Source organism: Anastrepha ludens, chromosome 2 (assembly GCF_028408465.1).
Source record: "Anastrepha ludens isolate Willacy chromosome 2, idAnaLude1.1, whole genome shotgun sequence".
Lineage (NCBI taxonomy): Eukaryota > Metazoa > Arthropoda > Insecta > Diptera > Tephritidae > Anastrepha > Anastrepha ludens.
Genome location: NC_071498.1, coordinates 127,851 through 272,029, shown reverse-complemented (window position 1 = coordinate 272,029; position 144,179 = coordinate 127,851). Strand labels below are relative to the sequence as shown.

The 144,179-nt window shown below is 36.7% G+C and overlaps 6 protein-coding genes and 1 long non-coding RNA gene across 13 annotated transcripts in view; 1 reads left to right on the top strand and 6 right to left on the bottom strand.

The window, feature by feature from the left end:
- Window positions 1-1,218, bottom strand: part of LOC128856104 (uncharacterized) — a 3,179-nt gene extending 1,961 nt beyond the window's left edge. The window contains exons 1-3 of the mRNA XM_054091494.1: window positions 930-1,218; window positions 394-830; window positions 254-331 (exon numbers count right to left, since the gene is read on the bottom strand). Coding sequence (XP_053947469.1) covers window positions 254-331; window positions 394-830; window positions 930-1,064 — 650 coding nt within the window. The 5' untranslated portion in view covers window positions 1,065-1,218. The remainder of the gene's footprint in view (window positions 1-253; window positions 332-393; window positions 831-929) is intronic.
- Window positions 1,219-25,961: 24,743 nt separating this feature from the next.
- Window positions 25,962-28,633, bottom strand: LOC128861046 (uncharacterized). The gene is made up of 3 exons (XM_054098932.1): window positions 28,402-28,633; window positions 27,408-27,873; window positions 25,962-25,971 (listed from the first exon to the last, which is right to left on the bottom strand). The coding sequence occupies exons 1-3, from the start codon at window positions 28,631-28,633 to the stop codon at window positions 25,962-25,964; spliced, it is 708 nt and encodes a 235-aa protein (XP_053954907.1).
- An 8,955-nt stretch (window positions 28,634-37,588) lies between these two features.
- On the bottom strand, window positions 37,589-39,004 carry LOC128856089 (uncharacterized). Of its 2 annotated transcripts, XR_008453794.1 has the most exons (6): window positions 38,916-39,004; window positions 38,768-38,856; window positions 38,646-38,713; window positions 38,230-38,585; window positions 37,937-38,182; window positions 37,589-37,873 (listed from the first exon to the last, which is right to left on the bottom strand). It is a non-coding gene; the product is annotated as an uncharacterized LOC128856089 (long non-coding RNA). The 2 variants fall into 2 exon arrangements; XR_008453793.1 differs by having other exon boundaries at window positions 37,937-38,585.
- A 1,676-nt stretch (window positions 39,005-40,680) lies between these two features.
- Window positions 40,681-45,259, bottom strand: LOC128861253 (xanthine dehydrogenase). Of its 2 annotated transcripts, XM_054099252.1 has the most exons (8): window positions 45,169-45,259; window positions 45,031-45,104; window positions 44,796-44,968; window positions 43,979-44,722; window positions 43,613-43,846; window positions 41,607-43,541; window positions 41,063-41,540; window positions 40,681-40,994 (listed from the first exon to the last, which is right to left on the bottom strand). In XM_054099252.1, the coding sequence occupies exons 2-8, from the start codon at window positions 45,068-45,070 to the stop codon at window positions 40,813-40,815; spliced, it is 3,786 nt and encodes a 1,261-aa protein (XP_053955227.1). In that variant the 5' UTR covers window positions 45,071-45,104; window positions 45,169-45,259; the 3' UTR covers window positions 40,681-40,812. The 2 variants fall into 2 exon arrangements, with proteins under 2 accessions (XP_053955227.1, XP_053955219.1); XM_054099244.1 differs by having other exon boundaries at window positions 45,031-45,223.
- Window positions 45,260-47,567: 2,308 nt separating this feature from the next.
- On the top strand, window positions 47,568-132,317 carry LOC128861276 (uncharacterized). Of its 5 annotated transcripts, none has more exons than XM_054099299.1 (5): window positions 47,568-47,798; window positions 109,253-109,581; window positions 128,430-128,542; window positions 129,719-129,917; window positions 131,181-132,317. In XM_054099299.1, exons 2-5 carry the CDS (start codon window positions 109,393-109,395, stop codon window positions 131,310-131,312), a joined length of 633 nt encoding a protein of 210 aa, XP_053955274.1. In that variant the 5' UTR covers window positions 47,568-47,798; window positions 109,253-109,392; the 3' UTR covers window positions 131,313-132,317. The 5 variants fall into 5 exon arrangements, with proteins under 5 accessions (XP_053955274.1, XP_053955283.1, XP_053955268.1 ...); XM_054099308.1 differs by lacking the exon at window positions 47,568-47,798 and adding an exon at window positions 92,312-92,541 and having other exon boundaries at window positions 129,719-129,887; XM_054099293.1 differs by lacking the exon at window positions 47,568-47,798 and adding an exon at window positions 92,312-92,541.
- On the bottom strand, window positions 47,784-54,880 carry LOC128861267 (uncharacterized). Its single transcript, XM_054099264.1, has 7 exons — window positions 54,373-54,880; window positions 54,132-54,304; window positions 53,329-54,066; window positions 50,832-51,065; window positions 50,327-50,768; window positions 48,905-50,254; window positions 47,784-48,854 (listed from the first exon to the last, which is right to left on the bottom strand). The coding sequence occupies exons 1-7, from the start codon at window positions 54,410-54,412 to the stop codon at window positions 48,049-48,051; spliced, it is 3,783 nt and encodes a 1,260-aa protein (XP_053955239.1). The 5' UTR covers window positions 54,413-54,880; the 3' UTR covers window positions 47,784-48,048.
- LOC128861272 (uncharacterized) lies at window positions 60,211-66,925 on the bottom strand. Its single transcript, XM_054099277.1, has 7 exons — window positions 66,687-66,925; window positions 66,441-66,613; window positions 65,638-66,375; window positions 63,242-63,475; window positions 62,737-63,178; window positions 61,315-62,664; window positions 60,211-61,264 (listed from the first exon to the last, which is right to left on the bottom strand). Exons 1-7 carry the CDS (start codon window positions 66,724-66,726, stop codon window positions 60,459-60,461), a joined length of 3,783 nt encoding a protein of 1,260 aa, XP_053955252.1. The 5' UTR covers window positions 66,727-66,925; the 3' UTR covers window positions 60,211-60,458.
- Window positions 132,318-144,179: the final 11,862 nt, after the last annotated feature.

The window sequence follows — 144,179 nt, the reverse complement described above, 5'->3', positions numbered from 1 at the left end:
TTTTTAGTATAATAAAACTAATATTTAATAGCCTTTATCGTTGAATTTCTGATAATAGTCTGCTTATTCTTCGTAACAAAAAGTAATCAGAACCTTTGTATATATGTATACATACGAGTATATGTAAACATGAATAGACACACGCTTCTGAAGTGCAAACTAATAATTGAATTGTTTACGCTTTTTAAGTTATATTAGAGGTATACTACTTTTTTCCTACTATACTATTATATACATATATAAATGTGCATACTTCAAAACTTGTTGGATTCCACAAACCAAAACGAACAAGAGCAAAAACGACGCTGCTGTTTTGCTGGCTGCGTTACATCTGAAATTAACAATGTGGCAAAAGTCAATATATCCTCAATTTTCATGGAGTTTCAAACTTACCTGCTCGAATGCTCCACCCCGGTGATGAGTGAACCAACATTATAAATGTTGGCCAAATCATTGATCTTCTCAATCAATATCGGGTTTAGCGGCGCGTGTCTGGTAAGTACCTTAATGAGATTAATCTGTGGGGCCATAGGTGAGTACCCGCAAACGAGAGCTAATGTCTCATAATCCGTTGCGATCAATTTGAAAATGACAGTTATGCTGAATGGGCTATTACCATAAACAAGCTCGAATGTACCGTTTTGCGTATTTTCATTCCAATTAAATACAATATCTTCTGTAGTATTCTTCCAACCTTTATTGACGTTATTGAAATAATTCATCCGTAGCGTGTAGTGTCCATCGATGGGAGTCGTCGGTGCTGACACTTTAACGCAAGCCGGCACTTCTGTCTCGGGAAACCTCGCTGTCTCATACCAAATGCCTGATATCTGTATATAATATGTAAGCATTATGTATACATAAGAATGTGGACAAAGTTACGAGAAGTCTTAACTTAATATTTATTAACTTTTCCCCATTTAACTCACACGTGATACATTGAATTCAATAGTAGAAACGTTTACAGCACAGCTCCAGGCGTTGCTCGATGCTGCCAATGAGCAACTAACGGTGGCGAGGAATACTAAGCAGCTGGCAGAGAATGTGCATGAGACTTTATTCATGTTGATGGATTAACATCGAGTGCGAGTCTACGCTGTCGACTTTTGCTGGCGCAGACTAAAAGTTCATTATCATTGTTGATAAAATAGTTATTTATGTATATATGTGCGTTAGGCCAATAACTCCTTATCTTCTATGATTGTATGCGACTACCGATAACCATAATCAACGTTGCAAAGGAATGATTTCGAAAAAAACACTTTGTATACTTTCTATTTAAAGTGGACATGATACTCTAGGCTAGTCGAATGCTAGTCATATACAAATCCACTCAGTTACAGGCTGCACTCGTATTTTTATCACATTTATATGAACTCTTCTCGGAACTTTGCTGTCAATTATTGATTGTAAATATTTCTGCCACATTTTAGTTATGCGCGTATGCACGATATTTACACGCTGCCATGAATTTTAAATTGATTTGTTTTGATTTTTTGCAAATTAACTTCTACACTTTAATTGCTTTTCATATTATTCTGCAGTTGTAGCAGCATAAACAATCCGCACATATGTACCGGAAATGCTGCTGGAATGGCAGTCCTTGGCCGGATTACGTAGAACCGACTATCGTGGGCACGTATTATTCTCACATCCTTCGGTTCATTGCTATCCATTCACTTAACCTCCCGTCAGGCACTATGATAGAAGCGACGATTTTTTTGTTGTAATGCCAAATCAATCCTTAATTCCTCTTCGTCATTTAAATATTTTTTGTACCTTTTTTTCATCTATTTTGAACTGTGTGTTTAATCATGTTCTTTTTTGTCTATGAAATAATAATTTTGTTTATAAATTGCTTGTTAATTTGTTTGTGTTCGGTCATAATTTAATCTTTACGGAAGGTTACGTAAATGAGTAGTAGTGGGGGACCCAAACCCTTCTTTTTTACTGCATTATCAGAAAATAAGGTGGAGGTATATATTCTGCTTAATATAAATAAATATTTTATACTCTATCGTAAAATGTTTCGTCCGGTTTACAGAACTTCGAGAAGCCAACAATATTTTAATCGTATAATTTGAATGATATTTAATTTAATGGGTCTGAAAACGTCGGTGGGTAAATGAACATATGTAAGTACGTTATAGTTGATGTCGCAGTATACTTAACTCTGTCAGTTTAGTGTAGATTACCGGTCGTCTTCGTCTAGCTCATCTACCGGTAGGCCCAGGAAACTTGCTGTTTCAACAGGTTGGCCCAGAGGGAGAGGGGTGTTAGATGAGTGGGTTTGATGGGGCATGTGATAAGGTGGTTAGTGTCGTGGGGAACCCCCCACATGCTTCAGATGCTGGGCATATGCTTAGTATATCGGTGTATATATGTGATATATTATATTATTATGGGATTACGTCTCCTTTGGACAAATATAATATTTAACATTTGAAACATTTTCATTTTATCAGATTGTGAACCATCCAAATACTCTATCCATTATTGTCAATAAGAATCAGTAAATGCTATAAATTGGGAATATTTTATTATGGGCGCAGCAAATAAGCTAACATATGTGTATGCTTGAAACACCAAAATTAAGAAAAACATTTTTCTAATAGCGGTCGCCCCTCGGCAGGCAATGGCATGCTTCCGAGTGTATTTCTGCCATGAAAAAACTCCTCATAAAAATATCTGCCGTTCGGAGTTTAAACTGTAGGTCTCTTCATTTCTGGAACAACATCAAGACGCACACCACAAATAGGAGGAGGAGCTGGGCCAAACACCCAAAAAGGGTGTACGCGCCAGTGATATATATATATATATATATATATATAGTTATATATGGCGTATGCTTAAAAAATCACAACAAGCTTGTTGCAAGCAACATATAGTATGTATGGACATATGTAAGTTGACACAAAATAAATCATTTCCTTTTGTTTGCACTATAAAGCAATTTACATATTTACATACTCACAATTTTAGTTCCTTATAAACAAATTAATGCGGATAGTCCAAATTAATATTAACTAAAGTTTAGCTTTTATTCCGCTATAACAAAGCGATCAACATATTTACATAATTATCTATTTGATTTCTCATAAACAAATTAACGCTAATAATTCAATTTAGTATTAACTTTCGCAATCAGAATTTCCCACAGGTGAATTCTTCATAAGTTTTGCTAAATTACATTTTTGCATATCCTGTCTCACAATCGCAATAAGCCAAATATTGGTTATCAAGTTGGTGCACACGTATCCGGTAAAACGTTATTGCTTCTGCTAAATGCTGACGCATGCGTCCGGCGTATTTACTGCACGCAATTGTTGTTGCTTTTAATAAATAAAATCTGTTTGAAGGAGGAAGAATTAGAGGTCAGTCCTCACTCCACATTCTGCAGTGCTTCGATCGACATATTAATTTGCCTTATATTATTTTGTATGTATACATTCCATCAAAAAATATCGGGAATTGTTCTTTTAAAAAGCGCGCGCTACACATATGTCTAAATTTTTTTGCTGTAATGTTGCTACAATTGTCCTCTATAGTGTCGCAGAGTTTGAGCGTGGTCTGTCAATTAGCTTGTTTTTGGCATTTAATTATATCAGTCAATCGCAGGTGTGCTCTGCTATTTTCGAACAAAGGATTTGTCTTAAATATGGTGTTTTGAACGGGATTTCCTATTCCAAATCATTGAAAATGTTGAAGAAAGCCTATGGCGAGTGTGCTTTATCAAAAACACGGGGTTAAGATATTTGCAGAGGGCCGAGAAGTCGTGTCCACCGTATTCACCGGATTTAGCCCCATGTGACTTTTTCCTCTTGTTAAAACTGAAATAAATTTTAATGATTAAAAATAATTGATTTTGCGTTTTAATGAAAAATTCCGCGCACATTTTTTGACAGAATGTATATGAATGTATTTGGCTCAACGCTCCTTTATTCTTTGGCTCAATGATGTTGGGAGCGTTTGCGTCAGGTTTCGTAAAGACAACTATCTGGTATGTCGATACCAGTAACCTGGCGAGCAGTGCTTTTGGTACTGCAACTTTTGTACTTCGCGCTGTCTTAAAATGCACTCATTATGCTTATTATATTGTTATCCCTTAGTGGAGGGCATATGCGTGTGTAAATACTGAAAAGTACCCCTAATTTTCACATATGGAGGTACTAATATTAAATGCACAACTGAATACGAGCATCCTGAAACATTCATGCAAATACCTAAGTTCACTTATATTACTTTGTGTTTATATTAGAAGTCAATAGCGTAAGGATTGATAATTGGGATGAGATAGTCAGGTCTTATGTCTTATACTCATTTGTATAAGTATAAAATCATTTGTGTGAAGTTATCGGAGTTTGCCGGACTGAGTTTTAAAAGAAAATTCCAGGGTTTGCATTAACTACTTCGTAGGAGCAATGGTATCGAAAACATGTGGTTGAATACAACTTAAAATTATATAGTCACATAACCATGCTCGCACTACCAACAATACACACTTCCTTACTTATTCTCTCCTACCTCTTCTTCACGTTTTTTAATTTGCTTCCTTATTAACTGATCTTTTCTTTACTGACATTATTTAAACCAACTTATTTTTCTTTGTTACACAATAACAACAATTTACATTTTGGCTCTCACTATTAGTCTTTGAGCTCATATTTGCTAACTTAGTTGTAAGTATTATAACCTTGGAATCATTAATAAAGCTACCTTCGAAAAGAACGTTTTATTATTATACTTTTTATAGTTCCTGAACCCTCTAACATTTTATATTTAAAAAATCCATAAATGTATGACATCTATTGATATCTTAACTTATTATTTATTTATATAAGTCTATTATTTGGAATATGGCGCTATATCACATTCTATGTCAAATCATAAGTAAATATATGCATATACTATGTTGCACATGTTGCGCCATCTTTTATGTCGGTATGTAAACGCTGAATAACTTTACCAACCGATCGACTTCAACATACATATTTTCGATACGTCAATTCAGTACAATTTCAACCAGGGATCGCTTTACACCGAAACAACCGAAATCGTCGCTATAAAACCCGAAATGGTTGACAAGATGATGACAAACGCAGAAAAAAGATCGCAGTTTGAGATAGCTAATAAAGGTGGCCACTTGATTGATATTGTATTCAAAACATAGTTTTAATAAATTCTAAATAACCAAAACATGGCGCACCGTGTATGTATGTATATACGCAAACTAACACAAGAATATTTGTCCTTCAGAATTTTATTTGAATATTTTTTTATTTAAATATCGAGCAAGCAGCAACATTGTGTAGATGACAACAAGCTGAATATAATATGTAATGGGAGTAGTACGAGTAGTAGTGCAACAGAAGTGAGAGTAGTAGCGCTAGTTGCAGTACACATGAATAATTTCGCAAGTAGCACTCCGGCCTATTCCAAAATTTTTGCTACTACTCTAACTACAGAGAGTACTGAAGTTTTATTTGACTAGTACTCTGAGTTACTAGCAGTAACGAAACGTAGCTTGGAGCGGAGTAAAACAATTGATCGTGCGTTTTGCGCTACTTGCTCCACTACTCATCTGATCAAGTCCAGAGTAGTAGTGAAAGTAAAAAAGAAAACTAGGAAGTGGCGCAGCAATTTCAATACCTTTTCAAGGTATTGATGAAGTGTATAAATATAATGGAATATTTGCTGGAAAGAAACCTTAACTATACATAATGTATACTACACCTACCTGTAACTTCTTTGACTTTACGTACAGTGGCTCAATAAAAAACTTGGACAAACTTGGCATGCAGCTTCAAATTTAAAATTTTTGTAAGAAATGCAAGTTAAATATTTTTATTTTTCTATTGGGTATTCAAATAGGATGTTAAAAATAGTAATAATAATTACCTCCATGTTATAAAAAAATAAAATTTTTCCCAAAAATGGTGTCAAAAACGAAGTCAAACATCTGGCATTATTGCGATTGTTTGACACTTTAAAACGTGGAATCCCACAAACAACTTTCTCTCGGTAGAACAGTGCAAAGAACGAACCAAACGTAATAAATTAAAATACAATTTCAGTCGTGTTTTCTGAATAAAATAAAAGTCCAAATTATAAATATGAGTAGACAACGTGGACAAAGCTCAATTGAAGTCAGAAATTTAATTATTAGTCATCATGAAAAGGGTAAAACCGTTCGGAAAATCGCAGAAATAGTGGATAGACCCCATTCTACTGTATACGACGAGATAAAACACCTTAATATTAACTGCAACCCCGAAAGTATGCATATATTAGTTACTAGCAAACCCGGCCCCCTTCGCTGGGCACACTAAAATAGAATAGATATGGTTTAGAACAGAAAATATATGATTTTCATATTATTTATTTCTTTATTCTTTATTCAAGCGCTTTGGCATAAACAATATTTTTTGTTTTTCTATTTGTTTTTGAGTAAATATAAAATATAAATTGAAAATCAGGAAAAAAGAAGATTGTTTTTAAATTTCAAATCAACGCATATGAGTAAACAATCGTCTTTTTTCCTGATCATCCATGCATTTTTCGTTTCAATTTATATGTTTTATTAAGCATTGGAGCTTTTTTAACCATTATCCATTTATATTTTTCAAAAAAAAAAACGAAAAAAATTTTTTTTTCCACGAACACATAATTTCATTCGGATTTCACATTAAATTCTCAAATTTCGTAAGAAATTATTCACTGTTCCAAAATCCACTCCAAAAAAAAATCACAAACAATTTTTACATGTTGCACTTACGTTTTTTCCTTATGGCATCCAAATCAGAAAGAAATATTGACACATTGTAACTCACACTGTCAATTTGACAGTTCAGTTCCGCCCCAAGCGTTAAAAAAGTAAGCGACATTATGGCTGGTTCAAAAGAACGCTGTACCCGTTGCCAGTGCTCCGAATTACAACCAAACTTTACGAAACCCATTTTCAATACTTACTTAACAATGTGCGTAAGTTTGGTTTAATTCGGTTCAAAGACACGGCGGGTCCACGTTTTGGCATGTATTTCGAGACCCTAGTCATCAATAGGTATGAAAATTACCCCGTATTAAAGTACTTATCAATAGCTTTCATTTGGTACCCATATTGTACATACACATCCGAAGGTTACCCGGGTCCACGTTTTGACCTATATCTCGAGCCCTATTTCCAAAATAAAATATAATCCATGTTACTCGTGGATGATGTAGCTTTCGAATGGTGAAAGAATTTTCAAAATCGGTCCAGTAGTTTTTGAGCCTATTCATTACAACCAAACAAACAAACAAAGAAAGTTTTCCTCTTTATAATATTAGTATATATATCGGCATTTAAACCCTTTTTTAACATATAAACGACGCAAGGTCAAATATGTGTTATTTATTTGTGAACAACGATCTCATAAATTTATGTTACTGTTTCTTTTTAGATAGGAGAAAAAGTATTAGTTCTTAGAGTTACAGCATAACATATCAACAAAATTTCCTAGAAAACAAACAAAACTGAATACGAAATCCTGCGACAATCAGATCCTTTAAAAGTTTGTGAATGTCAAGTTTTAATTGTTATATTATTTTTAAGTATAAACCGAAATTTTAAGAAAAGAAATAAAATATAAAAAAAACTGAAAAGTGAACTAGTACTCATTTTAAGGTACATTTTTACGAACTACCTAGAATAAAACGTAATGAAAGTTTATAATTAAAGCGAAAGTATTGGAAAATTTCTTCACTTGGGACTGGGTCAAGACAATGATGTAATCTAATAATATTTTACTTTCGACCGTAAACGATTTGTACTAAATTTTTATGTACCATATACGAGTATATGTGATTTGAAGTTTATGAAATAATAATAATACAAATGTTGCGAAAACATCGCAAGTAAGTGCTTTTATTATTTACTAGCTTTAACCGCCGGCCCCGCTCGCGTAGGAGTAGTTTTAAAGGATTTAGGATATGTATATAAAATAATTACAAACAACTTTTTGAACCTATATTACCACAAAAAAGATTTCGGAATCCAAGCCGAATGGAATTTCTTCGCGACTTCCTATGGCAAGGGAGCGTGTGATGGGGTCGGCGGCGCAGTTAAAAGGCTAGCCCGAAAAGCAAGTATGCAGCGTGTTGCTGGAAATCATATTCGCGATGCTAAAGCTCTTTTCCAGTGGGCCAAAGGTGCGTTTAAATCGACAGATTTTGTTTTTTGTTCGCTAAAAGATCAAGATGCACATGAAAAAAAAAAATTCCAAACGCTTCAATGAGGCAATAGCTATCAAAAAAATACGGCAATTTCATCACTTCGAACCTGCAAGTAACAAAAAGATTCGAAGTAAAATCTTCTCCGAGGATACATCTTGTTTCGAGACTATTATTACTAATTAAATTTTGTATGTTTTCATGTAGATATGGATGTATGTAATAAAAATTCTAGTAATGAAACACCTCATTTTTGAATCCTTAATCCTTTTGTATGTATTTTTTAAGTGCTATACGTTTTAGCGTATGATCCCATGGGACAATGCAAGGCGAACTGTGAAGCGCGTCGCGTTGCACCAGACTATACTACGCATCAAAACTTTACACAGTTTGACAAAAAATTCGATATCTTCAGAACGGATTGGATGAACAAAGTTTTGTTTACAGATTATTAAAGGTGAGCATTGTGCGCTTAATCTGACTGTAAATATTGTCCATTTAGAGCGTGAAGAACGCAAAAATAATTGCGATTTTTCATTAAAATTATTGCTAAAAATTATTGTTTCAACAAATACACAGTCTTTGAACCTTAAATCGGTAGAGTAAACATTTTTCGGTAACCGAAATAAATTTCATCAAATTATCAATTGTAGTTTCTGAGATATTGATTTTACAAGAATATCATGCAAAAAAATTCAATTGTTAATAACATAAACAAAAAGCGAAATAAAAAAAAAACTATTCACAGCAATTATTATGTGACAAATTCTCTATCCAAAAATGCATTTGATTTTAAAATCGGGAATTTGATGGAAAATTCGGGGCCCACTTGACGTGGTTTGACTCAAATGTTCGAGTTCTTTTTTGTCATGTATTTCGTTAAGTTTTTATGTTTGTATTTTCTATTTACGAATGAGTTTAAGTTTGTTTATGTTTCTTGTAGTTTTGAAAAATATGCATTAGTTTTGTATTTTAATATATTTTTTTTATTGACAACCATATAACTTGAATGTCCGAGTTCTTTATTAAGCCACTGTACCTTTTCGATATCAGTTCACCTGGCGATTTTCTAGGAAGTGTTTAGGGCTAAAATTTCCATTAGCCGAAAAGTTATTAGCTTTAATTTTTTCCCAAAACGATTGTATTGCATTTCAAAAGTAAGGGATTGTGGCACAACCATAAAATTGTCTTGCAAGCGTAGACCTGGATGCTTGAAGTATAGAAATAAACAGGTTTAGTTATAATAGTTTTACTTAAATTTAAATTAAATAAAAATACGAGTGCTACCGTAGCGTTTACTCCATGCGGAAGGGTCGAATTTAACATTTTGCGAACATTAACAATTAAAGATAAGCGAAAGTGTGCAGGTTTTTGCTAAATAGTATTACTATTAACCATTTTATTTCCAGTAAATATTATTAATTTTGTTGGCGAATGTGATTAAAAGAAATAGGCTTGCGAGTTGCGCTAAATTTTTAACAAAATTTAATTTTTAGCTACATTAACATAATATTTATCGAATATAAAGGGTTTTAGAAACAGAGGTGTTATTATTATATTCAAAGAAAAATGCTATTTTTTAATATAAATGATCGGATGTTTTTTTTTTTATTATAAAGAGGAAGGTATGCCATTAATAGTGGAAAATAACATCAGGCAAATTACCACCACGACCACGCTTATAGGACAATATCCTTTTAATGAAATTTTCCACAACCGAATTTCAAAGTGTCTGCCCTATGCCCTCGATAGCTTCACGAATTCTATCTTTGAGGTCTTGAATCGACCCTGGGCTGTTGGCGTAGACCTTCTCTTTCACGTGGCCCTAAAGAAAACAGTCATAAGGTGTTAAATCACAAGATCTTGGTGGCCAATTGTGATCACCTCTTCGAGAGATAACACGGTCCGGAAACTTTTCCCGTAAAAGGTCAATGGCTTCGTTGCATATGTACAACATGGCGCCGTCTTGTTGAAAATAAACGTTATCCAGATCAATACCATCCAATTCCGGCCATAAGAAATCGTTAATCATCTCGCGATAGCGCAATCCATTCACCAAGAACACCTATTATTGAAAAACCCTTTATTTGGACGGTATGCGTAACTTTTTACTGAGCACTTTTTTGTACATTTTTATAACAATGAATTTTCTGTTTTTCGCCAAGGCTCATAGATATATGTATCTACATATCTACCAAAAATAAAAATAAAAATTATAGTTTTAATTAAAGTGAAATATATTAGTTTATTTCTATCTTGTGCTTGAAATCAAAAGTCGTTCCACCTTTAGATTTCTTAAGCATGCACCATTGCATCAAGCTGCAGTATACGTTCTGTGCGCGTCTAAATTTCAATCAAACAGTTTAATTAAATTCTTATTCGCCTTTATGTAGCTCTCCCACTTTGGGTGGTCGTGTGGCGTGTTGCTATTGCCTGTGATTTATGGCCATGAACGGCGCTAAAGGTGATTTGAAACAAACACACGTTAGGCAGATGTTCGGGCGGTTTTTTTTTTAACTTGAGTGTGTCTTCTACTCTGTGTCGTAACCGAAAATATTGAGTTTACATGCACGTTTCTGGTATGTCCAGTGCCATACGTCCATCGTCTTCCAATTGCTTTACAATTGTTTTCTTAATTTAATCAAGACTTACTTACCTCTGCAGAAGTCAGAAATGTTGGCAATATATTGTAGATGATGTGGTAGACACATTGTACTATTCTTATTTGCCTTAGCTATATGTAAGTTTTGAAAAAGTAGTAAATGTTCTCTGGTCCACACTCCTTGCCTGACTATTATTATATAGCAAACTTTTACTGGAGTGAAAATCTGCGCTTTATTCATTTGGCAAGACGAGTCGGTTATGAAGACCTATAACTTTATCCTGTTAGTGAACTTTTCTTCTCAGCCGTGGTTATCACTGCGCGTTATATTGCTACTACAGGTGGTATAAATAATCTTTAAATAGAAATTATGATTATAGAAGAACAAATTGGAATAAACCCAAACGCATTTAAACGCACTATCTAAAAAAATTTTAAATACTAATTATTACTTATTATTAATTAAATACTAATTTTAAATACTAAATATACTAAAATGTACTTAAATTTCTAAATATTGACGCAAACAATACCGTTATCAGAAAATTGCATAAAGTAATATTCTCCTTGTTACAAAAAGACACAATACTGTCATAGCTTAAAGGCAAGCTTGAATTATCTAAGATTTTACTAAAAGAAAATATTAACAAAGTATCGAACGGCTACTATAAAAGAAAGCTAGTTGCAATAGGCCCTCAAGACTCATTGGACATGTTTAAAAAAATTTAAGAAACCACACAGTTTAAGTCATATACTGCGCTCGAATTGAATAAAATTGAAATACCTATTAATTCTAAATATATATTTAAAGAAGCTAATATACCACATCCGACTATTTTATACTAAAAAAAAAAGACCTCATACTTAATTTCTTAGGTTAATATACATATACAATCTGTTCACTCCGCGGAACAAAATAATCCTGATAATACAACTCAGAATATAGCAATAATGAGTTTAAATTAAAAACAAATTTGGTACTTTGCATTACAAATGCAAATATGCTAGAGGACAATGAAATACAATAGAGAATTACTTCGCAGCTCCGGGCACAATAATCGCTATTTCCGCGAAACTCTTAGCAAAACTATCATCTGGCCTGGATAGCACAAATAATATTGTTCTAAATTGGCCACACACAATGGTGTTAGAATATTGATCATTGTTCAATAACATGTTGAATAACGCGTATTTTCCAAAAATTGGAAAAAGTCGAAAACCATCGTTATGTTCAAAAGAGGCAAAGATCCTGCTATTACTCGTATAAACAACTTACGCCCCATAAGCCTTCTCCCTAATATCAGCAAGGCAAGCAAACAAATTTTATAAATGTATAAAATATTTAAACTTGTAAGCGGAAAACAGTTTGGTTTGAAATACGAACATTCTACCACTCAAGGAACTCACTATCTCGTCTCATATATCAACTGGCACTGGCATAAAAAGTATTGCACAGGTGTATGCCTGATTAACCTAGAAGCTGCTTTTGATGGACTTTGGATAAAAGATTTAATATTTAAATTAATTAAATACAAATTCCTTTTGCTTCTATTAATGTTAGGTTAGGTAATGCTGGCTGATCTCTAAAAATTTCTCACTTAGACCCCTAGGGTCCATTGTGTTGCATGGCTGTGTATCTCGAGTCGAATATATAATTTCATTTTTACAATTTATAATGCACGTCTTCGCGAGTTTTAACAAGCCGTTCAACTTTTCATCAGCAATATCTTTCAGGGATGAAAGGCACATTTGTCGAGTCCTACAGAGAGCAGGGTAGTGGCAAAGTAGGTGCTCCAAAGTACCCGTAGCATTCCCTTCGATGTATGTGTTACACGCATCGCGCTGGACTAATCCAATTTTCACTGCGTAAAGTCAAGATACAAGGTTGTTCAATAAGTTTTGCGGCTCCATAGGAGAGGGCGTTGCTCCTAGCCTAAATTTTTGTTTTTGGTATATTTGTACACTCTTCATATGAACGTATGTTAAGTTTAATTTCAATCTGTCAATTCATTCTTTGTTTACAAGCTATTTAGTATCGACGTGTCCTAGTTTTTTCTACAATGGAAAAAATCAAGTATCGTGCAATGATTGAATTTCTATTTTTGGAAGGTTTAAAAGCAAAGCAAATTTATGAACGAATTTTGAAAGCATATAAGGACTTTTCGCCATTAATTAGTATAGTAGAAAGATTGGTTATTGAATTTAAACGTGGTCGTACAATCATTGGATACCATCTATCAAATCTTCTAAACCTTAAGGAAATGAACTTCGAGTCGATATGAGTATACATTTCAAAGATTCTAAATATATATATATATATAATTGGCGCGTACACCCTTTTTGGGTGTTTGGCCGAGCTCCTCCTCCTATTTGTGGTGTGCGTCTTGATGTTGTTCCACAAATGGAGCGACCTACAGTTTCAAGCCGACTCCGAACGGCAGATATTTTTATGAGGAGCTTTTTCATGGCAGAAATACACTCGGAGGTTTGCCATTGCCTGCCGAGGGGCGACCGCTATTAGAAAAATGTTTTTATTAATTTTGGTTTCACCGAGATTCGAACCAACGTTCGCTCTGTGAATTTCGAATGGTAATCACGCACCAACCTATTCGGCTACGCGACCGATTAAGATTCTAAAGCTTTGGTTTAATACAATATAATAAGTTTTTTAATTTGTATCGTCTCTTTTTTTTTAATTTTTTCAAAAATATAATGTACGCTCGTATTCATTAATGATTAATGTACAGACTTTCTCAGTAATAATTATTATCACAAAAGTATACGATACATGTTAATCACAATTTCTGAGAGCTTAACTTCGGACACAAACTTCACGAATTTATTAATCTTGCTTATTCATATTAAGAAAACTTATCATGCAAACTTTACAAATATACAAAAAAAAAAAATTAGACAAAATAACAGGCGCGAGTTTTAATGACTTTGCAAATTGTAATGTTGAAAAAGTGAATGGCAAACAGTGACAATAATCCGCACAATTAAGCGTTAACAAAAGAAAAGTTGTAAAACAAAACCAGAAAGGAAGTGCTAAAGTCCGTCCGGAACGAACTTCATATAGGTACTTCCGTACATTTTAGTAGAATTAAATTTGAGATAAATCTTTTTTTTGGAATCAAACAAACACATATTAGTATATATATATACTAGCGTACCCTCGCCCGCTTCGCTAGACGATAAATTCAATGATTTGCTGAAAGAAAATAAAATTAATACGAAACAAAGCAAATTCTTTGATACAATTTCATTCGAACTTTATTGTAACACTTTTTGGTAGACAACGTTTTTGGTTTTTTCATCTTTCGCGTGAATAATGACGATGGTTTGCCTATTCGTGAGCAAGCTACATACAATTGTCCATGAGAAAAAATTGGGTATTCTAAATTAATACCGCACATTTGTAGAGACTGTCCTTGCGCCTTATTAATTGTCATAGCGAAGGCAAGGAGAATAGGGAACTGCAAACGTTTGAAATCAAATGGTAAATCCGTCGGAATCAGTGGAATTCAGGGTATCAAAACGTCTTCTCCTTTGTACTTCCCTTTCAAAATTGTTGCTTCGATAACGTTACCCATTAGCTTCTTCACAGTGAGTCTGGTACCGTTGGAAAGTCGTGGCACATTAATGTTGCGCAGTATAATAATCAGTGCTCCAATTTTTAATCGTAAATTATGAGGTGGTAGACTTGGCAAATCGAGTGAGTTTAAGAATTCAGTTGGATAATTTACGACATCGTCTTGATCAGTAATTACTTATATGCAACTATCTTACCAGGTATTTGATCCAAAATAGCTGCATTTATATCATTGACGCCCTTATTTTTCCCAGCTAAAATTGCTCTTTCGCTGAGCCAATCATGGTTTTTGTAATGTTGAACTATATTTGGAAATACACTCTGTATCAAAGCCTCTTTAGACTGTGCAAAAGTGCAGAAATTGTTAGGCAATGTAATCATTCCTGTTGGATCGACAGACATTTGGCCATTTCCGGTCTTTCCTGTTCCCCCAGGAGCATCCAAGAAAAACAATCCACCAGTTCCATGGCTAACATTATTCATGATTGTATCATAAACATGTTGCTGCTGGTCATTCAATTTCGTTATATTTGATGTTACAAATGTGTTTAGTTCATTACAATCATAATGGTATTCACGCTCCAGTTCTCGATTGAGAATTTCGGATTGTGTTTTCGTTTCGTGATGAACAATTTCCGTCTTTGACTCGTTGTTCGTTGAGTTTTCGTCTGAAACAACAATCACATTGTCCTCATCGATCTGAATTCCCACGTCTTCAAACACGCTCATATCGTTGGAGTTATCTGAATTTTGTGTATTCATGTGTTCATCCTCTTCGGTAAATAAATCCACAACTTTATTTAAATCTGCCATTCCGAAAATGTAATGTTATTTTTTTCAATTCGTATCAATCCGGGAACAATGTAAGTTATATGTATTGGTTCACTTTCCCTCTGGAGCAGTGATGATGCCTTGGTCCAGCGGCGGGTGTTGCTGACACGTCTCAGCTACTTCTTGATTCTAATTAGCTTTAGGATGTTTAGGTTGGGAGACTTGACTTCGTCCCCTTTGTTGGACTATTGGCCTTGTGGCTCAACAGTGTAAATCAATACATCAAATATTAACGGCGGCGTGCCGGAGTAAAGTCGATCGTTCTTTATTAAACAATTGTCTGGACAAAACTGATTATAAGAATGGAATGAATAAAAGACTAAAGCTAAGTACATAAATGGAAATATGAATCTAAACCTAAATACATAATAAGTACATAAAGATCATGCCATGGGTTTGTGGTCTGTAAAACCGACTCAGCATATTTCCGATCAGAATTCCAACGCTTGCGACACAACGGAAACGGCTGGCCGTTGCTCCGACTCACATTATTTTGTTTATGTTGCATATGTGGTCGGGTTCAGCGACATTGTTTGCGCGCGGGTTGCTCGGTGAATTCATTGCGAGGGACGTTCGATGATTTGGCTGTTAACTAGCCCCCCTTTAAGATTGTTGCCGTCCTCGGTGACACTTAACTCCTTTACCAGTTCTTTCAATTTGATGGAAGATCTTCTCCGGTACCAACACTGATAGATGATGTCAATACAGCCAAAGGCAAGGCTGAGTGTTACACCAACCATGAACCAGACTCTGGGAGTCCCTCCGGAAAACATATCGTCTCTTAACTTCTGAATTATATGCAGATTGTGCTCATTCATCCTTTGTAACATTGGTAGGCTGAGCACTTGGTCGTGTCCTGTAATATTCAGCAATGGTGACGCCGCGATGCCTGGACTCTTGTTTACAACACCATTGTAGTTAATGTACGTGGTCTCGTTTATAGTCGCAATACGTTCAATGTGATGAGATGTGTGCCTTCAATTGTCATCACTGGGCCGTCATCTACTCTTACTCTTGCTGATAGTTCGTTGACAACGATTATTCCTTCGTCTAATAGGGTAATCGGTTCCAAGTGGCTTGGCTGTGTGTGGCATAACGCTGAACCTCCGGAATGTAATCCGCTGGCGCATGTGTCATAAGCAGATTTCTTGCAGAACGTCGCAAAGTTGGTTGTAGCGCATTCTGTCACAGCTAGGACTCCATCGTCGCATTCAGCTACTATGTCATCATGTACTTGCAGAATGGTGTTATTGTGGGCAACAGGATATATCATAACCTTCTTACAAATAGTCTTAACATTAGGATATTCAATTATTATGTGGATTACTCTATTTGATTGAAATATTTTTATATTTGATACTGCCATTAAACTAACTATTGGGACCTCTGCGAGCTGTTCGGTAAAAATTGATTTTAAATCTTCGTGGTCGAGAATTGCGGGGTTTATGATGTTAGATTTGGCGAGCGTTATAGTGAGCATAAGGTTTTGGATTTCAGTGGTTAACATTCTATTTCGTGCAAGTAAAATTTCATACAAATGAGGAGAGTCTACGAACTCGCCTTTTTTTTCTTTAATTAATTTATTTACTGCATCAGTTAAAAGGTTAATTTGTTTCTGTGCTTCAGTGATTACTATTACTTGTCTGTTGTTTGATTCTATGAGCTCGGCTTCGGTAAGTTTAATCTTTTCTAAGTCTGATGCATCAGGCGTACCTGCAACGATTTTTAAAGCTGTTCCTAGAAAGTCTAAACTTCTGGCCATTCTATGGTGTACCGTTAAGCTAGATAAAATATTCTGAATATGGTCGATATCTACATCTAACAATTTTCGCATGTGTGACTGAGGGAAAAGTTTTGATAATTTAATTGTATCATCTATAATGCTCACGAAATTAGATAAATTTGTAGAATGTCTCACGTAACTATGTTGTTCCCATACAAAAACGTTTCCGTCCAATATCGGAATGTAGCTTGCGTGCGAGAAATCGGTGATGCGTGCGTGAGTTGTGGATAAGAGTAGAGGGTCACTCCGATGAACCTGTATGAAATGATTAAACTGAATTGTAGTAACTATCTGTAAGAATCTTATGCGTTATGACCTATGTTTACCTCACATTGTCCTTATGGACCACCCTCCCCTTAACAAGTATAGACGTTCCCAGGTCTGCTTGTACGGCGCCCTCTGTGCACAAGGGAGATAGTTTGTTACCTAATCTTTTGTTATTTTTGAGGTCAACTTTTTCTCCTACATCAAACATCCTGTTCTGTCTGTTCGGGTTGCATCTAGCTAATTGATCTTGCTGAGCTTTTATTAGTCGATCTTTGATTTTTTGCTTAATTTCGTCCCGTATAGAGTGAATTACATCGAGTGGTTTTTGTTCTGTTACTGAATGTATGGTTTTATTATATTCTATTGTTGCTCTCATGATAGCCTGAACTGTATCGCTAACTTTTTTATCCAACTTTAAACACCTTGCGATTTCTATTAATGTACTGTGGAAACGTTCCGCTTGCCCATTGGAACAGCTATGTAATGGGGGGGCGTTTACAACGTCAATGTTAAACTGATTTTTTAACAATGAAGTGATCGTTTCGGAATTAAACGCTGGCTCATTGTCGCAATAAACGGTTTTTGTGTTTGGAAATGTATTAATTATAAGTAAAATGGGGTTAACAATATCGACTATTGATCTAGAAGGTAAGGGCTGGACGACGGTGAATTTGGAAAATTTATCGATGCAAGTCAGGAAAAGTTTCTGATCGGTAGAAAATATGTCAATGTGTAACATTTCTCCGACAAATGAGGGAATTGGCGTCTTCCCGAGTTCTTGTTTTTTGGGGTGTCGGTCGTACTTGGCGATAGCGCAAACTTTGCAATTTAGTACAACCTCGTTAGCCAATTTAGTCATTTTTGGGAAGTAGTAGTCCCGAAGTATCTGTTTTACGTTTTCTTGTGCCGCTCTGTGCGCACGATTATGTTCGGTGTTGACTATTTCTACCTGTTCGTCTTTGTTAGTGATGTCTGACACTATTCTTTTGCAATGCCAGAATTTGGTTGTCGGGAAAATTGAAACCAGCTCATGTTGAAATGCAGCTAAAGTTGTGAGTTCGCAATAAAACGCGTTTACAACATCGGGGTTCACAGCAAGTTTTAATGTTTCTATGAGATTAATTTTATCTGTAAATTGAATTAAGTGACGGGTTTTTTTGCTAAATGGAATAAGTCTTCGATGCAACGAATAACGTGATTCTTCCAAAGTTATCTGATTTCTATAACAATTTAGGGGGTTATCAGTTGTTTGTATAGTGTATGTAAGGGATACCTCACTGTGAATAGTGGCTGTGTCTGATTGCGTTTCGTCTTGGAGAGCGTTAAGCTCTTGCCTAGATAAGGCATCTGCGACAAAGTTTTCTTTCCCTGGCTTGTAATGCAATTGGGCGTTATGTTGTTCAATAAACGCCTTCCACCTCTTGATTTTCGCATTCGTATTTTTCTCAGACACTGCGAACGTGAGAGGTTGATGATCTGTAAATATATGTAGCTCTCTTGTACCGTAAAGGTAATTCTGCAGTTTGCCGAGGGCCCATACAATCGCCAACAACTCTCTTTCGTTGGTAGCATAGTGAGTTTCGCACGTTTTTAGCGTTCGGGAGATCATGGTGATGGGTCTACCGCCTTGAGATAATACTGCTCCAATGCCATTTGCAGAAGCATCTGTAGTCAAGTCAAAAGGTCTTTTGAAATCAGGGTACATGAGCATAACATCTTCTGATGCTAGTATGTTTCTCAATCGGTTAAAAGCGTCGCGTTGAGATTCGTCAAATTGGACTGCTACTTTCCTAGACATGTGTTTGCTTACAGTGCCGTTTTCGCCTTTTAGTATATTAGTCAAGGGTCTTGCTATGGCTGCAAAGTCTTTGATAAACACCCTATAGTAGCTGGCTAGGCCTAGAAAAGATCTCAGAGAGTATACATTTTTTGGTTCAATGTACTCTTGGATCGCCTTGACTTTTTCTGGGTCTGTTTTTGCTCCCTCGCTAGTAACAATGAAGCCTAGATATTCGACACTTTCTTTAAAAAATTTCGACTTTTCCTTGGAGATTCTCATGTTAGCATCGCAAAGTTGCTGAAGTATTATATCGATATGGCGGACGTGGTCTGCGGCATTTTCAGAGAAGATAATTACGTCATCCACATAGACATAACATATCTTTCCGATCTGTTCTCGCAAGATATCGTCGATTGCTCTTTGAAAAATGCTTCCCGCATTTTTTAGACCAAAGGGCAAACGACAGAATTCGTATTTTCCGCCATTTATCGAGAAGGATGTCTTTTCACGATCGTCCTCCGCTAGGTAAATCTGGTGGTATCCGGATTTAAGATCCAGTGTGGTAAAAAACTTAGCCTTTCCGAGGTTAGCTAAGATTACCTGGATACTCGGCATCGGATATCGGTCGGCGATGGTCTTCTCATTTAGTTTTCTAAAGTCAATGACCAGCCGTTTATTCTTATTTCCGTTGGAATCTATTCCTTTCTTATCAACAACCCAGACTGGGCTATTATACGCAGATCTTGATGGCCTTATGATGCCATCTTTCAACAGCTGTGCGACTTCGTTGTTTACAAAATCTGACACGCCTACTGGGTATGGATAGGGCTTTGAATATACCTCCTTATTGTCTACAGTCCGGATCCTGGCGACGACTGAAGTATTGTAAGGCAGTGCCTCGTTAGAGGTCGCGAATGCACTAATTCTCTTCAGTATCATTTTCTTGAATTCGCCTTTTACGGAATTTGGGACTACGATATCATCGACACGTGTAAAGTTCACGTTATCGCACGGATGGTGATTGAGTATTTCCGAAGTATTACCGTAGTTTATGCTGTTTTCCATCAGGTCAATAGTTACCCCCGCCTGCGTGAGCAGCTCGAAGCCTATTATAGCATCAAAGGTGTCAAGGGTATCTAATGTGGCAACTTTCCCAAAAATTACTATTGAACATTTTTTTTGAATTTTACTGGACCCATGAATGGAGTTCACAGTAAAAGGGGTGTCGACTGGTGTTACGTTTTTTAACTCCTTTACGGGTTTAATGTAACTTTTTGCCGCCCCGGTGTCGATAAGAATCTTTAATGTTTTGCCAGCCAATTGACGCTCGACGAACGGCAATCGGGAACGACCTCTAAAAAATTCAATAAATCGTTGTCCTCGGGTTCGCCACTTTCGTCATCTATTTCAGCACGCGCAGTTTCGGCCATTTCTTCGTATTCTTTCTCGTCTTGGGTAGGCGCTCGTTGCGTAATATTGTTAATCTTTTGGCGCCTATAGCCTGACGTGCGTTCTGAAGTGTTATGCCTTTTCCGAGCCCCGTTTTGTGTAGAATAGCCCTGTGGCTTTCCCCAATTGGTCTGTTGTCTTAACTTGGACATCGAAGGATCAACGTCCATGGGTTGAGCCTGATACTTTGATTGTGGCTCTTTGTCATTCGCTAGCGTTTTAGGGTCAGCTTGCTGTGCCCTGCTTTGGCCTTGATTTCCCACAAAATGTGGATTTCTTTCCTGGCCCCTGCCTTGTCTAGCTTGGTTACGATTGCCAAATCTAGTATTATCGCCGCTATGGTTTCTTTCTTCAATTACTTTAGCATAAGATGTAGCAAATGCGCTTCTTTCGATGCTATTTTCAGCCTCACGGGCCACTGCTAATGCAGATGGCAAATCCTTGGGCTTCGCTGGGATTACTAAAGATTTTAGGGGCCTCCTAAGTCCTGCCATGAAAGCGTGTAGTGCATCGTCTCTAATTTCTGCACAAAGAATGGACGCAGCTTGGTCGTCATGAGTCATTACTATTTTATTTGTGACCAGAGTGAGCTTCTTTTCTACCTCATCGTAATATTCCATTAAGTTAAGTCACCCTGCCTAACCAGTTCTAGTTGCTGCCTAAGTACGCGCAAGGATGTTTTGTCTGCGTACGAGCAGTCGAGCCTAGCGATAATGGCGTCAAAATTAAGCACTGTATTGTGCGACGTAAGGATGGCACGAGCTGGACCAGTTACTTTGTTTTTTAAAATGGCCACAGCCTCGTAATGCGCCTCGCTGCCTACGTATCTTTTGAAAATCTCATATGCGTCTATAGCCGCCTGTCGCCACGACACGTATTCCTCATGATTTCCATTGAAGCTAGGCACTGATTTTACAATGCCTAACTTCACCTCACATCCCACACTAGGGTCAATTGTTACTCTCTGGTATGTTTCAACTTGTGGGGTCTCTATTCTTAACGCATTAACCTGACCTCTAACTGTTTCAAGTTCCGCTCGGAACTCGTCTTTTAGTCTCCTCTCTTGTTCGAGGAGCGCACTGTTTACCGCACCTTCTACTAACGCTTTTAGTAATGCCGGCTCCATTCCTAATTGACCGTTCCTTCCTGGCCTAAATCCTATTTCTTGCTCTTCGTCACTGTCGTACTCTATCTTTATATTTCTATAAGCCCAAGTCATGAGCAGCCAATGAAGCGAAAATATCAACTTGTTTCTCTTTTTTTTTCAACAAAGAACTGCACTTGCACGTCAATAATTTCGCGACTATACCGTAATGCTCACTTTCGCATTGCCAATTTATTCACAATTTTTTTTATTTAAAATAGTTTTTCATCAATACTTTTTCTAATTTTTACCGAACATTCACTTACATGTTCTTGTTTAGGGCCATGGTGTTCCTAACTTAATAGATATCGTAAGATTATCTAATTCCAGTTTTAACTCTGTTGGGCGCCAGTTATATGTATTGGTTCACTTTCCCTCTGGAGCAGTGATGATGCCTTGGTCCAGCGGCGGGTGTTGCTGACACGTCTCAGCTACTTCTTGATTCTAATTAGCTTTAGGATGTTTAGGTTGGGAGACTTGACTTCGTCCCCTTTGTTGGACTATTGGCCTTGTGGCTCAACAGTGTAAATCAATACATCAAATATTAACGGCGGCGTGCCGGAGTAAAGTCGATCGTTCTTTATTAAACAATTGTCTGGACAAAACTGATTATAAGAATGGAATGAATAAAAGACTAAAGCTAAGTACATAAATGGAAATATGAATCTAAACCTAAATACATAATAAGTACATAAAGATCATGCCATGGGTTTGTGGTCTGTAAAACCGACTCAGCATATTTCCGATCAGAATTCCAACGCTTGCGACACAACGGAAACGGCTGGCCGTTGCTCCGACTCACATTATTTTGTTTATGTTGCATATGTGGTCGGGTTCAGCGACATTGTTTGCGCGCGGGTTGCTCGGTGAATTCATTGCGAGGGACGTTCGATGATTTGGCTGTTAACTTGTATGCTATTGTAATCTTATCGATGAGAATACCCAAAGAAAACTGAAAAAACAAATTTTATCTGCCACATCACATGGGGAAAGGTATAAAGTGGTGTGCTCTGGTGTGCGGTATTCGTAAACAAACCGTTTGAACATTTCCTTTGTTCTGACAAAATGTATATCTCGTTTAACGTAAACCCAAAAACAACTTCTGTGAAATCTCTGAGAGGCGGATAACTGTTTTCTTGTCTGGCAAACCTTGGTAAATCTTTCATCCTTGCCTCCTTTGACGTAAACCCAAAAACAACTTCTGTCAAATTCTCTGAGAGCAGAATAACTGTTTCTTGTCTGACAAACCTTGGTAAATCTATTATCCTTGGTCAACACACTTGTTGCTCTTACAAATGAACTGCACACAAAACACAAATCAGTAGTTCGGCGTTCGAGTATGTGTACTGAAGCATTTCTCTTCATAAAGAGCGTACAAACCTCTGTGTTTATGTTTACTCTCCGTCGAAAAAAGTTTGCAACTTAGCAACACGACACAAATTGTTTCACAATAACGAAAACTTCGCATATTTATTTAAAAAAAGTTGTACACAGAAAATGAATTTTCACTAAAAACACAATTTGTACAATATTTTGATTTTTCCTTTTTTTTATATGAAGAAAATATTAAAAAAAAAATTTTTTTGCTAAAAATGCCTACAAACGAACATCATTTCATTTTTATATACATATATAGATATGTGTATATATATAATTGGCGCGTACACCCTTTTTGGGTGTTTAGCCGAGCTCCTCCTCCTATTTGTGGTTTTCGTCTTGATGTTGTCCACAAATGGAGGGACCTACAGTTTTAAGCCGACTGCGAACGGCAGATATTTTTATGAGGAGCTTTTTCATGGCAGAAATACACTCGGAGGTGCCTGCGGAGGGGCGACCGTTATTAGAAAAATTTTGTTCTTTAATTTTGCTGTTTCACCGAGATTTGAACCTACGTTCTCTCTATGAATTCCGAATGGTAGTCGGCTACGGCGGCCGCCTATATAGGCTGCATATATACGGTTCTAGACTTCATATGTCACAATACATTTGAATTTCCTGATCCGTATACCTATAAACTGCTGTTTACCGCTCTTGTTCGTTCTCATGCTGTTATCGTTTGGAGACCTTACGACCAACTTTCGATTAGTAGAATGGGGCGCGTTCAAAAAAATTTTCTTAAGCAGGCATTACGTTCCCTACAACTTCAGGCGCCAGTTCCATCCTATAATTGTCGGCTAAAGCTAATTAATCTAGAAATGTTTGAAAAGAGAAGGACAGTCCTTTCACTTTCGTTTATTTTCAGTGTTGCTAATGGCATCCACGGCTGTCCAGATCTACTCGAGCGGATAAGGTTTAATTTTCCACAAAGATATACGTATACTCGGAGGTTTGCCATTGCCTGCCGAGGGGCGACCGCAATTAAAAAAAACGTTTTATATTATTTGATGATGTTTCATGCCCAGAGATTCGAACCTGTATACTTCCGAATGGTAGTCACGCACCAATCCATTCGGATACAGCGACCGCAAAGTTATATACATTTATATAATTAACGTGATAAAGTAGGAGGTTACCGGCCAATTTCGTCCATTTTAGCATAAACATACCTGTATAAAAGTAAGTATCCTTGCTGAGCATCACAAAAATATATAAATTTTCTCTCTAGTAAGATTCGCCGCTAGCGAGTATGGTTATACCTCATCAAACTGGTATAACTCACTATCTTACAAACACATGTAATTTAAGGCAGCTCTATTTCAGCGTTGACAATACACGTTGATTTATACCAGTGCCTTCATCTATTTAATGGTGTGGCCAATATCAGACTCGTTAGCCGGCTCTCTGCGATTTTGATATTGGGTATGGGATTAAGTTTCCTGTCGCTGCTGATACTATTTTTGTGTTCGCTCTAGTAATATTCTGGTGATTTGAGGGTGTTATGTGAGGTCTCGATCGCAGTAGTTGACATTCGTTTGAAGCGTAAAGATCCTTTTTTATCTGACGTCAAAAATGTCGCTCGTCCCGAAAAAACAGCATTTGCGAGAAGTCATGCTTCATTATTACCTTTTAAAGAAAAATGATATTAAATAATTTGTAACTTTAAGTAATTTACTTTGAAAAATAAATAAATAAATCTGTTCGCGCTGTTCAAGAGCGAAGCGTTGAAAAAGACGCGAAATGGCGATTCGTCGTCGTTCTCAACTTGCTGGCCTTTGTTCTTTGACTACGTAGACACTTTTACTTTATCATTTTCAAAAATAAATGGCATGGAATTGTACATTAGATTATAATAAAAAATAATATATTCTAACGAAATTTCTGTTTTGTATTATCATTTTAAGTTCTGAAGCTCTTAAAAACACATGATATAACATTCAGTCAGTTGAACGCGGTATAGTATAATACAAAAAAAAATATTAGCTTGGATTTTTGTAGGACAAAAAACAGATTAGCGAAAAGAAAACGTGATATTTGATTCAACGTTTTATTACACATTAAACTTAAATCTATACAAGTAAAAGGAACTGAAGTAAAAAAGAAACCTAAATCTGTTCCTCTGAACTTTTCGAACATATTTCGTTCACCACACATGTGTGAAGCGCACCACTGTCAACGCACTAACCATGATTGTTCAATTGAAATTTATGAGTTCGAGCCGAAAATGATGTTTGTTGTTGGTTTTGTTTTTTTCGGTAATCGGCAATGTGCTGCGAAATGTCTCGTTTGACCAGAGAACGTAAATTCATAGAGAAGGCGCAGGAACGAATGGACAGGTTAAATGTCAAAACACATCAAAACGAGGGTAGGAAGTTAACAGTAGAGAGTTAACATAGCGGAGCGTAGTCAACATAGCGGAGCGTGTCAACAGAAATAAATATAGCGTTTGCATTGAAATGTAAAATGCCATGATTTGATGTTAGGGAAAAGAAAATAACAGCAGACTTGTACATTTTTCTTTCATGCTTATTTGCCGTCGGCATTTTGCATGCGCAAATGGATTATTTCTTGTGAGATGAATAAATTAATTCTAAGTAACGCAATAGCACCGTAGGCCTAAGTAGCTAGAGTGCTCTATCAGTTAGTGTTATATTTCATATTTCTCTAATAAATAATAATAATAATAATTCTAAGTATATGCATGCACGAATATGAAATTTTAAGTATCTCATTGACTAAATTGTATTGAATTTAGGTCTATTATCAAAATTATTCAAATATCATAACACAAAAAATAACTTTGTAAACCATTCATTTACATCAAGATTTATTATTCAGTAAAGTGTTGAATTAATATAACATCTACCATCCATATTCATGTGGGCAGAAAAAAACATGACTTGCCTCAAAAGCCAGCTCATACACCTCTCATACACATCTGCATATAAAGAATTCAAAGCAAATAGACAAACGTATGCAAACATATTTCTAATATACATATGTATGTATGTATGTATGCAAAAATCACATTTATTTTTCATGCTTATTTCCCGTAGGCATTTTGCATGCGCAAATGGATTATTTCTTGTGAGATGAATAAATTAATTCTAAGTATATGCATGCATGAATGTGAAATTTTAAGTATCTAATTAACGAAATTGTATTGATATTAAGTGCATTATCAAAATAATTTCAAAATATTCACATAAAAAATTGGCTTTGTAAACCATTCATTTGCATCAACGGTTATTATTCAACAATATGTGTCCTTTTTAAATTTTTATATCCATATGTATGTACATAATTACATATATTCATATACTAAATAGATATAACATCTACCATCCATTTCATGTGGGCAGAAAAAAATCTTGACCTGCCTCAAAACACAGCTCATATGTATCTACATATAAAAAATTCAAAAGCAAATAGACAAACGTATGCAAACATATTCCTAACATATGCAAAAAAAACTCATCTAAACGGCATTCGCGTACATAAACATATGTATGTATATATGCATATATGAATACATATGTTGGGACAATGTACATATGTACGTAAATGTTTCTATTCTAAGCAAAACAATGAATATTCGTATATACATATAATATAACCGTACATACTTACTTTTGCCCTTACATGTGTATGCTTCCAAAACTAAAATTCTAAGCCTAGCGACTACAAGAACAAAATGCATTCCTAGGCGTAGCTGCTGCGGCCATGATTATTTACCCGCGACGGCGCTGAACAGTTTCAAATATTAAAAAACACAACAAAAGCAAATTCATTGATAAGTTCGAGCTCATATTTCTACCAGCAAAGTACTTTCATTCATAAAACGAGCCGCCCATATGCCAATTTTCGCGACCATTCGAAAATAGTCAATATTGGAATATTTCGCGTTGAATTATTTGCCAATATTTGGTAAATCTTGAATTTTTGTCAAGTCGAGTGGCCGCGGCTCCGTACATATGTATGCATCAATATATGTATGTAAATATGTGTTCTCAATTCTCGACAGCAATAGCAAATCGAAATATTTTTTCTGTCGCAAGTGCTCGCAGCCTCATATGTATGTATGTCTATGGAAGTTCGTAGGCAGGTATTTATGTATATGCGTGTTTGCTTTTGCACGTCCATATGAACGATTTTTCATATGCAGATATTCATTTGATTTAGCTGAACGAATATATTGATTTTGTAAGGAAATCCTGTCGAATTAAATTATTGTCGTGATTAAGTGAAAATTGTAGTGGTTTAAAAATCTAGGCTCAGGTGCTACCTGAAAAATAAGATAAAAGGAAAACCTGAAAGATAGAGAAAAATCTGAAAGACGCGTTGCTCTGATAATAGCGAGCAGACTGAGCAAACCGTTCGCGAGTGATTGTGGTTTCTAAGTCCACGCAGACCTGATTACTATAACTAGCCTGCCTGTTTTCCTCTAATATCGAATATTTCTCAAACTCTTCCAGAGTTAAATCTTCTTCTACTTCCTTAACTACCTTACTATAAGTTGCAGTGACGGGCGGGCAAACCCAATCAGAGCCAGCACTAGGCGAGCGACTTCTATTTACTGGCTCTAAATTGAAGCAAGGAAAAGCCCCTTTCAAGAGTTTATATTTTGCAACCAATGTGGGTTCAAAATGGCGTTGGCAAAGAAAAACCCTGTCAGTGCTTGACACTTGCACGTTGCAAGCCAAGGCCCAATTCTTACGGGTCTCTTCGTCCCTAGGAAACGCAAAAAGTATAACTTTATCCTTAGGCACGCAGCTCACGATACAGCAGCTCCTTTTTTTCTTTTTTTCGGTCCACTTGTTCGGTGGAACATCATCATAGCCTAATTAAAATTTTTATTTTAATTTTTACAAAATTTAAATTTAGGTATATTCAGTATAGTCATACACATATATAAAACTAGAACCCGCACCCTCCGGGGATTTATAGTTTTCATCTAACATCTCAACCAAGTTTCATTAAATAAATCATTATACTTGGCCTAAAATTGCCCATACGGCATTATCCTAAACCCGATCTTTTAAATTCAAAAGTTTTTTATAAATATGTAAATAAAATAATGAGAAAGTGCGCATTCTAAATAAATAAATCCCTTCTCTGCTTTCTATTTCATGCATGCATGCATGAATGTGTATATTAAGCTTTTCAATAGGCACGAAGTATTGAAAACGACATCCAAGCATACGATTATCACTTTATGTATGTACAGTGAACCAAAAAGAAACTGAGACACTAATATTTAAAAAAATATTCACAGATTTATAAGAAATAATAATATTGACGGTAACTCCGTTTATTTTTTCTTCACTGTACATACATATATGGAGACATAATAAATTAATTTACTTACCCAAGTTTAAAGTTGGAACCGCTCCATTCTTGAGATATTTTGGTCCCACGGCATCCTCCTCAAAATGCTTAATGCATACAAATGAATTATGCATTGGCATTTGCATTGAGGGTGAGCTCCTCAAATTCTCCTTCCACAAATTTAATAATTCCCGATTTTTGGGAAATGCAAACGAACGAACATTTTGTTCACTATAACACTCGCGAACACGACATTTCGAAGCTTTAGGCATATTTTTCTTTTAATTATTACTTATTAACAATTTAAAAATGTTTGCTTCACCGCGCACGTGCACTTCCAATTGACTTTCTTTTCGAATTAAAATTCAAACCAAAGTTCAATTGGTTACAAGCAATCATAATAGCTTTTCATTAATTTGGCGCAGTTTTCATATATGTACATATATACATTTATCCAATCAAAATCAAATCTAATGCAATCATACATTTTTTCCGATATTTGGCGCAATTTTCATATATGTAAAGCTAATATACATATGTCCTTTGCTAATATACGTATATAAACATGCATACATAATATTTCGCGCAATTTTCATAACTTAATTACATACATAGGTATGTCCTATGCTAATATAAGTATATAAACATGCATACATACAATTTCGCGCAATTTTCATAACCTAATACATATGCTATGCTAATATATAATATGTATATAAACATGCATGCATACATGCATTTCTTTTCGAATTAGAATTGAAACCAAAGTTCAATTGGTTACAAGCAATCATGAGAGCTTTTCATTAATTTGGCGCAATTTTCATATACATATGTACATATATACATTTATCCAATCAAAATCAAATCTAATGCAATCATACATTTTTTCCAATATTTGGCGCAATTTTCATATATGTAAAGCTAATATACATATGTCCTTTGCTAATATACATATGTATATAAACAATCATACATACAATTACGCGCAATTTTCATAAAAAAACCAAAAAGAACAAATCTGTAAACATGCATACAAATCATATGGACATATCAAATGAACAACTCTGTTCTATACGCAAGCAAATGTAAGCTAATGTAAACTACATTTTTTTACATTAGCGTATCACTCTCTCCCTCTCATTTCTCTCCGGCAGCCATATTAATTAATTTCCCACTGTTAACTTGTACTGATTTCATTTTCCTACCCGTATTTTGTTAGGAGGAACGGGCCGGGACTGCGCCTTCTCTATGAATTTACGTTCTCTGGTTTGACCACAGTTATGACATCTAAGACCAGATTTGTTGTTGGGCTTTTTTAAATTTTGCTTCCCACTATTGTTCTTCACATATTTCTGATCTGACTGCACCACAAACGCTTTTTGACCTTCGGTGCCATTTTGATCTGTTTTGAGCTGCAAACTTTCGAGGGTAGGAAACGAATCGCGAATCTCGCCAGCTACATATAAAGGAATTCTCGAATGACTAAGGTAAACTTGTAAGTAGAATTAGAACAAGCAATTCATCGTTTATTGTTACGCCAATTTCGGAGAGTTTATCAAAAATTTCCTTATGTAGGGATTTATACAGAGTAACTTTTCTTGTTGGACCACGCGGCTGGTATATACTTTGCAATTTATCCCATGCTTATTTTGAAGCCTCTGCATGTTTAATATGACATAGAGTAGAATGGGGTAAGATAGGTATGGGGGCACAATAGGTAGGTGGGGTTTTCGTCGCACTGTTTTTGCAGAGGTCACTCGTCTTATGTGAATTGAATACGTGGTGGGGAACAACGTTTGCGACTGTCATTTCGGCCGTCACCATTCATTAGTTATCCTAGTTCTGGCGTCGTTTAGTTTTTTGTGAGCTTTTCTCCGACATAGCATTTTTTTTATTCTACGGTGCAGTGCATTTAATGTATGTAAATATTTGTCAGGTGAGTTTTATTTTACGTAGAAAATAATGCTGAACACGAATAATGTGTTAGTTTTTTGATATTATTGTTTTAAAAAAAATATCGACACTAACATAAAACATGTGCTTGGGGGCACTATAGGTCAGCCGTCTGGGGGCATTATAGGGCACTACTTTTAATTGAATAAAATAAATTTTAATTGTTTTTGCAGCAAAATGGTGCGTAATTATGTGCGAAAAACGCCGAAACGAAATGAAGAGGATGTAAAAAACGCAATCGCGGCAGTCCGAGATGGCGCTAGTGTTCGATCAGCCTCTAAACAATTTAAAATTCCGTTCGAAACATTACGTGCTCGCGTGATGAATTAAAGAAAAATTCCTAACTTTTATAACATGTGCAGTGTTCATACTCTATAAATAAAAGTTAAAACGTTAATTTCCAAGCCATGTACATTGTTCTTTTCCTCTCACACATAGTGACCTATCGTGCCCCCCGATTTTGAAAATATCGAAAAAAAGTACCTTTGTCTTATTGAATGCAGCTTCCAAAAAATATTTAGCCAAACATAAGTCAGTATAACCAAAATGTTAGCAGATAAACAACCTTTCAAAATCTTGCTTATTTTTCAAAATCAATGCAAAAACACCGTAGCAAGAGCTCTCTAAAAAAAAAAGACCTATCTTACCCCATTCTACTCTACCTGTGACGATTTAACATTCAAGATTATAAGCGCCAACGTCTTTTCGTCCTTAGTGTTAAACTTCTTGTCGTCACTCTTCACATGGCTTCCGCTGGCGATCTCCCAAAGATCTGCATTCACGAGAAGACTTTTCATTTGAAGGCACCAGAAATCGTAGTTTCCATCATCCAATTTCTCAGTTTGCTGTGGTGCACTCATCATCATTAACTGTCTTTTACTACCGTATACTTCAATCAAAGTGAAGCCGTTCCTGAGACCACTATACTTGGGATCTCGTTTCAATCGGTTCAATGGTTTTGGTATCACTGCACCTAAGCTGCGATTTCTCCTTGTATGTAAAAATGCACTTGAGCCCCACCTGCGCCCATAACCTTTGTATGACAAAAAACCAGATTAGCGAAAGGAAAAACGTGATGTTCGTTTCAATGTTTTATTACACACTAAACTTAAATCTATACAAGTGAAAGGAACTGAAGTATAAAAGAAATGAAATAGGAATTCGGGTTGCCAACTAGTTACAATTCCAATATTTCCCAATGATTTTGTTAAATCAAGGCAGAAGCTCCGGATGTAGAAAGCCACTGAAATAATAAAATAATATCATACGCCAGGAAATGAGAATGCAATATTGTATTCGCTTTAGATAACACATCCCTGATGCAGAAAACGTGGGGATGACAAATGACAGCTTTTACCGCTGTTGTTGCTGTTTTTTCTATATCGCAAAACTGGGTTATGGGTAACGAACAACGATCAACATAAATTACACAGGTCAACAACGTTTTGTTCTAGGAAAGTGTAGGGTCATTTTCGAAATAATTTTTTGCGTAGAATCCGAATCCGGGGTTTAAATTGCTCTATCACGTCAGGATTTTGAGATATCCTAACCTAAAAGTGCAAAAAACGCTGTTTTTGCCCATTTTTGAGGTTATGTAGACACGCAGTTTTGCTCTTCATAAAAAAGTAAACATAGTCTTTTAAAGTATAAGTCTTTCTTCTGGAGACTTTAAAATGCGATATCTCAGTGAAAAATTAAGATATTTGAGCAACCTCAACGGCATTTAAAAGACGAAGACTTATAATTTAAAATACCACGTCTACTTTTTTATGAAGAGCAAAATCTTCGTAGCTACATAGCCTCAAAAATGGGCAAAAACAGCGTTTTTTGCACTCTTAGGTTAGGATATCTCAAAGTCCTGACGTGATAGAGCAATTTAAGCCCCGGATTCGGATTCTACGCAAAAAAATTACTTTGGAAATGACACTACACTTTTATAGAACATTCCGAACCCATTTTTTGCAGACCTGTGTTATTAATGTTTACATGTATAGGTGTGAGCAATATCTTTATTTATATATAAACGATAATTAGATTATTATCTAAAAAACTGAAGTGAAAGCTGCCGGAAGGGCACAGCCACTTTCTCAACCATTGTAGTATGGTGTCATGGCTTGCATCAGTTTGAAATAGTCAAATACAACACACATGCTGTAAGGCGTAGTGTATATTGTAACCTCCACTTACACACATACATATGTATAGTAGCTTTAACCCGCGACCCTGCTCGCGTAGGAGTAGTTTTGAGGGATTTAGGATATGTATATAAAAGAATTACAAACAATAATTTCATAGAAAATATTTTTTTATTAATAACCATACTATTACAATACACGGCATCCGTTGCTATGCCTCGTTGAATAAAATCAAAACAACCAATCAGAAAAATATCAAGCAAAATTAATTGTATTAATTTTCTATCTCAAACCGTTTTTGAACTTTGCATTTGGGTCATAGTTGAACAGCTTATGCGGATTATGAAGTCTAGAGTGTGCTATAAATAGTGGGAAATAGGAAAAACTAAGATTTAACCCGCGGCCCCGCTCGCGTAGGAGTAGTTTTGAGGGATTTAGAATATGTATATAAAAGAATTACAAACAATAATTTCATTGAAAATAATTTTTAATTAATAACCATAATACTACAATACCCGGCATCCGTTGCTATGCCTCGTTGAATAAAATCAAAACAACCAATCAGAAAAATATCAAGCAAAATTATTTTTATTAATTTTCTATCTCAAACCGTTTTTGAACTTTGCATTTGGGTCAGAGTTGAACAGCTTATGCGGATTATGAAGTCTAGAGTGTGCTATAAATAGTGGGAAATAGGAAAAACTAAGATTTTTTAGATTAAATGAGAGTGGTGGCGCGGCCTGGGGGCTGTGGGAAGGGAGTTCCATCATAAAAACATGCCTATAACCTTCATTGGGTGAAATTTTTACGTGGACGCAAACTTTTTTTGCCTGGATGTATGCCAACCACCAAAAACGACTATTAGTCCGGTCAAGTTAGGCGAAAAAGTAAGGGTGAAGCTACTAAAATTCATAACAAGCTGAAAATGGATTAAATTTTTCAAAACATAAGTAAAAATAAAATTTAAAGCTCCCAATCGATCCAGCCAGGGGAAAAAAATTGACTCGAGGCCAAAGGTTAGAAAAATGGGGCAAAATTAACTCAGACAAAAGCTGAGGATCATAAAGTTATCTACAAAAAAGGTATCAATAATTTGTTCCCTAAATACTACCGTTTCTAAGATATAACGGTTTTAAAATTAATGAACCAGGTGGCTGTGAACTGTTCCATGCGATGAATTTAACCTCTGAGCTATCATATCGACTGCAAGTTTGGCTCAGCTTCCACGAGTTCGAGCAAGGCATCAGAGTTAAAGACTACATGACGACCAGCGCGCGGGGCATCCTCCATGTCGTAGTTATCACTTCGGAATTTTGAAAACCACTTTTGCGCAGTCCTTACACTCACGGTATCCTCTCCGTGAACAGTGTTTATTTCTGCAGCAGCAGTTATTGCATTTTTACCACTTTTATAAAAAAATACAAAATATGCCTCTATAGTCGCCAAGCACAGTGACGGCAATTTTATGATTTGGGGATGCTTCTATTGGTATGGAGTAGGACCTATTACCTTCATAACCAATAAAATGGACAAGTCTACCATTTGTTGAGGAGAATATGCCACTTCGGTGGTTTTTTACAAAAAACAATCTTTAAAAACTTGTTGGTACGAGATTTTTAGAAAATAATGTTAAAGTTATGGTTTGGCCAAGCCAGTCACCCGACTTGAACCCTATTGAAAACCTCTGGGGAAATTTAAAGAAGATGATTATCAATTCTATGCCAAATGGAATACAAAAAGTCATTGACAATCTTGGTTGACACAGTGGACATTAATTAAAGTTCGATAATTTAAACAGCTCTTAAGTTAACAATCTGTTAAGTTCTTTTTGAATCATATCTATTTCTATTTCGTACCTATTTTAATGGCCACAGGAATATTTCCTTTTTGATCCTATTGTCACTAGTTTAAGTTTTAAATGATCCTCGAATTAATATTTACATTGTATTTGTTATATTAATCGATTAAATAAAAACCACATACAATTGAATATGTGTTATTATTAATTTAAAAAACTTGCATTTTCCACATGAACGTAAGGGTACCTATTTTAATGATCCTATGTGTAATAATAGATTCAGATACTCCAAGGCTTTGAGAGCAGATTGTCCGTGCTATTTGGAGGTGTTGTGGTGGAATTAACGCAAATAAAGGGAAATACTATATGCAACAATTAAAGGTCTATGGCATGAAACGAATGCTGCATTTGAATGCCTCGCGATTGAAGCGTTGCAAACCTTTGGGGGGAAAATAATCATTAAAGGACACTAATATTTCCGATCAAAATATAACAAAATTCGTTAACAAATATTTAATAAGGTTAATTTTCGTCCCTTCGAATGAGCCGCAAAATCAACATTAAAATCCCCTTTCGCTATGGTTTGAATTCATTTTTAAATAATAGTAATTATTACAATTCCTTATTTGAACATTTCAATATATCTAATTACAATTTTCATTTCACAAGATCAATTCATTTTTTGTGAATAATGGTTTACCATAACATTTTTGTAATAGCGGTCGCCCCTCGGCAGACCTCCTTGTTTTAGTATTTACCATATAGTCATAGAAAAAAGTTCGAACATATATAAAAGGATAGCTTATGTTGAAACTTTTTACATTATATATGTGAATAGATGTAGTAAAATTAAACGTGAAAAATATCCCATTTTACCTGTATTAAGCGATCTTTTTTGTTTTTTTTTTATTTAAAATTGGAAAAGTAATGAATTACAATCGCAATGATTTTAAAGCATTAGCGGCTAGGCCATCAGCTTTATGTACCATAAGTATTTATATAAGTATATTAATATTCGGTTATCATTTATATTGTATTTCAAAGTACAAATTAATTTTGTAAATAAAGTGCATACAACTTTTAATGTTTTCTGCGTTTACTTCGGACAGGAGTTCTTCTATTGTGTGGCTTGATTTTGATTGCCTTATTGAATGCAATGCTTCGCAATTCGTAATGATGTGTTTGATAGAAAGTATCTCTTCTTTGCAGAATTGACAAACGTGGTTTTGTGGATTGTTGTTTCGAAAGAGGTTGCTGTGGGTCAGGCGTGTATGTCCAAGCCGAAAACGGGATCCAAAACAACTTTTTTTTCGGGGTTTGATATTAGCGTATCTCTGATTTGAGATATCAATATATCGTTATTGTTTATGTTTTTTATTGAAGTCAAAGTTGAAAGTGAGTAACTGCAGATAAGCCATTTTCCGCAGTTGCTTCGGCTGTGAAAACGGATGAATAATATGGTAATAAGGCGGAAGATGGTGTTGCATTCTCGTTAACAACGCTGAAGGCGAGTACAACATAATACATATTTGAAGCCGTCAGTATATAGTGTGGACGAATTATGGTAATTGTTGCGTATGCGCTGAAAGTTTTGCAGAAATACGGACACCGGAGTTATTTCTTTTTTATATTGTGTTAACTGTAGTAGAATGCTGTTCGTCGGTAGCGTCCATGGAGGATTCTTTATGTTGGTGGTGATATTTTTTAGCCTTTCTATTGCTATTTTACGTGATTTTCGTTTTCGTTTCAGCCTGTTTTTTACTATCGATTTTAAGGCAGTTTCATCATTTTGTGTTAGTTTGATTGCCGTTCGTCCGGATATATAACTGATTATATCTTTGATTAGCGGAAATCCCGCTTCGACGAGAATGTTGAGGATGGGAGTGGGGCGAAAAGCGCTTAACGCCAGACGAATCGCAGAATGGTATCATATATAGATGAAATTTTTGAAAGATTTGTTTGTGATGTGGCGCCGTATAGAGATAATCCATAATCCGATTTTCGAGAGAATGGTGGCTCTCACAATATTAAGTAGTGCATTTGTATTGCTTTCAAGTTTGATGTTGCTTAAACATTTTATTATATTAAGCCTGTTTTGTAGTGATTTGTGCAAGTAGTTTGTGTGATCATTACAGTTGTATTTGTTGTTAAAAAATATACCTAATATTATAAGTGATGTAACATTTTTAAAATGTGTATCTTCTGTATTTACGACAAAGCTTATGCAAGTACTTATGTCTGTTGCATATATGTAAATGATTATATTTGGCTATGGATATCTTAGCTCCGCTGATGTCACACCAGTTATTACTAAAAGGCTATTGAATTTTGATTGGAATGTCGTTATGTCTAGTACTTTGGCATATATACATAAATCATCTGCATAAAAGACATAGTTGAAGTATTTGTTCTCATTGATTACTCAACTGAGCTTGTCAAAGGCGACTAGAAAGAGAGTGACAGATAGGGGGGAACCTTGAGGTAAGCCATTTTCCAGTGGCCAACAATCTGTTATAGTTTGGTTTGCTTTAACCCGGAATTTTCGATTTAGCATAAAGATTTTAATGTAGTTTATTATTTTTGGGCCTAACTTCCAAGCTAAAAGTTGATCCATTATGGAGTGTAAACCAACTCTATCGAATGCCTTTTCCATGTCTATGGATATAAGAGATGTGTGGTTTCTGCTGGAAATACTATTGGTTATGTATTCGTCTAAGCGAAGTAATGCGTTTAATGTGTTGGTTCCGGACTTAAAGGCGGGTTGGTTTGACAGAAACTTATTTGTGTGAAGATACTACATAAGTCTCCGAGATATCATTTTTTCTATGGCTTTTGATAGGCAAGATAGAAGGGAAATAGGCCTATACCCTTCTGCCAGGTTTTTTGGTTTGTTTGCTTTCGGTATGGGTACAGCAAGGGCAATTTTTATACGTTTCAACATTTATATGTGTATGGAAACAGAGCTGCTTGTACCAAAAACTTAGCAACAAAACGGCAATATTGTTTTGTATTTCGTCGTCACACTATTCAATTACGCGATTATATTCATAATATATAGGTATAGCACATGATTCAATTATAGAAGGTTAGGTAAGTAGTGACAAGGGCGCTTTGACACTCCCTTATTTTAGGGCTGCATTTACGAAGGATGGGAAAAAGGGAAAAATGTTTTCCCCTTCTTGCCTAAAGGTAGTAAAAAAGTACGTAAAGTAACTAATTAGTCCTGTACTAAGAGAAAAACAAGTATATTGGTTATTTCATCTACATTAAAACAAAACGACAGAAAAATTATAGTTTTTTCTTTAAACAAATGTAATATTTATTTAGAATATTTTCGATGTTTATCTAACACAAGATCACGCAGAACTATGTGATGTTACTTATGTATGTGTTTTTTTTTCTGCCGTTCGGAGTCGGCTTGAAACTGTAGGTCCCTCCATTTGTGGAATAACATCAAGACGCACGCCACAAATAGGAGGAAGAGCTCGGCCAAACACCCAAAAAGGGTGTACGCGCCAATTATATATAATATATATATATATAACAATATGCATAACAATACATGTAGATACATGTAGTATGTTACCGTAAAGACATTGCGAAAGCAGAAGTTCAGTCGATCATTTCTAAATATAAGAAAAAAATTGAAAATTACAAATTTACTAGTTTATAGTTTAAAATTTGTCTACCTTAATATACTTTGCGTCCCTAATATTAATAGGAAAATGTATTAATATAGACTAAAACTAATACATCGAAAAATTTTACATATTGGTAATATAATCCACTTTTAGTAATTGTGATGGTTTGTAAATTTACGTATATCAATACCACGTGTCTCAGTAATGAATCGGAGTGGAAATATGAGGAATGTGGGTGCACTTGCTCGTATAGGTGTTGGAACGCTGCACTTACTTCAGGCAGAAATCAAAAACCTGTAAACCAAAAACTTAAAAATAACTCACAAATATATCATTACAACTTATCTGTAATTGTAGACTTAAAGCGCGAGGACTTGCTCGTGTAGGTGTTGCGCATACATCTACGTACAGCATATTGTTCTAGACGGGGTAAGGTATCGACGTGGACAGCCAGTTCGGAAGTCAAATTGATTTCAGAGGTAGCAGTACTAGGCACATAATGACCGTCATATGTTAAACAGGTATTTGCACCATCATACACAACACGCTCCATGTCTCCTATGAAATTGTCCGTAGCACCACATGAGACAATGGTAGAAATACGCGCATACGTGCTTTCGTTTCTAAAAACCACAATAGTTGGGCCACCTAGCTCTTCAACACACACCTTCCGCAGCAATTGCTCGTCTGTGAAGTCCTACAAATAAAAACTTTTTATTTATTACAATTTATTAGCAAATATTCTAAAAGAACTTACTAACTGTAGTTTATGTATTGTATGTAAGGTGGTCTCTGTTATATTTGCAAAAACGCTGCTATAAAAACCTATGAATGAAAAAGTTTAATAAGAATTTTTACAAATGTCTGATCTGGACTTACATGTATGAAAATTCACAAACCGGTGGTTTTCTGCAGCAGAAAGCCGACTCCAAATAATCGACTATCACCATATGTAAGACATAATCGACCTAAATAGTGAAAAATGACATTAATTTACAAAATAATTAGCTTTTATTATTATACTTACTTGAATGTTTACAAACAGATAAAAGATTTTCAACGAATAATAACAAAGCAAAGCGTCAAAGTGAAAACGGTGTTGCCGACCAATAATTTGCACCAAAAGTTTAGTTTTTACTACAATTCAAAAATTTTTTTGTGAAATAGGTACTTTTTTTTGTAAAGAAGCAACACGTTTTCAAATAAGGGAGCCGATATGTCAAGAGGGAGCGAGAAAGCTGTTTACTTACCTAACCTTCTATAATTGAATCATGGGTATAGCAATTTTCAAACAAACAACATTGTTGCCATTACAGTGCGACTATATATAAAGCGTTTTTCAGTAAGAGCGCTTCAACTTTTTTTTTGAATAAAACACAAACGGTTTGACTTTTTTAACTAATTTTTTTTTTATTATCGAGTTTGAACATATACATTTAAGTATGAAATTCGATTTCTTTTGCATGACCACCGCGTGCACGTTTTACGAAGTCCAATCGTTGAACCCAATTTTCGACCACTCTTTTGCATAAATCGGCCGAAATTCCAGCAATTTCGCGTTCAATATTGGCTCTGAGCTCACAAATCGTCGCCGGCTTGTTATCATGTCGCGGTATCGATTTCCACTCACAGTAACCTGGCGATCGTTCTCGTCATCGAAAAAATATGGGCCAATTACGCCGCCGGCATGTAAACCGCACCAAACAGTGATTTTTTCGGGATGCAACGGTGCCTCATGAATCACGTGTGGATTGCTTTCTCCCCAGTAACGCATATTTTGCTTGTTTACAAAGCCATTGAGCCAAAAGTGAGCTTCATCACTGAAGATGATTTTTTGGAAAATTTATAAATGTTCATAAAAAATTTGCACGATTATTTTCATAAAAAATTTGCACGATTTGCAATCGTTGCTCAAGTGTGTAGCGTTCCATGATGAAATGTATACTAATGAAGTTTACAAATGACAAGCGAAAAATAAAAAATATTGTGTCGTTCGCCCTCCCTATCGGAAAAAAGTTGAAGCGCACTTATTGAAAAACCCCTTATGTAAAAATATATTTCTCCCGTTCTAACACACTATTATTAATACAGGTAAAATAGTGTGATTAATTTTACCTGCACCTATTTACTTATGTATCTGTTTTAATACATTGTGCAAACTGTCTCCACGTATGCTATCCATTGGTATATGTTTCAACTTTTTTCTCTGACTATAAATGCTAAAAAAAGGTACGACAAGATTTTGCTCTCCGTATTAATATATAGATATAATTATTACAATTTCTTGTTTGAACATTTCAATATATCTAATTATAATTTTCATTTCACAAGATAAATTTAATTTTTTGTGAATAATCGTATACCATAATCTATCACAAATCGCGAATCAGCTAATCAAGACGCAAAGTTTCAAAAACTATTTTCAAAACAATGGATCAAAAAGAACTTCGTGTTTAAATTTTACACTGTTTCTCGATGGGGGAAAATACTGTTTACGCGAAGCAATTGCTTGAAAAGTGTTATGGGGAAGCTGAAATAAAACGATGGTTTGCTGACTTCAAATGTGGTGGTAGAGACACCGATGATGCACAACGCAGTAGACGACCAAATAAGGCGGTAACACCAGAAAACACCAAAAAATGCACAAAATCGTTTTAAATGATGAATGATTGCGTTGTTCTTGATGGAAATTACGTTGATGAATAAAGCTTATTTTGAACAAAAAAAAAATTGTTTTCTTTGTTGGGCCCGGCACTTTTCGGCCCATGGGTTATGCACGATACACTTGAAACTTTTATCTCAAAAAAAGTTATTTATTTGATATTAACTATTTGTGGTTAATAGTAGATCATATGAAAATATTTTAAACTGATACATCAATAGTGAGTTTCTGGATTCATATTCTGTTTGAACGTGATTTCTCTTTACTTGAGCTGGAACATGCTACAATCAGTACCTGACTGTAGCAACACACGTTCGGGTGTCATCGGTGCGCTTAGCGCAATCCATTTATTTGGTATCCCAGCATCAGAGCGAGCAGATTGTAAAGCCTCCTGCAGAGCAAAGCCCACAGCTATTCCTAAACATATAGCTGGCTCACCAGTAGCTGAAAAGGTAAGCAATAAATCATTACCAAGTTCTTAACATACAAAATATAAGAGCCGTCTAGCCTACCCTTGGAACGCATAAACCCAGCCGCATTTGGGCTGCGTGGCAACATTTCAATGCGGAAATCGATTGGTATGTCTTTAGCACCAGGTGGTTTGTAATTCCATGTACGGTTAGTTTTGAGCTCACCAGTATTTCTATCAACAACTATTTCTTCTGAAGTCCAGTAGCCGAGGCCCATCATAAATGCTCCCTCAATTTGTCCGATATCCACATTTGGATTTAAACTCTCTCCAGCATCCTCCAATATATCTACGCGCGGTAGTTGATAATTGCCGGTCAGAATGTCGACTTCCACCTCCACAAGACCTAGAGCACACACTGTATATGGATCCATATCATTTGGTTTGCAATCATCGTTTACAATCAGACTAATGTGTTGACTGTAAGCTGTCTGTATAATTTCGAGCCATGTAGGATTTTTTAAGGATTCCCGCACTGGCTTGAGTCGTTCGTTAATTGTGTTGCAACATTTCCGCACCGCCTACATAATGTGGTATTTATTAAGTTTGATTAATTAAAATTATATTCTATCATATATTGTACATACGTAGCAGAGTGTTTCACTGCCGATTGAGCCTCCAGTTACCATGCTATTTGCGCCATTAATAGTATTGCTACCCTCAAATCGAATCATATTTAATGGTATACCCAACTCATAAGACGCCAGCTGGGCGACCTTGGTGTTCATTCCTTGACCCATTTCAATACCACCGTGTGAAATAATCACGGTTCCATCGCCGTGATAGATGGCTAACGTAGCCGGAAACTGTCCAAAGTACCCAATATGATACTCCATGATAGCAATACCAAGGCCCTTCTTACACCAGCGATTATGTACATTAAAAATTTTGACTTCCTGCTTTCGTATTTTGTAATTTGTTGATTCCACAAAGTGTGCCAAAATTTTACCCATTTTATGTCCAGGAATTAGGTTAGCAGTACGAACATCCACTGGATCTAATCCAGTTTCAAAAGATATCTGTTCGAGAATATTTTCGATCATGGCAATTCCCTCAACTGAACCAGGTGCACGGCAGGGTGTATTGCTAGGCGAATCAGTTATGACCATGTAACCATCCAACTTGTAGTTATCACTAAATTCATAGCAATTTTTACCGAGCAAAACTGTGTGACCCATTGGAGATTCGTTAGGAAGACAGCCTGCATCTTCGTAAAATGCATTACGCAGTGCTACAATTTTTCCCGTACTTTTAACGTAGAAGTCGTAATCTGAATGGAAAGCCCATCGTTTTCCAAGAACATTCATCATCGATTCTATAGATTGGACAAAACGTACCGGACGGTTAAGCTTAAAGGCAGCCAATGCGGCGGCGCAAGCAGCTGGAAGACTCCGGGTCGCCTTGCCACCATAGCCACCACCCAATCGCCGTACCTTAACTTGAACTTCATTAGTTTTCATTCCCAGCAACTCTGTAAGAGCTCCTTGGAGCAGGTCCATCCACTGAGTGGCGGCATACACTTCCAATCCACCTTCAAACGGAATTACTACGGAAGTATGTGGTTCCATGAAGTAGTGGTACTGCAAGCCCAAATCTAATTTTCCCGAACCATGTACATCATAATCGTCTTCAATTTTTAGATTTTCGATGAGGGACTTAATAGTATGGTTAATTCTATCTGAGCAAGCACTGTTCAGAACATCATGAAGTGTGGGGAAAACTTCGTCTGCTTTGCCAGCATAAGTGAGCTTCACTAGTTTACATGCCGCATTGGCAGTGGCATTAGAGTCAGCCACTATTACACCTATTGGTTGATTGTAAAATTTTGTGGCACCACTAGCAAATAATTCCTCATTCTCTTTAAAGAACATGGGCTCGTTTCCACAAACCGTATTTTTTCCAGGTATATCTTTAGTAGTTAGAAAGTCAACAACTCCAGGTAGTTTGAATGCTTCTGAGGTGTCAATGTCAACTACCGTAGCTCCTACTTTCTTGGCCGTAACGAAAGCTGCCCACAACTGGTGTGGCTGAACGGGTACATCATTGGCATAAGTGGCTTCCCCTGCTGTCTGCATTACACCTTCGTATTTTTCAATTGCTTGGTGTACAGGTGAATCATCTTCTATTCTTTCGTATACTTGTCTACCTGATGATACTGGACGCTTCAGAATCTCTGCTCCACTACGTAGCTTTGCTGGAATTGTGCTGTCTGGTGTATTTTTCAAAATGGTTTTATAGAGTAGCCCACAAGCTAGTTTCTGTCTATAGTCGGGCGAAGCATCAGGTAAAACTGCATCAGCAACGATGTGATTTCTGGCTGCCACAAAAATCCGTCTTACAACTTCTGGATCATATAATTGTTTTCCTTCTAGTATTTTTTCGATTTCAGTTGCGTGGATGAAGTCAGGATTTATGCCACCAAAACAGATGCGGGCAGATTTTACTCTGAAGCTTGGTCTCTCAATATTTATGAGAAACGCAGCATTAACATAAGCATGCGCATTTTGTGCCCTGATCATAACCTAAAGTTTAAGATATATTAATATAATTTTTTTTTTTTCAAAGTTTCTGTAGACATAAGATTAAAACATACCTTGTAGGAATCAAATATATATCTCTTTAACGAATATGGTGGGAGAATGAATGCTCTAATAACTTTACCCTTTATTGGAGTTTTCAAAAACTCTGTGATCGTTACTCTCTTCTCTTTTGTCGCGCTTTCTTGGACTATCACTTGAGCATTTAATGCTTCAAAAAGAACAAAAATATCAGAGGGGAAGCTGTTGTGGTAGTATTTCATCATTAGGTTACCAGCCAAGGTGCCCATCTAAAAACCAAAACATAGTGTACTTCGATAAATATTGCATAGCATTCTAACCACTTATGATAACATATCAGAGCGATAGCGATAAATCGCAATTATAAACAAGTCACGTTTGATGAACGCGTGCATACTCACATTGCGAACAGGTACATTTGCAATTAAATCGAAATGGTTCCAAAGTTGTTTAGAGTACTCAAAGCCATTATATTTGGCTGCCTCTTGAAATATTTCCATTGTCTGGGATAAACTTAAATTGCCACCTAAGGTTACGGCATTTGGAGTAATACTATATTGGCACAGTTCAGGTACTCCATTCACGCCGATAAATGTTTTAATAGTATATTCGCGGTGAAAGACGCCGTGAGCAGTATTACCGGCCACCAGCATATACTTGCAACCTTTCGATTGCTCTATAGCACAGAAAACGTCAGATAATGATTTCGGCCAGAACCATTGGCTACCATCCTCATATTTCATTGGCGGCCGCTTTGTCAGGCTGATGCAAGATCTGTTACATGAAGTCTCAGTCTTGGGGCATGTTTTAGTCCTGAGGTCTTCAATGTCAAAGCACTCTTCAGGAATTTCGATAGTACTGTCGATTGCAAAAGATTTCATGGTATCTAATATGGGACGGTAGCCAGTGCATCGACAAATGTTGCCACCAAAAGAATTCTCCACCTCCTCCATGGTAACTTTGTCTCCCTTAGATTTCAGTAACCCATACATATTCATAACAAAACCTGGCGAGCAAAAACCACATTGAGTGCCGTTCATCTTAGCCAAACGTTTTTGAATCGGGTGATAGCCCATACGTTTGCTCCCAATCCCCTCAATAGTGGTTATCTCCCAATCTGCACAAGTGTTCAGTAATGTCAAACACTTTAAGTATAGCGAAGAAATATTTTTAAATAGGTATTTGATGTTTTCAGAATATGGTGAAACTTTTACTTACTGAGTTGACGGCCCAAGTGTGCACATCGCCAGTAACTGGGTGTTTACCCGTAACCACGCAAACGCATACTCCGCATCCGCCTTCTTGACACATAAATTTAGTACCTGATAATCCCGCATGCTCTCGGATAAAGGTGTTCAAAGTAATGTCCGATGGAAGATTGGATAACTTAACTGCGTAGTAAAATTTTATAATAAATAGAAAACGTATTGGCAGGCCTGTTATAATTACTTACAAGTGTATAATCGGTCGTTGATAATAAACTTTGTTGTCATTTCGCCGTTTCTATTGCTTAAATATGTGCAATGTCTAAACAAATTTAAAATAAAAAATATATTTTTTGGAATTGTGGAGGAAAGGATTTATTTTTTACTAGAAAACGAGCTTCCTAACACGTCCGTTCTGAGCGACAAAATTTATAAAATTAATTTTTCTTCCAATTGTGCGCTCCTTTATAAACCATCATTCTCTTGCATATGCAAGTATATATGTATGCATATACAATAAGATATTTGTATACATGTACTTCTATACAAGTTAATAATATGAGAACATTATAATTATAATCAACAAACATACAAACTTTCAATGACTATAGCGGAACAGAACGCGAAACGGCGATATATTCGCCGTCGTCAAATAGTTATGTTAATCTTAGTTCATTTCCCCTGCAGGAAAATTCATTGCTACCGCACAGAGACCATCAGACAGCTTTCACATGACGGGCGAGAATCGATTGACAAGTTGTTCACCTACAGCATTTACACGAGCGACACAACTTTTTTCGCCAGACAATTTATTCAATCACCCTATGCACCAGCAATTTTCATTGACCAATGTTTAATCGCCTAAACAATCTCCTCAGGTTAATGCTGCTTAATAGGCCTGCCAAAATGAGTCCGTTGCGACAATGCATTTGACTGGCACCTGGACTGCCTGTATTTGTATAGGAACGAACAAAAGTCAGCAACTCTCCACTTACGGTAAGTCCGGCACAATAGCAATGAAGGTAGTATGCAAGATTTCGTCTTCCCAAGTGTCGTGCCAAAAATACAGAAGAAATCATGCACACATGCGACGGCACGTGTCAATACATTCATTGTGACATCCTCCTGCGCTTTCTATAACGTGCCAGTCGAACGCATTGCCGCCAAGGATGATGAACTACAATGTTTGGCTATTCGAAGTAAAATTGAGAATAACTTCGGTTGCTCTGCCATCGGAGATTCGACAGCAAAATCCACAGTTATTTACGCAGACCGCAACGAAGTCACATGAGCAAGGGCTGCGTTAATTGTTTCTTATATCATCAACACAATTTTCATTTTGTAATAAACAAACCGCTGACACATATTCTGTTACGTAAGCAAACCAGCTGATTCCTGATGTTAGCCACACCTTCTGAATTATTTTTATCTATAGTATTATTTTAAAACATGGCCCTTATTCTGACTAAACTACAATATGTACAGATATGAAATATATATCAAAAGAAAGGTTTTGATGAGCATATTTCCGGAAAATTATGAAAATTAAAATTGGTTAATTTGTTCATGTAATATTTGCGTGTAAAGTTAGCAAAATTTTCATATTGATAACTGCGATGTCTATGCAAAGCGATTTGACACACAAATATACTCATATATATGAGTACGTTTGCTTTGTTTAGCTCTCTTTCTAATGAGCACAGCATTGTATAGACAAAGAACTCATTAATTGTTTTGTTTTGTTCTCTTTACTAATAAATATGTATTCATGAACATAGTTCTAACGGGTGCTGCGAATTTTTTTCAAAATTTTGTTGTGATGGCAATAATTGGTATGAATTGACAATTGACTTGAAATTTGTCAATTCACTTAAAACAACGGTAATAGTGCAAATTAGAAAGAGTTTTGGACAGAGGCAAAATAGAATTTATTTTAAGAAAAAAGTACATCCATATTTAATTTTAAAATGTGCCTAGAGGACGACCAAGAAGAGTTCCTACTTTAAGTGGAGGAATAGAGCAGGTAAGTAAGTGATAAATGTTTGAAACGTCACGTATTGGATATGATTGGTAGAAGCATCCACTTTTGTTTTCGTTCATATATGGTACAATTGAATTACAATATATAAACGTATGTATGTATTTAAAAATGTTGTGTGCGTTTGATCCTTTTTGCAAAACTCAAAATTTTAAATAGTTTTAAAAAATGAGGAGAGAGAGACAAAAAATGTTATATGCATAAGTTCTTATATATTACATATGAATAAAAATATACACTTTTCTAATCATCATAACTTTTAATACATAAAAGTGTCACATATGTTGTTTACTTTCCGTGGGAAAAAAGCCCACCCGATTTTCCGGGGTTACATACTAGTTATATTTTATTTTGAAAAAACTATTCCAACCATGCTCCAGGATCAATCGGTTTTAGTTAAGCTTACTTTTCGGTTTTAGCATTATCACCCTCTGAAGGCGTTTGTCTCATTAGAATCTATAAAAGGTGATATCTGATAGTGATAATGTAACTACTCTCGTGATTAACATTTACTACAAAAACAAAAAAAAAAAATTATATTTGAGCCAGTCTAACAAACTAGTGAAACGGATTCGTTTTCTCTAGGCCAAGTTTTCTCTGCAGGGTCGCCTCAAGCAGAATCAACAACCTACGCAGCTTTCGTAAAATCGTGCCGAGAGTTTATAAACATCTGTCAGTTATTTGATGCCGTAATTGAACAGCCTAATAAAAATGTTTGAATTCACATACCAAAAAGTTAGAGAGCGTAAAAGTGGGTACAGTTGAAAACAATCATTGTTAAGATTTCGTAGGTTAGAAACATATACCTGGCAACAGGAGCAGCTACTAGGTGCTAATTTGAATTGAGGCCACCATGCGGAAACATTCGGAAGGAATAAAACTTACCGGAACAAACGGACACGTATTATACCATATTCGATTACTCACCTAACATTGTGTATCAAAGAATTAATAATCCCGACATCGCCATCCCGACTCGTGAGTAATATTTAATAAAATGTTACAAAACATCAACACTGTTGCAAAGCATAACTTATAACATAGTATTCATACAGTATTAATGCAATACCTTTACAGTATATACATACGTAGGGTTTTGAAAACTTCCGAAGTATATACATATGTACATATCTATTCGAATGCAATATTTGTTTTTGATTTATTTATATTTCCCAACCACCAATGCAATTCTTAAACATACGGCAAGTAAACTGACCGGCGTAATACGCTAGTCTAATGAGAGCTTTGAAATATCAGTGCCTGCATTCAAAACAATAGTCTCAGGCGTTGTTGGAGCTCCTAATCGAACCCATTCTCTTTTGAGACCGACATCTTTTCGAGAAGACTGTATAGCGTGTTGTATGGCGAAAATTGAACTGACCGCTAGACAGCAAGGTGGCTCACCGGTCGCTTTAGAACGCATGAATCCTGCTGGATTTGGATTTCTTTGCAACAATTCTACACGAAAATCGATAGGAATATCCTTTGCTCCAGGAGGTTTGTAATTCCATGTCCGATTAGTAAGAAGTTGCCCTGTTTGTCGGTCATAGATCAATTGTTCCGTGAGCCAGTAACCCAACAACATGATAAATGAACCTTCCACCTGACCAATATCAATATGTGGACTTAGACTCTCGCCAGCATCTTCCAATATGTCAACACGTCTTATTTGGTTATTACCCGTTAAAATGTCCACTTCAACTTCGGTTAATGCCAAACCATATACGTTGTAGTTCTCCATGTCACCCTTTTTATATTGATCACTAACGATCATATTTATAGCCTTTCCCCAAGCCTGCTGAACAACATCCAACCAACTAGTTTCTTTACCAAGTGCGTCTCTAACTGGCTTAAGACGTTCATTGAGAGTTTCGCAAGCTTTACGAACTGCAAAACAAAGACTTTCGCTACCAACTGCGCCGCCAGTCACCATCGAATTAGCACCATTAATAGTGTCACTTGACTCAATCCTTATAAAAGATAGTGGTATTCCAAGCGTATGGGCTGCCACTTGGGCAATTTTCGTGTTCATACCTATTAAAATCAAATAGTTAACTTAATTCCATACACTTTATTCCACATACCTTGACCCATCTCTATTCCTCCATGTGATATCACTACAGTACCGTCAATGTGATATACCGATACAGTGGCTGGGTATTGACCAAATAGAAAAACTGGGTATTCCATAATGGCTAAGCCTAGACCACGTTTTACCCAACGATTTTTCTCATTGAAATCATCGATTTCATTTCGCCGCTTTCGGTATTCAGTTGACTTAATGAATCGTGGCAATAATTCTTCCATTTTATTTCCAGGTTTCAAGTTTACTAATCGTGCATCGGCGGGATCTATGTTCGCTTCAAATGCAATGTGTTCTAAAATATTTTCGATCATCGCAATCCCTTCCACCGAACCTGGAGCACGGCACCAAGTCGAACTGGGAGCATCCGTTATAACAGCCTCGGCCACGATTTTTGTACTTGAGTCAGGAAGCTCGTAACAGTTTTTCGCGCATGCAACCGAATGTCCTTTGATAGGATTTTCATTAAGCGTATACCCCGCATCCTGATAGAATGTATTCTTAAGCCCTATAATTTTCCCATTGGTTTTAATATGAAACTCATAATCAGAGCGACAACCCCATCGTTTTCCATTCGAGTTCATCATGGATTCAATAGTCTGCACAAAGCGCGCTGGCCGATTTAGTTTGTGGGCAACTAGAGAAGCAGCACATGCAACCTGATTACCACGCGAAATCTTACTGCCATATCCGCCACCGAGGCGACGTACTTTTAGTTGAACATCATTTACTTTAACCTGTAGCATTTTTGCGATTACACATTGAGTATGGTCCATCCACTGTGTTGCTGTCCAAACTTGAAGACCTTCTTCAAACGGAATAGCTATGGTAGTTTGAGGTTCCATAGTAAAATGATATTGTCCACCAATTTCAAAAAGACCCTTGGCATTGATGTCCGGTGTTTCTAAGAGTTTTATATCATCAAATTGCGAGGACTTTATCTTATTGACACGGCCCATTTCTTGTGCTTCAAACACATGTGCAGTGGTGGGTAAAATATTGCGGGTGCTGTTGGAATAGGTCACTTTCACTTTAGTGGCGGTACGATTTGCAATATCACTTGTAATAGCCACTACAACGCCCAAAGGCTGATCGTAATATTTAACAATCCCACTGCAAAATATCTCTTCAGTTTCATACCCAAATGATGGGTCGCATGACAAATTCTTTCCAGGAATATCCTTAGCCGAGTAAAAGGCAATGACCCCTGGAGTTTGCAAAACCTCGGATGCATCAATCTGTTCAATATTTGCTCCAACTTTTGTTGCATTAGCGAATGCACAGTATACGGAATTGGAAGTAGTGAGTATGTCATTCATATAGGTGGCTTCACCGGAACATTGAATCATAGCTAGATGTGTTATTGATTGTTATTTGTTACTATTTTCTTACATTCAAATATAAAAGTAGTTGATTATTTCACCTTCAATTTTTTCTACTGCCTGTGTAACTGGGTAATTTTTTTCATTTGTTTCGAATGATTGCATTCCGGATGAGAGGGGTCGTTGAAGTAAATTGCCACCACTCTTGTATTCATCTTTCACTTTGTCTGTTGGCGCAATCTTCAACAAACTCTTATAAAGCAAACCTCCAGCTAGAGTTTTTCGGAAATCGGGAGAGGCGTCCGGAAGAACATCGTCGGGTTTCAGTTGGGCAATCAGGTTTTTGAAAATATTTGAAACAGTGCCCTTCTCAAATAAATTCTGTCCAGCTAAGACAGATTCTATTGCTGTGGCATGAACAAACTCGGGATGTATACCTCCAAAACAAATACGACCAGAATTAACTTTCCCCACAAATGGATCCATATCTATTAAAAAAGCAGCGTTGACATAAGCATGAGCGTTTTGAGCTCGTGGCATTATCTAAAATATTATTCGAGAATTGAGAGAATTCTTATGGTTGTATCATTTCAATAACTATCTTACTTTATACGAATCGAAAACGAAATTTTCTTTTGAGTAGGGTTTTAACTCGAATGCAATTATGACAATCTGATTATTGGTTAATGATAGATACTCTTTCAGTGAGATGGTCTTCTGTGTAGATATATCTTCGCTGACAACAAGTTGGACATCGAGAGCTTCGAATGTTATGAAAATATCCGAGGGGAATTCTGGGTGGTATTTTTTTACACTGATATTTCCCGCGAGGGTTCCAGTCTGAAAAATATAATTAAATATACGTCCAATAAACGCTTCACAATATAGACTGTATTTTGCTTTTGTGAACTAAAATTTTCAAATAACATATATATATGTATAATTGGCGCGTACACCCTTTTTGGGTGTTTGGCCGAGCTCCTCCTATTTGTGGTATGCGTCTTGATGTTGTTCCACAAATGGAGGGACCTACAGTTTCAAGCCGACTCCGAACGGCAGATATTTTTATGAGGAGCTTTTTCATGGCCGAGGTTGGAGGTTTGCCATTGCCTGCCGAGTTACGATTGCTATTAGAAAAATGTTTTTCTTAATTTTGGTGTTTCACCGAGACTCGAACCTACGTTCTCTCTGTGAATTCCGAATGGTAGTCACGCACCAACCCATTCGGCTATGGCGGCCGAATATATGTAACTAATTATATATGTATGTATAAGTATACTCGTATATGAGTGCGAATTTATTTATTTAACTTTAACGTGAGCTTTATTGTTTATATATAAATAATAATGTGTTATAGTAATTTGATATTTCTTTCATGTTAACGCAAATGCTTGGACTAAAGGATGAGATGAGATGAAATGAACTCCATCCGTTCCGCTATTGTTTGAGAGGGAGTTGAGAATGACGCTGCATGGCGTTTTCAATTTCAGAAGTAATGAAAATCTCTTGTTGAAGTTATGCCTTTTATTTTGAAAATGCTATGAACGGTAGATCGAATAAAAATGTTTGTGCACATTACATTACTCTTTTCTGAACAGGAATTTTTGGTATTATTTTTTGAAAGTTTTTAAGCCTACATGAAATATTTTGGTCAATTAAATATAAATTCCTCTACTTTTGAATGGCAGCATTCGTACTATCGAACCCAGATTTTCTTGGCGTGAGTTTGGTCTGCTGAAAACTCTTATAAGGTTTGGCGAAGAGAATAGTGATTTTGATACTAAATTTTAATAATTCCAACGCGGTATTGAATCGAATAGCGTTATTGAATCTATAATAATGAATAATTATATGCTAAATTTGACATCCGCAGCTTTGCGAAGAAAATTACTATACGGTGTGAAAGTTCGAGCGCCTCTATTGAAAAATCCAATTTTTGTATGAATATGTACTCATATACAGAGCTGGGTCGTAATGAATCCTTTCGGGACAAAATTACGCGTAATTACAAATTAGAAGGAATTGTAATTAGTAATCGATTCTTTCAGCCCACAGCAAATGAATAAAATTATAGTACTATTTCAATATTAGAAGTAATTTCAAAAGCAGTTTTTGTTGTCAATTCCATAGCCTTCTGTGTACATACATCTTCGCTGACAACAAGCCGTACATCGAGAGTGTCGAATGTTATGAAAGGAATTAATTACTTTTTTAATTCCTACGACGTAATTTCAAAAGTAGCGTTTTTTGTCAACTCCATTGCAAGGAATTTTATATTTTGTGATTGGAGAGAATTATGTGATAGTAAGATAACTTTCTTTCAAATTCTTTGAAAGGGATAAAAACATTTTTTTTAACTCTGTTGAATAAAATATATTTTTATTTCAAGTAGTTAGAAAAATGCGTGCTCTTTGCAAGGCTCTTAACTACCGCTATTTGGGGGACTTCTATTGTTTTCTGACTGACTTCAGAAATGACTGTCACTTTTCTCGCAGGGATGCTTGCAATCAAACAGCGGTCACCACTCATGACAACGTGTAATAATCACTAAAAGTGGCCGCTGTGTGAATGCCGGCATAAATCAACATTTACAATTAAAAATTAGAAACACATGCACTTCTATGTGTGGATATAGGTATACACTACGCACATGGATATATACACCTATGAAAAACCGCTCTAAGTATATAATAAATTGTATGTTATGAGTGTTTATTTCTCCGTTTCACTTCCAACGCCAACTATTTAATCAATTTTGAAATCAAATATTAGAAATATTTCCATATGTACATAACATATATATAAATATATATATGTACATACATATATGTGTATGAATATAAGTACGTAAAATGGAGAGATAAGTATATACAATACATATTCATATGTAGGTATACTCGTATATAGTGATCTGTATGGCTACGTATACTTATATATCTTGTTAGACAATCTGAGTGACTGCAACATATTACATTTATGTATATATAGATATTTATGTATGATTGTTTAAGCAGCCAGAATGTTAAAAGCGTTTAATACGCTGCCTCACTTCCAACATTTACCAATTAAATAAAATCTTAAAGGTGAAACTAGCAATACTCACATTGCGTACTGGTACATTTGCAATCAAATCGAAATGTTGCCACAACTGTTGGCAGTACTCGAAACCAGACTTCTTAGCGGCTTTTAAGAAAATGTCCATCGCTTCGGTCAAGCTAAGATTACCACCCAATGTCAATAAGTCACTGGTAATAGAGTGATGTTTCAGCTCAGGCACTGCATTGATATCAATAAAATGCTTTAGGTTTAATGAACGCCTATAAACACCATGCGCTGTATTTCCGGCGACCATCATAAACTCATCATTGCCTACTTTAGAGAGGGCATCAAATAGCTCGGGGAGCGTTCGTGGCCAATTCCATTGCGTACCGTCGGCGTAGACCAAAGTATTTAGCGACTTTTGACAGCTACGCGCACATTGCAACCCTGTTTTTGGGCAAGAGATGAGCTCGAAATCTTCAATATCCTGACATTCCTCCGGAACTTCAATAGTACTGTCGATGGCAAAGGATTTCATAGCATCTAATATCGGACGGTACCCAGTGCAGCGGCAAATGTTGCCTCCAAAGGAATTCTCAACTTCCGCCATTGTGACTGTTCCACCTTTCGACTGAAGTAGGCCATACATATTCATTACAAAACCCGGCGAACAGAAACCACATTGTGTGCCATTCATCTTGGCCAAACGTTTTTGAATCGGATGGTAGCCAAAACCTTTATTGCCAATTCCCTCAGCTGTTATGATCTCCCAATCCGAACAAGTGTTCAGCAGCGTCAAGCACTTTTAATAAGATTGTTTTCTTTAATTTTTTAAGAAGAAATTTATGTGATGAAATTCCAGCTTACTGAATTTACGGCCCATGTACGTAGTTCACCGCTGACGGGATGTTTACCTTTGACAACACACACACAAGCACCACAACCGCCTTCTAAACACATATATTTGGTCGCCGTCAACTGCGCGTGCTCTCGAATAAAAGTATTCAGGGTGATATCCGGTGGAAAGTTTGTCAGATTGACTAAAAATTCCAAATATGTTAATTCCAAACTAATATCTTCTAATCTTCGCGAGCATTTTCATATTTACCGATGTATGGAACGTCGTTGATTATAAATTTCGTTGTCATCTTTTTGCCGCCTTAAAACTTCAATTTACTTTCAAAAGTTTTAATTTTTATATTTTTTTCTTTCTCACAAATTTTAAATATAAAATCACTTTGCGCGCAGTAGAACAGTTGCGATAAAATTTACTAGATAAACTGAACAGTTTGCCGTTTACTGTAGAACTACAAAATCATGGAGCAGCGTCGACACACTTCACAAATGCCTCTGTGTCGGATTGTTAGAAGTTGAAATGTAGAGGTGCCAGTGAGAGCAGCACTATACGAAATGACAATGCCGTGATTCAAGTGTGCCAGCCAGAAACTCTCTACTGCGGCTGTAAAGTGATTATTACAACTGCCGTCGTTAGGCAACATGCAACGCAACGTGTTATTTAGCAACGTTGGTAAAACCCCAGATGGAATTATATTTAATTTTGTCTTAATTTAATGTGAAAATGTATCTATTTTTTAGCTGCGAACATCAAAAATATCAATAGGCGAATTAACGGTCCGCCGCCTTACTTCGTGCAGCCATGTCGAAACTACTATGCTCGGTAATCTTCATGCCGCCATTCGTTTTCACCCTGGCAAGTACATTTCTACATACATATATTATCTATGATAATAGTTTGCGAGTTGTAATCATTAAATTTTGAATTATTTAATGTCATAGCAGATTGATAAGATATGTATCAGGTCAGCCCATAAGTTCATGCGTTTTTTAAATGTGGTTTTAAAAGAAATGAAAAAGATGTTTAAGGTATTTATTAATCAATAATATATTTTCCTTCATTATTTACATCGTCTTGCCAACGTTTAGGCAAATTTTTAATTCCCTGCTCAAAAAATTGTTTGTCCTTGGAGCCAAAATACGCTTCGATATCCCTTTTTACAGCTTCTTTTGAAGAGTAGTTCTTGTTATTCATATGGGATTGAAGCCCACGAAAAAGGTGATAATTACAAGGTGTAATTTTCGGAGAGTATGGTGGTTGCGGCATTAGCTCCCATCCGAGCTCGTTCAGCTTGCCTAATGTTTGCCTTGCGGTATGAGGTCTTGCGTTGTCGTAGTGAAACAAAACTTTGCGTCTATTCACTAAAGACGGTCGATTTTTGTTAAGGGCCTCATTCAGTTTTGGTAGCTGATGGGAATAATAATCAGCAGTTATCGTCTGGTTTGGCTCCAGATGTTCATAATAAACAATACCGGCCATATTCCACCAAATAGACAGGAGAATCTTCTTGGGGTGAAGGCCATCTCTAGGGGTCGGTTCTGGTGTTTCATCTTTATCTAACCATTGGCGTTTGCGAACAGGATTATTGTAAAGGACCCATTTTTCATTACCAGTAACGATACGGTTCAAAAAACTTTCATTTTCAAGCCGTTGCAGCAGCTGTTCTTAGCTCATTTACTCTCTGCTGAAGGTTGGCGACGGAAAGTCTATGCGGAACCCATTTTCTCAGCTTTGAAACCTTTCCCTGGTTCATGGTACCTGTGAACTGGTCCATGCGATGAATTTAACCTCTGAGCTATCATATCGACTGTCAAATTTGGCTCAGCTTCCACGAGTTCGAGCAAGGCGTCGGAGTTAAAGACTTCAAGACGACCAGCGCGCGGGGCATCCTCCACGTCGTAGTTACCACTTCGCAATTTTGAAAACCACTTTTGCGCAATCCTTCCACACGGTATCCTCTCCGTGAACAGTGTTTATTTCTGCATCAGGAGTTGTTGCATTTTTACCACTTTTATAAAAAAAATACAAAATATGCCTCTTATATGCGTTCGAAGATTCCATTTAATTTTTTAACAACACGTCCTTCTATCCGCGATTAAAGTCACTTGTTGAATATTCCGCGAATAATTTTTTGTATGCAAAAATCGTACAAAAGTGAAATTATGGGTAAAATACGCACGAACTTATGGACTGATCTGATATTTATTTATCTATTTATTTAAATAGAGAAAATCGAGCTAAGCATTGTTAAAAACGTTGAAGAATTACGTTTGAATTCAAGGGCCTGCAAAAAGAATATAAGAAAGCGATATGTAAAGCCAAGAAGGAATCTTGGAAAGACTTTTGTGGTGAAATAGAAAATAATAATGAGGTAGGCAGGCTCAGGAAACTTATATCAAAGAATCCAGCCGCACCGAAATTGATAAGTATCATAATAATAATGATGTATGGACTGACATTTGTGAGGAGTTATTGGAAGACTTAGCCAATGTGCACTTCCCAGGGTGCAACAGCGTTACCAATGATTACGAAGTTGAAAGCAATAACTAGCCCAAAATCTACTTTTAAATGAAGGTCACACACGATTGAGAAAAAAAGACATCTTCAAGTCACTGTGCATTATCCTAATTATCTCATCTTGCACCAGAGTCCATCCACGAAGGCAACAGAATCTCGGCCATTCCGACTTTTAGTACGGCCTCATTGCCATGAGAGATAAATGCAACTTCAAGGGAAACTAGACACTGGGCTTTCCCTCTATCCAATTTCGTCACATAAAAAAAAATCGCACATACTCGTCGTGAGGGACAACGGAAGTTTTAAAGGAGTCTGGGAACTAGGCCTTTCCGGCTCCCAGCTACGAGAAATCGGAGACTGAAAACTCATCCTTTTCAGCTCCCTGCACCCACGCCTATCACACCCGGAAAAACTTGCACAATCAGCTTGAGGGATAACGGAAGCTTTAAGGGAAACTGGAAACTAGGCTTTTCCGGTTCCCAGCTACGAAGAATCGGATACTGGAAACTGGCCCTTTCTGCGCATAAGATTTGTTAATTTATTGTTAGTTCCTTATACAAGAAAGATTAAATAAATAAAGAAAATGGAAAAAAAAATAAAGAAATTCCTTTGACCATTTAAAATCTCCAAGAATTGATGGAATATTTCCGGCTATGTTTCAGAGGGTTATGAGACTTGCAATACCGTGGCTAAGAAAAATTTTCATAGGATGTCTGAGATTCAGCATTCCTGGGGAGAAGCTCGGGTTGTTTTTATGCCGAAAGCAGGTAAATAGATAGGCAGATGCCTCAAATAAACAGTCGCGTATCGCACTCGCGTATCGGTACCCACGTCACTGTTGACAGTTATGATTACGAGGTTGTTTAAGAACCAACATTAATACCGATAACAATGTGAGCCTTGAAACCCAACGAAGAATATCTCTTGCCGTCAAGTGCTACTTTGGACTAAGTAGGTAACTGAGTAGTAAAGTTCTCTCTCGACGAACAAAACTAACACTCTATGTATAAGGCTCTCATCATGACCATCCTAACATGTAGCACCGAAGCGTGGGCGATGACCAGATCCGATGAAGCGTCGCTTGGAGTGTTCGAAAGAATGATTCTGTGGAAGACTTGTGGACCTTTGCACGTTCGCGGCAGCGAATATCGCAAACGATGGAACCATGAGCTGTATGAGCTTAACGACGACACTACGTCTGTGTATAGCAGCGAATAAAGATCCAGCAGCTACGTTGGCTGGGTCATGTCGTCCGAATGGATACAAACGCTCCGGCTCTGAAAGTATTCGATACGGTACCAGCTGGTGGTGGCAGAGGAAGAGAAATGCCTCCAACTGACGCCGGTTAGCATGAGAGAGAAACGACTGGCGCAATTTTTTAAACTCGGTGAAAGTCGCGTTAGCGGTTATCGCGCCAATCAAGAAGAAGAAGTCTGAACTCATTTGTGCTAGATATTAGATACTCTTTAGCTCCAGGCAGCCTGTCCAAGGCTCACCAAGTTGATATTAAGGGAAAATTTGTAGAGATTGCGCTACATTCGATAGTACTCAACATAGAGAATGCTCTTGAATACAAGAAATATTCATTAAGAACATTTCTAGATATCTCAGGCGCATGTAAAAGCTCCTCATAAAAATATCTGCCAATCGGAGTCGGCTTGAAACTGTAGGTCTCTCCATTTGTGGAACAACTTCAAGACGCACACCACAAATAGGAGGAGGAGCTCGGCTAAACACCCAAGCGGGATGTACGTGCCAAATATATATTCTACAATATATTCGTGTTATCTTCTATATATATAAAAACAAGTTACATTTCCTTGGTAATCTTATAACTCAAGAACGGGCTCACCTATCCAAACCAAATTTTTAGGCTTTGTTTGGACTATTCAGTAGATGGTTTGTGTTTTAAAATTTTAAGAATCGGATACCAGGGTCTCGAGAAATAGGCCAAAACGTGAACCCGGGTAACCCTAGGATGTGTTTGTACAATATGGGTAGCAAATGGAAGCTGTTGATGATTCTATAGTATAGAGTATTTTTGATGCCGCTCCGTGACTAGGGTCTCGAGATATCGCCCAAAATGTGTACCCCGATAACTTAAGGATGTGTTCGTACAATATGGGTAGCAAATGGAAGCTGTTGATGATTTCTATAGTATAGAGCATTTTTCATACCGTTCCGTGACTAGGGTCTCGAGATATAATCCAAAACGTGGACCCGGGTAACCCTAGGATGTGTTTGTACAATATGGGTAGCAAATGGAAGCTGTTGATGATTCTATAGTATAGAGTATTTTTAATGCCCCTCCGTAACTAGGGTCTCGAGATATCGCCCAAAATGTGGACCCCGATAGCTTAAGGATGTGTTCCTACAATATGGGTAGCAAATGGAAGCTGTTGATGATTTCTATAGTATAGAGTATTTTTCATACCGCTCCGTGACTAGGGTCTCGAGATATAATCCAAAACGTGGACCCGGGTAACCCTAGGATGTGTTTGAACAATATGGGTAGCAAATGGAAGCTGCTGATGATTTTATAGTATAGAGTATTTTTAATGCCCCTCCGTAACTAGGGTCTCGAGATATAATATAGACCAAAACGTGGACCTGGATAACCCTAGGATGTGTTTGAACTACATGAGTATCCATTTCGGCAAAAATGTAAAGCACTTATGGATTTAATTGTGAAATTATATGTATTTGGGGAGGTGCGTTGCCATATGTATTCCATCGAATGGCAGAAAAGGGGATTGCCGCACGCACATAAACTATTTGGCTGGTACATAAAATAACTCCGGATCAAATCGAAAGCCTTATATCAGCTGAAATTCTTAACCACACTGCTGATCCTGGGTTATTTCAAGTTGTCGTTATATATTACATTTCCTTGGTAATCTTATAACTCAAGAACCGCAGAACCGATTGACACAAAAATTTTAGAGTTCTTTTCTATCTTTAAGGAGGTGGTTTGTGTGAAGTTTAATTGAAATCGGTAAAGCCGTTCCTGAGTTATGATATTTTATGTGAGTAATGGTTTCCTCTCATACGAAATGCCTGTATGGGGAAAACAATAACAAATACACAGCCGCTTATGAGCGTTTCTGTTGTACTGTTGTGGTTGTAAGTGTATTATGTTAATATTAATTTTGGGCGAAAATATAATAAAAACTGGAGCATTCAAGGAACTGGAAAAATATTTTTAACTTTATTTATTTTAGCATAATTTATTTAGCGTAAAAAATTGAAATGGAAATTAAAGAATCAAAGTTTAATTACAAGTTTTTATCGGCTCTTTCACCTTACCTGTATATAGGTGACCACCCCAATCAAATTTTAAAAAAGTACAGAAAAGGCTATTGTGACATCTTTAGAAAGTATGTTGAATGAAACAAATCAATTAATTCAATTGTTTAAACATTTTACGAGTTCTATAAAGAAAACTTAATATGAAAAATTTCTTGCGATATAAAAAAAACATTTTATGTATGGTGGTGCGAAGCCCACTGGGTGATGCTAGTATATTATATATTATATCTCTATATATATTGTATATTGTATATATATAAATTTAATATATATAACACGAAGATATTGTAAAAGTATGACAAGCTTGCTGACGAGACATAGCACAGTAGCAGTTGAATTGCAAAGTACAATTAAAAGTATTACAACATAATCATAAGCAAGGATAACTAACTTTTATTTCATAATCGAATCCGACACCCGTGGTCTCCAAAACTGTTCATACAGTAATTCATACTTCCATCCAAACATCAAAAATTATGATCTAACGTTTCTGTGCATTTGAGCCGGTGCAACTATGCAATTGAGAAATTCGTAGCATCAGTGCCTGCATTCAGAACAATAGTCTCAGGCGTTGTTGGAGCTCCTAATCGAACCCATTCTCTTTTGAGACCGGCATCTTTTCGAGAAGACTGTATAGCGTGTTGTATGGCGAAAATTGAACTGACCGCTAGACAGCAAGGTGGCTCACCGGTCGCTTTAGAACGCATGAATCCTGCTGGATTTGGATTTCTTTGCAACAATTCTACACGAAAATCGATAGGAATATCCTTTGCTCCAGGAGGTTTGTAATTCCATGTCCGATTAGTAAGAAGTTGCCCTGTTTGTCGGTCATAGATCAATTGTTCCGTGAGCCAGTAACCCAACAACATGATAAATGAACCTTCCACCTGACCAATATCAATATGTGGACTTAGACTCTCGCCAGCATCTTCTAATATGTCAACACGTCTTATTTGGTTATTACCCGTTAAGATATCCACTTCAACTTCGGTTAATGCCAAACCATATACGTTGTAGTTCTCCATGTCACCCTTTTTACAATGATCGCTAATAGTCATATTTATAGCCTTTCGCCAAGCCTGCTGAACAACATCCAACCAACTAGTTTCCTTACCAAGTGCGTCTCTAACTGGCTTAAGACGTTCATTGAGAGTTTCGCAGATCTTACGAATGACAAAACAAAGACTTTCGCTACCCACTGAACCCCCGGTCACCATCGAATTAGCACCATTAATAGTTTCACTTGACTCAATCCTTATAAAAGATAGTGGTATTCCAAGCGTATGGGCTGCCACTTGGGCAATTTTCGTGTTCATACCTATTAAAATCAAATAGTTAACTTAATTCCATACACTTTATTACACATACCTTGACCCATCTCTATTCCTCCATGTGATATCACTACAGTACCGTCAACGTGATATGTAGATAAAGTAGCAGGATATTGGCGAAGTACTAACACTGGGTATTCCATAATAGCTAAGCCTAGACCACGTTTTACCCAACGATTTTTCTCATTGAAATCATCGATTTCATTTCGCCGCTTTCGGTATTCAGTTGACTTAATGAATCGTGGCAATAATTCTTCCATTTTATTTCCAGGTTTCAAGTTTACTAATCGTGCATCGGCGGGATCTATGTTCGCTTCAAATGCAATGTGTTCTAAAATATTTTCGATCATCGCAATCCCTTCCACCGAACCTGGAGCACGGCACCAAGTCGAACTGGGAGCATCCGTTACAACAGCCTCGGCCACAATTTTTGTACTTGAGTCAGGAAGCTCGTAACAGTTTTTTGAGCAAACAAAAGAATGTTTTTTTATTGGATTTTCATTAAGCGTATACCCCGCATCCTGATAAAATGTATTCTTAAGCCCTATAATTTTCCCATTGGTTTTAATATGAAACTCATAATCAGAGCGACAACCCCATCGTTTTCCATTCGAGTTCATCATGGATTCAATAGTCTGCACAAAGCGCGCTGGCCGATTTAGTTTGTGGGCAACTAGAGAAGCAGCACATGCAACCTGATTACCACGCGAAATCTTACTGCCATATCCGCCACCGAGGCGACGTACTTTTAGTTGAACATCATTTACTTTAACCTGCAGCATTTTTGCGATTACACATTGAGTATGGTCCATCCACTGTGTTGCTGTCCAAACTTGAAGACCTTCTTCAAACGGAACAGCTATGGTAGTTTGAGGTTCCATAGTAAAATGATATTGTCCACCAATTTCAAAAAGACCCTTGGCATTGATGTCCGGTGTTTCTAAGAGTTTTATATCATCAAATTGCGAGGACTTTATCTTATTGACACGGTCCATTTCTTGTGCTTCAAACACATGTGCAGTGGTGGGTAAAATATTGCGGGTACTGTTGGAATAGGTCACTTTCACTTTAGTGGCGGTACGATTTGCAATATCACTTGTAATAGCCACTACAACGCCCAAAGGCTGATCGTAATATTTAACAATTCCACTGCAAAATATCTCTTCAGTTTCATACCCAAATGATGGGTCGCATGACAAATTCTTTCCAGGAATATCCTTAGCCGAGTAAAAGGCAATGACCCCTGGAGTTTGCAAAACCTCGGATGCATCAATCTGTTCAATATTTGCTCCAACTTTTGTTGCATTAGCGAATGCACAGTATACGGAATTGGAAGTAGTGAGTATGTCATTCATATAGGTGGCTTCACCGGAACATTGAAACATAGCTAGATGTGTTATTGATTGTTATTTGTTACTATTTTCTTACATTCAAATATAAAAGTAGTTGATTATTTCACCTTCAATTTTTTCTACTGCCTGTGTAACTGGGTAATTTTTTTCATTTGTTTCGAATGATTGCATTCCGGATGAGAGGGGTCGTTGAAGTAAATTGCCACCACTCTTGTATTCATCTTTCACTTTGTCTGTTGGCGCAATCTTCAACAAACTCTTATAAAGCAAACCTCCAGCTAGAGTTTTTCGGAAATCGGGAGAGGCGTCCGGAAGAACATCGTCGGGTTTCAGTTGGGCAATCAGGTTTTTGAAAATATTTGAAACAGTGTCCTTCTCAAATAAATTCTGTCCAGCTAAGACAGATTCTATTGCTGTGGCATGAACAAACTCGGGATGTATACCTCCAAAACAAATACGACCAGAATTAACTTTCCCCACAAATGGATCCATATCTATTAAAAAAGCAGCGTTGACATAAGCATGAGCGTTTTGAGCTCGTGGCATTATCTAAAATATTATTCGAGAATTGAGAGAATTCTTATGGTTGTATCATTTCAATAACTATCTTACTTTATACGAATCGAAAACGAAATTTTCTTTTGAGTAGGGTTTTAACTCGAATGCAATTATGACAATCTTATTATTGGTTAATGATAGATACTCTTTCAGTGAGATGGTCTTCTGTGTAGATACATCTTCGCTGACAACAAGTTGGACATCGAGAGTTTCGAATGTTATGAAAATATCCGAGGGGAATTCTGGGTGGTATTTTTTTACACTGATATTTCCCGCAAGGGTTCCAGTCTGAAAATAAATTTAAAACACTACTGTTAATTTTAGAGCCAACCGAAATCAGTACAACAGAGGGGAGGTATAGGGTATATAATGAAGGTGAATCAGCAAGATAAGATGTCGAATGAAGATTGAGAGCATACCATTATTAAACACTTTTTATCAATATTGCAAAATAAGCGATATTAGCTTATCAAAAGCCAATCACAACTACTAATGTATGTGCTTAGGAATTGTGTTGAGATAGTGGCTCTTCACATTATGCCGTGTAATTAAGGGCAAAAAGTCTATCGTTTCATCTCAACGTTTAAAAGTGGATATCAGTTAGGCACAATTTTTGCTGATTTCTTGAAAGTATTTGATACAGTCTCACATAATCTTTTACTGTACAAGTTTGAGTGCTGGGATTCCGCTCATAAATTGCAATGTGGCTGAGATCTTATCTCCCCAACCTAAGATCTCACCAACGGAAATTGCTTTAAGCATTCTAAATTCGCACTTTACGCCGATGATTTAAAACTTTATACTAGAATTTAATGCTCGTCAGATGTCCTTTTACTACATGATGAAATGACTTGAACAATGAGTGGAGAATCAAAAATACGTTATGGTTTAACACTAATAAATGCTTTTATGTCCTGTCGAAAGTTCAAAATGGTATCGTCACAAATTATTTGATTCTAGACTTTCAACTTTTTATTATAGAAAAATACTTTGATCAAGGAGTCCACTTTGACTCAGGTTTCACTTGTGTTATCCACATGCACATTGTGTTTTCCCCAACATTTAGTCCAATCTAACTTTTTTAAGATAATAATTGAGCGAGTACAAAGTAGTTTTACTAGTAGACGAAACATACAGTATTTTATGTTTATTTTCGATGTTATTAGTGTTTTAATTGACTGTCCATCATTACTTAAGCAGATACATTTCAATGTGCCAAATAGATACATTACGTTTCTATTAGCCCTTTCAGTTCAGTATCAGTTAATATAAATCTATTTATTTTTATTTTGCCCTCAATACAAGAGCAGTTATTGAAATCTATAAAAAACTAGAAATGAAAAATAAGAAAAAAATGTATTTTTGAAGAAATACATTGGGATGTCACAAATAACAAATGAAAACACCAGTATTTAAGAAAAAGGATTGGGTCTAACTGTTCTACAGTTTTCCCAGAATTTGCCATTTGAACAAAGATGGAGCTTCCCCGAGTCATTCCTTTCGTTAGTTTCGGCAACTCAATCCAGATGAAGGTATGTATATTAAGTTATATAATAAAACTTTATATCATTTATAAAAATATACTATTTAAAGTCCAAATATTTCTTAAAAGGGTAAAGATAAACGAAAGAAGGAGTACATATTTCATGTTAAACAAGGTTTGGTCATCTAGGAGATATGTTATCCTCCCAATGCACACAATTGTTCCAGCATTTGAAGTGTTACAAGTGGCGGAGAGGCAGGCAAAAAGGAATGAGGCCGGTTTTCACTTTTGTGAACAGCCTCAACATCACCTTTAAAGTAAATATAACGTTATATAAGCAGCAATAGCTGAGTGAACTTTGTCGGACGAAAGTCTGAACGACGACGACCAATTTCTTCTGACAAAATTTGTCAAGAATAGATTTATTTTTAATTTTGTCGCTGCCACCGGCCGACAAAATTAGTTGTCAGTGAAGAACGTTAGCAAATCTTCTTCGCAAACGGCGCCTCATTTCCTGATATGCCACTCACCTTATAAACAAGATATTTGAAACTTTGAAAGCCTGTTTTACTACGCGAAATGTTGCGATGAATACCACCCGACAAAGTTCGCTCAGCAATTTGATTTTGTTTTATTTACAATTAATGATTAAGATAAGGCACACAAAAATTTAATATTTACAAGTTAATGCCGGGAGTAGGGCTTTTAAAGGCCAATTGATACCTATTTCCCGCAATGGCAATATTTAAATAAATGGATCAAGAAAGATCGATTGGAATAACACTTTGGAAATTTAAAAACAAAAAGCTTCTATTTTTTCAATATTTTGACCGTGTTTATAAGTTCCACCCTTTCGTAGGCTTTAACATTTTTGTGTGAATAACAGCATGCACGCCCAGACGGTAATTGTAATTAAAAAGTTATTATAATACTTCCAAATAAGTTTAATATATAACATAAAACTCACATTGCGTACTGGTACATTTGCAATCAAATCGAAGTGTTGCCACAACTGTTGGCAGTACTCGAAACCAGACTTCGTAGCGGCTTTTAAGAAAACGTCCATCGCTTCGGTCAAGCTAAGATTACCACCCAATGTCAATAAGTCACTGGTAATAGAGTGATGTTTCAGCTCAGGCACTGCATTGATATCAATAAAATGCTTTAGGTTTAATGAACGCCTATAAACACCATGCGCTGTATTTCCGGCGACCAGCATAAACTCATCATTGCCTACTTTAGAGAGGGCATCAAATAGCTCGGGGAGCGTTCGTGGCCAATTCCATTGCGTACCGTCGGCGTAGACCAAAGTATTTAGCGACTTTTGACAGCTACGCGCACATTGCAACCCTGTTTTTGGGCAAGTGATAAGCTCGAAATCTTCAATATCTTGACATTCCTCCGGAACTTCAATAGTACTGTCGATGGCAAAGGATTTCATAGCATCTAATATCGGACGGTACCCAGTGCAGCGGCAAATGTTGCCTCCAAAGGAATTCTCAACTTCCGCCATTGTGACTGTTCCACCTTTCGACTGAAGTAGGCCATACATATTCATTACAAAACCCGGCGAACAGAAACCACATTGTGTGCCATTCATCTTGGCCAAACGTTTTTGAATCGGATGGTAGCCAAAACCTTTATTGCCAATTCCCTCAGCTGTTATGATCTCCCAATCCGAACAAGTGTTCAGCAGCGTCAAGCACTTTTAATAAGATTGTTTTCTTTAATTTTTTAAGAAGAAATTTATGTGATGAAATTCCAGCTTACTGAATTTACGGCCCATGTACGTGGTTCACCGCTGACGGGATGTTTACCTTTGACAACACACACACAAGCACCACAACCGCCTTCTAAACACATATATTTGGTCGCCGTTAACTGCGCGTGCTCTCGAATAAAAGTATTCAGGGTGATATCCGGTGGAAAGTTTGTCAGATTGACTAAAAATTTCAAATATTTTAATTCCAAACTAATATCTTCTAATTTTCGTCAGAATATTCATATCATATTTACCGATGTATGGAACGTCGTTGATTATAAATTTCGTTGTCATCTTCTTGCTGCTCTTAATTTTCAGTTGACCAAATTTATATCAGTATTGGCTTCTTTGGTGTGCTGCCAGCATGGATTTTTTCACGTATATCTGATAACCTATGGAAATTTGCGATTTTTTGTGTTGTTCGATCCACACCATGCCGTTGTCTACTGCAGAAATGCTAGTCTGAACAGAATATTGAACACAAATTCGTTTGTATGGCTCATTTTACATAATGAGAACAGCGAGATGGGAAGTAGCTGCGTTCCAATTGTGCACTTAATAGTCCTCATACTCGTATACTGTTAGTATAAAAGCACTGACTATGCTGTCTCACACAGGTAACACAACTTTTTTTTATTTCTTTGGATCATTGACACTCTTTTTAAAGTTTTTACAGTCGTGTCTGGATATGATAAACTAATTATTGCATGGCCTATTCACACTACTCAGGTTTTTCACTACATCAAGGTTAACATTTTTTATTCAAAATGTTCTATTTGCTCAAAATGCCCATATCTGTATACATAAATGGAAGATATTATTAGAGTGGGGTCTACTAGCCTCAGAAGAGAATTACTGATAAAATAAGCTTGTCTGGAGTCTATAAGAAGGACAAGTTCCGACTTTTGGCTATCGAAGAACGAAACAACGGTTATTAGAATAAATACTCTGTTTTCTAAGAGCATTCCACTTAAATGCTAAAACTGTCTGGTGCGAGATAATATGATATTACGTCTCTTTTGTTTTATTTCCGAAATTGTTGGTTTAGCTACCCAAGTTCATTTATCAAGCCAGAGATGAAACACTAACGCCTCTTCCAATTTGTTCAATGGTTTCGGCTTTCTCGTGGAAGGAATGCAATTTTTTCGAAGACATGATGTCACTATTAATTTTGAAACTTTTAAATATACACGCTTGCACCTCCAAACTCGACAAAAAACAATAAATCAAACGCTAACACTAGCATCAAATACCAACAGCCAAATTGCAATTTAGGTGAATACCGATTCCATTTCTGACTATTTTTGTTCTGTTTGCTTTTGTTTGTTTAACCAGTGAAAAATCCAAGGGTAAGGAAATTTTCTTGACCTGATATCGGCATATACAACCAAACAAGTCCTTTATCCGCGCCTGTGAGTGCATGTGTGCCTGCTTGTATAGTTAGTATAGAAAAAATATCAAGACGCACACCAGAAATAGGAGGAGGAGCTCTGTAAAACATACAACAAAGTCCACGCTAATTACACCCTTTATTGGTTTGGTTCACAAGCAAACCTACCATCCACACAAAATGTGGCTTGCAGGAAATCGGTATACCTGAAAAAAGTCCCTCTTACGTCTACAATCTCGTAGTATTGTAACGAACTTCAAATCGAATTTGCGAACTTTTTCCCAATACTCAGCGCTTAGAGTTATATGAGATTGGGCTTCTATCATACTACTAAGTGCACTCAACTTATTTTCTTTTGTTTAAGCGTACAAAAAAAGTACTACGAGTATACAAGTAGGGAGTAATTGGGTTAGCACGAATTAGCACCTGGAAATAATTTTTATTTATAATATCGGGTGTTTTCTTAACAGCATGAGAACTTCGATATCGATAACTATGGTTTGACAGCTGAGAATGACAAACTGTGTTGATTTTACTGTTCAGTAAAGCTTGGATAGACATCATGAATCGTTTAAAGTCAGAACAATGCTTCCAAATTGTAGAAATTTACTTTGAAAAAAAAAAATCTACTCGGGAAGTTCAAAAAGCCCTGGCGATATCGTGGGTCCTTATTTCTTTCGAAATGATTAAGGAGCAGCCGTTACTGTGAAAGGCGAGCTTGTCGAGCCATGTTATGCCGGATATCATATTTAAAAAATAAATGCCATGAAATTATCAACCAGATTATAATAAAAAAAAATGCATAACAACACTATTTCCGTTTTGTATTATGGTTTTAAGTTCTCAAGTTCATAAAAAACACCTGATACATACAGTCTTCCAACGAATGATAAGATTTTAAAAGCGGGAATTTACATGTTTTTTGTTGTTTTCATTTGGTTTTTTTCTAATTTACACTTAATGATTTTCTTTCCTTGAATTGTTACTCAGAATCGGAAAATTATTAGTGAATAGAGACAAAAACGATGCAAGACTATGTAAGTATGTATTCCATATGTAGCGTTGATTGCGGAAAAATATTGTTTCATAATATTTTTCTTTTCTTTTTTATTAAAGATTCTTAGACATTGTTTAGAGCGTTGTACAATTTTCACTTTTGTTAAAGTAACTAGTTTTAAGAAGTATTTTACAATATAATCGCTACTAGCTCTCCATAAGGTCTGCTACCGTTGTGCGTTTTACTCGTAAAATGTTTTAGTTATTGCTGATCTGGGAATGGTAGATCGGAGGTATACAGGAGATATAACAAAGGATTTAAAATACTTGTGTTGGCAGCACGGACTTGAGCCCTTCGTGCCCTACTTTGTCGAAAACTTGCGATACATCAAGAAAAACGGCTGAACACACTTTCTTATTTTTCATAGCGCTTTCTATGTACGACTCTGTGTATTTGATCGGGCATTGAATGATGTTTTCTAAAACCAAATTGTTGAAAGGGAATCAGATTTATTTTCAATGACTGACTGTAGACGTTTTAAAAGTATTTTTTCAAAAAGCTTCGAAATTACTGGTAACAGAGAAGTGATTCGTGATCGTTGAGTTATTTCCCAGACTTAGGTATATGGTAACTGCGACGAATTTCAAACTTATATGTTGGTACGTACCTAAAGCTGAGACATAGGCAATGCAATTCTTTGACAGATTACGAAAGACGCTAGCCGTGATTAAATCAAATCCAGGGGACGTTTTCAACTGAATTGTGTTTATTTTCCTACCAACTTCTGCTGGTGTAACTGGAATAATATATTCATCATACTCAAGACTTCATAGGTGACATTTTTTTTAACTTCTGCTTTTAGAAGCGTATAATCATATTAAAAAGAGAAAATTGCGAAAAACTGTTCAGCCCTTCTTTAATTGGAGTATTTACGATCGGTGTTCGAAAAAATAGTAATATACTAAACTTATTACTTTCGGTTTTCCTATTTTTCACGTTAAAAATTACACTGTGCGCCATATTAAAGTGTAAATTATTTCCATTGACGGAAACATACCCACTGCCAACATTCGCATGTTTACATGTCGGATCGTACATCGGGCTTTAGACAAAGAGCTTATAAGGGCAAGAAAATGCTGCTCCCGGACCGCTCCGCTAACAAAACTCTGCTATAAAATTTCATTGCATCACATGATATGGTGTGACCGGTTTCACGCTTGTTCAACTTTGTATGCGTGCATTTTTCAATTTAGTCACTTACTACGTTTTATTTGGTTTTTGGTATTGTTTTCTGTTAAAGTAAACTGTTTTGCTTTGTTCGCTTTGTAAGCTTAAATCGGCGGCTTGGGTCGTTGCATTTGGACAATACAAATAGGAAGTAAACTTCTCAATTTATCGTAAGTGCTTTCATCACGAGTAACCAGCATTATAAAAATTGTAAAAGATGTAATTTATTCTAATAGATGAAATTATTATTTGATTAGAGTAATGCTCGGCCCAATATTCAAAGCTGTTGATTACAAGGACACAATTTGATGTCACGATCAAACGTTCTAGACCTTTTCGTTTACTATATTTGTGAAGCAACTCGTTAAAGCTCAATGCTATAAAAAACCAATTATGGATGGGATGGTCAGAAATGTTAAGGGGATCTCCGCTAGTACAGTAGAGGCATCTCGAGAATTAGGACTAAAAGGCGTACTGATGATGCATACTCGTGCAGGTACACCAAGACCCTACATACTCATCAGAAAGGAACTAAAAGCGTTTATTTTGCCGCTTTTTTATTGTGAGGCTGGAGTGCTCCTATCTGCTGGTTGTAGGCTATATGGCACACGAGACGAGGTGGAGTCAACTTCCATGTTGCAAAGAGGTACCAGAGGCGAGGCGAACTCCAACCAACACCACACCACACATAAATATAAGAGGTTAGTAACTTTTTGTCTTCTTCTAAGGGAAGACTTGATCATCTGCATCGAGGGTAACGACTCAATTTTATTGCAGTCATCCTGGCCTCTTCGGCACGAATGTACCTAATCTCCGAATGGAAGGTGCTTAATGCTCAAACTTTGTTCGTTTTTCTCTCAAACCACCTAACTTCTGTGATCTTCTGCTATCACATACCTATGCTTTTAGGGAAGAAATCACTTGAATCGAAAATATCCATTCGTAAGAAAACACAATTTAATGCATCCGACGACCTATTTTACCGTAACCGCTAAAAATTGAAAAAAAGAACAAGCAGAAGAAAGAACTAATAATATTACTTAATTCGTGAATTTCCGAAATTAAAAAAAAAAAAAGGTGTGTATGTCAGCTCCGACACGCGACTGGAGTTTACTCCTTAAGAACGATTACCGTGATATTTAAAAATATATTTAATATGCAAAAGAAGTAAATAAAGACCTTTTCTATATTACTGGAAAAATATACATTTATTTATTCTATTCGCTATAGTAAGCCACCTGGAATGAACAATTTTTTTGGGGTTTTTCTTTTTTAAGCTGTCGTTGCAATGTCCACTTATAATAGCACTACAAATATCAAATAGGTATTTTTGATCCGTACTTAAATCTTTTTCACTGGATATATCTGGTAGTGTGAATATAATTGGTTTATAATTGACGAAAGAAAGCTTCTCACAATCCTTCAATTTTTTCTCTATTTCACCGTTAAAGCTTTCAGACGTAGAGCCATCAATGTATTGAAACAAATGTCTAAGCGGTAGTTCATTGGCGTGTAATTGGCAGATGAACCATTGTAAGGGTTTTTGAAGACAATCTCCTCCAAAGGTTCAGACGATATCACTGGTATATGTAGGTTCTCAACGAACGCACAATCACTAGATAGGAAACGGAAATAAGCACCAAAATGTGGGCAGTGTTATTTCTGACTAGAAATTAGCAACCACAAGGAAATATATATTTCCTACAAGTTTGCACCAACAACCAAGCGCTACATGGCAGGCAGTGCTATTTCTCACTGGAAATTAGGAACCACAAGGAAATATATATTTCCTACAAGTTTGCACCAACAAACCAGCGCCACAAGGTATGCAGTGCTTTTTCTCACGAGAAATCAGCACCCACAAGGAAAATGTATTTCCTATAAGTTTGCAATAACAACCAAGAGCCACAAGGTATGCAGTGCTTTTTATCACTAGAAATTAGCACCCACAAGGAAAATATATTTCCTACAAGTTTGCAGCAACAAAGTAGCGCCACAAGGTAGGCAGTGCTTTTTCTCACTAGAATATAGAAAAAGGGCAACGCGTCACTTCCGTCAGCGCACATTTCCGGTGATACACACGATTTTACTACCCATATTTTTCATACCATGGGCCTTATATATCGTTTCTTAAGGAGTAAACTCCAAAAATTTATAAATATAATTCTATCTTTAAAATTGAGTAACTCCAAGTAGGTATGCAGACATACTATACGTTGACAATTTGAACATGCGTTTCTTTTCATGTATATATTTACACACACATCAGGCAAAGGTTTTCTTAAAAAGTTTGCCGCCACATATGTACATATGTCAGGTTAACATGCACTCATGCACACCGTCTGGCACTTGCTGTCAACAACAGACTTTCATACTACTTTCCGATAACTGTAAATTGTTTCCATGCCTTAGACAAGTTTTATATAAAATTATGATTTGTGGGAGGCGGGGCTACAAGGCGGTGCTCTCGAAAGCTGATCGCGATTTCTTATTTACGAACTTTTATCGTAAATTAGTATATATTTTCACTCCTTAAATCTCCAACTAATAAGCTACGCCTTGTTTAAAAGATATTTACTTAAGTATTTCTATTAATGGATAATACATAACAATACATACACATAGCAACACATTATTTAATACAAGTACCTTATAATAGGATCAGCTGTGTTGAGCGTTCTTGTTTAATGCTTCAATTGCATAATTTAACACCTAAATATTCACATGATGATCATAGGGAATATTTTCATATGTATGTATGTTATTGGTGTGAGGCAAAAGAGGGCGGCAGTGACTTGTCAAAGCTGTCAACAGTATTGTAATTTATTCTTTTACTGTGTAGCGCCGGACTCTCTTAATAAAACACTGCATGTTGACGGCAGATGTTCGAAGGCAGAAACACACTAAACTCACAGCGATAGGCATTTTCAGACGGCCAATAATCGCCAACGCACGGGAACATAAGGAAAACAGTAGGCGTGATCCCGCCGTTCTCTTTCTTATGTTTTATATATGGATGAGTTTACTGTATTCGTTTTACTTTTCATATAAAAGGTGGTCCGCATAATAGGTTTTTAGTCATATGTTATTTTGACAGCACCAGTCTTTCCTGCTGAAAATCTGGAATAATATTGGGAAATATGCAATAACTTATGTCCAAAGTCAATGTTGTAGATCGCTTATGGAAAAGAAGTCAAAATCATCTTTTTTTACTAAGCTTATTTTGATCTCGGTGACTATGTTAACAAGCAAAACTGCCGCATGTGGAGATCGGAGAAACCCCCCCGTGATCGTTGAATCGGATTTTGGAATGGTGCATTTTCTTTAAAAATGCTGTTGGAAACGCCATTATGATCAACGGTGAGCGCTGCAGAGGGATGGAAAACGATTCTTTGTGGCGGAAAATGAAGATAGGGGCTTGGGCGATCTTTGATTTTAGCGCCAAGTTCGGAAATCGTGTTAGCAGCCGTTGTCAATTGGTCACTTCGGAGTTGTGATATGGCGTTGTTAACTTGTTTTGCGAGGTGTCGTACATTATTAAATTAAACAAATTAATAACAATGAAGTGTCGCGTGTTAAATTGTGAAATCACGAATTATGACAATACCTCCAACAAGATCTTGGAAGCCTTGTTATCAGGATACGCTACTGCAAATGAAATCGTGTTCCATAACCAATGGTCGTATAAATCAATACTATACAGAAAATACTGCATTTTTTTTAATTTTTTTGAATTAAAAAACACTTACATATGTATGAACCACCCTGCACGTGAATTCTTATACAGACATATGTACTTCATGTTCATTTGTTCTTCGTGAACTCGGTAAGTGAATTTTATGCTCCAGACTTATTTTTGTAGGTGTTTACGAAAGTCAAAAAAACTCAGTGTCGAAAAAGGGCGTGTCAATTTTTCGATTTATCTTTTTGTTGCTACTAACTTTACTGGCTAATTATCAGAAAGACAGCTCGTCCACTTGAGATCTTAATGATCGTTCGATGCGGATTATTTCATTCCGTAATTTAGAGATCTCTTCAGCGTTTTCTAGCATCGCCTTCTTCAGCCAGATTGTATCTACGCACTATGGGTCTGGTGTGACAGAGACAAAGTTTCGAATGCGTCTATTTTTGCCAACTCAATACCCATCACTTTATTTCGGTATGTTCATGAATTGATGACTCCCCAGAGAAATGTCGTTGAAATGCAGCTTTTCGTATGCCTGCCTTCTCGAGTTACTATGTATCAAGGGTGCATGAGTTACATAACTCTGAGTGTTTTATGAAGGTAATCAAGTATATTTGTGTGGATCTAAAATTAAAATACTCACACACTAATTGAGTTGTATAAACAAAAGTGAGTGCTATACTCATTTATCGAAAATATTTAGAACTGAATTAGATTAGGATGTACATGTGTATAAGTATGTATCTATCCTAGAGGTACTTTTTACAGGAAGATAAAAAAATATTTTAATTTTTCCCATCTTAGCTGTATTAAATATATGTATATATAAATAAAATAAAAAAAATAAATAATTGGCGCGTACACTTCTGTTAGGTGTTTGGCCGAGCTCCCCCTCCTATTTGTGGTGTGCGTCATGATGTTGTTCCACAAATGGAGGGACCTACAGTTTCAAGTCGACTCCGAACGGCAGATATTTTTATGAGGAGCTTTTTCATGGCAGAAATAGACTCGGAGGTTTGCCATTGCCTGCCGAGGGGCGACCGCTATTAGAAAAATGTTTTTATTAATTTTGCTTTCACCGAGACTCGAACCAACGACCTCTGTGAATGCCGAATGGTAATCACGCACCAACCCATTCGGCTACGGCGGCCGCATATATATATATATATATATATATAATTGGCGTATACACCCTTTCTGTGTGTTTGGCCGAGCACCACCTCCTATTTGTGGTGTGCGTCTTTATGTTAATCCACAAATGAAGGTACCTACAGTTTCAAGCCGACTCCGAACGGCAGATATTTTTTTATGAGGAACTTTTTCATGGCAGAAATACACTCGGTGGTTTGCCATTGCCTGCCGAGGGGTGACCGCTATTAGAAAAAAACGTTTTCTTCATTTTGGTCTTTCACCGAGATTCGAGCCTACGTTCTCTCTGAATTCCGAATGGTAGTCACGCTCCAACTTATTCGGCTACGGCTTATACATGTACATACATATATTCGAAACGAAATCTAGTAAACGGCTTATATTTTATTTTCTTTCCATAATTTTCATCATTATTTTTTATAAGTATATTTTGTTTCCATTTAGTAAGAGTATGTGAAATCATTATAAGCTTACACGATTTTGACCGAGTTTAACAAAGCGCGCCAGTCCTTTCTTTCTCCTGCTAACCGGCGCCAAGTCTTTCTCCATCTGATCTTTCAACGCAAAGGAGGCCTTCCTCTTCCTCTGCTACGACCAGCTGGTACCGCATCGAATACTTTCAGAGCCGGAGCGTTTGTATCCATTCGGGCGACATGACCCAGCAAACGTAGCCGCTGGATCTTTATTCGCTGCGCTATATCTATGTCGTCGTAAATCTCATACAGCTCATCGCTCCATCGCTCCATCGCCTGCGATATTCGAGATTGCCAACGTACAAAGGTCCACAAATCTTCCACAGAATCTTTCGCGTCGCTTCATCGGATCTTGTCATCGTCCACGCTTCTGTGCCATATGTTAGGACGGGCATGATGAGAGCCTTGTAGAGTGTTATTTTCGTTCGTCGAGAGAGGACTTTACTACTCAATTGCCTACTTAGTCCAAAGAGAGATTCTACGTTGGATTTCAAGGCTGACATTGTTATCGGTGTTGATGCTGGTTCCTAAATATACAAAGTCTTTTACAATTGTACGCTCTTATAAAAAATTGTGCCTGAGCGATTAAGTTCTGCGGCTCGCACGATCCTTTTCAACATCAGGTTAAAGAAGTGACGCGACAGCGAGTCACCCTCTCTGAAACCTCGTTTGGTATCAAAAGGCCCGGAAAGGTCCTTCCCAATTCTGACGGCGCTGCTCGTATTGAGCAATGTCATCTTGTTTTGCGGGGATACCAAATTCAGACATCGCGGCATATAGTTAAATCATTTCCGTACTGTCGAATGCAGCTTAGAAATCGTCGGAAATATGGTTTGAGTCGATTTTTCTTTCATTGGTATTTTCCAAGATTTGGCGTATTGTGAATATTTGGTCGATGGAAGACTTTCCAGCTCTAAAGCCACACTGATAAGGTCCAATCAGTTGGTAGACGGTGGGCTTCAGCCTTTCACACAATACGCTCGCTAGAACCTTATAGGCGATATTTATGGATTGCGCAGATCACACTTAAATTCCCATCGGCAGGCACGCATGATGCATACACCATACCAGCTCCTCGCCGCCATGTTTGAATAGCTCAGCCGGCAGTCCGTCGGCGCCCGCGGCATTGTTGTTCATTCGACGCATTATCGGTATTCTCATGGTCGGGTAGCGGAACGACAATTCCGTCGACAAAGATTGGGGTATCGGGATCTTTACATTCTCTGTGACATGCGCAGCTATATAAGCATATATATGAACACGCTAATTATTTGTAATGTGTGCAATAAATAAATCATCCAATGAGCTGAAAACTTCTGATAGCAGCAAATTTATGTTCTGATAAATTTTAAAATCTCTTCGATACATATTTGGCACAGTAAACCAGCTACATATTTCAGCCACTTGTTATCCGAAGAGCACAAGTAAATGAACAATTACCAAACAGATATTAGAAGGTAAACCAACCTTCCTCGAAATGCTTAAAATATAAATGCCCAAGTGAAGCAGATGACTTACTTTCGTATCATTTCAGTAAAGAATGCCTTAAGTTCACGTCAATTCTAAATTATTTGGCATAACATCTATTTCTAAATTTCCTTAATTGTGTAGAACATCAACATTTCAAAAAGCCGTGGTGCCCCCCGTAGCGATAGCTGCAGCCGCCCTTACCGAGAAACATAATTCATTCATCCTGGCATTGTTTTTTATACCGTTGTGTCAGATTCATTTCAATTTTAATCCTTGTATCAATCTTTCTCTAAGTTAATTAATTATGGCTGTACTTTTAAAACCACTAATTACTCTAATTCAATATTTTGAGAAAAATAACAGAGCATAATTGCGTAGGAATGAAGATATTTACTACTTGATAAACGGCGCCAGACTGGCACTTCAACCATTTAACCATTTCACTTGATAAGAAGAAATCACTTGCTTTTCAAGAATTCCTTGACATATACTAGGACTAAGTAGGACTCTTCTAAGGCTATTATAAATATGATCGACCAGAGGAGTGAGTGGTGCATAAATGCTTTCAAGGGATTAGACATTTCTTTTTGTTTTTGTAATTTACGATGACAAGTAAAAAATCGCCTGCCATTAGAAAGTGTACTAACACTAAACGCTTTTCACCTTTAGAGCAAAACAAATATGCATATATTAATATATATATATGTAAGTATATATAAGAACATAGTCCTAAGATCTAAAGGGCATTCAGGACAGCATTTATTTTCATTAATTTTATTTAATAACAACATTTTCATAAGAACAAGCCATTTAACATTAGCCGTACCTTTATGATTATGTTTTATAGTTTATGGTTGACTTAACCACATAAAACAGATATTCGCCCACTTAGTACCTTAAAGAACACTTGCTAATACCATTTATAGTTTACATTGAAACAAATATTTAGTAAACTATTTTCTATTACAGAGAGTCTTTGGGAAGTAATGCTCCTGCACTTTCATATGCTATTATTTCTTCATTAATTATTACACAAATTGCCTTATTTGGGAATTTATTTTACTATTTTCCAAACTTATGACATTGAAGCAGCATTTACTGAACTACCACCATTTACACATAACTCAATTTACAGGTCTACTTTTTTTCATAGCAATATTTTTTTTAATCAAATTCAAAATTAGGTCCCAATTAAGCACTTCACCTATCCAAGGATCTCATAATAATGCATTAAAACGAATTAATAAATAGATACAAACAGTTAAAATTGTAGAAGAATGAACCAACGTAAAAACAGGAGTGGACTGCAAGAGGAGCGACTATTACAAAAGGTAATCAAGATGGGAAATGAATTTGAGCTCTCTTTGTTATAACAGGTAATATAATTATGCCTCCAATAATTTATATTCAAATCAAAAGCCTGTGAACCCAAAGTAAAGGGTGGTTAAGTATCAAGGGCTGGTGCTGGTTTTGAATAAAATACAACTCTTTAGGAAATTATTGTCATTTCTCTTTATTATGACAACTAGCGTACCCTGTTGTTGTTGTTGTTTTAACAGCATAGTTAGCCCTGTCCGTGTAGGTATATCATCTGTCGTCTTCGTCTAGCTCATCTAGGGGTAGGCCCAGGAAACATGCTGTTTCGACGGGTTGGGTCCAGAGGGAGAGGGGGGTTAGATGAGTCTGATTAAGGGGGCATGTGAAGAGGTGGTTAGTGTCGTGCGGGGTACCTTCACATGCCGGACATGTGTTTGGTATGTCGGGGTCAATTCTGGATAAGTAGGAGTTTAACCTGCTACAATATCCAGAACGTAATTGTGCCAATGTTACACGAGTCTCACGGGGAAGCTGGAGCTCTTCATCTGCAATAGGTGGTGGTTGGACTCCGATTACGGCATTCACGGGACGGGAGTTCATGAAGGTGGTAACAGACTCCCGGTGAATGTCGTTTATTGACTGTCTGAATACTGTCCGGTCCAGTAGGTCTCGGTCAGTTTTGTCCTGGAGTTCGTCAGCGTAGTCGAGGAGGTGTCTCCTGACGTGCCTGGGAGGCGGCTCAGGCTCAAGCAGGTGTCTGCAGGGGTGAAACCTGCGGTAACACCCCAGCAGGAACTGCTTGCTGAGCAATTTGTTGTGCTCCGCGACTGGGAGCATTTGTGCCTCGTTGTGCAGGTGTTGTATGGGTGACATCAGGAGGCACCCGGTCGCTGTCCGAATGGCGGTATTCTGACATGTCTGAAGCTTTATCCACTGCGAATCACTAGTACCAGGCGACCAGACAGGCGCAGCATAGTTTAGAACCGGCCGGCCAATTGCCTTAAATGTCGAAAGCAACAGTTCTTTGTCCTTGCCCCAAGTGCTGCCGGCCAGCGATTTGAGGACCTTGTTGCGATTTTGGACTTTAGTGGCAATTGCGGTTGTGTGCGCAGAGAAGGAGAGCAAGCTGTCAAAGGTTACACCCAAAATTTTGGGGTTATTTACAGTCGGAATTGGTGTGTCGTCGACTTTTACCTTAAGGGACAGCTTGACCTCCTTTGTCCAGGTGGTGAAAAGGGTCGCCGTGGACTTGGTGGGGGAAAGTTGGAGATTCCTCGCAGAGAAAAAGCGAGAAAGGTCGGTGAGGTAGTTGTTCACTTTGGAACACAGGCCATCGATGTCATTGCCCGACGCCATTATCGTGCAATCGTCAGCGTATGAGATCAGGGAAACTCCCGCTGGTGGTTGGGGGAGCTTCGAGATGTAGAAGTTAAAAAGCAAGGGTGAAAGGACACCACCCTGCGGTACGCCTTGCTTAATCTTCCTCTGCTTTGACATTTGATCTCGAAAAATCACTGACGAGTGCCGACCGCTCAGGTAGTTCGCGGACCACCTCTTCAGCCCTGGCGGGAGTGTCGACTGATAAATATCATCTAGTAGCGTGGAATGGCTGACTGTATCGAAAGCCTTCTTTAGGTCCAACGCTATTAGGACAGTCCTCTCGCAGGGGCGGTTTTGGTTAAGCCCGCGATTTATCTGGGCGTTTATGGCGGTGAGTGCCGTGGTGGTGCTGTGCACTCGTCGGAATCCGTGCTGATGTGGGGCTGGGGCCAGGTGGGTCGTGAAGAGTGGGAGTAGGAGGGCTTCAAGTGTCTTCACTACTGGGGAAAGGAGAGTTATCGGCCGATAAGACTCCCCTTGGTTGGCGGGTTTCCCAGGTTTCAATAGTGGGACCACTCTCCCTGCTTTCCACTTGTCAGGGATGATGAGAGTGGCCAGAGACAAATTGAAGACCCTTGTGAGGTATCCTACTCCCAGGGGTCCCAGATACTTCAGCATCAGCGCGTTAAGTCCGTCAGGGCCAATGGCTTTCGATGATTTCGACTTGTTGATGGCCCCCTGAACCTCATCACCGGAGAAAGTAAGTGGCGCACTGTCGTTCGTCAGTTTGTGCAGCCTTCTGGTAACACGACGTTTGGTTCTGTCGCCCGGAGGATGCAGTGTAAACAGCCGGCTAAAATAGCTCGCGCATCTCTTCGGGTCCGACGAAGTACAACCGTTGAAGGTGATAGCCACCTTGTCGTTGTGTTTCGCCGGGTTCGACAGGGACCTAACGGTGGACCAGAGCTTACTCACTCCGGAGGGGAGGTTACAAGTCTTCAGGTGCTCAACCCATTTAGTCCGCTTGTGTTGATTTACCAGTTGCCGGATCTCCAAATTGAGATCCCTTATGCGGGGATCCCCGGGATCGGCCTGGCGTAGGTGGTCACGCTCGTTTGCTAAACTGGCTGCTTCTGCTGGGAAGTGAGGACGGATGTCCTTATAACATCCAGCTGGGATGAAGCGAGCCGCAGCAGCTGTGAGCACCTTGCGGAATGCGCGTTCGCCGACGCGCACATCAGTGGGGATGGGAAGAGCGGCGAAGATGTCCTCGGTGAATTCCGTGAAGCCGGCCCAATTAGCTTTTATAAAGTTAAAATAGGACCGGTGATTCGCGGAAACGAAATCGGCAGGTCTCTCGATCGAGACGATAATGGGCAAGTGGTCTGATGCAAGCGATAGCATAGGTCGCCACGTTATGCTATTTATCAGACCCGCGCTAGCTATTGTTAGGTCAGGCGAGCTGCTACAATTGCCCACTACCCTGGTAGGGGCGTCGTCGTTCACTGTGCTGAATGTCGAGTCGTCTATCTGCTCTGCCAATTGCTGTCCTCTACGATCATTTGGCAGGCTTGAATGCCAAAGATCGTGATGCGCATTAAAGTCACCTACAACCAATCGGTTTTCACCTCTGATGAGCGCACCTATATCAGGGTGATATCCTGCCGGGCAGCAGGTGACAGGGGGTATGTATATATTAAAAATTTCGAGCTCGGAATCGCCTGACCGGACAGCTATACCTTGACATTCTAAGGTGCTGTCCCTGGGGTCGATTCCTTCATCGATAAGACGATACTGCACAGTGTGGTGGACTATAAACGCTAGGCCACCACCGTTGTCTCGCTCGCGATCGTGTCTGTGCACGTTATAGCCATCCCTGGTGATCAGAGATGACCTAGCGTGCAGCTTTGTTTCTTGGACCGCAGCTATCTTGATACTGTGCCGGTTCATAAAGTCGACTATCTCGTCGACCTTACTCGTAAGTCCGTTGCAGTTAAACTGGAGAAGCTTGAAGCTTCTCGGTGAGGTCAGTGTAATCCGGGGGGTGAGGGACGCGTGGGGTTGTCTACGTTGGACCTGCTGTGCAATCCACTGTGGTTGTTGCGGCCTGATGGTGGTGGGCGGCCGCGCCTCCGGGGGAGGTAGTGGGTGCAGAGCTCTGCAGCAGGGGGCAACGTAGGCAGTTGTCCACTCACGGGTGGTGCGCAGGCCGGAACATCTCCGAAAATGGCACCAGCCACTGCAGGAATTGCATTGGACTGATACCAGATTCCGAGGTATTACGGTCTGACACACGGAACAGACTGTACGGGGGACCAGGAGCTGCTGGTTTGTCCCCGCACTGGGGTTGGAGCAGGAAGGGATAGGAGGGGTTAAAGGGGGTTGTGTTGCTCCGATAGGCTCCTCACCGTGGAGGTGTGGGTTGTGGTGGCGGTTGGTAGTGCCGGCCTATCAGAGGGTGTGGTAGCCGTGGAGGCATCAGACGCCTGTTGGCGGGAGCAACACGTGGCCACATACCGTGTGGACCACTCCCTGTGCGACTTAAGGCCTGAGCAGGTCTTAAGGTGGCTCCACCCGTTGCACTTATTGCACCTAACCGAGGTGGAGTTCGGGTGGAGCCGTTGATGGCAGACGCAACAGTAGAATACCTCTGGCTCAGGGTTGGATTCGACTCCAGCCCTGAGGAGAAGTATTTGGAGCAGGTTAGCTGCGAGAGTTTGCTCCTGTGACGTAAGGGGTGGGGTGATATACGATACACTAGACAGGGCTAGTGTACTGGGGCGGCAGCCCTTGATCGGAAAAACCCGAGTCATTCCGGTAACGTAGAACCGGCTGCCATGGGCCTCGCCCACTTCGCTAGGCGATAAATTCAATGATTTGCTGAAAGAGAATAAAATTAATACGAAACAAAGCAAATTCTTTGATACAATTTCATTCGAACTTTATTGTAACACTTTTTGGTAAACAACGTTTTTGGTTTTTCCATCTTTCGCGTAAATGAATAATGACGATGGTTTGCCTACTCGTGAGCAAACAATATACATACAATTGTCCATGAGAAAAAATTTGGTATTCTAAATTAATACCGCACATTTGTAGAGACTGCCCTTGCGCCTATTAATTGTCATAGCGAAGGCAAGGTGAATAGGGAACTGCAAACGTTTGAAATCGAATGGTAAATCCGTTGGAATCAGTGGAATTCTGGGTATCAAAACGTCTTCTCCTTCTTTGTACTTCCCTTTCAAAGTCTGGTACCGTTGCAAAGTCGTGTCACATTAATGTTGCGCAGCATAATAATCGGTGCTCCAATTTTTAATCGTAAATTATGAGGTGGTAGGCCTGGCAAATTGAGTGAGTTTAAGAATTCAGTTGCATAATTTACGACATCATCTTGATCAGTAAATAGTGGCCATTGACTTACTTATATGCAACTATGTCACCAGGTATTTGATCCAAAATAGCTACATTTATATCATTTAAGTCCTTATTTTTCCCAGCTAAAATTGCTCTTTCGCTGAGCCAAGCATTGTTTTTGTAGTGTTGAACTATGTTTGGAAATACACTCTGTATCAATGCCTCTTTAGACTGTGCAAAAGTGCAGAAATTGTTAGGCAATGTAATCATTCCTGTTAGATCGACAGACATTGGGTCATTTCCCATTTTCAGTAATTGGTGTGAAAATTCAGCTGCTGACGGATCGTTCTGTAGTTGAACACGTACGTTTGTAGCAAGTGTAAGCGTGTTTACATGTCTCGATAAATACGATGATTTTAAACATGCATTGATTTCATCTGCAGCCGTAGATTTTGGGATCACAGGTAATGTTTGCCTGAAATCATGGCCATACGATTATAATTGCGGCTACATTACTGGAAGGCGGTCGCACAGTACATTCTGCATTAAAGTTGCCTTAAACTCACTCGATTTGTCAGGCCTAGTACCTCATAATTTACGATTAAAAATTGGAGCACCGATTATATGCTGCGCAACATTAATGTGCCACGTCTTTCCAACGGTACCAGACTCGCTGTGAAGAAGCTAATGGGTAACGTTATCGAAGCAACAATTTTGAAATGGAAGTACAAAGGAGAAGACGTTTTGATACCCAGAATTCCACTGATTCCAACGGATTTACCATTCGATTTCAAACGTTTGCAGTTCCCATTCGCCTTGCCTTCGCTATTTTTCGTCCTTATTTTTCCCAGCTAAAATTGCTCTTTCGCTGAGCCAATCATGGTTTTTGTAATGTTGAACTATGTTTGGAAATACACTCTGTATCAATGCCTCTTTAGACTGTGCAAAAGTGCAGAAATTGTTAGGCAATGTTATCATTCCTGTTATTCTTGAAAAAAGGTTTATTTTTTTTGGTTAAAAAGTGTTTTTTGAAGTTTTGAAAAACACTTCGCTCTAACAAATTTCTTCTCAGTTAATTGCTGAAAATTAAATATTTTGAAAAAACATTTTTTTTTTAATTTAACGTTTTTGAGAAAATTTTGTTCTTGAAAAAATTTCATACTTTTGTAAAAGTTTAAATTGATTTGTTAAAAAAGATTTTTGTCCGCTTTGAAAAACACCCCCTCGAAAAAATTTATTCTCTATTAATAGTGGAATATGAAATGCTTTGAAAACACCATTTTTTTTTTAAATTTTGTTTGGTTTTCAGAAAATTTTGTTTTGACAAAATTTCATACCCTTGAAAAAGTTTTATTTTATTTTATTTGTTTAAAATTTTTGAAATTTTTTTTTTGTAATTTTAGAAAAACACCTCTTCGAAGAAATTTCTTTTATCTTTTTGAGGAAAATTTGGTTTTGAAAAAATTTCATGCTTTCGAAATTTTTTTATTTTACTTTATTTCTTCAAAATTTTTTAAAACAATTTTTTTTATAATTTTCGAAAAACACCCCTTTGAAAAAATGTTTTCTATGTGTCATAGTGGTATTCCATTAACTTTTAGGATTATAGTCAAATACTTACAAATATCTACGCTTTCACAAATAGGAACAATAAACAAATTTCCTCAAAACCAAAAAATTTACTTTTTTTCTAAAAAAATTCTAAACAAACAACGTAATAAATTTAGAATTTTGTGTTCACGAAAAAACAGTATTGTTTTTATTGTATTAACTGAAAACCAAAATGTTGCAAAAAATCAAAACAAAACTAAATTATTTTTTTGTGTTCATTTGGTCCATATGTTCCATAAAAAGTTGATATGGTAAATAATATGCAGGGTCTGATACACGCAAATTTCCATTGACCATTATAGTGACAAAATTATCGATCACCAATTCCAACAGGATTTCAAAATCAGAGTTGGAATGAGTTGTTGTGTGGTGTACTTCTGAAAAAAATGAGAAATAAACAAAATAAATCTAAAAATTCGAATTCTAACTTTATCTTGTGTATGTTCTTATTACCTTTGAATTTTTCCAATGAAGCACCATTCATTTTAAATTTTCCAAGAATTTTTTTTATCATTTCGCGTTTCTTTCCTTTTTCATTCGATTCCAACATTTGTTCATAGCCGAAAACATCGTTTGCAAACGCATTCATTTCCATATAGAATTGGTCAAAGAAAGCATTGCTCAATTGAATTGAAACATTATTTTCATAAATACTTAGGACCTTAACTAATGCACCTTGGTACATACCTAACGCAGATATTCATCACGACCTTGACATCGATACTATTGATGAAACAATACAAAGCGCTAGCAGAAGACACATAAATACACTATTAACGCATACAAATCCTATGATGAGAAGACTACCAAATAAAGAAAAATCTACCCAAAGTCGGCTTAACCGTCAAACACCAACAGATCTTGCAAAATCCTTGTAATCAATTGTCAACTAATCGTATATATCATTGTTTGTTAACCACTTGTTTTTAAATAATATGTATATATTTCTTCTAAATGAGCTTGGGGGCATTGGCCCTTCAATATCACTCTCATTCCATCTTTTTGTAAATCAAATTACTTATTGTCTAACGACAGGTGTAATATTTTATGGAAGAAATAAAAAAAAAAAAAAAAAATTTTCATTCGAATCATTTGAAATTTCTGTATACAATACATTTCTGTATCACAATACAAATACAAAAAATTCAAAAAAAGTTGTACACATAAAATGAATGTCGATTCGAAACTTACTTTAATCTAACAATCGAGCAAGTTTTGTTTTGGACAATATTTTGATTTTTTCTTTTTTTTATATGAAGAAAATATTTAAAAGAAATTTTTTTTGCTAAAAACCTTCCCATAGTGGATCCCTATAATATGAAAAAAGAACGAATAAAATTGGCCTCGTATCGGCCCAAAAAAATGCGGACAAACGAACATCATTTCATTTTTATATATATAGATATTGGTATGGCTCAATTATGTATAGAATAAAATATCGGCCAAATGGCCGCTGCGGCCTCGGCGGCACACCTCCATCCGATGGTCCAAATTTTCGATGACGCTGAGGCATAATTGAGGTTCTATACGGCATAGTGCCGAATTATCTCATCCTTAGCTCTTAAATTGTTGCTAGATTATCGACGTACGCCTTTCCTTTCCAATAACTCCAAAGAACGAAGTCCAACGGTGTCAAATCACTTGATCTGGTGGCCAATTGACATCGCCGCGACGTGAGATTATTCGGCCATCAAATTTTTCGCGCAAAAGAGCCATTGTTTCGTTAGCTGTGTGACAAAGTGGCACCGTCCTGTTGAAACCACATACCGTCCACATCCATATCTTCCAATTCGGGCCATAACGAGTTCATTATCATCTCACTATAGCGAACACTATTCACAGTAACTTCCTGACCGGCCTCATTTTGGAAAAAATACGGCCCAATGATGCCGCCGGCCCATAAACCGCACCAACAGTCACTCTTTGTGGGTGCATTGGTTTTTCGGCAGTCCCTCTTAGATTATCATTCGCCCAAATGCGGCAATTTTGTTTATTGACGAGTCCACTGAGGTGAAAATGTGCCTGAAGATGATTTTCTTCGAAAATTGGTCATTCACTGTTGCCATTTCCTGCCACCATTCTGACCATTGACGACGCTTGAAATGGTAAAGAGGCTTTAGTTCTTGGGTCAATTGCACCTTGTAAGCGTGTAAATGCAAGTCCTTATGCATAATGTTCATCAACGACTAGCGTGAGAGGTGCAATTGTTGGACGGCTCTTCAACCACACTATCGCGAACAGCAGGAATAATTTCTGCAGTACGAGCTGTACGAGCATGCACTGGTGTTTTCATATCTTCTATAGACCCGGTTTGCTCAAACTTTTGCAGAATTTTTCCGATTGTACGCACATTTGGACGATTAAATTGACCGTCAAAATTACGAAGTGCGCGATATGCATTTTGATTTAAACGCCCGTTTTCATAATAAGCCTGAATAACTTTAACGCATTGCTGGATTATGTATCTTTCCATGGTTCAAATTGAATTAGTCTGAAATTGAAAAATGTCAAATTAAATGCAGAAAAAAACTTGACGTTTAGGTGAGGTTCACATTCAACATCAGCCCTTGAAATTTAACCACCCTTTATTAGAAATAGTTAATTTGCAAATACAAGACTACAACTGACGTGTATTTGTGGATGCAAAGTGTGTGAACTTGCTCGTGAAGGTGTTGGAATACTGCTCTTGCGCGTTCATGATCACCTGCAAATAAAAGGTTTTAAAAACAATTTATTTATAAATATCCCGCACGAACTGAGGTAGTTGCAGAAACGAAAGTTTGGTAGTTACGCACCAACCTATTCGACTACGGCAGCCCCCAAATAATTGATTATATATATATGTATATAATTGGCGCGTACACCCTTTCTGGGTGTTTGGCCGTACTCCTCTTCCTATGTGTGGTGTGCGTCTTGATGTTGTTCCACGAAATGGAGGGATCTACAGTTTCAAGCCGACTCCGAGTGGCAGAAATATACTCGGAGGTTTGCCATTGCCTACCGAGGGGCGACCGCTATTAGAAAAAACTTTTTCTTAAATTTGGTGTTTCCGAATGGTAGCCACGCACCAACCCAGTCGGTTACGGTGCTGCCGTAAAATAATTGATTATCACTAGATATAAGACACGATTGCCCTAAATAATGACTTAAGTAATGAAAAACGTTTTTCATTTGCAAAATATATTAGTTCGTTTTTATTATAATACTTACTCGAAACAGTTTTGCCGACTATATAATTTGGATTAACTTTTAATACTATTTAAAAGATCTGTTCCAAAATATGTACGTATATTTGTAAATAAGAAACATGAATTGAGGTATAACCACAAGAATGATACTATATAATAAGAGATTGCGCCTTCCGAATTTGCTGTGACGTCAGGCTCCGAGAATATGCAAGCAAAAGGAAGGAGAATTACTTGTTTGTGAAGAACAAGAATAGGCGCAAACAATAGAAACTACCAACCACCAGAGATTGAGCGTTTTCCAAAACGCATATATACAATTTCAAAGTATCGCATCAATACTGTATAAATACAGGATCTAGACATACCGATTTTTAGAGTGTCAAATTCAAAACCGCTACATTGTTAAATTTTTTGTTTTACTCTAGTACGGGACATAATCAGTCACACTGATTAATAATTATTTTCGTTTTTGTGTTTCAGATAAATAGTAGAGCCAAAATGGGCAACACCGTCCAGGTACAATTTTTCGGGAGAGTCAATTTCAGCGCCATTTTTTAAATTATTTAAATTTAAAAAAAAAATTCATTTTTGTATGGAAAAGAAGTTAAATAAAAAGCCTAAAAAATTTAAATATCGTTTCTCATATCAATCTAACTATTTTCCTTCAATATTGTTAGGTGCTCAGTATAGAGGTAACTACAATAATTGAATTCGATTTTTACTACTGCCAAATATTAAACTTCTATATTAAGAAATCGATAGAACTTTTGGCAAAACTCCGTAGAGCGACTAAGCACATGAAAAAAACATATTTCACAGCCGAACATTTCTAGTTTATCACGCTTACATCGGTCTTAATAAGAAATATGCATGAGGATAGGATAGGCTTTGTCTTGTGGATGCCGTATATAATCGATTTTGCGGTAGCACTGCCTATAATCACACTCAAAATTCTCTCTAACATTTGCATTCCTTCTGAGCAATTATCAAAAATAAGATTCACCATATCTAATTAGATTCAGAGACTTCAAAGAACTAATGAGTTACTCAACGTGTGTTTTTCTTCAAAAGCAGCAAAGGCTACACTCATTATTTCATGGTCAGAGTTTGAGTAGTTTTTTGGGAAATCTATCCAGCTGTGCTCTTTAGGAGTCACTGACAATGTGACGTTTAAAACCTACTGTTTCGGGCAAGCCATCCGTGATTGTTTGCGGTGCCAGTAAGAAGGAAAGGGAGAAGCAATGTAGCGATTTTCATAAAGTAATTTATTTTGCTATATTTTGCTGACTATTTGCACACTTGTATGTATACAGTATGATCCAGGAATGTTAAATAATAACGTATATTCTTAGCTCATACTGAGAAGCATATTTGAATATGGCACTTATATTATTTGCAGTACGTAGACTGTTTGAGGAGTTTTATGTGGTTTGCTGCTAGAAAAAATCGAAGTTCTGATGTTTTCTAGTACAGGGCAAGTTTCCATGAGGTGGACGGTATTAAAAACTATGGAACCGTAGATAAGGCAGGAAGTATTCGTTGCTAAGCCGCTAACCCTGTTCTCAGATGAACAATGGTTTTTATTTGGTGATATGATGGATAGGGCGGATAAATATTTATTTTTTCTGAAGGATTCAAATTTTTACAAAGTTTTCTGCAACTATTTTCGGCATGCTATGAAATTATATTACGAATTCAAAGGGTTATTTGTGGGGTTTTAAATTGCTTCTTTGGAAAATTTATATTAAAAGGCCTTTAAAATGAAGGTTCGAAACAGATATATCTCTTTGTTTTTAAATCTACAATTTTTTTCGAGCTGAGCGATAAGGTAAGCTGGAGCTCATGAAAAGTGTACCCTACGCTGGTGTACAGATGGCTAGATGGCATCTGTCCTCAATGCAGACCTGTCTATATGCAGAGATCAATCAGAGAACATTTATGTGTGTTTTTGTAAATACATACATTACTATATATTATGTCATATTTAATGAGTTTTATTATTAAGTTATATTTATTAGTGCTTTTTAAGTTATCGTTGTCAAACAGTAGCTACAATTAAAGAACTTAATACATGCTATTTTATGAATTACTTCTTGATATAAACCTTTTTTGTGAATGTGATTTTTGTGGCCCGCTTTCCGATAGTAATCCAAACCATCGTTTAGAGCTTCTATTTTGGTAGCTAATATATTTTGAAGAAGAAAATGGGCAATAATATCAATATCCTCTGACGCAGCAGATGGGTGTTGCATAATCAAACCATGGGTTTGATGAGCTGTTGCTACAAGTATAAATGATACTCTCGTTAAATGGATGGGCAATATGCTAAGTACGTGAAAGGTAGTACAACTGCAAATGCATCAAAAATTTTCCCGTAAGGTAATGTATATTAGATAAACGTTTGATGGAATTAGAGAGCAACGGCTTATCGCTCCAAGGCTATGGTGACGACACAGTCAAAATATGTAGATGAAAATTCGAATAGACTCTATGTAACTGAATCCAATTAGGGTTAAAATTAACTAGAAGGTAGTGTGTTAAGGGGCTGAACACAAATCCAGTAAAAACGACAATCGTAACATTCACAATGAAATACCACTCAAATACCTGAAACCAATTTGTTTAGATAAATTGAATTAAAAAGGAAAAGTAAAAGTAAAATTAAAAGAAGGCACAAATAGAAGAGCTGCCGAGAAAGGCCATTCGAGTATTCATGGCGTGTAAATCAATTGAAGGAAAAAGTTGGGGATGTACACCTATTGTACCTATGATTTCCTACGGCGACAAAGTGCCTGATATACATATAGGTGTATTATTTCTTTAAAAACACTTTTTTACCAAAATTTGTCAATTGCTTGTGGGGCGATGCTCATAAATTTGACGAGTCTTCTCATTTGACAATCAATGTTACTAGCAACATTTCACGCCAAGGTAAATGCATGTTGCTGGCGAAATTTTACAGCTTTGAAGTTAGTACTAGCCCTTAAGCTGCAATTAGTGGTACCGTGCCTTAGCCATAATAGTAACCATAGCAATCAGTTGTTCTGATGGAGTATATGGGCATCCCTGTAAAGGATAGTATAGGTGCCGCACCATAACACCATGACCATAAACGTAGCCGTATGTATCTATTGAAATTTGATTTTCCTCGTAACCGTAAGCAACTGTGAAATACTTTACATTTGTTTTGATATTTGCTATAAAATTTGAATATAAGAAATGAACGCCGAAAACTTAATTGATTTAGTAGAAAATTATCCGTGTTTTTATGACAAAATGCAAATGTTGTCATTAATTATACTTCAATATGAGCTGTTTATGGTTGCGGATATGGTTATGGGTACGGCTAAAGTTTTATGGCTACGGCACCGTTAATTGCAGCTTTAGGCGCAATGTGTTGCTACAGTCTCTTACTGAAAATGGTGCAAGCGAATAATACTCACTGTTTAGGAAGTAACATGTTTCCTCTCTTAAATCATTGTTCTCAGCATATTATTTTTTTTGTATGTTATATTGAAGAAAGCCATGCGACATTGCTTGCGGCAGCCCCGTTACAACTTTCCGGTCATATCCATTCGAATTTCCATTCCGTCGTTTTTACAATATGGGGCATTTCGAATTTGCATGGCTCTGAGACGTTGACCTTGACGGTTATGTTGCTGATATGGTAGCGTCCAAAGCCGATTGAATTATCTGGTGCTGCTTCAGATACTGTATTGTTCCTGTTACTCCCTTTCAAATCTTCATTATAAAGATACCTTTGTATGTATGTACATAATTCTTGTTATTTATTATTGTGTTTATCTGCATATATCGCACCCTAAATACAAAAGGGTCACAACTCAAAATCTACTTCTGCTCAAATATGAACAAGACGTTATCAATAAAACGGTCCGCGGATGACATATGGCAAAAATAAATTTTTTGTTTTTTGGTAGGACTGTTATAAGCTTACATGGCAAATTTCAGCGTGATATGTCAGATAGTTTGTTTTCTGTGCTATTGTAAACAAGTCAAGCTCGAGTGTGGAAAATTTTGAGTTGTGCCCCTTTTGTATTTAGGGTGCGATATGTATGCAATGATGTAGGCATGTATGCTCATGCACCCACCTATGCATACCTATAATTTTATCGTTTAACATTTTCTTGAAACCGGAAACTGTTGTGACCCGTACAAATTGCATGCACTGCAGATCGTACTGTGTATGAGTGAGAGTAGCGAGAGCAAAGATTTTCTTGAAGTAAAATCGCCGACAAACTTCTTAAATACAAACGGGCTTTTTAACAACATTTAACTTTTAGAAGTAATGAAATGAAAATAGTTTGTACACCGTCTGTATGGATATGTGTATACCACTTGCATGACTTTCGCTCTCGAATGATGAACCTGTACTCAAGCAGACATTCTCTTCATTGTACTCTTCATCTAATTTTTCGGAAAGTACTTGCGTACGTATAGTATGATATTTTCTCTTGGATTTTGTCCCATACGTATCCGTTGCCTGTGCAGCGTATCCTGGTAAGGTGTTTTATCTTTATTGTGTTGTTCGTATTCGGCATCCCTCCAACCTTGTAAGCCACCACGAATTACTCGCAGAGAAATAATAAAATGTTTGTGTTTTGCTTGGTTAAATGTCTGGTACTTGTCTGCTTCGTAGTTACTTGTGGTTGCAACAGTTCTAAATTGAATGTTGTCGTGATTGGGAGTTCGTGCGCGGACGTTTTCGCTATTGTGGGAAACGTTTTTGAATTTTTATATTTACAATTTCTGTTCAAAAACAACTACATAAATTAACGGGCTTCGTAAATAAAATTACAATTTCTTATGTTACATGAAACGAAAAACAAATCTATTTTGTTTATGACAGTCGTTTATTATAGTAGAAATCTGTTTTCTATTAAAAGGCCTTTATAATCGCATGACAAGTGGTAATTAAAAGTTCATAAGATATTGATTTCATTAAAAATATTATTTGTAGAATTAAGAGTGTTTAGTAACAAAAAAAATGCCAACAATCGTCATTGCCTTTTGAATATTAAGTGCAAAAGTTTGAAACTTTGTATCGATAGAAGTACAAAATATGTAAATTTGTTTGTGAAATCCACAAAGGTGGTTCGTTTTTTATTATTATAAAGCTTATCGACTTTAAAAATTAAAGTTCAATAAACAGAGGACTATTGAAAATTACTTATCGTCGACTTACCTACATATGTGAATGTCTACATATCGACGATAAGGTAGTTACTTATAGTCAGTGTTAAGCCTGGTAGCTGCTTGCAAATTTATTTAAGTATATATTTATAAGACGGTAATATACACTTCCATATACTGTCAGCGTAAAAAGAAAGTGTACGCCACATATGGACTATTTATTTATTTTTATAAACCAATTATTTTTTTATAAATATATAGTTCATACTACAACAAAAACCATATAACGCAAGTTGCAAAATTTTTACTCAGATCTTTAGATAGAACCCAAGGTGTTAAGTGTTTGCTTCCATATAAAAATGTTGAGCATGCGTTAAATGGAGAAAATGCGCAACACCGAATTTTATGGAAAAAAATTCAGCTTAAAAAATAATTAATTTAATTGTCAAAACTAGCCAACACGTGGTTTATATGTATGTACATACTTTCTTCTGATTCTGACATACATATGTACGCGTTGTTTGCAATTGTCATCATCTCCGCTGTGACCACAATATTTATGTCTACTCGTATTTGGGATTTAAATTCCACGAACTCTCAACGGCCGTTGTGGCCGAGTGGAAGGGGATTTCAATTGACTACCATTCGGTCCTCGCATGCTCGGAGTACATTGTGAACATGAAGTATCCAAAGAAAGAGCTATTTCTATTCGCAGCATGAAAAGTCTTTTCATAAGAACTATGTGCCATTCAAAAGCCACATTAAATTGTAGGCCCCTTCAATTGCAAGATAACATCAAGGCGTGCAACTAACAATGTGCGCGCCAGTTATATGTACACTCGTACACATCCATATCCATAGACCTACTGTCATGAGAAATTGGCAGTGGGAGCAAATATGTATTCATTATGTAGTATACCGATATGAACTTTGGAACAGAAAAAAATAAAGATGTTAGTCCAGTAAGAACATCAAACTTGATTTTTTTAATAAACGTAGCGTACACGTGGTTATACACACTAATCATGGCAACAATGCTCAAACACGACATTTACATCAATACTTAAATAAACCAACGCGAACAATTGATCGTATCCCAAATTTACTGTATTGAAAAGCCAAACTGAGCACCAATAAAATCACCATTACCTCCGAAAAAGAAATAGTGGAAAATGTAAAACCAAAAGGTGCGATGGAACGTAGAAAAATTAGCAGAATGATTGAAGAAAATGTCTTTCAAGACATTCAGCGCACAAAACAAAAATTGCCGAAGGTCAAAGTAGAATCATTACTTACGATACGCTGGTACACACGACGAAGTTTTGCAAGCAAAACCCCATTACAAGAAGAACATATCAGCCTTTATTCAAAAGAACTTTTCAATGAATGTGGCTGAATGCATGCCTATCCTGGAAAAATTTCAGCTCGTGATTCTCGCGGGAACACGTGGGGAGCTCTATTACACTGCTCTACACACATTATTATTATGAGAGCATCTAACACTGCGACCTAAAATAGCACAATAGCTATGACCTTCATAGATTCAGAGTTTTTCTTTGAGCCCAACTTCCACAATAAATTTTAGTATTTGCCCTATTTTATTGCTTTAATTTCCTCGTCTGGTAAAATATGTTTACCTTGTAATGCCTTGTTTGAGTTCCTGTGATGATTTTAAAATTATTCTTATTTACTTCCATACACTCTTTATGGCTTTTACGGCTTATGGCTCTGGGTATATATAAGGGGAGGTCGCCTCTTTCCTGGCTTATTTATTATCTGCCATTTTGTTTCCAGTAATTGCTATGTATCCTGCAGCCCATAGAATAGATACCCGATTGTTCTGGTCTAAGATATTCCAGCATCAGTTTTGATATAACCTGGAAAAAGTTGAGAGCCTTGATTTCTGCCTACCTATCAATAAGGATAGCTATGCTTTTCTTGCTATACTTGCGTTCAAGGTTAAAATTTTGAAGGGTTTGAAAAACCTGAAAAAGTATAGTATCCCATGATACTGAGATTTAGTTAGCTCAGAAAAAATATCAATGATAGCTTTTGTTATTCTTAGTATAGCGCACCTCACTTGGGATTGAAATATGGGTATGAAATATGAAAAATTGGATATGATTATAAAGAGGTGCGTGTTCTAGAGGAACCTCCATTGATGTCTTGGGATATGTACGCACGGCCCCTGTTATGCATGCACATGCAAGTCTTTGTAACCTTGTTAGTGTGTTTATTACTGTTCATCGTGCAATTCTCCCAGACTACTGCCCCGTTGAAAATCATAGGTATGACTATGGTCGTATAGTATGAATTGTATTCCCCTTTGAATTTTTACCTCAATTCCATCTAAGCAAATTTGTTTAAGATGTTTGAGTTTGTATTTCCTTGTGAATGTTATGATTGTCGTTTTTATTAAATTTATATTCAGCCCCTAACTCTATTTGAAACCTGTTACATAGCGTCTCTTCGAGTTTTGAAATGATAAATCTTTTTCAAGTAATGCCGGGAAGATGCCACTTCTATCTTGATGTCGTACATACATATTTCATTGGCAATAATCTATTCATCCCTGTGATAGGTGTTTGTCGGATGTTCCATGCCCTTTTTTTGTGAGAAATACTAAGGATTTTCTAATGAAACTCACCACCATTTTTCAATTATAATATTTTTAAGCTTTTTGCTCGTAAAATTCCTCCTTTGCCTTCGCCAAATTTTGATATAGTAAGTGCATTTATCACATATATTTTTATCATTATTACAACTTTGTAACATACACACACATTTAAAATACTTTTGACGTGATAACGTCTTATAATTCGATTTAGCCGGCTGCACGCACGAAAAAATGTGTCGTTGCCTTGCTCATTTGTCGTTACCTTGCTCATTGCCGTTACCTTGCTCATTTGTCGTTACCTTGAATGAACTGCAAGCGAAAGCGCGGAACGAACGACAAAGCAAACAAAGCAAACGAACGGCAACGTTCGACATCTTGCTCTCTCCTACTTAAGTGAGCGTATACATATATGTATGTATATGCGCATATGTACATATATAAATTCACGTATTTGTATTTGCATATGCCTTCTTATTGATTATTATTAATTTGATTTACTTGAAGAATTTAAAATAAAACCAAGTTTGTTAATAATACCTGTTATCTTAATGTTATTATTATTAATTTTTTTATTATATTATATATGAAGGAAAAAATGTATGGTAATGTTTACCACATACCTTATAAGATATGTTTTATACTAATATATGTATGTATATAAACATGCGTATACATATACAATTTCGCGCAATTTTCAAAAAGAACAAGTCTATATGTAAAGATGCATACAAATCATATGGACATATCAAATATACGAATCTATTCCGTACGCAAGCAAATGTAAGCTAATGTGCTTGAACTGCAAGCGAGAGCGCGGAACGAACGACAAAGAGCACAATCGGCCCCCGCGTTCGACAACGTTCGACATCTGGCTCCCTCCTACTTAAGTGAGCATATATATGTATGTATATGCGCATTTGTATATAAATTCACATATTTGTATTTGCATATGCCTTCTTCCTGTGTGCGTGGCAATGAACCATTTCTCTCTTGAGAATAGGACGATGATAGAAAAAGTAGGAAATGAAAGGGAGTGTTTCGAGTGTAAAGTGTCTTGAAAAAGGCAAATCGATGATGGTGCCTCTTAGTGTTGTTGACTTATTAACGTCTGCTGCACAATCGAAATTGAACATATCTTTCATGAATTTGATAAATGTTTCGTCATTTTTTACGTTTGTGTAAATGTAACTTGACCTATTCCATTGCAATTCCATTTACCTCCTCCTCTATATCCATACAAAATAACTATCAAACAAATAAAATTAAAATTTTGTTTCGAAAATTGCAACCCTTACATCAGTATTTTCTTATGACGTTGTCACGTTAAACTATCGTCAGTAAACCAACTTTACAGACAACCTCTTTTTTATGTATGTTTACAATAAGTTGAGAATTTAAATTGATTTTATAGATTGCAAAACCCCTCACGTGCCGATTTAAAAATAACTGAAAAGTATGGCTGGAATAGTGTATTGCCAAACGCAGCTACTTGAAAGCGAATAAAAAGAAAGCAATATTCGAATACAATTTGCGAACACTCTTTTCTGTTAGAAGTTTAATAGCTATAGATTTTTGGGGTTTACAACCTCTAAAATATATATAAGTATATTGAGTTTATATATCGCACCCTAAATACAAAAGGGGCACAACTCAAAATTTTCCACACTCGAGCTTGACTTGTTTACAGTAGCACAGAAAACAAACCATGTGACATATCACGCTGAAATTTCCCATGTAAGCTTATAACAGTCCTAACAAAAAACAAAAAATTTATTTTTGCCATATGTCATCCGCGGACCGTTTTATTGATAACGTCTCGTTCATATTTGAGCAGGAGTACATTTTGAGTTGTGACCCTTTTGTATTTAGGGTGCGATATATTTAAGCTGGTATTGTCACTTGAGAAGCGAACGGTTTGGAGAATAATAAATTAGTTCATTCTCTTTTGACATTTGCGTCATTTATGCTTAAAAATGTGTGTACTTATCCGAATTGAAATTTGAACAGTGTGTGCAAAAGTGTATGGACCTGTGGACTACAATGTGAGTATTTAGTGAACATAATCGATTTGAAGAAATATAAATGTTTTTAAGCAAATTATGTTTTTTACATATGTACTTACTTATTTGCATTTGTAAATTCATAGCGAACTTTCAGCCAAGTAAGAACGCATTTATATTAGTGCTGGCGTATAAGGATAAATTTTATTGCCACCAGTCATCATCTATAACGCCAATGCAAAAATTGTGTTGTGTGCTAAGATTATTTGCACAAGGCAGTTACCAACAAATTGTGGGGAATGAGTTTCAACTAACAGTTTCGCTTATTTTAAGGTAGATAATATCTATTTTAGAAAGTGAAATTTGTAGTGCCTCGACAAGCACAGAAATTACCGAACAAGGGAAGCAATAAGCAATAATATTAGGTCAGGGATACCAAATGTGATTGGCTGCGTTTATGGAACGCATAATACGATTTTTGCTCCTACTGTCCCTAAAAAACAAAGAGCTGATGCTTTGTTGAGCAATGAATTAGTGAATAAATTCAAAATCATTTACGTTATTTCATTGTGTTTGTTTATTTCATTTAAAACTTGGTCTGAATTGGAGTGCAGCTTCTTTGGCTTCATTTCCATCTCTTCTTTGTGACGTCTTTTTCCTAAATTTTCGTCCTTTTTCCTTTCTTTTCTTATTTCCCATAATTTCAGTTCCTGCTTTTTTAGCTTGTAAATTTTTTTAGAATATCTGGTCATATTTGCAATTTCATTTTCTATAGCTTTTGGAATTATTAAATAGATTATATACATAAGATTAAAGTGTACTTACATCCTTTCTATTTTTCAATGCGAACAGAATGAGCAGTAGCCAAATTTTGGCAGTAACAGTGAATGTAATTTTTTCGCCAACGGCAATACAAAAAATTCATTTTCGACACTCGTTCGCCATTTCGTGGCGAATTCTCTGGCGATTCGCATCTCACAATTCGAGACTGCTAAATTCGCCTATATTTTCATTCACTTCTCAAGTGCCTTAAATGCCAAGGGGCATTAGTACTATGGTGGCGTCTTCCCCAAACATTTTTCAATTTTGATAAGTTTAACGTCAGGCTCCATTCCAATAGGAAACAAACGAACAAAACAACAAAAATATATATATGGGCTAATAGCTTGCTAAAAAAGTGTTAATGGTGGTATTTAGAGTCGTGTAAGGCAGAAAAATAAAGTCCAGTTATCTTACAAACGTGCCAAAGCTGAAAGGACGCGAGAATTTCGAGGATTAGGCGTTCGCTGTAGAAAACTTATTAGTTTTGGAAGGCGCTGATAAATTCATTAAAGAAGAAGGAACCGAGGCAGCAGCGGCTGCGACAGATACAAAAGCACGAGCTAAGCTGATTTTGACGATCGATTCATCTTTATTTGTGCACATAAAGGAAACTAAGACTACGAAAGAGTTGTGGGGAAAGATGCGTGCTTTGTTCGACGATTCAGGTTTTTCGAGAAGAATTAGTTTGCTTCGTCATCTTCTATCCATAAGGTTAGCAAACAGCGAAAATATGACGAATTATGTGACACAAATAGTGGAAACGTCTCAACGTTTAAGAGGAACAGGATTCGTCATAAGTAACGAATGGATCGGTTCTTTGTTGCTAGCTGGTTTACCTGAGCGATTTATGCCTATGGTTTTGGCCATAGAACATTCACGCATTCAAATAACTACCGACACCATCAAAAAAAAAAATTACTTGATATGGAATCAGTTGATGTGAGTGAAACAGAGCGCAATTCCCATTTGTCGCTAAAGGCTGGCAGAAGAAATGAAAAAATAGCAACACTGGTAAAAATGGCGAATTCAATGAACTGATTTTTACATTGATTCAGGTGCGAGTGCGCACATGACCGCGAATGAAAATTGGTTGATAACTCGCCAGTATTCATCTTCATTTCCTGAAATTATAATTGCAAATAAGATGAAGGTGCCTGTTTTATGTTCCGGTGACGTAAAAATTACAACAAGTTACGATTTCGACGTAACAGTAAAGAATGTGTTGTGTGTGCCAAGTCTCACAACAAATCTGTTATCAGTCAGTGAATTGATAAAAAATGGAAACAGTGTCGTCTTTGAAACGAATAATTAAAAACAATAAAGGTGAATTGGTTGCTGAAGCGAACTTAACTAATGGTGTTTTCAAATTGAATCTACAAACACAGAATTGTTTTTATCATCGTCATCTACCATAGTGAACGGGGAAACGTGGCATAAATAGCAATGATATGAACAAAAAGAAGCGTTGCGGATTAGTGAGATGTGTTGTGAAGGCAAACAGTCAAGATTGCCATTCAGTACTGGATCCCGAGCGACAGATGTACTAGAAATTTTTCATCCTGATATTTGTGGGCCGATGGAGACCAAGTCGATTGGCGGTGCAAGATATTTTCTATTATTAATTGATGACTATACCAGAATGACCTTCATTTATTTTCTGAAAACAAAAAATTAAGTATTAAACTATTTCAGAGAGTTTAAGTCCATGGTGGAGAATTTTCATACTAAAAAGATGAAAATCTTGAGAACGGATAATGGTTGGGAGTATTGCAGTAATGATTTTGAGAATTATTTGAAATCAGAAGGCATCATACATCAAAAAACAAATCCTTACACGCCCGAACAGAATGGGCTAAGTGAGAGATCAAATAGAATCATTGTAGAGAGAGCAAGATGTCTTCTCTTCCATGCTGGTTTGGACAAAACATTTTGGACAGAAGCTGCGAACACAGCTGTCTATTTAAAAAACCGGTCAGTAGCCTCAGGCATTGAAAAGACTCCATATGAAGCGTGGCCTGGAATTAAACCAAACTTAGAACATATTCGTATGTTTAGAAGCACTGTGATGGCTCACATAATAGGACTATGAATAAGTTCGTGCGGTTTTACAACAGATGGCGTAACTTGATTATTATTCCATCGATCCACATTTCCAAACATTCATTGGAGAGCTACTGTCGTAAGGCACAAACGTCAGTATAAGTTTTTTATTTGAAGCGTAAACAACAATATTTTTACCACACTTGAAAATGTCGAATTTCGTGCCAAATAATGTGTTTTTGCGGGGAATTCTTCTTCATTATTTTAATATGAAGAAAAAAGCAGCCGAAAGTCATCGTATCTTGGTGGAAGTTTATGGTGAGCATGCTCTATCTGAGCGAACGTGCCAGAAGTGGTTTGCACGCTTTAAAAGTGGTGATTTTGGCTTGGAAGACGAAGAACGCGAGGGTGCGCCGCCAAAGTTCATGGATACCGAATTGGAGGAATTGCTCGATCAAGATCCGGCTCAAACGCAAGAAGAGGTTGCAAAAACTTTGGGAGTTGATCAATCAACCATTTCCAAACGTTTAAAAGCCATGGGAATGATCCGAAAGGTAGGCCATTGGGTGCCGTATGAATTGAAGCCAAGAGACGTTGAACGCCGTTTTATGGCATGCGAACAACTGCTTCAACGGCACAAAAGAAAGGGTTTTTTGCATCGAATTGTGACTGGCGATGAAAAGTGGGTCCATTACGACAATCCAAAACGTCGGGCAACGTATGGATACCCTGGCCATGCTTCAACATCGACGTCGGCGCAGAATATTCATGGCCTGAAGGTTATGCTGTGTATCTGGTGGGACCAGCTGGGTGTTGTGTATTATGAGCTACTGAAACCGAATGAAACGATTACGGGGGATGTCTACCGACGACAATTGATGCGTTTGAGCCGATCACTGCGAGAAAAACGGCCGCAATACGCCGATAGACACGACAAAGTTATTTTGCAACATGACAATGCTCGGCCACATGTTGCACAAGTGGTCAAAACATACTTAGAAACGCTCAAATGGGATGTCCTACCCCACCCGCCGTATAGTCCAGACCTTGCGCCATCCGATTACTATCTCTTCCGATCGATGCAACATGGCCTGGCTGACCAGCACTTCCGTAATTACGATGAAGTCAAAAAATGGATCGATTCGTGGATTGCGGCAAAACCGACCGAATTTTTCACAAAGGGAATCCGTGAATTGCCAGAAAGATGGGAAAAAGTAGTAGTAAGCGATGGACAATATTTTGAATATTAAATTTGTAACCATTTTACGTCAATAAAGTTTCAAATTTCGAAAAAAACCGCACGAACTTATTCATAGTCCTATTAGTTGGTTTCAGTGAGAATATAAAAGGGTATAGAATTTATGATCCAATAAAAAGGCAGATTACAACCAGTAGAGATGTTGTGATTAAGGAAAAACCAAAGAAAGAGGGAACAGTTACAATTTCTATAGATAGCACAGATTCAGTGGGGGATTCAATGGTTGAATCTGTGGTGAAATTAGATTATCGCAGTGCCTTGGAATTCCTGGATGCAGAGAGTGTAGAATATAATAATGACTTGCAAGAAGTCAATAATACACCCGAAAAAACAAATGATTCACAATCCAATAATACACCACAAGCCCCTCAAGAAATAAAAGAGAAAATACAGAGGAAAAAGCCTTCAAGGTACGGTGTTGCTAATATTTGTACTAGATCCACAGGAGAGGACGGGCCGACATATGAAGATGCTATCAGTGATCCAGAGAAGCAGCAGTGGCTGCAGGCGGTGGCAGAGGAGTTGGAGTCGTTCGAAGACACATAAGTATAGGAGATTGCAAAAAGCAAAGGACTGTTGCTCGCAGTAGCTGTGAAGCTGAGTATATGGCTTTGTCAGAGGCCATTTATTTAAGAAATTTAGAATATGAATTAACAGGTTGTTTCAACAAGATAATATTGTTTAATGATAGCCAAAGTGCATTAAAACTGGCAAATAACCACCAATCTCATAAAAGATCAAAACATATTGATGTAAGGTATTATTTTATCAGAGATGTAATTAATAGCGGTCTAGTTGAAACTAAATATTTGCCAACTGCTAACATTGTCAGAAATAAAACACTATAAATTTATGCAAATTCTTGGTATTGTTCCATATTATTTTTTTATTTAACAGTATTTGTATTATTTGGAATTTTGATATATTGGGGGTGTTGAAAATATATATCAAAATGTAAATTCTAGAATGTACTTGTACAAATGTTTTTATCAAATCTTGCAACCATTGATGTACTTATCAAATCTGGAAATAAAATTTTGTTAATTATTTGTTGCAAATCGATCCACGTGTTTCATTTATAAAACAAACAGAAGGAGGAAATATTGCATGTTTGTGAAAACTCAGTGAATGGCTTGGTAATATTGTGATTTGTATGTATGTTTACAATAAGTTGAGAATTTAAATTGATTTTATAGATTGCAAAACCCCTCACGTGCCGATTTAAAAATAACTGAAAAGTATGGCTGGAATAGTGTATTGCCAAACGCAGCTACTTGAAAGCGAATAAAAAGAAAGCAATATTCGAATACAATTTGCGAACACTCTTTTCTGTTAGAAGTTTAATAGCTATAGATTTTTGGGGTTTACAACTCAAAATTTTCCACACTCGAGCTTGACTTGTTTACAGTAGCACAGAAAACAAACCATGTGACATATCACGCTGAAATTTCCCATGTAAGCTTATAACAGTCCTAACAAAAAACAAAAAATTTATTTTTGCCATATGTCATCCGCGGACCGTTTTATTGATAACGTCTCGTTCATATTTGAGCAGGAGTACATTTTGAGTTGTGACCCTTTTGTATTTAGGGTGCGATATATTTAAGCTGGTATTGTCCCTTGAGAAGCGAACGGTTTGGAGAATAATAAATTAGTTCATTCTCTTTTGACATTTGCGTCATTTATGCTTAAAAATGTGTGTACTTATCCGAATTGAAATTTGAACAGTGTGTGCAAAAGTGTATGGACCTGTGGACTACAATGTGAGTATTTAGTGAACATAATCGATTTGAAGAAATATAAATGTTTTTAAGCAAATTATGTTTTTTACATATGTACTTACTTATTTGCATTTGTAAATTCATAGCGAACTTTCAGCCAAGTAAGAACGCATTTATATTAGTGCTGGCGTATAAGGATAAATTTTATTGCCACCAGTCATCATCTATAACGCCAATGCAAAAATTGTGTTGTGTGCTAAGATTATTTGCACAAGGCAGTTACCAACAAATTGTGGGGAATGAGTTTCAACTAACAGTTTCGCTTATTTTAAGGTAGATAATATCTATTTTAGAAAGTGAAATTTGTAGTGCCTCGACAAGCACAGAAATTACCGAACAAGGGAAGCAATAAGCAATAATATTAGGTCAGGGATACCAAATGTGATTGGCTGCGTTTATGGAACGCATAATACGATTTTTGCTCCTACTGTCCCTAAAAAACAAAGAGCTGATGCTTTGTTGTGCAATGAATTAGTGAATAAATTCAAAATCATTTACGTTATTTCATTGTGTTTGTTTATTTCATTTAAAACTTGGTCTGAATTGGAGTGCAGCTTCTTTGGCTTCATTTCCATCTCTTCTTTGTGACGTCTTTTTCCTAAATTTTCGTCCTTTTTCCTTTCTTTTCTTATTTCCCATAATTTCAGTTCCTGCTTTTTTAGCTTGTAAATTTTTTTAGAATATCTGGTCATATTTGCAATTTCATTTTCTATAGCTTTTGGAATTATTAAATAGATTATATACATAAGATTAAAGTGTACTTACATCCTTTCTATTTTTCAATGCGAACAGAATGAGCAGTAGCCAAATTTTGGCAGTAACAGTGAATGTAATTTTTTCGCCAACGGCAATACAAAAAATTCATTTTCGACACTCGTTCGCCATTTCGTGGCGAATTCTCTGGCGATTCGCATCTCACAATTCGAGACTGCTAAATTCGCCTATATTTTCATTCACTTCTCAAGTGCCTTAAATGCCAAGGGGCATTAGTACTATGGTGGCGTCTTCCCCAAACATTTTTCAATTTTGATAAGTTTAACGTCAGGCTCCATTCCAATAGGAAACAAACGAACAAAACAACAAAAATATATATATGGGCTAATAGCTTGCTAAAAAAGTGTTAATGGTGGTATTTAGAGTCGTGTAAGGCAGAAAAATAAAGTCCAGTTATCTTACAAACGTGCCAAAGCTGAAAGGACGCGAGAATTTCGAGGATTAGGCGTTCGCTGTAGAAAACTTATTAGTTTTGGAAGGCGCTGATAAATTCATTAAAGAAGAAGGAACCGAGGCAGCAGCGGCTGCGACAGATACAAAAGCACGAGCTAAGCTGATTTTGACGATCGATTCATCTTTATTTGTGCACATAAAGGAAACTAAGACTACGAAAGAGTTGTGGGGAAAGATGCGTGCTTTGTTCGACGATTCAGGTTTTTCGAGAAGAATTAGTTTGCTTCGTCATCTTCTATCCATAAGGTTAGCAAACAGCGAAAATATGACGAATTATGTGACACAAATAGTGGAAACGTCTCAACGTTTAAGAGGAACAGGATTCGTCATAAGTAACGAATGGATCGGTTCTTTGTTGCTAGCTGGTTTACCTGAGCGATTTATGCCTATGGTTTTGGCCATAGAACATTCACGCATTCAAATAACTACCGACACCATCAAAAAAAAAAATTACTTGATATGGAATCAGTTGATGTGAGTGAAACAGAGCGCAATTCCCATTTGTCGCTAAAGGCTGGCAGAAGAAATGAAAAAATAGCAACACTGGTAAAAATGGCGAATTCAATGAACTGATTTTTACATTGATTCAGGTGCGAGTGCGCACATGACCGCGAATGAAAATTGGTTGATAACTCGCCAGTATTCATCTTCATTTCCTGAAATTATAATTGCAAATAAGATGAAGGTGCCTGTTTTATGTTCCGGTGACGTAAAAATTACAACAAGTTACGATTTCGACGTAACAGTAAAGAATGTGTTGTGTGTGCCAAGTCTCACAACAAATCTGTTATCAGTCAGTGAATTGATAAAAAATGGAAACAGTGTCGTCTTTGAAACGAATAATTAAAAACAATAAAGGTGAATTGGTTGCTGAAGCGAACTTAACTAATGGTGTTTTCAAATTGAATCTACAAACACAGAATTGTTTTTATCATCGTCATCTACCATAGTGAACGGGGAAACGTGGCATAAATAGCAATGATATGAACAAAAAGAAGCGTTGCGGATTAGTGAGATGTGTTGTGAAGGCAAACAGTCAAGATTGCCATTCAGTACTGGATCCCGAGCGACAGATGTACTAGAAATTTTTCATCCTGATATTTGTGGGCCGATGGAGACCAAGTCGATTGGCGGTGCAAGATATTTTCTATTATTAATTGATGACTATACCAGAATGACCTTCATTTATTTTCTGAAAACAAAAAATTAAGTATTAAACTATTTCAGAGAGTTTAAGTCCATGGTGGAGAATTTTCATACTAAAAAGATGAAAATCTTGAGAACGGATAATGGTTGGGAGTATTGCAGTAATGATTTTGAGAATTATTTGAAATCAGAAGGCATCATACATCAAAAAACAAATCCTTACACGCCCGAACAGAATGGGCTAAGTGAGAGATCAAATAGAATCATTGTAGAGAGAGCAAGATGTCTTCTCTTCCATGCTGGTTTGGACAAAACATTTTGGACAGAAGCTGCGAACACAGCTGTCTATTTAAAAAACCGGTCAGTAGCCTCAGGCATTGAAAAGACTCCATATGAAGCGTGGCCTGGAATTAAACCAAACTTAGAACATATTCGTATGTTTAGAAGCACTGTGATGGCTCACATAGTTGGTTTCAGTGAGAATATAAAAGGGTATAGAATTTATGATCCAATAAAAAGGCAGATTACAACCAGTAGAGATGTTGTGATTAAGGAAAAACCAAAGAAAGAGGGAACAGTTACAATTTCTATAGATAGCACAGATTCAGTGGGGGATTCAATGGTTGAATCTGTGGTGAAATTAGATTATCGCAGTGACTTGGAATTCCTGGATGCAGAGAGTGTAGAATATAATAATGACTTGCAAGAAGTCAATAATACACCCGAAAAAACAAATGATTCACAATCCAATAATACACCACAAGCCCCTCAAGAAATAAAAGAGAAAATACAGAGGAAAAAGCCTTCAAGGTACGGTGTTGCTAATATTTGTACTAGATCCACAGGAGAGGACGGGCCGACATATGAAGATGCTATCAGTGATCCAGAGAAGCAGCAGTGGCTGCAGGCGGTGGCAGAGGAGTTGGAGTCGTTCGAAGACACATAAGTATAGGAGATTGCAAAAAGCAAAGGACTGTTGCTCGCAGTAGCTGTGAAGCTGAGTATATGGCTTTGTCAGAGGCCATTTATTTAAGAAATTTAGAATATGAATTAACAGGTTGTTTCAACAAGATAATATTGTTTAATGATAGCCAAAGTGCATTAAAACTGGCAAATAACCACCAATCTCATAAAAGATCAAAACATATTGATGTAAGGTATTATTTTATCAGAGATGTAATTAATAGCGGTCTAGTTGAAACTAAATATTTGCCAACTGCTAACATTGTCAGAAATAAAACACTATAAATTTATGCAAATTCTTGGTATTGTTCCATATTATTTTTTTATTTAACAGTATTTGTATTATTTGGAATTTTGATATATTGGGGGTGTTGAAAATATATATCAAAATGTAAATTCTAGAATGTACTTGTACAAATGTTTTTATCAAATCTTGCAACCATTGATGTACTTATCAAATCTGGAAATAAAATTTTGTTAATTATTTGTTGCAAATCGATCCACGTGTTTCATTTATAAAACAAACAGAAGGAGGAAATATTGCATGTTTGTGAAAACTCAGTGAATGGCTTGGTAATATTGTGATTTGTAAGATTTAAACTAAATAAACTAATGAGAACGAAGTTCCGCGTGTTAAATTGTGAAAGCACAAATTAATATAAAGCCTTCAAATGCAGTTTTCTTTGCGTTTTTATGTGGAAGACGCCGTTACAAGAAATTGTGTGTATGTGCATATAAATTATTGTGTTTGGCTGCTTTATTGCTTTCGCCTCCTCTTCCTCTTCATCAACAAGTAATTTCCCTTCCTTTTGTTTATTATTCATGGGTTATGACGACACTGCGTATTCGGAAGGCATTACCTGGTATTCTATCAACTTTGTTTGAATACAATACAAATTTATTTTTTTAAGAACAGCTAAAACCCAACTTCATTCAAAAATACTTTGGTCAGGAGTATTGTTGCGGAAAGGAGTTCTATCCATCAATATGATGGCCAGCGCAGCCGGTTTTTTAATATTTCAATACCATTTTTGGAGAACGATTTATCTTTTGCCTCAAAATATGCCTCAGTTTCAGTGAGGATTTGGGGGCGACTTGAAGTTCAATTCACGTAATTTTGCCATTGTTTTAATTGACTTGTGACACGGTGCGTTTCCTTGATGAAACGGAATTTAGTTCTTGCCATATGCAGACGTTTTTTTTGCAATTTCGGCCTTCAATAATGCTATATAATATTCACTCTTGATAATATTTCCCTTCTCAAGATAGTCGATGAATATTACACCACATACTATATCCCAAAATACAGAGGCCATAACCTTTCCAGCCGACTGTTGTGTTTTAGGGCGGGTTGGACGAGACTCACCAGTTGCCGTCCACTCAGATAACGATCGTTTTGATTCCAGAGTGAAGTGATGGATCCATGGGACACCCATTGCCATATATCGATGCAAAAATTTCGGTTTGCTATGTTTAAACATGGCCAAACACTGCTCAGAATCATCAACACGTTCTTGTTTTTGGTGAACAGTGAGCATACGTGGCACACACTTTGAACAGAGTTTTATCATAGTCAAATACTGATGAAATATAAAGCCAGCACGTTCTTTTGATATCCTTACGATGCCAGCTAATTCACTGCAGCAAAATATTTGAAAAAGTCGACAACGTTCATAAATAAATGGATGGAATTGCATGCCAAAGTTAAAAACGGTGACGTCTTCCAAGAGCGAGGCTCAAAAAATGACTCTCTAAAATAAGATCGGAAGATCATTGACTTGTTTGCGACATAGTCGAGCTTAATGTTGCGTCAAGCTGAAGCTGTGTTAAGGAAAAGTAGTGTTAATGTATCCAAAGACACGATTCAAAAACGTTTACGGGTACAAGACTCCAAATTCGGAAACACATTGAAAAATCCATTGCTCTCATTATCACACATTGAAAAAATTATTGTGTAGCCTAAGACAAATCACAACGGAAGATCAAACGTAATATTCTCGAATGACTCTTTCCTTTGTGCGAATAGTTTCATACGTCAATCCTGGTGTAATTATGATATTGGACAACTTCAACGAATTGGTAAGCATCCAATAAAGATTCATATAAGGGGCTGCTTCTCTGAAAAAGTATATGGCTAGTTATTTTGTTCTTATCGCTAATGTGAATGCCGTTTTGATGAATAAAATTTACCAGAACGCATTATAACTGTCAGCTGAGGAGATGTTTTGAAGAACTAACCTTAAATTTTACAAGAAGACAATTATTCCACATCGAAGCTGAAGGTAAGTAGTATAGAGCAGCAAAATGGGATGGGAATTTTACTTACCATGCAGCGTGCTTAACAATCGATTTATTCTAATATTCAAGACAGGATTGACGCCATATTATTGTCAAAAATTGGACTAATCGAGTGGACCATGGACAGATGCCGGATATCATATTCAAAAACAAAAATGTGATGAAATTTTCTACCAGATTATAATTATACAATGGGGCGAAATTTTACTAGAAATAAACTTAGCATCAAAAATTGTCAACCCTTTTAAAACATAATTTCGAATAACATAAAAAGGTTTTTGAAAACATAATATAGTTAATATTTTATATTATTATCTCAACTATTTTTATTTTCAGCACTGCAGCATTTCACACAAAAACCTTAGAAATAATGTTCATTTCACTCCATGCCCGCAAATTCATCTACAGTTCACAAGAAGTAACAGTACTGTGTGGCCTATTCTAACTTAAGCGGATTTCTTTGTATACTGATACTGATGTGGAAAATGTTTGAAGACACGATCTACTGTAGTGAGTGCACCAACTTTCTAGAGCCGCCACCTAAATTCGAGATTCCTGCTCCTCCGCGGCCGCCATACATAGGAACTCCGAGCAACTGCAAAGAAAAAGTGATGTCACTGAAGATACAGAAAGCATGGGACCATGATAAGTGCGAAGCAATACCGGTAAGTAACACTGTTATATAATTCGAGTTTTGTACTGTTAATAAACCGTTAATGTTATTATAATTTCGATAAAAGTTTAAAGGTTATACTTTCTGTTTTAAATGTATAATCTATATGTATAAAAATTAAGCCGAAAAAAAGTGTGCATTTGTCCGGGGTAATCTCAGCAACGCCTGTAAGGAAAACAATGAAAGTTTCGCACATTGTTGGTGTTGCTTTGGCAAAGGTTTCTGTGAAGTTTGGTTGAAATCCGATAACGCGTGTGTGTGCGGTGCGTCGGTTAAGTGAGTGTGTTTTTGCTGTTTGTCGCACGTATTTTTTGTACCGCATATAGCATTCATTAGAATTGAATACATTTGGGTCGTGTGTGTCTGGGCCGATTATTATGAAATTTGGTATATATATATATATTTTTCCACGGTGAAGGTTAGTATAATATGCTTATTGATTCCACTCGCCACCAGGTGGCGCTGCCGAAAGCCAAAACGAAGACCCGGGTAACCCTAGGATGTGTTTTTACATTGTGGGTATCAAATCAAAGCTACTGATGAGTGCTTTAATACAGAGGATTTTTTAGATCTCTGAGTGACCAGGGTATCGAGATATAGCCGAAAAGGTGGACCAAGGTACCCTTGGATGTGTTTGTACAATATGGGTATCAGATGGAAGCTGTTGACGAAAGCTTTTAAGTGATGGAAGAGGAAAAGGAATAGCTACAGGAAGAGGAAGAGGAAGACCACTTATTATTAAAAATTAAAAAAAAAAAATTCTAAAAAAATTTTAAAATGTTACATATCCGCTTATTAGGTATATAAACGTTAATCTGAAGTCAGTTATAGTGAAAAATTCATTGTATCATTGCTGGCGTGATTGGTGATCGTTTCCTTAACTTTTTGCAGAAAGGTTATGCTAATATGAGATATTACCTATATCATTCATATATGTATTTACGTACTACCTGTGTACTCACAAATATACGGTTGAAGCAAATATATGTCAGTTTTTTTAATTCGCCTGGAAAAGTTTATATAAATTTAAGAAGAGTAAATAGAACTTATTTTATATCAGACTTCACGCAAAAAAGTCATTTGCACCTGAACACATAGCTGGGTTAAAGCGGGGGGGAATAGAACAGTTCTCTTCTACTTCTCCGCTTTTTCGCACACGTAATTGTATGGGATGAGTGCACGATGGCACATAAAAAGTCACTGGAAGCGCTTGATAGGACATTACGAGATTTACGTAGTAAAAATGAAATGTTTGGTCGTACCTTAGTGCTGCTGGCAGGTGATTTTAGACAAACACTGTCTGTTATTCCTCGAGCAACTGTAGCAGATGAATTGGTTGCATGTTTGAAATCATCATATTTGTGGAGACATGTTCAAACACTCAAACTAACTACAAATGTACGTGTTCTTATGCAAAATGATCCATCAGCTGCTGAACTTTCACAGCAATTATTGGATATTGGTAATGGCAAAGTTCCTGTCGATAATTTAACTGGCTTAATAACTTTACAACCAAACTTTTGTCAAATAAGTCAAACGAAGGAACAGTTAATTCAAAATATTTTCCCAAATTTGCCTCAAAATTACAAAAATCATGATTGGCTTAGTGAACGAGCCATCATGGCTGGCAAAAATAAAGATGTGAATGAAATGAATGCGGCTATTTTGGCTAACATACCAAGTCCAGAACAAACATATCGATCCCTTGACACTGTTACAAATCAAGATGATATTGTAAATTATCCCACTGAATTTTTGAATTCCTTTGATTTACCTGGATTACCGCCACACATGCTAAACTTGAAAATAGGAGCACCGATTATTATGTTGAGAAACATAAATCAACCACGACTATGTAATGGCACTCGATTAACAGTTAAGAGATTCATGAATAACGTCATTGAAGCAACAATTTTGAATGGAAAATACTCTGGTGAAGACGTTTTAATACCGCGAATACCAATGATACCATCGGATATGCCGTTTGAATTCAAACGTCTTCAATTTGCTGTTCGCCTTGCATTCGCGATTACTATTAATAAGTCACAAGGCCAAACTTTATCAATTTGTGGTATTGATTTAGAATACCCTTGTTTTTCTCATGGCCAACTTTACGTTTCAAGAGTTGGTAATCCATTGGTATTGTTCATTTATTCAACAACGCATGGAAAAATGAAGAATATTGTATACCAAAGAGCATTACAATAAAAAAAGTAATAAAGTAAATCACATCAAACGTTTTTTAATTGCTACTACTATTTAAAACTTCTTTCATTACTATTCATGCGCGAGAATTTTTATAAAATACACACAGTATTTTTCGGCTTAATTTAATTAATTAATCTAGATTTTTTTAAAGACGACCAGCGGAATGGGCGGGTTTTCGCTAGTGTATGTATATATTGTACAAGTAAATCAAAAAAAAAAAATTTGTTTCAATAAATTGCATTTCCCTTTCTATTTGTGTGCAAGGGCAGGCTATAATGCCAAGCCAAACAATTAAATGTTATGGTGCCTGCACCTGAATATCTTGCTCCCTGACTGCCAACGATGCATGTAGACTGCCGCGGTGCTCTTTATAACACAATCGGCGATTCCCACGATTTTTGACGGTTGATGTTGTTAGCTGCAAGCGCTTTCATTGGTATGTCCGCGTTACATGAGCTGTGGTTTTTATTTTGTAACTGTTGTTACTTGAGCCGCGTTTACAAATTTTGCTTCGGCTCTCGTTGTTGATTACTGCGGTATATTAACTTACATACATGGTAAAACTCGAAGAAATTATATACACTTGTACTATATGTGTGATGCATCTTGGACTCTTTTACTTGCTGCGAGGAAGAAGTTGATGTAGGTATAATGCCCAGTTTTCTGAGATACGATTCGATGTGAGATGGAGCGGAAGCTATTAGCGTTTTCCAGGTGTTTATTGGTTGATTCATTAAGTGGGCGGTCTGTGCTTGTGTCGAGGGGAGATTCGGTAGGGTGTTTCTCGCTAGCTGGTATTGCAAATTTAGTGAGCCCCTGGAGCCATATCTACCATACATCGATACGGTACCACTACGTGAGATTCAGCATTTCCATTATCATGCGTCCTGGTGTAATGTCGTTCAGTTCGTTATACGAGCCCAAACCCCTATTAATTCGAACAGCATGTTTTTTTTTTTCAGTGCGCAATGTTTAACACATTATATTATCAATACTATTAAATATAGCGCATACCAATGTATTTTGTCTTAAAGAGAATTTTATTCTCTTAACGATTGAAAAAAGAGATTTGTTCTATATCCAACAACAACAACAATATGAGTAATTTATTCAAACGGTAGTCTTAAGAGATAAGAAAAAAATGACCACTATTAATTCGAACGCTGCGTAAGCCCACCTTTATCTCAAAAGAAGAGCAAATCAAAAGCAACCAATGTAACGGAATCGCTATCTACAGTTATAATCTGCAAATAATATCACAATACAGCATGCAAAAAATTTAAAAATTGCTGCAATTTAGTGCAAGTTTAGCAACGATGGTACGTGGTAAGCCTATTTGCAACGAAATCAGAGTATTGATTAGAGATTATTTTAAATCTGGGAAGACACTTACGGAGATCAGCAAGCAATTAAATTTGTCTAAATCATCTGTGCATGGAGTGATAAAAATTAAAAAAAAAACTGGGAATATTGAAAATAACATTGAAAATAGAGGCCGAACATCAGCAATAACACCCCGCGACAAAAGACAACCGGCCAAAATTGTTAAGGCTGATCGTCGCCAATCTTTGAGAAATTTGGCTTCTGAGTGGTCGCAGAAAATTGGCAAAACTGTAAAGCGAGAATGGACGCGACTACATTTAAAAAATATTGGATATGGTTTTTTTAAAGTATGTTTTGTTATTAGCTATGTATGCATCGTACTCAATAACTTATCTTACTCGTAGGCCAAGGAAAAACCCTTGCTTACGCTTCGTCAAAAAAAGAAACGTTTGCAATGGGCTCGGGAAAGGATGTCTTGGACTCAAAGGCAATGGGATACCATCATATTTAGTGATGAGGCTAAATTTGATGTTTGTGTCGGCGATTCGAGAAAACGCGTTATCCGTAAGAGGGCAGATGCATACCATAAAGACTGCCTTAAAAGAACAGTAAAGTTTCCTGCAAGCACTATGGTATGGGGATGTATGTCTGCCAAAGGATTGGGAAAACTGCATTTCATTGAAGGGACGCTTAATGCTGAAAAATACATGCATATTTTAGAAGATAGTTTGCTGTCATCAATACCAAAACTGGCAGATTGCAGTGAATTCACTTTTCAGCAGGACGGAGTATCATCGCACACAGCCAAACGAACCAAAAATTGGCTGGAATATAATCAAATGGAGGTTTTAGACTGGCCATCAAACAGCCCAGATCTAAGCCCAATTGAAAATATTTGGTGGCTAATGAAGAGCAAGCTTCGAAATGAGCCACAAAGGAATATTTCTGACTTAAAAATGAAGTTGCAGGAGATGTGGGACTCAATTTCTCAAGAACACTGCAAAAATTTGTTAAATTCAATGCCAAAATGGGTTAAATGCGTAATGCAAGCCAAAGGCGACATTACACAATTCTAATGTTAATTAAATTAATGTATTAAGTACGATAGGCAATCATATTACGCAGCGTTCGAATTAATAATGGTCATTTTTTTCTTATCTCTTAAGACTACCGTTTGAATAAATTACTCATATTGTTGTTGTTGTTGTTGGATATAGAACAAATCTCTTTTTTCAATCGTTAAGAGAATAAAATTCTCTTTAAGACAAAATACATTGGTATGCGCTATATTTAGTAGTATTGATAATATAATGTGTTAAACATTGCGCACTGAAAAAAAAACATGCTGTTCGAATTAATAGTGGTTTGGGCTCGTATAGCCTTTCAGCTGGGTATCAGAGTCACTAGAAATATGATCTCAAACTTATTAACGAATTTCTTTTTGTTGTGCTGTGAATGTGTTTGTAGCGCAAGGCTTACAATTTCAGCGCCTATGAATGTATTTTGTTCTTGTGCTCGCAATGCTTAAAATTTTAGCTTTGGACGACATACGCATGTAGAGGAACAAAGTGAGTACCTTGTGTGTGCGGTTATATATACATGCATACATATGTGTATACTAATAATCAAAGTTTTGCTGGGAGTTCAGAATACAAATACAAATATACGTGCATAGGCTGGGGCAACAAGTATGCATACGCACATACATATACGCGAATCTTGAGTTTTTTTTTTTCAAAACTTATTTATTTATTCGTTAATATCTATTTTGTCCCCTTCAAAGTAATCCCCATGAGATATTATGCACTTGTGCCACCGATTTTTCTAATCTTCGAAGCACTTAAAAAATCAGTTTTTTTTAAATCTTGTTCAGCTCCTCTTTCGATGCCGTCTTTATCTCGCCAATCGTAGCGTAGCGACATACTTCTATGGGCCTCTTCAGTTTCGGGAACAAGAAAAAGTCACAGGGGACCAGATCTGGGGAATAGTGGCTAAGGCATCGTTAGTGTGTTGTTTTTGGCCAAAAAGTCGTGCACAAGCAACGATGTGTGAGCAGGGGCGTTATCGTGATGCAAGAACCAATTTTTGTTCTTCCACAAATTCGGGCGTTTCTGGTGGGTTGCTTTTCGAAAATTGCGCATAACTTGCAGGTAATATTCCTTATTGACCGTTTTACCCTGTGGCAAGAACTCATATTGCAGCAACTTCTTTAACGGTGATTCGCAAATTGGTCTGTTGTTGAACCACCGATAAAAGTTGCTTTGGACCAAAGTAACTTCTCCGTATGACACAGTCAACATTCGGAAAGCATCCGCGCATTTAATTTCGTTTTTCACACAAAATTTGATACAGGTTCTTTGAACCATCTTTTTGAATAGCTAAAAATCGAAGATGAGCCGAAACACATGCAAGCAAAGCAGCTGTTAACAATTAACTGAACATTCAAAATGGCCGAACTCGTCGACATGTACGTAACCTGCGAAAATTCAAAATTCGCGATACTTTTTGAACACACCTTGTATGTATTTGCATATGTAGATGATAATTGTTTCAGTATTTGTTAGGCAGAAATTTGATCATTCGGGTATTTACTCCCTAATTATTGTATGTAGATATGATAAGGTTATGCATCGTGAGGTAGGTCATGTTTGCTTCAGTACATACATACCTACTTATGTGTGTAACTTTAGGTGATTTAAAAATGCGTTTGGACTTAGTTGGTTAGGTTTCTTTACATTTTTATTTTATTTATATTAAATTTCAAAGTTTTATATATTACTATCTAGAAAATTCATATTTTATTCCCTGTAATAAAATGTAAATTGAATAAAATTTCGTTTGTCAAAGGAACATGGAACTGCACATTAAAATGTCTTGCAAAATATCGTCGGCCATTAGTCAATTTGATTTCGCCAAAAACCATGCAGAGCCAATGTGATTAGAGAAAATTTACTGTACTCAGCTCTGTTAAGAACTTCTATTTCTCCTGTCGAGACGGGCGAGATAAAAAATCTTGGCAGTTAGACTTCATTTGTGACAATTCACACCATTCGTAGCTCATGAGACTTCTCTATATCATTAACGTTCTCTGCACCACAGCTAAAATAACGTCAAGACAAAATACCACTCATTTTTTCACTTTGAGTATGCACAATCTTATACTCATACATACTCTATGCATTTTTGGTCGGTCGCAGTGACAATTTGGGAAGTTTTTCAAATCTAAATTATAAGCCACATTCCTTCCAAAGCGCCATTGTCTCAATGCATACTGATGAGCTTATTTAATTAATGATTTAGCTAATCGGATTGCTATATAAATGAAAATTCAATTCTGATTCGTTTGATGATGCAAATCAAAACAAACACAATAGTAAACATTTTTAAATGTTGCTTTACTTGTTTCTAAATTTCCTTTGATTATTAATTGATAAAAATTCTTTCCCCTATCATTTAACACTCCACTATTTGAAGTTATCGCATTGTTCTAGGATCAAAACAACAATATTTGCACACATACATATAGGTATATGTAAAAAAAAAAAAGAACACAAGAGCGAAGATACCACAATTAAATATTAGCAATAGACGTTTACGAGTATTATATGATCCGTTATCACTGCGAAGTATATGCACTAACACTACCCGACAATACTTTCGTAAAGTGTGTCATTAATATTTACCTACAATTTAAGTCATATTCAATGTACATATACATATGTTGAGATGTGTTAGTGGGTATTTCGTCTGGCGTCGAGTAGAATATTTATACGAGTTCAAAACCAATAATTAATTCTTTCCACAAATGACGATCGTACCTCTTGCGAATTTAATGATTTTTCAAATTATATTTTATTATATATTTTAATCCAAAATGAAGCAGATACAGATACTCTACGTAAAGGCAACTTTTTCGTTGGAAGTGGAGTGCTATGCTTTTTGTCGTAACAGTGGCATGTGCTCTAAAATCAACGCTAAAAACCCCCAGTGTCGGTTTTGATAGCTACTAGTAGTAGGAAAAACAAGGTACTGCAACAGAAGCATATGTGACCGATATCACTTCAAACGACTTTGATTTCTTGTTGAAGTCTTGTTGACGAACTGAATAGTCTATCTCCGCCTGTGTCGATTCTCAGTCTGTGGTTTGTGTCGTAGGGCAATATTTGAAACCTCGGCGTTTCCTAACAGATTGCCTCCCCTGTGCGATTTCTTGTCGATTTGATCGTAGATACCTTCCGTAGTTCCTTTATAATATTTTCCCTCTCTGCAGTAGTCATCTATCAAACAATTGGCACGCCATGGTTTCATGTTATCATTAGTGAATATCCCAGCATAGCGCTTTCGCCTTTTTGGTATATCTGGCAAGTCTTCTACGAGAAAGCAATCGTTGGGCAAAACTTTCGTCACCAAGTACAGTCCCTTGTAGAAGGTGGAGCTACGTAATCCACCACAACTAGATCTCTTTCGTTGTACTGCTTTGGTGTTTGTAACATTAATAAAGCTAATTTTGAACAAAAGAAACTTAATTTCTTTGTTAGGCTCCGGACTTTTATATAATATATTATATATTGTATTAATTATTTTTTTGTTAAATATCATTTCCGGACTCTGCCCCGGCCACGGAAATTCGGAAGTAATTGTAAACGATCTAATATATATATCTATATATATATAAAAATTCAGCCGTTTTTCGCGTTGTGATGAACTTTACGGAGAATGGCTCAACTTGATTATTCATCTCAGAAATACGTTGTCATTGGAAGTATGGATAAAATTTGCGGATTTTGTTAAGCATTGAAATTCAAAACTGAAACACCAGGCATTTGTTGCGCTGCAGGAAAAGTTCGTTTAACAGACATACAATATCCGCCCGAACCAATAGTTACATTATTATCGGGAACATCACCCGATTCCAAACATTTTCTTGAAAAAATTTCCACATATAATTCATGTTTTCAAATGACATCTCTTGGTGCTGGAAAAATTATAACGGATAACTTCATGCCAACGTTCAAGGTAATACATAAACTTCAACGCTCAACAACATTCGCTGACACATCTAATGAATCATTAGATTTTATATACACAAATTATGGCTTTTTTCAGATTCAAGGGCAAGCATATCACTTAATACTTAATACATTACTACCACTACCCGATCAAGAGTCAAAATTTTTGCAAATTTATTTCATTAATGACAACGATGATGAGCTTGAAGCACGGTGTGCATTTTCCAGAAATATAAACAGAGTCATTATGAGAGAGTTACAAGATTTATTACACACACACAATGTTTTGGTGCAAAGTTTTAAAACAACAATCGAAAGATTGTCATCTGATAATCATAAAATTAAAATTGATGCAAATAAAACGCCTGCCGGCGAACATCGTGGAAGATACAATCAACCAACTTCAAGCAACGAGGTTGCAATTGTTATATCTGGAGATGAATTTAAACCAAGATATATTGTTTTGCAAAGAAGAAATGATACACTGCAACGTGTTAATGAAACGCATCGAAAATATGATGCATTACAATATCCTCTTATGTTCTGTCGTGGTGAAGATGGTTATTCGATTGATATAAAACAAATAAATCCAGCAAATGGTCAAGAAACAAATAAAACTGTAAGCGCAATGAATTATTATGCATACAGAATCATGATAAGAGAAAATCAAGAGAATCACATTTTAAAATGTCGTAAATTATTTCATCAGTATATTGTTGACATGTATGCGAAAATAGAAACAGAACGATTGAATTACATTAGATTCAACCAAAGAAAATTACGCTGTGACGAATACATACATTTACGAGATGCAATTAACAACGATACCAACGTTAATAACATTGGTCAAATGGTAATACTACCTTCATCGTATACAGGCCGTCCAAAGCATATGCATGAATACGCCCAAGATGCAATGTGTTATGTCAGAAATTATGGTCGACCCGACTTATTCATAACTTTCACATGCAATCCGAAATGGGATGATATTAAGAATCATTTATATACTGGGCAATCAGCTACTGATAGGCATGACATTACTGCAAGAGTGTTTAGACGAAAGCTACAGTCTCTAATGGATTTCATTCTAAAACATAAAGTTTACGGAGATGTAATAGGACTATGAATAAGTTCGTGCGGTTTTTTTTCGAAATTTGAAACTTTATTGACGTAAAATGGTTACAAATTTAATATTCAAAATATTGTCCATCGCTTACTACTACTTTTTCCCATCTTTCTGGCAATTCACGGATTCCCTTTGTGAAAAATTCGGTCGGTTTTGCCGCAATCCACGAATCGATCCATTTTTTGACTTCATCGTAATTACGGAAGTGCTGGTCAGCCAGGCCATGTTGCATCGATCGGAAGAGATAGTAATCGGATGGCGCAAGGTCTGGACTATACGGCGGGTGGGGTAGGACATCCCATTTGAGCGTTTCTAAGTATGTTTTGACCACTTGTGCAACATGTGGCCGAGCATTGTCATGTTGCAAAATAACTTTGTCGTGTCTATCGGCGTATTGCGGCCGTTTTTCTCGCAGTGCTCGGCTCAAACGCATCAATTGTCGTCGGTAGACATCCCCCGTAATCGTTTCATTCGGTTTCAGTAGCTCATAATACACAACACCCAGCTGGTCCCACCAGATACACAGCATAACCTTCAGGCCATGAATATTCTGCGCCGACGTCGATGTTGAAGCATGGCCAGGGTATCCATACGTTGCCCGACGTTTTGGATTGTCGTAATGGACCCACTTTTCATCGCCAGTCACAATTCGATGCAAAAAACCCTTTCTTTTGTGCCGTTGAAGCAGTTGTTCGCATGCCATAAAACGGCGTTCAACGTCTCTTGGCTTCAATTCATACGGCACCCAATGGCCTACCTTTCGGATCATTCCCATGGCTTTTAAACGTTTGGAAATGGTTGATTGATCAACTCCCAAAGTTTTTGCAACCTCTTCTTGCGTTTGAGCCGGATCTTGATCGAGCAATTCCTCCAATTCGGTATCCATGAACTTTGGCGGCGCACCCTCGCGTTCTTCGTCTTCCAAGCCAAAATCACCACTTTTAAAGCGTGCAAACCACTTCTGGCACGTTCGCTCAGATAGAGCATGCTCACCATAAACTTCCACCAAGATACGATGACTTTCGGCTGCTTTTTTCTTCATATTAAAATAATGAAGAAGAATTCCCCGCAAAAACACATTATTTGGCACGAAATTCGACATTTTCAAGTGTGGTAAAAATATTGTTGTTTACGCTTCAAATAAAAAACTTATACTGACGTTTGTGCCTTACGACAGTAGCTCTCCAATGAATGTTTGGAAATGTGGATCGATGGAATAATAATCAAGTTACGCCATCTGTTGTAAAACCGCACGAACTTATAAATAGACCTATTACAATGTTCATGTATTCTGTGGAATGGCAAAAAAGAGGCTTGCCTCATGCGCATATTTTGATTTGGTTAAAACAAAAACTAACCACAGATAAAATTGATCATATTATATGTGCTGAAATTCCAGATATAAATGAAGATCCAGAATTACATACTACTGTAACCAAAAACATGATTCATGGACCGTGTGGTACGTTAAATCAAAATTCTCCATGTATGGTTGATGGTAAATGTTCAAAAAACTACCCAAGACAATTAATTGCTGAAACAATGACTGGAAATGATGGATATCCATTGTACCGTAGAAGATCACCAGAAGATAATGGAAAATTAGTCACTGTGAAAATAAATAATCAAATGTGGAGATCGATAACCGTTGGATAGTTCCGTATTCCAAATTATTATCGAAAAAATTTAACGCACATATAAATGTTGAATATTGTAACTCCGTAAAATCCATCAAATACATATGCAAATATATTATATCAATAAAGGAAGTGACATGGCAGTATTTGTAAATCGAAATGATGAAATTACTAAATACCAAATGGGAAGATACATTAGTAGCAACGAAGCAGTTTGGAGAATATTACAATATCATTTCCGATTCATGATCGCCATCCAGCTGTTATTCATTTGTCAGTCCATTTAGAAAATGAACAAAGTGTTTATTTCACTGAAAATACTGCTCAACAAATGGCCGAACGACCACCAGCAACAACACTAACTGCATTTTTCAACTTATGTGAAACAGATTCATTTGCAAAAACATTGCTTTATTCAAATGTTCCTAAATATTTTACTTGAAATGCATCATCAAGGTACGTTTACTCTTAGTTGATATTCCCGGCCCAAGATCATTCGAAAGTTTGAAACGAGTTAATGGTCATCTTTGTTGCACTTATCAGCAAGCATGCAAAGAATTGAATTTGCTTGAAAATGATAATCAGTGGGATGCAACTCTTATGGATGCATGTGCAACAAGTTCTCCACACCAAATAAGAACACTATTTGACATCATTATTGCTACATTTTTCCCAGCAAACCCAAAAGAATTGTAGAGTACTTACCAAGAATACATGACAGAAGATATCCTACATCAAGTACGTCGCATTACTGCAAATCCAAATTTGAATTATACAGATGAATTATATAATGAGGCATTAATTAAAATCGAAGACTTTTGCCTGATGATTGCAAAAAAACTCTGAGTGAGTTAGGTATGATCGCACCAAATCGGCCGATGCATGATGCATACAATGCAGAATTAAGACGAGAAAAAGAATATGATCGAAATGATCTGAACACATTTGTAACAACAAACCTACCAAAATTAAACACAGAACAAAGGCAGGCATATGACACAATTATAGACAATGTTGCAAATGAAAGAGGAGGAATATTCTTCTTAGATTCACCAGGTGGGTCTGGAAAAACGTTTTTGCTGTCGTTAATTTTGGCCACCATTCGATCAGAGAATAATATTGCTTTGGCTTTGGCATCATCTGGAATAGCGGCAACTTTATTGGACGGCGCACATAGGGGTATTTGAACAATCTAAGGGGCCAAAAGTATTTTTTGGGTTTAACGTGTGCTAATGGATGTTTCTGAATAAAACCAACTAAAATAATGAACTTAAAACATTTATTGAATGAAATATAATATGAGAATGAAGAAAGATTTACAAGATCAAACATAAAAAAATATAAACAATTAAAAAAAGCATCCAATCAAATGGTATTATCTAGATTTTCTTCATCGCTACCTGAAGAAAATTCTAGGTTTGGATCGGCAGGCATGAGCATTTCCAATGTTTCTGGCAGAAATTATTGGGACTTTCTTCTTTTTATTTGCCTCCTAGAGCTCATTAAGGGGTCCGAACTTAAAAGGAGGCGGTTAAAAATATCCCTGTTGCAATTTTCTCTAGTAAATTTTCGGGCAAAATCTAGCCGGTAAGAGCGCAAATGCTTATTTCGGGCTTCTGCAGCCTCTTCAGAGAGCTGGCCAATTGGTAACAAAGCACTCTTTATTATAACAGCTCCATGAATAAGGATTTTGTGCATTGTGGGTGTCATGGGATGCCACGGATAAAGATCCACATATAATCGAGCAGTTTCTGTTGCATAAATATCATATTTTTCAGGATTAATTTTATGACCACTAGAAATTGTTTCTAGAATAACTTTCAGTCTATATATTAATTCGTAGCTGATGCCTGTTATATCGGATGCTAATTGAGGATTGTCGAAAAATCTTCGGCTTGTGTTACCGTCATTGGTATTACCGAAATTCGCCTTTGGCATATCTATTAACAATCCCGTTTCTTGGCGAAACCTGTCCTGGATCTCTTGTTAACTCTCTTTCTCGAGGCTTTTTTCAGTTTCGGTTTTTCCTGCTCTATATTTTTTTACTGGCAACTTATAAGACAAATGGAGAATGCTCTCAAATATTCTTATCCTGGCATGTAGTACCGAAAGGCCAAATTGAATAGCCTCGAAATTAACATCTATTGTTTTATCCAAATTGTTGAAATCCTTTGAGGTTGTGCCGCAAATGTAGCAACGACTGGTTGATGTGGTTTCTGTGGCAGCATTACAGACCTTTCCGTCAACCATTGTCATTATAAATTCGTGTTTCACTGAATAATGTTTGCCACTCAAGTCAAATTCTGTTGCAACCAGACTGTTTATCTGATTATTGACGTGATTAATTTCTTGCTCCGTTACATCAGTAGTCTCTTTGATAAATTTAAATCTTATAGGCCGACAAAATCGAGGAGGAGATGGTGTTGGATTTTCCCATATAGTCTTTTCCATGTTTTGGCCGCATACTAATTTTACAGGAGCAAAGCAGCTTTGAAAAATGTTCGTATCTGAATCCGTATCATTTTCTTTCGCTCAGATCTCCAAAAGATTTACTCGGTCGTCCTGTTCGATTTGAAGGACTGTCAGCAACAACGGGAATGGCGAAGGTTCCGTTCAGCCAAGACTCATTACTTTTTAGGAATACCGCTTCTTTATAATGAGCTTTAGTCCATCGATTTTTAAATTCTGATTTGAAATGTGCAAAATTGCTTTTCAACGTCTCAATTTGTTTGTCAGAGAATCCTTTAATAGACATAAACTGATCTTTCAAGAAATTTAGCCTTGCCTCTATGTTGGGTAAATTTTCATTGTTCATGAGGTCAAACAAGTATTTTCTAGTCACAATCCTCATTCCCGATGTTCCCATTGAACCTACAACAAATAAATATTTCGCTTAATCCCTTGTAATGGAAAAGACCTTTTTCATAAAATTTTACCAACAACATTCAAAGTACTAAAATACCGTTTATCCGGACTTATCCGGATCAAATTCTTTGATGAATTGTCAAAACAAGGTACATACTAAACAATTACATTCGAATCTTAACCGGATCTATCTCGATAGTATTACTTATTGACTAACAAATATTATTTTAAGAAAAAAAAGTAGTTTGAGAAGGTGTATACTTATAGGGTTGAAAAGTTAACTTTAATACTTGAAAATTATAAAGATTTTAATTGATTTCATTCATTACTAACCTGATGCTTCAGAATCCATAACTCTTTACTCCACTGTTGAACACAAAAACATAAAATTTCACTTTTAAAGTTTGGGTTTTGCAAGAGTGCCGAGAGCAGATAACGTACACGAGGTGATACGATCGAATTCCGACTGCCGTTATCGTATGTCAAATGCTTGTAGGGTGCCCGGGAGGGGTTGGCTTTTGTTCTCGGAAGGGTCAGGTACCTCTGGAAGTCATTTTTGTAAATGTATTTATTGTTTTGTTAAATGGACTTTTGACCCCGTAGATCTTTCAAATACATGTATGTGCGGCGGTCGCACTGCACATTCTGCATTAAAGTTACTATTAAATATGCAAGTAAATGAAGAACCAACTTGCAACATTTCTAAAAATTCTGGAATGGGAAAGGTTTTACAAACATGTAAAATTATTGTATGGGATGAATGCACGATGGCTCATAAAAAATCACTGGAAGCCTTAAATAGAACACTGAAAGATTTTCGAAATAACACAAATATATTTGGTGGTGCACTAACTCTATTGGCCGGTGATTTTCGACAAACTTTACCTGTTATTCCCAAATCAACAGCAGCTGATGAATTGAGAGCGTACAATTAGTGCAAAATGTATTCCCAAATATTGCACAAAACTATCGAAATCAAGATTGGCTAAGCGAGAGAGCTATATTAATTGCCAAAAATGTCGATGTCAATGAAATCAATGCCAGTATATTGACTCAAATTTCAAGTTGTCACCTATAAAGCAATTGATTCAATCACTAGTCCCGACGATGTAGTGAATTATCTAATTGAATTTTTGAATTCACTTAATTTGCCTGGCTTGCCACCACATCGTTTGCAATTGAAATTAGTCAATCAGTCGAAACTATGCAATGGGACAAGATTAGCAGTGAAACGGACAATGAACAATGTAATTGAAGCAACAATTTTGAAAGGTAAATTTAAAGGTGAAGATGTTTTGATTCCGCGCATTCCAATGATTTCAACAGATTTGCCTTTTGATTTTAAGCGACTTCAATTTCCCATTTGCCTTGCTTTTGCTATTACAATCAATAAGTCTCAAGGTCAAACACTTCAATTATGTGGAATTGACTTAACTTATCCATGCTTTGGACATGGGCAACTGTATGTAGGATGTTCTCGAGTAGGGAAACCATCGTTACTTTATATTTATACACCGCATGAAAATAAAACAACAAATTTTGTGTATCAGAAGGCTTTAGAATAAGTTGTTAGTTTACAATCATTAGAGTAAGTCACTAAAATAAATAAAACATTGTTATTAGAATAAGTCACTAAATAATGACCGAGCATGAATTAAATGATGAAACAAGAAAAAAACGAAGAACACTTTTCATTTATATTTTTCTTTCACCCAGCGAAGCGGGTGAGGGTCCGCTAGTATATATATATTGTACATTAGGGTGTCCCAGGCTACAAGGGGGAATTGTTTTTTCGGAATTTCAATACGCATACCCTTTATTTTCCTCCATTTGACTCTAAAAACTTAAATATAAAATATTATTGAGATCGGATGGCATTAACCCGTGCCGACTTGATGTCAAACTTTAAGTTTAAAAGTTAGTATGAAAGCTATAGGCTTACAATAGAGAGAAGTGTAATTGAATTTTTAAATTAATTAAATATATAAAAATAAAACACATATTTCGTATTTATTTTCTTTTCATTATAAAAGGGACATCAATCATCGAATTTTCTTTTCAAAGTTTGATTTTTACAATCGGGATATACCTGTCTGTGTTCTTGTACGCAACGTAATAAAAACTGTTTTTGCTCCTCTTTAACAGTGATCAAACCATGGAAGTCTTGCATTAACTTAACCGCTCTTTCTGCCGTATCATTAACTGCTTTCAGTCCTAGCAGCTTCTTTTTAGCCTTTAGCCTGTCATCATTTGACCACGAAGAGGGGCACTTGTTCAGAAAACTGTCGTCAATCTGGAGTCGATTAAACAGGAACTTGCTTTTGACAGAGACGAAGTCATCAATGTTTCTCTCTGAAATTAAAACAGATACATAGATCAGCTATCAATTATACCTATTAGCAAACGTAGTCATAGAACAAAATCAAAGCTTAACTAACGTACCAAAAAGTGGGCCACAGAGTTCTTCTTTGGATGCACGTTTATTGTGGGCTATTGGGGTTTCTCTAGTTAAGTTAGCAATCATTTTTACTTTAGTTTCTAGATCGACTCATCATCAAATAAGGCCAGAATAGATACTTCATCTGTCAAATACCACAAATGCTGGCAAAACTTCTGCAAAGCTGCTTTTGAAATGCTTTTGTCTATTGTTTCGTAATTTTTCATGGCCTTCAAGAAACACAAATCCTGATACGGCACCTTTACTGCTAAAATACATTGGAGCCAGGGTTTTACGTAGGATGTCACGATAAACAGACATACGTCCAACAGAGCTGCCTTATCCTAGTTTGAAATTCTGAATTGAGAGCTAAGTAACGATATTTTTAAGGAATAAATGGTTCTCGCCATCCATCGAGCCTGGTGCATAGCACCTGGAGGCCGAATCTTAAATTTCTTCTCTGAATCTCCGCCAAGAAATATAATGGAAAGCTCAATTAATTCGCGATAGTCATCTCTAACGATTTCTTTGGTTAATTCAGTTTTGTAGAATTCTAGCAGCTTGTCAATTTCCGAAACTTTAAAACAAGATAGCTTTTCTGTACAGCTTTGTTTTTTCTCGGGATCGATATTTTTTCAGTTTTCTCGGAATTTCTTGAATAATGGGATGTCTGGGCTTGTAGTTACTTGAGTGATTTTCGCTTCAAACACGCCTTTAAGTACAAATTCGTAAATGTGATGACGGCAAGCAAAAATAAGCACTTCTCTACCCAGTTTTTGTTCGAGGAGCACACATGCTCCATTTATGCGGCCTGTGTTAGAAGCAATAGTATCACAACAGAGAATCTGCACTTTGTCTTCAAGGTTCCAGTTCGTAATAGCATCCCAAACTGCGTCTGCCTATTCCCTTCCTGTCGAGCTTTCCAATTTAGGAACAGCAATAATTTGTTCTTTATTATCTTATGTAATAACTACCGGTAGGCGTTCTTCTTTACTTTTACGTGAATCTAGAGCTAGCAACAGTTTCCCGTCCCAGTGGACAGTTACCGTGTCCGGGACCTTGTTTTGAAAATCAATGTGTATAGCTTCAGCCCGTTCTTTTCGCATTCCCGTACGAACTCTATGGATGGAGGACTTGCTTATAGGGAATTCATCCGTATTGTGCCCCAGAGCCTCAATAGTAGCTTCGATTATAAAGACAGAATCCCTCACACTTAACTGACACCTGTCTAATGCGGCAACTAACTTAGGAGTTATGATATTTTTCCGCATAGAAGTTTTATCGGGCTGAGAGGAGGCTTCTCTTGCGCTGGACCTATTTTCTTCTAATTCTATTATTTCAGAATCAGAAGATGACTTTTCTAGTGGTGGTTCGCAAGATGATGTTGATGGTGCTAAGGATGAAAAATTGTTAGCACGTCGCTTTTCCTCCTCGATGATTCTAAGGCGCGTCCTTTCCTCTTTTATTGTTAGTTTTTTGTCCACTCCGGCTAAGTGACCGGGCCGACCTGGTTCTTTTTGGCGCTGCAAGAAGATCTTATCTTCATTTATTTTAATCGATTGAAGAGCATTGGCATGTGCGATGTCAAACAAATTGTTTAAGTTTGAAACAAACTCCTGTCGACGCTGTTCAAACACTTCTTGAGTTTTTTTCGCATTTTTTGCAATTCTCTCCAAACTTAGTATAAGTTAACTAGTTTCTTAACATAGTTAGATATTGATCTGGTCGGTATACGTGCCTTTTCCCAATAAATAATACACTCACGAATTGGCACTTAAGTTCACTTCACGGATATTATAGAACAAAACTGCCAGTACTTGCCCGTTAGAGGGAAGTTTAGAACCGGTGATTTGATGTTTTACGTCCCCTATTAAAAATATCTCCTTTTTGAAACTTTGTAACTCCACTGACATGTTGACTACACGAAAAAAACGCGATTACTAATAAAACAAACAAGTAATTACACGCAATCAATCCGACAGTTAGCGCGCGCCGTACCATACACGTACCGTTAGGTTTCCGCGCAACTCGGCACGGGTTGCCGTAATTCTATATTAAATAGACGAAACTTTATTTTTAGATGTTTTGATACCATTCAAACAAAATAAGAGGGTATGCGTAAAAAAAAAAACACTTTAATTTTTTTGGGACACTCTAATATACATACATATGTACATAACTGAAAATCGAAAGTAAAAATGCATGTGTAGACGATTTTTCTTGATATAATTACAGATCTTCGATACCAGTTTCTACAAGAGGCAATCGCTTCAAACATCTGCTGTGATTGCAGTTTTCTGCCTGCTTTTTATCCTAGTGGCTCTTATATTATCACTATTTGTATGCAAGTAAGTTCTATTAAATGATTTATGGTTAATAAATACATCGAAAATTTCTAGACTACCAACTCGGGTGCTGGTTGCTAAAAAATGTGCTAGAGGCGTATTATCAGATGTTATTTGGATTGTGCTATCTTATACTTACGAACTTTCCCTATTCTTTTTCTACCTCAATTACAATTTCAGATACATCTTCTGGGGTTTGGAGGGAAAAATATATTCGAATGCCAACTTTTCTAATATTTTTAATTTTTTCAAACTGCTACATGTCTTATTCGGGAAAAATACTTGCCATTAGCATTAGCTTGGACTAAACTTTCTTATGCACTTATCTTAACCCATAGGAATTTTTCGTCAATGGTGACCCCCAATAAAATTGTCTGCTTTAAATTTCTATAAAACAATTTAATTTAATAAATTAAAATGAACTTTCTTTACATATGCTTTGAGAAAGAGTCAAAACATTCCCTATTAGGTAGGAGATAGAGGATCAAAATGCACTGCAGAATATTCCCCTTTAAACGCTATTATAAAAGTCTCAAAACAGAAACTATATTTGAAGTCATTTCGATAAACTACTCGCACTTTAACCTAAAATGTTTGAACTTTAAGCCTCCGTATAAAACTCAGACCCTGTGGACTAGTGCTACCTTCGGTAAAGTTGATCCTGAAGGGAACTTCGTTTTCTTAATAATTAGTAATCCCAATAAAAATTTACAAAATATAGATATTTCATAATCACCATTTAGAAAGGTCTAAGTCGCATTACCCAATCGAAGTTTTTTGTAAAAATCTAAGTTCACCCACGCTTTTTTGGGTGTTTGACCGAGCTCCTCCTCCTATTTGTACTGTGCGTTTTGATGTTGTTCTACAAATGGAGAGACCTACAGTTTTAAGATAACTCCGAACGGCAGATGGTTTTTCATGAGGAGCATTTTCATGGCAGAAATGCACTCAGAAGTTTGCCATTGCCTGCCGAGGAGCGACCGCTATTAGAAAAAACTTGTTCTATCATTTGATGTTTCACGGCCGGTGATTCGAACCTGGGACTTCCGAAGGCTAGCTACGCACCAACCCATTCGGCTACGATGGCGGCCTTATTGAATTATATACGAGGATTAGAAATAGTATTACCAGTACTAAAAGTATACGAGTATTAAAAATAGTATTTTCTCTTCTTTTTAGAAATAAGCGAAAGGTCCAAAATGTGCTTCCGTGCAAGGAACTCATAGGCATTCCACACATAAATGGTCCATTGCCGATTGTAGGAGTCCATTCAGTAACACACGAAGTTCCGAATATGCATTCGGACCACCAGCGTCTGTTAGTTATGCTACATCATCACAAGGTTGAGGTAAGCCTCCAAGAGACTGAGGTTAAATCGGTAAGTTCAAACCAGTTTGACGAAACTATTGCATATATTTCAATGATGTTTCAGTATTTTTCATACCGTTATGACGTTGAAACTCCATTTCTTTCATCAAACTGGGGCCGTTCAAAATGAATCAAACTTCAGAATTTAATTCAAATCTCGAAAAACATGACGGGCTTTAAGTGTCAATAATTGTTTTTTAGTCTTGCTGATTCGATGATAGTTTTTTTTTTGCTCCAAACTAATTTCCCGTTGACAATTTCAGTAACAAGGTCCTTATTAAATAATTAAATCATAAAGGATATATACATGATTTTTCATACAGATTTTTTAAAAGCAGTAAATTTCTATTATGATTTGCATTATTTTCTTTGACTAACTAATAACTTGAAAACTATTTCTCACAAAGTACGTGATGTGCTTGCTTGTATTTGCTATCGTAATGCATTTATCTGCTGCGAGAAAATTTCGAGCATTCGTTGTATTGAGAAAATTTGCAAGACCGCCAGTAAAAACAAATTGTCGAAATTCAACGTTAGTTTTGAGCCTACTCTAAATTGACTGGAAAATTTCCTAAAGTTCGGATTAAAAAGTTTGAAGTTTTGATGGAAATTTTGCACAAAATTTGAAAACGGGATTTATATGGTTTTTGTAAAGAATTAATTATATTTTTGTAAAAAGAGTATTTAAATGAAATAAGAAACAATATGCCTTAGACATTAAATGCCATGCACTATCTTCATATATAGGGTGTTTTTTAGCTCTATGAGGTAAAACGCCGAAATGTCGATTAGTCGTCGTTCTCAACTTGTAGACCTTTGTCCTTCGACTACGTAGGAAATTTTACCTAAGGATCTTGGCTTTATATAAAATACAACTCGTGTAAGAATTGAATCCAAATGACCATCGTTCACGCCCATTTTTGTTGATTGGGCTCATTTAGATTTATTGGAAAAAGTGATCAAAGTTGGACTGATATAATGAGCCACGTAACACGTAGCCGCGACATACATCTGCCACGAAGTTATCTATCATACAAGAAAAAAAATCATTCCAACAATATTTATGCTTTATACTATTATTTTAAGTTCTCAGGCTCTTAAAAAACACCCAGTGTAATAACGCATAAAAACTCTACTGCTGTGTTTATTTTGTAATATTTTTTTTTTTAAATAATACTACAGATAAATTAAAAACATTTGATACAACTTTAAACATATGTTAATATTTTGATTCTTAATCTATCCTATTCTTTTTCTATTTTTTTCATTTCAGGTTATACATCCAAAAGGCGTCCACTATCCAAGTAGTTACACAATGACGCGCACTCCACCTCTCTTAGTATCGTCTTACCCTGGTCCCACGCGACAACCGAACCACTCAAGGCATCCCAAAAGTCAGCAGTAGAACTGAACTTTACAAGTTAGAAGCGGCGTAGAGCGAATACAGAAGGACTATCGGAAATACAAAGCTTTCATACTACAAGTAATGATTTCGAAGCCACTAGTCGAAAAAACAACAATGCTAGCTAGCTCTACAGCTACTTCGATGCTGGATAACTCATTAACATCCAATACTGACATAGATACTTCTGTCTTCCCAACGACATCAACAATCTGCCCTAATAATAACTCTACAATGTTAACGCTAGCTGCAGCGATAACGTGATAATAAGCCGATCAGATCCATCAGCTTCCCCTAAAAATGGAAGCGAATGGGAATATGTGCATATGGATTCGAGTTAATCATTGAACACCTTTGCAAAATGGCGCTCTCCAATCATCAATAACTAAAGCAATACTCAATTACTAAGTAAGTCGCTATCAAAATACAAAAACAAAAACATATATTTATAATTTTGATAGTAGCATATTTTAATTAAATACAAATATTGGGATTCGAAGCAAAATGTAAATTGTATAGAAATAAATAATAATGGTCTGACTAATTGATAATTTCTTCACATGTCATTGCATTTTTACGAGCAATACAAATAGAAGTACTGAACTGCAAAATGGATAGTTTCCCAAAGCAGGGCAGTTCTTAATTATTATTAAGTAAGCTGATTTCTTACAAGCTCATAGATTGTAAATTTGTATACTATTATTCGATTTTAAGTTGCCCCGACAATTTTAAAAAATAAAACAATTATAAATGGATTTGTGCCCCTTCGCTGGGCACACTAAAATAGAATAGATATGGTTTAGAACAGAAAATATATGATTTTCATATTATTTATTTCTTTATTCTTTATTCAAGCGCTTTGGCATAAACAATATTTTTTGTTTTTCTATTTGTTTTTGAGTAAATATAAAATATAAATTGAAAATCAGGAAAAAAGAAGATTGTTTTTAAATTTCAAATCAACGCATATGAATAAACAATCGTCTTTTTTCCTGATCATCCATGCATTTTTCGTTTCAATTTATATGTTTTATTAAGCATTGGAACTTTTTTAACCATTCATTATCCATATTTAAAAAAAAAAAAAACGAAACAAAATTTTTTTTCCACGAACACATAATTTCATTCGGATTTCACATTAAATTCTCAAATTTCGTAAGAAATTATTCACTGTTCCAAAATCCACTCCAAAAAAATTCACAAAAAATGTTTACATGTTGCCCTTACGTTTTTTCCTTATGGTATCCAAATCAGAAAGAAATATTGACACATTGTAACTCACACTGTCAATTTGACAGTTCAGTTCCGCCCCAAGCGTTAAAAGAGTAAGCGACATTATGGCTGGTTCAAAAGAACGCTGTACCCTTTGCCAGTGCTCCGAATTACAACCAAACTTTACGAAACCCATTTTCAATACTTACTTAACAATGTGCGTAAGTTTGGTTTAATTCGGTGCAAAGACACGGCGGGTCCACGTTTTGGCATATATTTCGAGACCTTAGTCATCAATAGGTATGAAAATTACCCCGTATTAAAGCACTTATCAACAGCTTTCATTTGATATCCATATTGTACAAACACATTCTAGGGTCCACGTTTTGGTCTCTATCTCGAGACCCTAGTCACGGAGCGGATGGAAATACTCTGAACTAAAGCATTCACCAACAGCTTCCATTTGATACCCATATTGTACATACACATCCGAAGGTTACCCGGGTCCACGTTTTGACCTATATCTCGAGACCCTATCTACCAATAGGTATCCAAACTATACGGAAACCATCTTCAACACCTCCTTAACAATGTGTGTAAGTTTGGTTTAATTCGGTTCAAAGACACGGCGGGTCCACGTTTTGGCATATATTTCCAGACCCTAGTCATCAATAGGTATGAAAATTACCCCGTATTAAAGCACTTATCAACAGCTTTCATTAGATATCCATATTGTACAAACACATTCTAGGGTCCACGTTTTGGTCTCTATCTCGAGACCCTAGTCACGGAGCGGATGGAAATACTCTGAACTAAAGCATTCACCAACAGCTTCCATTTGATACCCATATTGTACATACACATCCGAAGGTTACCCGGGTCCACGTTTTGACCTATATCTCGAGACCCTATCTACCAATAGGTATCCAAACTATACGGAAACCATCTTCAATACCTCCTTAACAATGTGTGTAAGTTTGGTTTAATTCGGTGCAAAGACACGGCGGGTCCACGTTTTGGCATATATTTCCAGACCCTAGTCATCAATAGGTATGAAAATTACCCCGTATTAAAGCACTTATCAACAGCTTTCATTTGATATCCATATTGTACATACACAACCAAAGGTTACCCGGGTCCACATTTTGACCTATATCTCGAGACCCCAGTCACGGAGCGGCATGAAAAATACTCTGTACTAAAGCATTCACCAACAGCTTCAATTTGATATCCATATTGTACAAACACATTCTAGGGTCTACGTTTTGGTCTCTATCTCGAGACCCTAGTCACGGAGCGGCATGAAAAATACTCTGCACTAAAGCATTCACCAACAGTTTCCATTTGATACCCATATTGTACGTACACATCCGAAGGTTACCCGGGTCCACGTTTTGACCTATATCTCGAGCCCTATTTCCAAAATAAAATATAATCCATGCTACTCGTGGATGATGTAGCTTTCGAATGGTGAAAGAATTTTTAAAATCGGTCCAGTAGTTTTTGAGCCTATTCATTACAACCAAACAAACAAACAAACAAAGTTTTCCTCTTTATAATATTAGTATAGATATCGGCATTTAAACCCTTTTTTAACATATAAACGACGCAAGGTCAAATATGTGTTATTTATTTGTGAACAACGATCTCATAAATTTATGTTATTGTTTCTTTTTAGATAGGAGAAAAAGTATTAGTTCTTAGAGTTACAGCATAACATATCAACAAAATTTCCTAGAAAACAAACAAAACTGAATACGAAATCTTGCGACAAACAGATCCTTTAAAAGTTTGTGAATGTCAAGTTTTAATTGTTATATTATTTTTAAGTATAAACCGAAATTTTAAGAAAAGAAATAAAATATAAAATAAACTCAAAAGTGAACTAGTACTCATTTTAAGGTACATTTTTACGAACTACCTAGAATAAAACGTAATGAAAGTTTATAATTAAAGCGAAAGTATTGGAAAATTTCTTCACTTGGGACTGGGTCAAGACAATGATGTAATCTAATAATATTTTACTTTCGGCCGTAAACGATTTGTACTAAATTTTTATGTACCATATACAAGTATATGTGATTTGAAGTTTATGAAATAATAATAATACAAATGTTGCGAAAACATCGCAAGTAAGTGCTTTTATTATTTACTAGCTTTAACCGCCGGCCCCGCTCGCGTAGGAGTAGTTTTAAAGGATTTAGGATATGTATATAAAATAATTACAAACAATAATTTCATAGAAAATAATTATAATAATAAACCATAATATTACAATATCCGGCATCCGTTGCTATGCCTCGTTGAATAAAATCAAAATAACCAATCAGAAAAATATATATCAAGCAAAATTAGTTTTATTAATTTTCTAGCTCAAACCGTTTTTGAACTGTGCATTTGGGTCATAGTTGAACAGCTTATGCGGATTATGAAGTCTAGAGTGTGCTGTAAATAGTGGGAAATAGGAAAAACTAAGATTTTTTAGATTAAATGAGAGTGGTGGCGCGGCCTGGGGGCTGTGGGAAGGGAGTTCCATCATAAAAACATGCCTATAACCTTCATTGGGTGAAAATATGAATGTGTAAAAGTTTTTACGTCATTTGGTGTTGTCGTTTCGTAGTGATGCGCGGACATTCACCTTTATAGTATAGATTTATGTATTAAAATTTAGTATAGGGCATTTTCCAAAACGCCTGTTGCTTTGTGTTCGAACAAAGTATCTTGTTCTTAAACGCATCCCTGAAATCTTTGACGATGTATAGTGTGCCTAAAAGTATCGTAATTGAAGAGTACTTCGTATCTCCAACGCTATTGCGGGTTGTGCGTGTTGCAAAGGTGGACCGAGTGCTACGTCTGGTCAAAGATGCCAAAGGTATGCGAACATTGTTGTTCGGACTAGCTATGTCGCTGCCGCCTCTATTCAACATTTGACTGCTGCTCTTTCTCGTCATGTTCATCTTTGCTTTTTTTATGCATGTGCGGGAAAAAGTGGTATTAACGACGTTTGTAATTTTAAGACATTTGGTCAGAGTATGATATTGCTGTTCCAGGTAAGCTACCAAAATTCATGTTGTTGTGTACCGATATAAATTTATATATTAAAATCTGGAAATGCAATTGTTACTGATCCGTTCACCCGAAAGGGTCATTAATAATGGTTATTTTATTTAAATTATGTTAATTTTCTTCTTTTAATACTTTGGTAATAAAAGTAATTTTTTTATTAAAGCTTTTTTTGACGCAAGGTCAAACCATTATATAAAATACCAGTTTAACATGTTGGGAGCGTTAAATACGTGTGTATGTACTTCTCATGAATAATACTCCAATACAATTACATCCAAATAAATCATCATTGAATCGATTATTGTGAAACCCAAAATGTTTGTTGATTGTCGGACCATACACTCAGCTCCAGCACTCGCTTAGATGAAAAGTGCCATACAAGCTTAAATGTGGTTACAAAAAATTGTATTAATAACAACGCAGCTTATCAGAATACTAGCAACCCGCCCTGCTTCGCACGGGTATAAAATATATTCCCTATGTCACTCACTGAAAAAATGATTAAAATCGTTCCAGTAGTTTTGGCCCGCACGCGTTAAATTTGGAGTAAAACAATTCCCCTTTCTATATAACATGAAGATTTCCTGCTATCTTTGGGATATCTAAATTCATACCCTACATTTCTGCATATTAACTTTTTGCATTTTTACATATGTATTTATTTTATTTTTACAACAATTACTATATTACAGAATGTCTTTATATACAACGTTCATAGCCTTCTTGTCATTAGACAATACAAACATGTTTTCTCTAGAGGTTACTCTTGAAAGAGCGACATACAGTTGGCCATGTGAAAAACAGTCAACACTCAAATCTAAGCCTGCAACGTTGAAGGTTTGACCCTGAGATTTATTAATGGTCATTGCAAAAGATGTCTTTACCGGAAATTGTAAGCGTTTAAATTGGAGTGGTAGATCCGATGGTATCAGAGGGATTCGGGGAATCAATACATCTTCTCCGGTACCACATCCTGTGAGTATTGTGCCCTCTATTATGAAAGTTGTCAGTGATTTTACCAGCAAACGCGTGCCATTGCAAAGTTTAGGTGGACTTAGGTTTCTTAATAAAATAACAGGACAACCTATTTTCAGCTCCATTTTGTGAGGAGGGAGTCCAGACGGGTTCAAAGAATTTAGAAATTCTGTAGGAAATTGAACAGCTTCTTCCAAATCGAGAACAGTATCGACCGAGTAGTATATTTTCGTCGGCGCATCAATCTTTGAAATAATCAAGTTATTTACTTTATCTACTTGTTCGATAGTTGGTGACAGAATAGCTCTTTCTTTAAACCAAGATATTGTCTTATAACTTACTAGCATCACCCAGTGGGCTTCGCACCACCATACATAAAATGTTTGTTTATATCGCAAGAAATTTTTCATATTAAGTTTTCTTTATAGAACTCGTAAAATGTTTAAACAGTTGAATTAGTTGATTTTTTTCATTCAACATACTTTCTAAAGATGTCACAATAGCCTTTTCTGTACTTTTTTAAAATTTGATTGTGGTGGTCACCTATATACAGGTAAGGTACCGGTTCAAACTCATCCTAGGGTTATCCAGGTCCACGTTTTGGTCTATATCTCTAGACCCTAGTTACGGAGGGGCATTAAAAATACTCTATACTATAGAATCATCAGCAGCTTCCATTTGCTACCCATATTGTACAAACACATCCTAGGGTTACCCGGGTCCACGTTTTGGATTATATCTCGAGACCCTAGTCACGGAACGGTATGAAAAATACTCTATACTATAGAAATCATCAACAGCTTCCATTTGCTACCCATATTGTACGAACACATCCTTAAGTTATCGGGGTCCACATTTTGGGCGATATCTCGAGACCCTAACCACGGAGCGGCATCAAAAATACTCTATACTATAGAATCATCAGCAGCTTCCATTTGCTACCCATATTGTACAAACACATCCTAGGGTTACCCGGGTCCACGTTTTGGATTATATCTCGAGACCCTAGTCACGGAACGGTATGAAAAATACTCTATACTATAGAAATCATCAACAGCTCCCATTTGCTACCCATATTGTACGAACACATCCTTAAGTTATCGGGGTCCACATTTTGGGCGATATCTCGAGACCCTAGTCACGGAGCGGCATCAAAAATACTCTATACTATAGAATCATCAACAGCTTCCATTTGCTACCCATATTGTACAAACACATCCTAGGGTTACCCGGGTCCACGTTTTGGATTATATCTCGAGATCCTAGTCACGGAACGGTATGAAAAATACTCTATACTATAGAAATCATCAACAGCTCCCATTTGCTACCCATATTGTACGAACACATCCTTAAATTATCGGGGTCCACATTTTGGGCGATATCTCGAGACCCTAGTCACGGAGCGGCATCAAAAATACTCTATACTATAGAATCATCAACAGCTTCCCTTTGCTACCCATATTGTACAAACACATCCTAGGGTTACCCGGGTCCACGTTTTGGATTATATCTCGAGACCCTAGTCACGGAACGGTATGAAAAATACTCTATACTATAGAAATCATCAACAGCTCCCATTTGCTACCCATATTGTACGAACACATCCTTAAGTTATCGGGGTCCACATTTTGGGCGATATCTCGAGACCCTAGTCACGGAGCGGCATCAAAAATACTCTATTCTATAGAATCATCAACAGCTTCCATTTGCTACCCATATTGTACAAACACATCCTAGGGTTACCCGGGTTCACGTTTTGGCCTATTTCTCGAGACCCTGGTGTCCGATTCTTAAAATTTTAAAACACAAACCATCTACTGAATAGTCCAAACAAAGCCTAAAAATTTGGTTTGGATAGGTGAGCCCGTTCGCGAGTTTTAAGCGAATATAGGGACAGATTTTCACATTTATATATATAGATTTGATTCACTTGAAGAATTTAAAATAAAACCAAGTTTGTTAATAATACCTGTTGTTTTAATGTTATAATTATTAATTTTTTTATTATATATGAAGGAAAAAATGTATTTTAATAGGACTATGAATAAGTTCGTGCGGCTTTTTTTCGAAATTTGAAACTTTATTGACGTAAAATGGTTACAAATTTAATATTCAAAATATTGTCCATCGCTTACTACTACTTTTTCCCATCTTTCTGGCAATTCACGGATTCCCTTTGTGAAAAATTCGGTCGGTTTTGCCGCAATCCACGAATCGATCCATTTTTTGACTTCATCGTAATTACGGAAGTGCTGGTCAGCCAGGCCATGTTGCATCGATCGGAAGAGATAGTAATCGGATGGCGCAAGGTCTGGACTATACGGCGGGTGGGGTAGGACATCCCATTTGAGCGTTTCTAAGTATGTTTTGACCACTTGTGCAACATGTGGCCGAGCATTGTCATGTTGCAAAATAACTTTGTCGTGTCTATCGGCGTATTGCGGCCGTTTTTCTCGCAGTGCTCGGCTCAAACGCATCAATTGTCGTCGGTAGACATCCCCCGTAATCGTTTCATTCGGTTTCAGTAGCTCATAATACACAACACCCAGCTGGTCCCACCAGATACACAGCATAACCTTCAGGCCATGAATATTCTGCGCCGACGTCGATGTTGAAGCATGGCCAGGGTATCCATACGTTGCCCGACGTTTTGGATTGTCGTAATGGACCCACTTTTCATCGCCAGTCACAATTCGATGCAAAAAACCCTTTCTTTTGTGCCGTTGAAGCAGTTGTTCGCATGCCATAAAACGGCGTTCAACGTCTCTTGGCTTCAATTCATACGGCACCCAATGGCCTACCTTTCGGATCATTCCCATGGCTTTTAAACGTTTGGAAATGGTTGATTGATCAACTCCCAAAGTTTTTGCAACCTCTTCTTGCGTTTGAGCCGGATCTTGATCGAGCAATTCCTCCAATTCGGTATCCATGAACTTTGGCGGCGCACCCTCGCGTTCTTCGTCTTCCAAGCCAAAATCACCACTTTTAAAGCGTGCAAACCACTTCTGGCACGTTCGCTCAGATAGAGCATGCTCACCATAAACTTCCACCAAGATACGATGACTTTCGGCTGCTTTTTTCTTCATATTAAAATAATGAAGAAGAATTCCCCGCAAAAACACATTATTTGGCACGAAATTCGACATTTTCAAGTGTGGTAAAAATATTGTTGTTTACGCTTCAAATAAAAAACTTATACTGACGTTTGTGCCTTACGACAGTAGCTCTCCAATGAATGTTTGGAAATGTGGATCGATGGAATAATAATCAAGTTACGCCATCTGTTGTAAAACCGCACGAACTTATAAATAGACCTATTAATATTTACCATATACCATACCGGCCCGCTTCGCTGGGCACACTAAAATAGAATAGATATGGTTTAGAACAGAAAAGATATGGTTTTCATATTATTTATTTCTTTATTCTTTATTCAAGCGCTTTGGCATAAACAATATTTTATGTTTTTCTATTTGCTTTTGAGTAAATATATAATGTTGTTGGCTTCCCAACACGTGAACAGCCAACGTATAGTTGACCATGAGTGAATACTGGTTCTTGTAAATTCATCCCGCATATTTCTAAAGTTCACCCTTGTGATTTATTGATAGTTATTGCAAATGCTAAACGAATGGGCAGTTGCAAACGCTTGAATTCAAATGGCAATTCAGGTGGAATCATAGGAATTCTGGGTATTAATAGGACTATGAATAAGTTCGTGCGGTTTTACAACAGATGGCGTAACTTGATTATTATTCCATCGATCCACATTTCCAAACATTCATTGGAGAGCTACTGTCGTAAGGCACAAACGTCAGTATAAGTTTTTTATTTGAAGCGTAAACAACAATATTTTTACCACACTTGAAAATGTCGAATTTCGTGCCAAATAATGTGTTTTTGCGGGGAATTCTTCTTCATTATTTTAATATGAAGAAAAAAGCAGCCGAAAGTCATCGTATCTTGGTGGAAGTTTATGGTGAGCATGCTCTATCTGAGCGAACGTGCCAGAAGTGGTTTGCACGCTTTAAAAGTGGTGATTTTGGCTTGGAAGACGAAGAACGCGAGGGTGCGCCGCCAAAGTTCATGGATACCGAATTGGAGGAATTGCTCGATCAAGATCCGGCTCAAACGCAAGAAGAGGTTGCAAAAACTTTGGGAGTTGATCAATCAACCATTTCCAAACGTTTAAAAGCCATGGGAATGATCCGAAAGGTAGGCCATTGGGTGCCGTATGAATTGAAGCCAAGAGACGTTGAACGCCGTTTTATGGCATGCGAACAACTGCTTCAACGGCACAAAAGAAAGGGTTTTTTGCATCGAATTGTGACTGGCGATGAAAAGTGGGTCCATTACGACAATCCAAAACGTCGGGCAACGTATGGATACCCTGGCCATGCTTCAACATCGACGTCGGCGCAGAATATTCATGGCCTGAAGGTTATGCTGTGTATCTGGTGGGACCAGCTGGGTGTTGTGTATTATGAGCTACTGAAACCGAATGAAACGATTACGGGGGATGTCTACCGACGACAATTGATGCGTTTGAGCCGAGCACTGCGAGAAAAACGGCCGCAATACGCCGATAGACACGACAAAGTTATTTTGCAACATGACAATGCTCGGCCACATGTTGCACAAGTGGTCAAAACATACTTAGAAACGCTCAAATGGGATGTCCTACCCCACCCGCCGTATAGTCCAGACCTTGCGCCATCCGATTACTATCTCTTCCGATCGATGCAACATGGCCTGGCTGACCAGCACTTCCGTAATTACGATGAAGTCAAAAAATGGATCGATTCGTGGATTGCGGCAAAACCGACCGAATTTTTCACAAAGGGAATCCGTGAATTGCCAGAAAGATGGGAAAAAGTAGTAGTAAGCGATGGACAATATTTTGAATATTAAATTTGTAACCATTTTACGTCAATAAAGTTTCAAATTTCGAAACAAAACCGCACGAACTTATTCATAGTCCTATTAGAACGTCTTCATTCTTGAATTTGCCAATTAAAATAGTTGCTTGGATAGCATTATTCATCAATCGTTTGACTACTTCATTTTGTTCTTGACGTTCTTCTGATGTCGCGTTATTCCGGGCATTTCTCATGCGCCTATTATTATTTGTCGAACGACCAATATGATTACGTGATTGTCTTGGCATTTGTACTGTAATAAACATGATTGTAATTATGGTATTCTGAGATTTTAAAACATGTTTTTTTTTATAGAGTATTGATATTTACAGTTAGCCTAAATAACATTGTATAAATGCATATCAATGTAAATAACATAATTTATCTATAACAATCACTCTCACTCTCTTTATATACATACATACATATTCACCTTATTAGTAATCATTGAAATAAGAGTCAATGTTAATAAACTGAACAGTTGTTATTTGAACTGAGAACGAGCTGGTTGTTTTCCTCTATTGATACACTACATATTGGCGACGAGAATAAAACGGAAAAAAATATAACAGAAGTTGTGTGCAACAAAAACAAATATATTTGTACATATATGTAAATACATATAAAATAAACTAAAACAAAAAAGAAAACAGTAAAATAAAGAAAATCACAACATGCCTCCTAAAGAAGAAAAGTCAGCGAACGACAGCAAGATGGTGACACCAGTGACAATGCTTCAAACGACGAATGTTCCAGAATTTAACCCGAATGTGGAGTCGTGGAATGTTTGGAAGGAACGTTTGGAGATACATTTCTGTGAAGTGAATTGCACAGATGATAATGTAAGGAAGTCGATTTTATTAAAATCAATTGGTGCCGTTCCATACAAAGTTCTACACAGTTTGTGCAGTCCTGCTACTCCCGTGTCAAAATCATTTAAAGAGTTGTGTGAAATATTGGACACACAATACACTCCACCTACTATTGTGTTTAGTGAGCGGAAAATATTTCATATTTCAACGAAGCAAGAAAGTGAATCTGTGGCGGAATGGTATGCTCGTGTAAAGATGTTGGCACTTAATTGTAAATTTGGGGTCAATTTAGATGCATTTGTGTTAAACCAATTCGTAATGGGTTTGCCAAATTTCATCTTTGAAAGACTGTGTGAAGAAGATGAGAATCTCACAATTCAAAGTGCATTAAGAAAGGCGATGATATTAGAGACGAAATGCATAATAAAGGGAGGAAAAGAAGAAACTGCAGTGAATTTTGTCAAGAAGCAAAAACATCAGAAGCAGAACAACGGTAGTGGCAACAGCAATAGAGGCAACAGTAGTAGTGACAACAGAGGTAATGGTGGCAACAACAACAGAGGCAAATGGGGAAGCAGCAACAGAGGCAGTGGTGATGATGGCAGCAACAGAGATGGTGGCAGAGATAACAGAGGCGATGGTGAGAGAAAATTTCCTTGTTCTCACTGTGGTTGGCGAAATCATGCATCTCAGTCATGCAAATACAAAGATAGCAAGTGTCATTCTTGTGGAAGAGTTGGTCATTTGGCGTCTGTTTGTTACAATAAAAAGAGAAGTGTTAATTATGTATCTAATGATAATGATGATGAACATGATAATAATGATTTGTTTAATTATTCAATTTTTAGTGTGGCTGAGCGAAATTCGTTTGACGTGTATTCTCTTCCAGTCGTTATTGATGGAGTTAAATTAAATGCTGTTTGTGACACAGGTGCACCATGCACTTTGTTGCCTTTGTCGATTTACGAGAATAATATTATGGAAAAGACTCTCCGACCATGCAATGTTCCATATGTTGACTACAGTGGTGATAGATTGAAGCTGGTTGGCGAATATGATGCGTCGATTACTTTTAAAGGTAATACAAAAACTGTTGTTGTTGTTGTTGTGGATTCTGCAAACCCTCCATTGCTTGGTCGTACGTTTTTACGTTCTTTTAATAGGACTATCAATAAGTTCGTGCGGTTTTACAACAGATGGCGTAACTTGATTATTATTCCATCGATCCACATTTCCAAACATTCATTGGAGAGCTACTGTCGTAAGGCACAAACGTCAGTATAAGTTTTTTATTTGAAGCGTAAACAACAATATTTTTACCACACTTGAAAATGTCGAATTTCGTGCCAAATAATGGGTTTTTGCGGGGAATTCTTCTTCATTATTTTAATATGAAGAAAAAAGCAGCCGAAAGTCATCGTATCTTGGTGGAAGTTTATGGTGAGCATGCTCTATCTGAGCGAACGTGCCAGAAGTGGTTTGCACGCTTTAAAAGTGGTGATTTTGGCTTGGAAGACGAAGAACGCGAGGGTGCGCCGCCAAAGTTCATGGATACCGAATTGGAGGAATTGCTCGATCAAGATCCGGCTCAAACGCAAGAAGAGGTTGCAAAAACTTTGGGAGTTGATCAATCAACCATTTCCAAACGTTTAAAAGCCATGGGAATGATCCGAAAGGTAGGCCATTGGGTGCCGTATGAATTGAAGCCAAGAGACGTTGAACGCCGTTTTATGGCATGCGAACAACTGCTTCAACGGCACAAAAGAAAGGGTTTTTTGCATCGAATTGTGACTGGCGATGAAAAGTGGGTCCATTACGACAATCCAAAACGTCGGGCAACGTATGGATACCCTGGCCATGCTTCAACATCGACGTCGGCGCAGAAT

Excerpts from the sequence above, each read along its gene's own strand:
- LOC128861272 (XM_054099277.1), bottom strand. The coding sequence starts at position 66,726 with ATGACAACGAAATTTATAATCAACGACGTTCCATACATCG. Across the intron at positions 66,376-66,440 it reads GTACATGGGCCGTAAATTCA|TGCTTGACGCTGCTGAACAC; the intron begins GTAAGCTGGAAT and ends TCTTATTAAAAG. Across the intron at positions 61,265-61,314 it reads AGGAATAGAGATGGGTCAAG|GTATGAACACGAAAATTGCC; the intron begins GTATGTGTAATA and ends TGATTTTAATAG.
- LOC128861253 (XM_054099252.1), bottom strand. The coding sequence starts at position 45,070 with ATGACAACAAAGTTTATTATCAACGACCGATTATACACTT. Across the intron at positions 44,969-45,030 it reads CAACGACCGATTATACACTT|TTAAGTTATCCAATCTTCCA; the intron begins GTAAGTAATTAT and ends TTTACTACGCAG. Across the intron at positions 40,995-41,062 it reads TGGGTTTATGCGTTCCAAGG|CTACTGGTGAGCCAGCTATA; the intron begins GTAGGCTAGACG and ends TTACCTTTTCAG.
- LOC128861046 (XM_054098932.1), bottom strand. The coding sequence starts at position 28,633 with ATGCCTAAAGCTTCGAAATGTCGTGTTCGCGAGTGTTATAGTGAACAA. Across the intron at positions 27,874-28,401 it reads GGTTCCAACTTTAAACTTGG|GCTATGATGATGTTCCACCG; the intron begins GTAAGTAAATTA and ends AATTTTAATTAG.
- LOC128861276 (XM_054099299.1), top strand. The coding sequence starts at position 109,393 with ATGTGGAAAATGTTTGAAGACACGATCTACTGTAGTGAGTGCACCAAC. Across the intron at positions 128,543-129,718 it reads TTATCACTATTTGTATGCAA|AAATAAGCGAAAGGTCCAAA; the intron begins GTAAGTTCTATT and ends TCTTCTTTTTAG. Across the intron at positions 129,918-131,180 it reads AAGAGACTGAGGTTAAATCG|GTTATACATCCAAAAGGCGT; the intron begins GTAAGTTCAAAC and ends TTTTCATTTCAG.
- LOC128861267 (XM_054099264.1), bottom strand. The coding sequence starts at position 54,412 with ATGACAACGAAATTTATAATCAACGACGTTCCATACATCG. Across the intron at positions 54,305-54,372 it reads CAACGACGTTCCATACATCG|TCAATCTGACAAACTTTCCA; the intron begins GTAAATATGAAA and ends TGGAATTTTTAG. Across the intron at positions 48,855-48,904 it reads AGGAATAGAGATGGGTCAAG|GTATGAACACGAAAATTGCC; the intron begins GTATGTGGAATA and ends TGATTTTAATAG.